At 51.8% G+C, this 121,615-nt stretch overlaps 10 protein-coding genes across 15 annotated transcripts; 6 read left to right on the top strand and 4 right to left on the bottom strand.

Moving 5' to 3' along the window:
• Positions 1-1,577: 1,577 nt before the first annotated feature.
• Positions 1,578-8,688, bottom strand: PIF1 (PIF1 5'-to-3' DNA helicase). Its single transcript, XM_075157051.1, has 12 exons — positions 8,209-8,688; positions 8,016-8,121; positions 7,814-7,939; positions 7,564-7,717; positions 6,885-6,999; positions 6,705-6,811; positions 6,179-6,318; positions 5,385-5,491; positions 4,507-4,594; positions 3,778-3,923; positions 2,592-2,783; positions 1,578-2,256 (listed from the first exon to the last, which is right to left on the bottom strand). Exons 1-12 carry the CDS (start codon positions 8,686-8,688, stop codon positions 2,200-2,202), a joined length of 1,818 nt encoding a protein of 605 aa, XP_075013152.1. The 3' UTR covers positions 1,578-2,199.
• Positions 8,689-8,895: 207 nt separating this feature from the next.
• CFAP144 (cilia and flagella associated protein 144) lies at positions 8,896-12,333 on the top strand. The gene is made up of 4 exons (XM_075156037.1): positions 8,896-9,035; positions 9,927-9,986; positions 10,893-10,996; positions 12,038-12,333. The coding sequence occupies exons 1-4, from the start codon at positions 8,903-8,905 to the stop codon at positions 12,101-12,103; spliced, it is 363 nt and encodes a 120-aa protein (XP_075012138.1). The 5' UTR covers positions 8,896-8,902; the 3' UTR covers positions 12,104-12,333.
• Positions 12,334-12,567: 234 nt separating this feature from the next.
• On the bottom strand, positions 12,568-17,228 carry EBNA1BP2 (EBNA1 binding protein 2). Its single transcript, XM_075156036.1, has 9 exons — positions 17,135-17,228; positions 16,924-17,007; positions 16,501-16,658; positions 15,761-15,884; positions 14,371-14,460; positions 14,058-14,133; positions 13,692-13,782; positions 13,204-13,375; positions 12,568-12,849 (listed from the first exon to the last, which is right to left on the bottom strand). Exons 1-9 carry the CDS (start codon positions 17,195-17,197, stop codon positions 12,799-12,801), a joined length of 909 nt encoding a protein of 302 aa, XP_075012137.1. The 5' UTR covers positions 17,198-17,228; the 3' UTR covers positions 12,568-12,798.
• Positions 17,229-17,254: 26 nt separating this feature from the next.
• CFAP57 (cilia and flagella associated protein 57) lies at positions 17,255-42,652 on the top strand. Its single transcript, XM_075156038.1, has 22 exons — positions 17,255-17,447; positions 17,528-17,844; positions 21,289-21,575; positions 21,760-21,943; positions 22,891-23,043; positions 24,123-24,262; positions 24,958-25,123; positions 25,516-25,629; positions 26,136-26,348; positions 26,932-27,105; positions 28,261-28,422; positions 28,898-29,053; positions 31,112-31,205; positions 32,105-32,295; positions 33,297-33,470; positions 34,578-34,736; positions 35,153-35,296; positions 36,480-36,596; positions 37,579-37,713; positions 37,797-37,940; positions 41,808-41,934; positions 42,223-42,652. Exons 1-22 carry the CDS (start codon positions 17,291-17,293, stop codon positions 42,432-42,434), a joined length of 3,720 nt encoding a protein of 1,239 aa, XP_075012139.1. The 5' UTR covers positions 17,255-17,290; the 3' UTR covers positions 42,435-42,652.
• A 7,774-nt stretch (positions 42,653-50,426) lies between these two features.
• Positions 50,427-55,897, top strand: TMEM125 (transmembrane protein 125). Of its 2 annotated transcripts, XR_012674467.1 has the most exons (3): positions 50,427-50,565; positions 51,151-52,398; positions 55,672-55,897. XR_012674467.1 is itself a non-coding variant. In XM_075156034.1 (2 exons), the coding sequence occupies exon 2, from the start codon at positions 51,454-51,456 to the stop codon at positions 52,114-52,116; it is 663 nt and encodes a 220-aa protein (XP_075012135.1). In that variant the 5' UTR covers positions 50,427-51,040; positions 51,151-51,453; the 3' UTR covers positions 52,117-54,637. The 2 variants fall into 2 exon arrangements, 1 of the variants encoding a protein (XP_075012135.1); XM_075156034.1 differs by lacking the exon at positions 55,672-55,897 and having other exon boundaries at positions 50,427-51,040; positions 51,151-54,637.
• A 907-nt stretch (positions 55,898-56,804) lies between these two features.
• Positions 56,805-63,152, bottom strand: C8H1orf210 (chromosome 8 C1orf210 homolog). Of its 2 annotated transcripts, none has more exons than XM_075156033.1 (5): positions 62,931-63,152; positions 61,166-61,266; positions 58,918-59,425; positions 58,090-58,236; positions 56,805-57,613 (listed from the first exon to the last, which is right to left on the bottom strand). In XM_075156033.1, exons 2-5 carry the CDS (start codon positions 61,250-61,252, stop codon positions 57,249-57,251), a joined length of 1,107 nt encoding a protein of 368 aa, XP_075012134.1. In that variant the 5' UTR covers positions 61,253-61,266; positions 62,931-63,152; the 3' UTR covers positions 56,805-57,248. The 2 variants fall into 2 exon arrangements, with proteins under 2 accessions (XP_075012134.1, XP_075012133.1); XM_075156032.1 differs by lacking the exon at positions 62,931-63,152 and adding an exon at positions 61,411-61,448.
• Positions 63,153-65,591: 2,439 nt separating this feature from the next.
• TIE1 (tyrosine kinase with immunoglobulin like and EGF like domains 1) lies at positions 65,592-79,883 on the top strand. Its single transcript, XM_075156031.1, has 22 exons — positions 65,592-66,022; positions 69,570-69,680; positions 69,779-69,934; positions 70,032-70,163; positions 70,445-70,585; positions 70,765-70,893; positions 71,282-71,427; positions 71,626-71,770; positions 72,029-72,187; positions 72,369-72,506; positions 72,594-72,884; positions 73,950-74,240; positions 74,761-74,954; positions 75,171-75,381; positions 75,537-75,647; positions 75,757-75,947; positions 76,076-76,189; positions 76,351-76,421; positions 76,675-76,715; positions 76,829-76,925; positions 77,188-77,287; positions 77,593-79,883. Exons 1-22 carry the CDS (start codon positions 65,683-65,685, stop codon positions 77,662-77,664), a joined length of 3,381 nt encoding a protein of 1,126 aa, XP_075012132.1. The 5' UTR covers positions 65,592-65,682; the 3' UTR covers positions 77,665-79,883.
• Positions 79,884-80,079: 196 nt separating this feature from the next.
• MPL (MPL proto-oncogene, thrombopoietin receptor) lies at positions 80,080-85,989 on the top strand. Its single transcript, XM_075156024.1, is given in 13 exon segments — positions 80,080-80,212; positions 80,215-80,334; positions 82,429-82,570; positions 82,930-83,105; positions 83,330-83,595; positions 83,671-83,827; positions 83,994-84,123; positions 84,449-84,621; positions 84,745-84,887; positions 85,042-85,201; positions 85,381-85,468; positions 85,575-85,662; positions 85,755-85,989. Coding segments are annotated over 13 exon segments (1,956 nt in total). The 5' UTR covers positions 80,080-80,094; the 3' UTR covers positions 85,950-85,989.
• Positions 85,990-86,144: 155 nt separating this feature from the next.
• On the top strand, positions 86,145-91,806 carry CDC20 (cell division cycle 20). Its single transcript, XM_075156025.1, has 11 exons — positions 86,145-86,284; positions 86,650-86,852; positions 87,434-87,579; positions 88,333-88,429; positions 88,974-89,102; positions 89,489-89,685; positions 90,050-90,144; positions 90,491-90,722; positions 90,843-90,968; positions 91,139-91,256; positions 91,603-91,806. The coding sequence occupies exons 1-11, from the start codon at positions 86,238-86,240 to the stop codon at positions 91,779-91,781; spliced, it is 1,569 nt and encodes a 522-aa protein (XP_075012126.1). The 5' UTR covers positions 86,145-86,237; the 3' UTR covers positions 91,782-91,806.
• Positions 91,807-94,899: 3,093 nt separating this feature from the next.
• ELOVL1 (ELOVL fatty acid elongase 1) lies at positions 94,900-110,375 on the bottom strand. Of its 4 annotated transcripts, none has more exons than XM_075156029.1 (8): positions 110,340-110,375; positions 99,290-99,351; positions 98,672-98,862; positions 98,423-98,503; positions 98,159-98,215; positions 97,720-97,825; positions 97,424-97,560; positions 94,900-97,011 (listed from the first exon to the last, which is right to left on the bottom strand). In XM_075156029.1, exons 2-8 carry the CDS (start codon positions 99,333-99,335, stop codon positions 96,757-96,759), a joined length of 873 nt encoding a protein of 290 aa, XP_075012130.1. In that variant the 5' UTR covers positions 99,336-99,351; positions 110,340-110,375; the 3' UTR covers positions 94,900-96,756. The 4 variants fall into 4 exon arrangements, with proteins under 4 accessions (XP_075012130.1, XP_075012128.1, XP_075012131.1 ...); XM_075156027.1 differs by lacking the exon at positions 110,340-110,375 and adding an exon at positions 104,149-104,217; XM_075156030.1 differs by lacking the exon at positions 110,340-110,375 and adding an exon at positions 102,757-102,838.
• Between the last annotated feature and the right edge of the window lie 11,240 nt (positions 110,376-121,615).

Raw genomic sequence — 121,615 nt, 5'->3', positions numbered from 1 at the left:
TTGAGGCTCAGCTGGAAAGATGCAGCAAGCATGAGTGGCACAGCACAGAGGCTCAGCCAGGGCACCCACCGCAGAACTGTGACATGAAGAAAGGACAGGAGTGCTGCAGGGATGCACAGCAGGGTAGAGCTGATGTGCAGCCAAGGGAACAAGAGGTGTCCAAGGAAAGGCTGGGGCCATCCTGCCGCACCTGCACTCCATGTGCGCCACCACAGGAGGAAAGGGCTGAACCTGAGCACCCCCATGCTCAGAGTTGCCCCAACTGGGTACTGCCACCCAGACAGCTAGGGGACAGAGCCTGCAGGCTGGGCGGGGACACCTGCAGCAGCTCCCCTGTGGGTGCAGGGCTGCAATGGAGTCAGGCCCTCACTCAGGTCTGGTGGAGGCTCTGGGAGCCGCAGGCCAAGGAATCACACCTCAATGTTCATCTGCCCCAGCAGTGATGCTTTATCATGCCAGCACCCTCCTTCCCAGGGGTCTGGGCATGGGAAGGTCATTTTTCAGTTCCTCCCCAAGGTAGACAAACAGCTTAAGTCCAGCTCAAATGATTGGAAAGTGTTGGCAAGGGAAAAAAAAAAAAAAAAAGAAAAAAGAGAATTACACCCACACATGGAGAGTCTGAAAGACCAGAGGTAGTACCAGGAACAGCCTGCAGTGCGAGAGGAAGGGTCTCACCTCCCACAGGCTCCAGCCCCAGCTTCAGGTACTTCCATCTACTCCCCACCAGACTTCTTTGAAGAAGCAATGTGCTGATACATTAAGAACCCCTTCTTAGAGGGGTAATTTAATCTTAGAGGGGTAATTACACCTCTGAGTAATTCTCACAATTCTGTCTTCCAGTATTGCTTCCTCCAAAACTCTACCCCTGAAGCCCAGAAAAAACAAACCCCACTTAAAAAAATACATTTTGAAATCCTACCAAAAACTGTTTTCTGTTATGTTAACCACTGGCTAGTCAACAACCTTCCCTGGCTTTAAGGAGAGTAGCTGCCAAGAAGTGGCCTTCAACTCACTCAAACTGCAGAGGCTTTGGTACGGAGATACTCCCCTGCAAGAGATGAGTTCAAGCTGGATGTTGATATTTCACATTATTCCCGCATGTTAAACATTTAAAAATATACAAGTTACTTAAGCTTTAAGCAATGTGCTAAAATACAAAGACCAAAGCTTCTCCTTTATAAAGGCTTCAAAAAGACAGTATATTAGTTCTGCTCATCTCTGCTTTTGCTGAGGTGAAGTTACAGCTCACTTCACATGTCTTTGGCCATTATTCCCTATTGCACATTCAATTTCCACCTTATTAGTCAGATGCATTGTTTCCAGCAGAAACTCCCTCCCATTTGAGCGAGCCTCATGTGTTTAAACAAGAGGGGCTCCCACCAGCACCCATCTCCTCTCACTCCCTTCTTGCTAGTTGGGTAATAGATCTTCATGATTCTTGTAGTTCCATAATTATGGGTATAAGATGTAGGACTTCCTCCTATTTTTAAACAGAGCCAGCTCATCTCGGAAGGTTAAAAAACTAAAAATCACATCTTATTGTATGCAACAGACTAACAAAAAGGCTATGTATCAGCATAACAGGCAATGTATAACTCTTACAGTTCTGCTTGTGGAAGAAGTTATGCACAGCCTCCTGGTGTTAAGCATCTGGAAGGCAAGAACACCCCAGCATGCTATAAAGTGATAGCCCGGCTCCTGGCAGCTCCTCGCTTGTAGGAGAATCAAGCATGTATTCCAGACACTTAGCACTGTTTTCCCTTGTGTCAGCAGCTCTTGTGAACAGGTCCAATCCATCCAGGCAAAGAGGACACACACCTTCCATCTCTCAACCGTGGTATACTTGAAGGCACACAAGTTTCAGTCTACATATGTGGAGAATAAGATGCAACCAGGCAGACAGGATAGAACTGTAGGAAGGTCCCTCAAGCACGTCCTTGTTCAGTCATTTTGTTTGCTAGAGTTGCATTTGTGACACAGAAGTACTCAAGGCTGTGGGCTCAGAAAGGGGCTACAGAAGCCTTCCAAGTTTCAGAGGCTCGAGACGGGGATACTTCTACATATCCAGAGTCAGCTGAATGAAGCAAACATCTAAAAAAATGCCTTTGACTTTATCTATGTTATCAAATATACTCAATAGCAAGATCGCTGCAACTCAGCAGTCTGTGCTGATGCCTCACAAAGGCCAGAAGAGCATTCTCAGCTGCATTTCCAGTTCTCCTTCTCATCAGCACCTGAATGGGTGTGTAGAGAATCCTGGGGGTGGGGGAGGAGGAGGGGAGAAAAAAAATAGAAGAGATTTCTTGTGTGCCCACTTCCCTTTCAGTCCTTACTGCAAGAAGAGGATCAAAGAATCCCAATCCATCCTTTCACCCACAGGGCCAGGTAGTGTTATACAATCCCAACAGTACAGTATATATTTTGCCACCAAGAGCTGCCCCACAACATTCCCTCTCTGCAGTTTCATGTCTCCTGCCACTACAAGTTTTAATTTGAATGATCTTGCTTAGGAAGAAAAAGTACCATCTCAGCGCAAACACCTCTCATCCTGGCTGCACAAAGCAGGCTTTGCTAGCACGGGATTTTTTTACCTGGGTTAGAAGTTGATGACGTCTCAGCTGTTTATAGAACTGCAACACAGAAGGATCAGCTCTCACTACTTTTGGATCAAAATCCAGAACACGGAGACCTGCAAGGCTACGGGCTCGGGAGAGGGCTACGTAAGCCTGCCCACTTTCAAAGACACGAGACAGGGAGATTTCCACACAATCTAAAGACATGCCCTATCAAAGACATGGAGAAGTTTGTTACAGAACAAACAAACAAAAAAGAACACTGTGCTGTATCAACACTAACCTGTCCTATGAGTCTGTCAAAGGTACCATCCTTGGTGGACGGGCTTGATAAACAAAAGGAAGTCTCTTGTTTGACTATGTAACTGTTTAAAAGATGGGAATCAGTAGAAAGAAAAGGACAGTTTTCCACTGTCAGGAAATTGCTAGCAGACAGTAGGGTCCACTAACTCCAGTGAGCCTCTTGTTGTGTGAAACTCCACAAATCCCATGTAATCAACACAGCAGGGAAAGAAGTCCTGCTGTTTTCACTCCTAGTAATTAACTGGAGCAGCCGCCAGTCTCAAGCAGTCCTCAGACAGACCATCTGAGACAGAGTTTGGGTTAGGCCTGGCCAGCCCTGTCTGCACCAAGAGACATCCCAGAAGGCAGCAGAATTTACAACGTGGCCTGGTTTAAGCAGTGTCATGGGAACAAACTCACAGGTCTAATACCAAGACAAGTATTTATCAAAGTGTATAGAGTCTTCTGGAAAGGTAGGAACTGTATTAGTTACATTGAAAAAACCAACACATACCACCAAAGGGGGAGTCCAGCCCAAAGAGCACAGCTGTGACTCCTGCAGCTTCCTCAGGTACACTGCAAACCTCAGTGTCACTAATGCTGATGACTATCAGAGAAACACTACCCTGATCAGCCCACAGCAGTAAATAATGCTGCTTTGTAGTCTAAGCCCAACTATGCAGATGGCAGCACCCTTATGGAAACTCTAGCAGTATTGCTAGCCCATCCTTGACCCTGTAGACAAGCATCACAAGCAGAAGAGGTGCTGCCTTCTCTGCAGCTAGACACAGATATTCTAGAGGTCCCCCACAACAAAGGCCTTTCAGTTTTCCTTCCTGTTTTACCAACAATGCAAGCTCAACCACGAAATAAGGCTTATGATGGTGTAAAAGTCTATAGACAGCTGTATAAGAACACCCACCTGACTCTTGTGAATGGAAATGGCCCATGCCAATTTTAAAGGCAACTGTTGACGACTCAGATGAAATCCTGATGGTCCTTTGAAGACCCATTTCTCCATTTTGATGACCTGTGTGACCCCACAGAGAAACCTCACCTTAGGCAGCCCTGTAGGAATGGGAGGAGGAGAAAAACAGGGATCTATTCCTGACACTCAACAGCCAGGAAGCCAGCAGCCTAAGAATTTCCTCCTTCCCCATGTCAGTCTTTCATGACTTTTAGGACTGCATTAAAAAAAGAAAATCCCACACCAAAAAAAAAAACCAAAACATTAAACCCACACACAGTAAATAGGATGTCCTGAAATTATGTTTGGGACCTACTTAAGCAGGAGAATTAAAGTCAGGTAATTTATCAGTTGAGATGCAGAGAAAAATACATTATTGTCTGAGAAAAACAAACAAAAAAAACCCACCAAGACTTGCTTCAACAGAACAGACAGGAAACGCAAATCTAGAGAATAAAGAAAAGCAGACAAGATGCCCTACAGATAGCTACAGCTGATGCAGCACATGACATCACACCCTTATGAGAGTCCCAAGCCTCTCACTGCAGAGAAGACCTCCTCCCTGCTGTCCCTCAAATTATTCTTACCAAGCAGCAAACAAAATTAACAAGTCATCAGCTGTCAATGATAGATTGTTTTGTTTTTTCCCCTCTTCCTTCAACAAAAAAAAAAAAGCTTACTTACCCTTCTGTTCACTTTCAAATCCTACAACAACTCCTCGTGCCCCATTCACCAGCCCTTGAGACACATCCAGATTCTTAGCTAGCATCACCTATAGAGAAAAAGAAAAATCCCTTAGTGCACTGGCTTTACAGCCTGTTCAGCCACCTGCAGCTAAGCTTCTAGTCAGGACACATAAGCACAGCAGGCTGATATGGCCACGGCCACATCATCCTATTGCAGGATAGAGCACCATCTCCAATTTGAAATTATTTCACAGCTTTTCCTTCCTAGGATTCCCAACTACATCACTCTGTAGCACTGAACAGTTCACTTGAGCTGCTTCTGTCCACAGATCCAGGGAACAGATTCCCCTTCCCCAAACACCAACCAGCCTAGACATATATAGATTCTGGGAACACCTAAGGAACAACTTTCCAAGGCAAACAGTGCCGCTGCTAAGCACAATCCTGCATCCTTTCCACTCTGACAGCCCTACCTTACAGCAAGGTGCGCAGTCCTGCAAATTTGGCAAGCTGTGCCATACCCTTACAGGTTGGGAGGGCTGCTGTACCTGGAGCTGAGAGAGCAGGCAAGGACTGTGTGTGCTCTCTGCTGCCTGGAAGCTTCTAAACCTGATTGGAAATGTGTGTCAAAGTCATAGCAGTCACCACTGTCTGTGAGGCATGAACCTACACTCAAATCAAACTAATTCTCTGTCTGGATAAGATTCCAAGCAGAAAGGATAGAGGATAGAGTCTTCTGTTGGCCTGGCATAGTTGTTCTATACAGAATCTGCATTCTATACATTGATCTACTCCATACATTTATCTGCTATTCCTTTATTTTTCTTATGCCATTTGATCTGCTGGTCTTTCACAAATGTATGTACACACACTCACCTGAGCTCCAAGCTTTAGCTCAACTCTACCACCCACAGGACACTGAGCATCAATTAACTTCACTAGCATTGGGTCACTGTCCAAAGCCTCAAAAGTGCGCACTTCTCCTATTCAGGAAAGAAAGATCTGACAAATTGCAACCATTGAACATATTCCACATAGCATTGCAGGAGGCTTAACATTTATTTCTAACAGCAATTCTTCTTTTAATATCCATTCTGCTCTGCTGGTAGGACATCTTCACACAAACCTTGTCACATCTAACAGCAGAAAGCTCACTATTGCCTCTCTTCCCAGCATAACTCCCAGAGCATGAGAAGGCTCAGGAATCAAAGGCCAGCAGTAAATAAGAACTGAGCAGTCACCATTTTGAGCATATGACCAGTTTCACTTGCTGTCAACACCAGATCTTCAAAGAGGACTAAGAAAGAATCCTAGGGCCAGACAGGGAGGCAGAAATGAAACAGCCATTAATTCAAGCCATGGCTGGATAGAGCACTGCCTTTCTGAAATGCTATAGAAAGAAAAGGCAGGGGTATGGAGGCAGTAATGACCCACCCTAATTCACAGCAAGCAATGAACTTGCTGTCTATTATGCACCAAGAAGTAACAGTGTGGATTTTTAAGCAAAAAGCTGTGAAGTTTTTCCCCAGGCAGCTCAACTCCAACACGCACAGTTTGGACTGGTGCTGCTGTGCATGACAGAACATGAGTTTATCCTGACACCACAGTATCCCTATTGCATCCACTCAGAGCTCAGCCCCAAAGCCAGCAGCTTCCTCCAAGGAGTTCACCTGATAGCTGTTGCAAACGTCTCTCATTAGTTATTTCTACATCATCTTTATGGGTGCAGAGCCGTGTAGCCAGGATCCCATCACGCTCAGACCTGTTAGCAGCGGTCTGCATCAGCAGTCTGGTAACCTCCTCGGTGCACCTGGTAACCAGGAAAAGGAAATTATTACTTAAAGTGATTGGGTACAGGTCTTGAGCAGCAGTAACCTTCCCAGGTCTCCAGAGAGAAGGACAGAGAAAGATAACTTCACAAAGTTGAAGAGATGTGCAAGTGTGTGCCCCAGCCCTGGCCATTGCCAGCTCAGGATCCATTGAATTCCTTAGCAAAAATTGCAAAGAGGGACCCTAGCAAGGGTCCTTCCCTACCAGAGAAGCATATATAAAACCTGCTTCCATTAACTAAAGCATTTATAGTGATTGCCCCCAGCCACACATTCCTGATAGAGCACAGAGAAGTGACAAACTGCTCTTTCCTCTGCTCCGTCAGTAGGGAGCAGGGATTATAAAGGGAGCTGAGTTTCTCCTCACCTGCCTAAACGAACTGCACTCAAGAGTGAGACAAAGGTCTTGTCGGTCTGTCTCCGCACTTCAGTCAGCTCCATGTTTACGTGGATGCATTTCCTCCAGCTTTTTGCCTGGCAAATCATTCTCTTGTTAAGAAAGAGGCAGACTTGAAGTATAAGAATGAGTTTAGGGACAGTTTTGTACCTGGAAGCAGAACTTGGTTTCTTCGTTAGCCTTGCAGACTGGGGGTAGCTGCAAGAAGTCCCCACAGATAATTAGCTGAATTCCTCCAAAAGGCTCATCCCGTTTTCTGACTGCTCTGAAAGGGAGGGAAGAGAGGAGAAGCTTTGAATGCCCTCCAGGACCTGGACACAGATAGGTCTCAGAAGTTACTTCTTAGTCTATCAGTACATTCAAACACACACCACCTGCAATAAAAGATTATTATCTTGAGTTGTGTCAGAAGAGCTCAAATAATTAAGCAACGCTATTACGTGACGTTAAGTTTGCTTTTCTTACCCACCCCAGATGTCATTACCAGTCTTGGTTCTTTGGTAGCTGCTATACTAAACTGCTTCTCTCTGCAGGAAAGAGCTGCTGGGCACAGCATAGACGGCTGTATTCTGGACTCAGTTTTCTATAGACAACACTTGGCTCCAGAGATGGAAACAGCAATCAGAACAGCCACAGCTGAGGAGCAGGGACATGATCAAAGCTTATCTCAAGATAAAGGTCTGCCCCAATGCTGGCTATGTTTTCATACTTTCTTCCAGTCCTATGCCAGTGGTTGCCTTCTATCCATTCACATAACCAGAGGAAAGAAGCAGCCTGGAAATTTAGGGAAACTCCTTTCTGTTAGTTGTTTGACCTGACAATCACTAACCTCGCCACTGCCTCCAGCCTGTCAAAGAACTTGCCATCCACCATTGAGATCTCATCAATAATTAAGTGCTGGCAGGCCAGCCAGTGCTGGCGCACCCCAGGCCTCTCCGCCAGCTGAATACACTGTTCCAGCGGGGCGTTCCCAGAACCGATCCCTGGCAGAGGAGAAGAAAGAAAAGTTTTAGGAAGCTCCTGACTCTTTGACAAGGGAGCCAGAGCTCCCAGCTCCTCGCTGTCAGGCAGACTGTTACCTGCGAAGGCGTGGAGAGTGGTGCCACCGATGTGACAAGCCGCCACTCCCGTGCTGGCTGTAGCATAGGTGCTCTTCGGAGGGAGGGAGCCCACGATCTTCTTCAGCAGGAACGACTTCCCAGTCCCTTGGAGGAGGGAGAAGCAGCAGGTCAGCAGCGACGCCCGGGGACTTTACCCGGTGACAGCACCCAGCCCCCTCACCTGCACAGCCGGTGAAGAAGATGCTCTTCCCGCTCCGCACGGCTCCCAGCACCGCCTCCTGCTCCGCCGAGAGCCTCGCCGGGGGCCGCCTCTCCGCGCGCGGCACCTGCGGAACGGGCGGCGGCGCGCTGTGAGAGTGGGGTCGGCAACCGGGGCCAGTAACCGCGGCCGCCCCCCTCGCCCCGGGACTCACCTCCGCCGGGCGCTCCCCCCGCGCCTGGCCGCCGCGGAGGCGGCCGGGGGCACGCAGCAGGTCTCGCTCCTGCAGTGGGCTGATGACGGCGAAGGCCGGCGGCGGCCGGTCCAGCAGGCGGGGGCCACGCGGCGCGGCCCGCGGCCCGGCGGCGACCTTGAGCCGCAGGAGGCGGAGGAAGCGGCGCAGTGCGTCCGGGGGGCAGTCGGAGAGCAGGACCTGGGCGCCGCCCGGCCCCACCCGCACCGCCGCCCGCCCGTCGCCCGCGAACCGCGTGAAGAGCCGCACGGCGTCACCGGCCAGGGCGAAGCTTAGCGCCGCCGCCCCGCCGCTACCGCCGACCACCCGCAGCACCGGCTGCCGCAGCTCGTTGCGGCCCAGCAGCACCAGCGCGCCCCGCATCACGCGGCGCCGCGGGGCCTGTCCCCCCGGCAGCGGCTGCTCCACGGCCACCGTGCAGCGCAGCTCCGCGTCCTCCATCCTGCCGCTGCCACCCCCGCACCGGCCGTTCAAACTCGCCGCGTGCAGCCGCCGCCAATCAGCGCCAGGGGCTTTAACTCGACGGCCAATAGGAGGCGGGAACGGAAAAGGTCCGAGGAGGGGGGCGGAGCGCCAGCCGGGCCAATCAGCAGCCTCGTGGGGGACTACGTGCAGCGTTGCCAGGCTACGGAACGCCGCATAGCCCGGCGGGGCCATGGCCGCCCGCAGCGGGGAGAAGGAGCCGCCGGACCCGGTGCGGCAGAACCAGCTCCTGTGCGAGCGGGTGCGGAAGGAGCTGCAGTGCCAGAGGCTGCACACGCAGTACTGCGTGAACCCGCTCCACCGCGGTGAGGCGGCGCGCGGGCGGCCCCACGGTCACAGAGAACTGGCGCGGAAGCCCCGCGGGCAAGACAAGCATTGCACCGAGCCGCAGGGCGGCGGGAAGGCTCGTGGGGCCTGCCTGCATGAGGCGGAGGCAGGGGCAGGGGCAGGCCCCGGAGCACTCGGCTGCACGTCAAACACAAGCAGCTGCACCCAAGAATGCCAGCAGTGGCCAGTGAGAGGGGTGGATCTGGAAGGAGCAACTGGTGGGCTTTTCTTCTGCCTAAGGAACCAGTCTGCACACCCAAAGACAGAATGGAGACATGACCAATTTGCCCAGATTAGACAGTGCCTTAGTAAACATTTACAAGTGAGGCAACCATTTAGGATCTCGAACTCAAGGATCTTGAGCAAAAACCACAGAGCTAAGATGGGGTAGAGCGCCCCAACACTACACTGTGTTTCTTCAGCCCCTGGGCTGATTTCTACCTGCCAGTTCACAGTCATAGAATATCATAATCTGTGCTGGCACGGACAGGTGATGTGAATACATTCACTCAGGTCTAGCTTTTACAACAAAACAAAAACAAACCAAAGGAAAATAATTTCCTGAAATTTGGCACTCTGCAGGCCATCACATGGGTGGGGTGGAACTTTGCTGTGGTGACTGCAGGCAGCATCCAGTAGAAGGGCCTTTAGCATGCTTAACCCTCATCCCTTTCTAGGAAGTTGCTGTTAGTCAGTACTCTAACTCATTTTGTTCTGTTCACATGCTGTTCTCTCTCTACAACTTCAGTGAAGTAGCTGGGCCCAGACTGGGGAATAATCAAAAGGAACGTTTGCAATGATAGATATCCTACACCTGGCTGTGATGCTAAATTCACATTAAAGTAATTAACCTCATCATTTCTTTACAGTTCACACGATCACCAAGAAGCCTATGTCTTGGCATGATAATATAGAAGAGCCGGCAGATGGTAAGAAATCTCTGAACAGCTTCTGATAATTACGTAAGAAAATGACTAATAAATAAGATTGAAAAATTCCAATTAGTCTAAAAGATGACATACGTGGAAACACCCCTGTGACAACAGAAGAAAGTTAAACTCATTCATGATTTTTATTAAACATAAGGCAGGGTTTTTTCCACTTTACGGCCCTTTTCCATTACTTTTCATTATCAGTACAAGCTTGCATTCATGCAATTATGCTTTTATTTTTGTTTTTAGTTATCATACTACAAAATTCTGCTTGAGAATCTAAACGTCTTTCAGGGGAAAGCAAAAAAATCTAGAAACGTGTTTTATACGTACATGTTGCTTGTCATTGCAGATTCTACCTAACCACCACATATGGTAAACTGCTGAAATGGCTGCTGAGTCTTGCTTTAGAGCACTAATAACAGGAACCCTTATAGCAACTGCTCCCTTATTTCTAATATGCCAATTTTGTCTAAAAACCTTAATGTCCGTTAAAGTTGGCCTGCTTTAGTCAAGGATTAAGGTGGAAAAGAAAACCAAAACCGGGAAAGGCAGAAGGTCTCAGGCAACTGAGAAAGACGACAGCTAATGTGGAGTGCTGGCTGATACTAGATGTGGTATAAGACAAGTAAGATGCTGCAATACAGCAGACAGGGATGACAGAATTAACAGGACAGTGTAGGCAGGCAAACGTTGAAATCTCATCAGGATAAATTTGAGTAGAAATGTCACCCTGCATTCTCTTACAAGATCATTCACAGAAGCACAGAGGTTGCCTCCAACCTTCGCTTTCTTGCTATTGCTTGGACAGTGTTAGGATGTCCCATTCTAACACACATCCACAGGTGACTGGTTTTGAAACATACTTTCTTTCATCTGTATTTGTGTCTCTTAAACCAACAGCCAAGTTTCTGAACCTTATTCATCATGCAGCACTGGAGCCAACAAAGAAATATTCAGAGCCACAAACTGAAAGCCAGGAAATTGGCTGGAACACAACACCTTTGGTGAGTAGGGTGCTTAAGGACTCAGCTCTTTGCAGGATTCAGAGAAGTTCAGCCCATCACACTGAAAGATATTCATGCAAGAAAATAATTTGTGGCAAACATGGAAAAGAGGAATGACTAGGAATGAGCAGAGCTGTTCGTGGACAAGTTTTTAAAATTTACAACTAAAAGGACTCTTCACACTGGCATAGGCTTGTGAACACAGAAACAATAGACTTCCTCTGAGAAACTTGTATGCAAAGTATCTACAATGACAGTCGACCCCAAGCACATTGCCAAATGCCACATATGTAGTCACAGCTGTTTATTAAAGCATTCAGCCATGAGAAATGGTGTAGTGAGCAATGTGAAGTGACATACATAAGTACCATGAAAAGAAATGTGCTGCTGTACAGTATCTTTCAAGCAAATTTCAAGCAAAACCATAAAATTAATAATCAGCTAAATAAACCCGAGGCAGAATACACCAGTGAGGATTCATTTGGGGAAGCGTGAATAAATAGGAGGAAAAGAAACCTTATTAACAACCTGAGACATCAATCATATCTGACAAACAATCTTATTAACAAGCTGTGACAATGACTGACTTTGTAGATTAGTGTTTCGAGAAAAGCAAATGAGGGCCTGATTAATTTTGGCCTGTTACAAAGAAAACTAAGATAAATAAGAAAACAAGATAGTCTTCTGCAGCTTTTCATATTACGCTTCAGGTAAGCTAGTTACTCATGACAAGGCTAGAGACAGACATTCCAGCAGGGCTTTACGCTGTTAGATACTGGTGGTAGGATTAGGCTGGCAGGAAAGAGGCAACTAAATTTGCACGTGGGGAAGAGAGTTAAATTTATATCATCAGGACTCATGATGCTGTTTTGTACGTTAATGAAGCAGTGAACAGTGTATTCTCAAATAAGTGGTAACCTATTCGTTTGTCATTTGGGCACTTCTCAGCAGCAATAACACCGTGCATCACTCTTCTCAGGAGGGACTACTACTACTAATTCTAGTAAAAGCACATGACTATTCATCATTTTTCTTTCCCAGATTCACGTGGACCGTACTGATTGCAGACTCTACTTCCCACGCCGGAGAACCGAGATCACTAAATAAATGGCTGCCACGGGGCACGGGTAGGAGCAGTCTGCAGTGGTAGAGTAGCAAAGCCACACAACTTAGATAGAAGCAGTTAATGACATCTAATGTGTTAGGCCCTGCTTGTTATTAGGCGAGTCTGGTAGATTTCTGGCAGGAGAAGATAGCGAGAAAAGGGAAGAACGAACCTCCGTCTGTCCAGATTCGCAGCCTGACAATAGTTACAGAAATAAACCTATTTATAAGATTGCTGCATTTGTCCCACTGCTGTTTCCAAACCCATCTACATGAGTAGTCTAAAAAACACTTTAACATCTTGACAGGCTTCAGACTTCCTATTCTGACATTGGCAACATGACCCAGAACTCAAGTTCACCAAGCTCATGTCAACAGTAGCTGTGGAAAAAGCTGTCAGAACGAAGGGAACAAAGGGCAGGGTTCAGCCACCATTCATAACACAACTAAACATCAATTAGACATAGTTCTGTGCAAACCATTTAATACGTTCACACACCAAAGGTTTAAGTAGAAAACAATCCTTCAACAAAACAGACAGTAAGAAGAAATTAGTGATAAGGCACTAGTTTCCACTGACTTTTTTTCTTGCCACTGGGAAGCATCCAGCTTGCTTCATGGTTAGCTGCTTGATGACAGCAGAAACACATCTTGCAACACACAGAAACATAGGAACCCCACTGGGGAGCAGAGTCCTCTTATCGCGCTCGGCTCTTCATTTTCTGCCTTGCTCTCTTTCCAGGTCTCTTCTGTAAAAAAAGGACAGATTCAGATCTTTATTTTCATAACTTCAATCTTTGTTCTAATGCTATAGCTTGGGGAGGATACCAAGGAAAGGGTACTTGTCAGTACCTCTGGAGAGGGAGGTTTTGGGACACAGGTAGCAACAAACAGTACTTGCTAACTCCCCCACTCATTTCGCTGCACAGACACCAAACCACCACCCTCAACTCTCTCTGCAACTGAATTATGCTTAGCTCCCAAAGACAGACATTGTCACTTCCAGATGCTGGAGGCACCCATCATGTACTCAGCTCTCCCTCCCAGACCAGGGATGGCTTCCTAGCCAACCAGGATCATTTGCATGCAACATTTTTACTTACATTGAGGGCTTTTTTTCCTCCTTTTCCTGCTTTTCCTGGGCCTTTGTTGTGAGCCACTTTTGACCGGAAGCTGGATACATCATTAAAACTCTCCTTTGTGTTCCACTTTGAGCCTTTCTTCTTCCCACCAAAACCAAACTTCTGATTCTTGTATCGTCTTTTGGCATTTGGTCTGAAAAACAACCGAACAGCATCATTGCCTATACTCCTTTCCTCAGGAAGTTCTCAAGAGGCACATGTATCTGCTCCTGGACTCCCATCAGCCATCATAAACCTTTCCTCTCCTATAGAAGAGTAAGAAGTTAGCACATTTCAGTCTCCGTTCCATTCTGGCCACAGTTTTCCTCCTCTCTAGGGATAGAAAGCCACCTCAGACTTATTTTAACAAACATTAATCAGAACAGCTTTCTTGTTCCACAAAATGATCCCCTAAAAGACTGAAAAAAACAGAGATTCTGCATTTAAATATCTTTCTTTTCTGGTCTCACCCCTTCTTTATCCGTTGACTTGCACTGCCTTTTTTATTGCCCTGAGATGACGTCTGCTCTTCATCTAGAAAATCCAGCTTGTCAGAGAGACCTGCAAGAGCGAAGACATAACAGTTGCTCAGCTACCACCGCAGAAAATATGAATTTTCAGTCTAAGCAACAGTCTAATAGCAACAAGTCACCCTCACTGAAGAACAGCTACTTGGGAGGATTTTCACTGCCACTGGCATATGATTCTGCACAGCAGCAGCCTTTCAACCTCACTGCCCAGCACTACAGATTGACACCACACATCATACTGCCTTACACTGCTCACATGTCACTATTCCTATTACACATTTGCTCTCTTAGACAAGTTAACTTTACCTTTCTGGTATTTCTTGACTGCATTCAACATATTTTTTTTCTCCTTTTGTCTTCTCTGCAGAATCTCAGTTTGCACCTGAGATTAGAAGCAGAATGTTAGTGTTGTTCCATACTTCTTCTTTTCTTTTTTTTTTTCTTTCTTTTTTTTTTAAAGTATCCCATCTTTTGCTCTGTCTTCCTTCAAAGCAGCTAGACAGAAGACTAGACAGATTCCATACATTTTAGCCAGCCTCCTGTGGTCTGACTTTCTAAGCTCCTCAATCAGGGTCTAGATTCTTGTCATAGATAGGTCCCTTTTGTAGCTCCTCCTCACCTTCTTGCCGTATTTTCTCATTGCACGGAGTTGTTTCGCCTTCTCAGACCTCTCCATTGCTTCCTGTTTACTCTTAAGCTTCTGTCGAATCTTATTAGGGGATAGAAAAAACAAAATTTATCAATAACGCAAAAGAAAATATGAGAATTTTATGATTGCTGTGCAGTCCCAGAATCAATAATTACGTGAACTATCAATGAGTGTAAAAAAGAAAACATCTCGTGATCAGGTAAGGCATAACGTTCTTTCAACTCAAGGCTGAAACAGTTATTACAGAAACTCCTGAACTGATCTGTAGCCAAAATCTGGTTAAAAAGACAAAACTCACACAGAGACAAGACAAAGACTTATAATGGACTCTAATGGAACAGCTAAACAAGAGTATCTTGTCACATTTTGTCAGTCTACTCAGGTATACGTAGAAGACTTGATAGTTTCTTTCTTGTCATTATTAAAAGTAAAGCACTGGAGAAGAGTCAACAACCCTTCCATGCCATAGAAAACATCTTTTTCGTTCCCTCCTTGTTCACAAACATTTCTATATGGATGCCACATTACAAGGGATTACACAGATTTCAACACAGATCTTCTGGATTCAGTCTGTGACTCCACTAGGAGATAAAAACTCTGTTCTTCAAACAGAAGCCAGCAAAAGAAGGTAACAGTTGCGTGTAGAATTGACTTACGCCTCAGCACAAGCTAATTACTAATCTTCATCTTCTCTAGGAAGATTCTATCAGCCATCAAAACAGTGATCAAGTCATATATGAACCTCCAAATTAGACTCCAGCTCATGCTTGTTTAACTTACACAATGTAGTCTTTTTTCCAAAACGAAAACAAAAATTAGGGTTCCGTTTTGAACAAAGACCACAATCAAGAAGCAAGTTCATGAAATTCTTATTTCCTACACAAATCTGACTTACTACCCATGATAGATTAATTCAATAACACACAGTTTAAAATCACAGAGAACCAAAACACACTGAGTATAAACAAAGGGTGATACTTAAATAGGGAAAAAGGTTCACGTTAATGCCACAGCTGACTGCAAGTCTTAGGCCAAATTGCATAAACACAGACAACTTTACAACCATACATACGGAGAAAAAGTCTCCATTTATAATATTACATACATTCAGGACAGAGTATAAATCGTGCTTTTCTACTTTACGTTCCAACCGGTTATGGAAATCCCCACATTGCACTGAAATACCTAAACAGGAAGAAATTTCCTACCACAAACAAAATTTCAAACACAAACATTGTCACAAGCATTTGTCAAAGAGATGAAGACAAGTATTCACAAATTGCACCTCAAAGTCAATCCCTAACAAAGGCTAACACCAACACATATCACAGGAAAGAACGCCATTATTCACTGCACATACCTTCTGCATCTGTTGGTCTGATTTGGCCATCTCTGCGAAGTAATCATCTGGCCTTCTAGTAGGAACTTGGAGCTTACGCAACCTAGGTAGGGCTTCCAGGACTGCTGCCTGAGCCTGCCGGTAACTAGGGAGACAGCACAGCACCAGCTCTGTCACTGGGTATCGGGCATCTCACAGCGCTGACAGAAACTCTGCTCACATAAGCTAGCTGATACTGAGATCTAACAAGCATTGATCTAGAATTATATCAACATGCTGTGCCCTACAGCGTTCAGTGCTACTAAAAGTGATTTAGATGCCAGTACAATATTAACACTTATATCTTGCACATATACATTTATCTAGTTTCCAGTTACAGCTTTATATGTTGGATTATAAAAGGCAAGGCAAAACAAGAGAACTGTAATAACACCAAAACAAATCCACAAAGAAAAATTCACATCCTCTGTTAAAGCCATAGTGCTGCGACCAAGGAACTTTTAAAATAAACTTTTCAGCAAAGGATGGAAGTCTGCTGCGAGGAGGGAAATTATTTCTAGTCACAAGACAAGTTAAATATACTAGCATTAATTTGTAGTTATTTTGGAAAACATTCAGAGCCATCAAATGTAAAATACATGGCACAAGAGTGACATGATACCGGTGTCAGCCAGCATAGCAGTCTGCAGCACACCTGCATGGCTCCAAGCACGCAGCAGTATGCCAAGACCCTGCAAGAAATCTCCGTTTTTGACACTTACAAGCTCATCTCTCTCTGGAAATCATTCTCGGGGTCAACAGCATCTTTGTTAGAAGCACTCTGTGAGACGGGATCCACGACCTGGCCCGAAGTCACATCCAGCCTTTCCACCCAAGCTAGCTGCTGCTTGAATTCGGACAGGCACTGCTTCAGGCCGTCCTGTGAAGGAAGCACAGCTCTGCACATCACCGCACAGAACCACCTCCCCGAGGCGGGCCCGGCTGAATATCCAAGTCACACCGTGGGCTGCTCCTCCAAGGCCGCCGGGTGATACCCCAAATCACCGCAGCAGTACAGGAACCTTGGAGCCTGCCCTGCCCCGACACCGCGGCCCCAGCGGCGGCTCCCCTGCTCCGCACCCGGCGCTGGGAGACGCGGGCCCCGGCGCGGGGTTTCCGCCCTGCCCCGAGAAGGCCCCGCTCACCGCGTCATTGCGCCGCTTCGGCCGCTCCTCCAGCACCACGTTGAGCCCCGGCTTCAGCGCGCCCCTCGAGAAGGCCTCCTGCAGCTGTGGAGAGGGCACGGTCAGGCCGCGCCGCCGGCGGGGGCACCGGGCGGCCCTGCCCCGCGGTTGCCGGGGGACGCCTCACCGCCCGGCCCGCGCCCCGGCCCCGCCACTGCGGCCACGGGCTCACCTCCGAGTCCGAGAGAGAGGAGTCCTCCGAGCCGGAGTCGGAGAGGGACCCGCGCCGCGCCATGCTGCCGCCGCGCTTCCGGCCGCGTGCGCGCGCCCCCGCCGCCGCTTCCGGCGGGGCCGGGGCCGCGGTTGCCACGGCGACGGCAGCGGCAGCATGTCGGCCGTGGTGGCGGAGCCCGTGGCCGTCTTCGGCTGCCGGCCACGGGTCGCCGGCGGCGTCTGCTTCTTGGAGGACCAGGTCGTGCTGTACGCGGCGGGGGCGGGCTGCCTCCGGCTCCACCTCGAGCAGAAATGGCACAAGTTCATCCCAGGTGGCCCCGGCCCCGACCCCGACCCCGACCCCGGCCCCGGCCCTGGCCCCGGCCCGCCCTGACCCCTCTTCTCCCCGCAGGCACCGAGAAGAGCCGGGGCGTGCAGGCGCTGGCCGTCAGCCCCAACCGGCGGTACCTGGCCGTTTCAGAGACGGTGGCAGAGCAGCCGTCCCTGACGGTCTACGAGCTGTCGTCGGTGCCGGCGTGGAGGCGGCGGACGCTGGCCTCCACCGAGCTGCCGGCGCGGGAGGCGATGTCCCTGGCCTTCTCCCCTGACTGCCGGTACCTGGCGGCCGCCACGGCCCCCCCCGAGGGGCACCTCACCTACTGGCTCTGGGAGAAGCAGCGGCTGATGGCAGCGGTCCGCGTCGAGGCCCCAGGCAGCGGCATCTGCCAGGTAACGGCTGCAGCCCTCAGGGGCTCCACGTCCACCGTGCCAGACCCAGGCTCATTCAGCTCCCCCCGGTCTTGCCAGGGTACAGGGGTGCACATGCCTGCCTCCAAAACTGAGCTGGGCCAGCATCTCTGCAGCTCATTTTTAACATTTTGATTCACAAATGACTGGATCTTTGGCAGCCTATTGCACTATTTCAAAAAGACAGATAAAAGGATAAAATGTAGTTCAACAAGTACTGGGTGCCAGGTAGCACGTAAGTTCAATCTGCAGGATATGTGGACAGGTACGTTTTCCTGTGACCACGTGGCTTCTATCCAGGGCAAGAGGGGGAGGAGAGGGCTCCACACTGTAGATTAGATACAGTTTCTGTGCCCTTTCTTGGCATCAGAGCTGCAATAGGACACTGGGCTGAATTTCCTGGGACTCAGGAAAAAACGGAGAGTTTACCACTTTTGGAAGAAGGGGCAGGCAACTCAAAAAGAGTACAGGGAACTCGTTAAGTCATGCAGAAAGAAAATTAGAAAGGTAAAAGCCCAGCTAGAACTCAATTTGGCCACTGTCATAAAAGATAACAAAAAATGTTTTTACAAATGTATTAACAACAAAAAGAGAGCCAAGGAGAATCTCCATCTTTATTGGATGCGAGGGGGGGAACATTGCCACCGAGGATGAGGAAAGGCTGAGGTAGTTAATGCCTCCTTTGCCTCAGTCTTTAATAGTCAGACCAGTTATCCTCAGGGTACTCAGCCCCCTGAGCTGGAAGAGAGGGACAGTGAGCAGGAGAAATGCCCCATGATCCCAGAGGAATCAGTTAACGACCTGCTACGCCACCTGGATGCTCACAAGTCAATGGGGCCAGATGGGATCCACCTGAGGGTACTGAGGGAGCTGGCAGAGGAGCTTGCCAAGCCACTTTCCATCATTTATCAGCAGTCCTGGTTAACAGGGGAGGTCCCGGACGACTGGAGGCTTGCCAATGTGATGCCCATCTACAAGAAGGGCCGGAAGGAGGATCCGGGGAACTACAGGCCAGTCAGCCTGACCTCGGTGCTGGAGATTCTGGAGTGGTTCGTTTTGAGGGCGCTCACGAGCCATGTCCGGGATAACCAGGGGGTCAGGCCCAGCCAGCACGGGTTCATGGAAGGCAGGTCCTGCTTGACCAACCTGATCTCCTTCTATGACCAGGTGACCCACCTAGTGGATGAGGGAAGGGCTGTGGATGTGGTCTACCTGGACTTCAGTAAAGCCTTTGACAGTGTCTCCCACAGCATTCTCCTAGAGAAGCTGGCGGCTCACGGCCTAGACAGGTGCACTCTTCGCTGGGTAAAAAACTGGCTGGACGGCTGAGCCCAGAGAGTTGTGGTGAATGGAGTTAAATCCAGTTGGCGGCCGGTCACGAGCGGTGTTCCCCAGGGCTCAGTTTTGGGGCCGGTCCTGTTCAATATCTGTATCAATGATCTGGATGAGGGGATCGAGTGCTCCCTCGGTAAGTTTGCAGATGACACCAAGCTGGGCGGGAGTGTTGATCTGCTGGAGGGTAGGAACGCTCTGCAGAGGGACCTGGACAGGCTGGATCGATGGGCTGAGGCCAACTCTATGAGGTTCAACAAGGCCAAGTGCCGGGTCCTGCACTTGGGTCACAACAACCCCATGCAATGCTACAGGCTTGGGGAAGAGTGGCTGGAAAGCTGCCCAGAGGAAACGGACCTGGGGGTGCTGGTTGACAGCCAGCTGAACATGAGCCAGCAGTGTGCCCAGGTGGCCAAGAAGGCCAACAGCATCAGAAACAGTGTGGCCAGCAGGAGTAGGGAGGTGATTGTGCCCCTGTACTCGGCACTGGTGAGGCCACACCTCGAATACTGTGTTCCATTTTGGGCCCCTCACTACAAGAAGGACGTTGAGGTGCTGGAGTGTGTCCAGAGAAGGGCAACGAAGCTGGTGAAGGGCCTGGAGAACAAGTCTTATGAGGAGCAGCTGAGGGAACTGGGACTGTTTAGCCTGGAGAAGAGGAGGCTGAGGGGGGACCTCCTCGCGCTCTACAACTACCTGACAGGAGGTTGTAGTGAGGTGGTGTTGGTCTCTTCTCCCAAGTAACTGGCGATAGGACGAGAGGAAATGGCCTCAAGTTGCGCCAAGGGAGGGTTCGATTGGACATTAGGAAAAATTTCTTTACTGAAAGAGTGGTCAGGCCTTGGAAGAGGCTGCCCAGGGAAGTGGTTGAGTCACCATCCCTGGAAGTATTTAAAAGACGTGTAGATGAGGCGCTTAGGGACGTGGTTTAGTGGGCATGGTGGTGTTGGGTTGACGGTTGGACTGGATGATCTTAGAGGTCTTTTCCAACCTTAATGATTCTATGATTCTATTCTATGATTCTATGAATTTTTGCCCTGACCCATTATGGACATTCTTATGTCCATATCACATGAGATTCTCTTACATTGTATAAGATCTATGGTATGTGGACAATTCAGTTGGCCAGTGCCTGTGCAATGTGTCCCTTGTGTCCCTGCAGAAACACTCATTAAATATATTGGCTGTGCTCAGTAGGTGTAACACACATCTTGGAAGCTCTCTGCATGCTTGTGCACCTTTTCCTTCCTGCAGTCTGTTCTATGTGCAGATCAGAGAGTAGCCAGGAAGAATGACTAGGAGCAGCCTGATGGCACTCAAACAATTCCTGCATCCTGCTTTGGGTGCCCTTTTTTAGTATCTTTCTTGCAGGGAGGTAAGAGGCTTTCAGTACATGGGCTGGTTGGACCCTAGCTGCCATTTTTTCTGGGATACAGCTACAAGCAGAGTGAACTACTGACTTCATAAGCTCAATTCCTAAAGAGAGGAGAATGACTGTAAAGACAACTGCTGTCTAAAGTCCCATGAAGCATGAAAAATGAGGTCTAACTACCCCTACTATCCTTCATGTTGGGTATTGAGATGGCTATTCCCCTGTTTTCACCAATAAACACCTAATTATGTGAATTAATACGCATAATGGGCAAGGTTTGCCTGAAATACAGAAATACAGAATTTATTCCTGGCCTTTAAGAATGAATGGTCCCACTTTTCAGGAAGCTTGCTGCCTGAAAAACTTGCTAATCAGCAGTAAAGGTGTATTTTGGCCTTACTTTTGTCATTTAATTCTGAAGGGCAGAGACAACTTTCTTTTCGGTATTGCATTGTGATTCAGATAGCGTCTTAGCTAATAGAGTTAATGTATTTGTAGCATCCTGTAAAATTGATATACACAGTTTTGAAAGGGGGAAAATTGCGCTATGTAGTTATGATGGTTATTTCTTAGTCTCCTCTGTATTCCTGTGTGTTTCTATGAACCTTCTTCCCTTGTTTGTTTTCCTGTATCTGGTATTGAAAGTCTTCAGAACAGGTATAATATTTGCTTATTTGTGAACATAGTTGTGTAAAATAATTTCTCTCTCTTTTGTTCCATAGGTGAGCTTTAGTCCTCAAGACAATGCACAGGTTTGTATCACTGGAAATGGCTTTTTTAAACTTTTTAAATACAGTGAAGGATCTTTGAAGCAGATTAATTTACAAAAGGGAGAGCCACAAAACTACTTGTGCCATGCCTGGCTGTCCAAGGAGGAAGTTATATGTGGCACTGACACAGGCAAACTTATCTTGTTTGAAACTGGAGAGCTGCACTGGGAGACAAGTGTAAAGTACAAAAAGCCACCCATGGAACTAGAAGAAGATGCAACAACAAAAAACTATGAGAGGTAAATCTTTGTTAAGTACTACTACTAATAGTTTCATGGTTGTGCATGCAGATTAGTTGCAGGCCGTTCACTTATTTCCTTCTTGCAGTTTATGAATGGGTTATAATATTTTGATTGCTGCTGATAACCATTTTTGGTTTTGTCCTTCTTTATTCTTAAGTCGTTATGCATTTCCTGCTTGCAGTTCTTCTGATGTCTCCTCTGGACTGGCCTCTGAAGATAATGGTTCACAACAGGTTTCTTTGCCTCAAATATCTGCAGTTGCAGCTTATTCCAAAGGCTTTGCCTGTTCATCTAGCCCAGGAGTTGTTCTTCTGTTTGAGAAGACCAAGGAAAAGGAAGTCTACAAGGAGAAGCAAGAAATCTGGGTAGGAAGAAAAAAGCTTTTCCAAGCAATTATGCAGCACAGGCCTGTTTGGGAGGGGTATGGGTGTGCTTCCGTTATTAATAATAATTTTTAGCACATTTCTAAATTACATTGTAAGGATTAGCTAACTGTCCTGGTGATGTTGAAAGGAAGGGAGTTGCCAGAGGTCACACTGAAAGTCAGTGACAGATGTCCTTTTGCAAGGTAGCTCTGCATGTTCCCACAAGTAAAATGTGCTTTGAGGCTGCTAAACTTCAGGAAAACTTTAAGGAACTTGTATTTATGGAGGCTTTTGGAGCTAAGAAGTAGTCTACATCAGTTTTGAAGACCTGGGCTGCTTGGTTTTTTTCGAAGGCAAAACTTTTCTCCCCTCAGGTATTTATTATAACTGTGATGAGACTTGTGCACTCTTACTCTTAAATAATCTAATAAGATTTCTAACTATTCTATAGCGAGCTGTATGCATTAACTTAGTGCAATCTCTGGATAAGAACATTTAACTCTGATGGCCTGGTCAAGTGTTCATACTCTGGGCCTAAAGGGTCAGATCTTCCCTATGCACAAGACCCTGAAATAAGACTGTTACTGCAAAGAACTGTTATTCTGAGATCACAATTTTCAGGCAGTTTGCATTCTGACACTTGCTAGGTTTTTTTTCTCCATGTTTTTCTGCTACCTTTTTCATTTTTGTTTAACGCGGTACTTAAAATAACTGCTGAAATGTCCTCTGATACTTTTTTCAGCTGTAATGCTATAGATACAGTTAGGTTATCTTGTCCCCTCTTCCCTGCCTTGCAGTAGTTAGTACTATTAAATATCCAAGTTGTCTTACTGATTTATGTATATGCTTATTAGAGTAGCATTACAGCAAAAGTTTGTGTGTGTGTGCACACCTACTACTAAACCATGGAGACCTGCAACATCCCATGGGATGCATTTCTTGTGCAGCTTCCTCAGGACCTGTTCAGCAGTGAACCAAAACAGTCAGGCAGACAGGACATTATATGTATATGCTTCAGTCCCTCTGAGGAAACAATGGTTGTTAACACAAATAAAAATCAGCTTTACACGTTTACTATGGTCTCAACCGATCTTATGAAGGTGAGTGCAATTTTATCACATTCCACAGCCATCATGTCCAGTAAGGGGTGTATTGTAATGGCACAGGCTATTCAGTGTTGCTTTCTATGATGCATTCACATAAAATCCATCAGATAGCATCTGAACCCTTAAAGCTCATTATATGAAGTGCTCTGCATGCTTCTCTGAGAGCTGTATTTCAGTCGCCCCTTACTCAATCATCCCTCCATATGAACACCTGATGTTATTCAGCAGAATGATAGAGGACACTCTGAAGACCGTTTAAGGGTGTGTATCGCTGTTGAACCACTTAAGTAAGGCTTTAACAGAGAGATTTTTAATGTAACTGTAGTAGTTTATGTTCCACTGTAATATGCAGAAACTCTAATGCAACGATAAAACTGAAACAGCCACAGGAATCTCATGTTACTCTAAAATAATAGTTGTTGAAGTCCCAGTTAGAAGTGAAACCTCTTTGTGAAGGACAAACATAATGAAAAACATTCCCTACTCTGAAGGAATTAAGTAATACAAAGACCAGAGATAAATGTATTATCATGAAACAGACTTGCATGGAGTTAAATACCTAACCTGTGTACAGGCGTACAGAAAGATCTTTAGAGGAAGGGGTTTTGTCGGTCCTTTTTCTGCATGCAGCCTATAATTTATTGGTGCTTCACTTCCAGCATGTAATAGCTGAACATTCTGGTTAAGTTGTTTATCACTCAGCGCTTGATTATTTTTAAATATCTGTCTGACCAGGTGGTCTTAACTGAATTCTTACAGGTCCAGTTTTATTTATCTAACTTGCATTTCTTTGGACACCTACAATTATGTTCTGCTCTCACTAGTGTATGAGAACTATGGAGCCTACATCTTCCCTGCATCACTTTCCTTGATTATTAATTATAAAGTTAAAATTGATTCTAACATTGTTACGTTTTTAACATTGTTATGTTCAGACTGGTGCAGTGAAAGGATTAAGTGGTTTCCTCAAATCTATTTGATTACTGTATGCAAAGAGCTATGATAGATTTCTTACCTCACTTACTGCCTGCACTGAAATATTTGTGATTTTTTATGTTATCGTTGCTTCTCAGGAGAAGGCAGCTTATTTTGCGTATCTGAATTTCCCATTGCATTCTGCTTCGATCACTGGTCTGGACATCTGTATTTGGAAACCCATTCTTGCTACTTGTTCCCTGGATAGATCTGTCCGCATCTGGAATTACAAGATGAAGTAAAGAGTTGTTTGTGTTTGTTATTACCTCTTGCTTTTTTGTATATTGTATTTAGCAGGCAACAGCAGCAATCTCATATGAATGAGAGTGTTGTTCTGGTAAAATTCTTCTGTAGTGTGGATGTAAATGATCTTACTGACGTGATTTGAGGAGTGTGAATATGCAGTGCCTTTAAAACCAGTGCCAAAAGAATCCAAACCCTTTTCTATTAAGCCATTTTTGTGTCAGACTTCTCGTGTGTTTTGGAAAAAGAAAATCTTCAGGAATGTTTCATTCAGCTTTGTCTTAAGATACTGTTGTCCCATCTCCTGCTTCATAGCCATAGTTCTTAAGCAAAATGACTCCAGCTTTTGAAGTTCTATGGAGGCAGAGGGGGAGAAAAACAAATCTCAGAAGAGATTTTTGTGTAGGTTTGCAATCAGTGGTTCATTTACCTTCTTCATTATATTACAGTAAGCAAGGATTTGCTCTTACACCTTCCACACCTTCTCTGTGAACCAGAAAGTTCAGATTTGCCTTTGTTTCCTGTAACATCTGTGTGATCATTACTTAACTGAATGAGAACACATTTCCTCAAGGACAAGGCAGAGTCAGATTGTGGCTGCAGGTGTCGCTGCCGGGCCAGATATTGTCCTGTCAGGCATGCCTAGGGAGTTTGTACTGTTCCATACTGCGCAATGGTTTTCTCTTTCAGCACTTTGGAGCTGTATAAGGAATATTGGGAGGAAGCATACACCATATCACTTCATCCCACTGGCCTTTTCTGTTTGGTTGGGTTTTCTGACAAACTACGGTTTATAAGTCTACTGTATGAGGACATGCATGTTTTCAAGGAGTTTGCTGTGAGAAAATGTAGAGAGGTAAGGAGTGATGCAAAAATGAAATTGGGGAGTTATAGGGAGCAGAGTGGTGAAGAACATGACAGAAGATAGAAACCTCTCCAATAGATCCTAGTAGGATTTGGGATATCAAAGCACAGATAAAAGAATTCCGACTATTGGAAAATAAGCCTGGAGGCTCATGCATAACTGTGGACCTGGGAAGCAGCAGAAGGGGTAGTTTGCTCAGAAATACTCAAGGGCTGAATTTTACAGGGGAAAGCAACAATTAAGAAAGCAGTAAGAGGCTAATTACGTCATGGAGTTTTCTTTTTGTGTAACATTCTGTTATTAGATGGTGTCATTGGAATTCAATGCATTAATTTTTTTATCCACTGCATCTACAGTAATGGGTGACTGTGTCCTTTTTGTAGTGCTCATTCAGTAACGGAGGCCATCTTTTTGCTGCAGTTAATGGAAATGTGATTCAAATTTATTCCAGCATCACCTTTGAAAATATTAATAATCTGAAAGGACATAGTGGAAAGGTTAGTAAACAAATCCTATACGATACAACTCATAAAGTATGAACTAGTTGGTAAGATGCATTTTGAAAAGATAAAGTACAGTTTTGGATCAGAAACGGGCCCAAAAAGCAAAAATAGAAATACAAAAGTCAGTTTTCTTTGGTCAGAAGTCCATGTGTGCATGCACTAGATACATCTAAAGAGTATGTCCTTAAATTGAAGACTAATGATTTGCAGGTAGCTGAACCAGGAAAATTATCCCAGTAATAACTTATAAAAATAAAATATACTACTCGTTATTGAAATGAGCTTTTTCCTGACAGTGTGTTCATAAATTATTTCTTACTGATTTTTTTTTTTTTTTTTTTTTAATGTTAAATGGAATTAGTTGAGAAACATTTAGGGGTTTTTAAGTAAGACTTAGAGGTATGATTCCAAAGTTGTCATGGATTTACCAGTAAAATTACTCCATGCTGTATGTCTATAAGTTACACATTGGGCTTGTTGGTGTGTTTTACTTTTGCCAGATACATGCAGTTAAATGGAGCACAGACGATGCTAGATTTGTCTCCTGTGATACACATGGTGCTGTGTATGAGTGGAACTTGTTGACAGGTAAAAGGGAGTCAGAGTGTGTGCTCAAGTCCTGCATCTACAGCAGCGTTGCCCTGTCTTCTGATGCCAAAATCATCTTCGCTGTTGGATCTGACCAAACTCTCAAAGAAATTTCAGAGTCTTCGGTGAGCTAACAAGCACTTTGGGATTTTGCTAAATTCTCTGGGGAGGGTACTAGTGCTTTGGTTTCCTTATCATCCATTTGGTAAGTAGGAATCAGTCTTGTTTTTATAGCTGCGATATTTACTGACAGTTTTCTTGTGTTCTTACGTCCTTTACCATGTAACCTGAGATTTTGTTGTAGTTTTGTATTTTTATAACTTTACTTGGATTTACGTAGAAATCTTCTAATCTAGCTAACAAACTAACTTGGCAATATTGTATCAACTGTTTTGCTGAAATACAAGTGTATTGCATCTACCACTGTAGGCTACATGCTTTTTTTTTTCTGTCCAGAAAAGTAGTAAATTGTATGTGATAACCATTACATCTTTCAGAAGTGATCAACTTGTGGAACTTGGCTTGAAATTTTAAGAGTGCATATCTATAAAGCTTAATACTAATTATTGTTCATGGCTTTAGTCCTATAGGAGTAAGATTCTTTTAACCGCATTATTTGCATGACAATTACTCATGCAATAAATAATCAAATTGTATTGGGAAACAATGTAATGTGAGGGTTCTGTGGGTTTTTTTTTTATTTTTTAGATCCAGCATGAAGTGCCTGCTTTTGGTGTTGTTTATACTGCAGTAGCTGTTTCTCATTCTGGGCACATGGTATTTGTTGGTACATCTCTGGGGACAATTCGAGCTATGAAATACCCATTACCTTTGACGAAGGATTTCAACGAGTATCAGGCCCATGCAGGTGCTGTTACAAAGGTAACATAGCGTATTTTCTTTTCCCTGTGATACCAGCTGCACACGTCTCCTTTAGCGCTAATTCTCCTTCCCATTTCATAGCATAATATGTTAAAGCTAAGGTTAAGCCTGCACATGGAGAATGAATATTACAGCATTTGTAGAAGTGCTGTCTCTAGAAATAGATGTCACTGGATAAGCTGCTGTTGGCTAAAAAATGGCTTGCACCAGGATATGTAACATGGCATATCCCTGATGGAGAACTTTGATATAGCTCTTTCTGGAAAGAGGAGGATAAAGTTATGCAGGCTTGAAAACCTATGTGAATGGAAGGAGGAATGAGATAAATGTATTAAGCAACTTGCTGCCAGGGTAAAGAGCAGAAAAGATTGCAGTGCTGGTCTGCTAACCAGAGTGTATTTCTAAAAGGCTAATGAACAGCATCTGGAAGCTGAGGATATGGTGAGTAGAGCCTGCAACCATGGAATGTTTCAGAGCACTTTCTCCGGGAAGCCACATGTTCTGTCTTGTTAAAACTGTTCATAATTTTGGCATTTTAAGTATCACTGTCAAATACAGCACCTTGACTTAGAGCTGCACAGTCCAACATTAGGCTGTGAACTTCAGTTATTGGAACTCTACTTTCACCTCGCTTATAAGGTGTGTCAGCTCCCAGGTACTCTATGCCAGGCTACGCAGTCACAAGAGGTCTGGAGGAGGTGACAGCAGTTATTACTAGATAGTTCTTTGTGGACTTATTTGCAGATTCAAAAGAAAACGTTTAGCCATCTGTTGCTCAAACAGCTTCTCAAAGAAAAAACTAGAGACCTTTGGAATTGTCATATGAATTGCCTGTCTGTGCTATAACTGTCTAGAAGGTTTTTTCTGTTCCAGGTTTTTAAAAATGTTCCTACAGTTTTGAGAGCAAAAGTGGATCCAGTGTCTTCATGTGTTCTTCTTTTTTCTCTTCCCCCGTTGTCTGGACCAGGGTGGAGCAGGAGTAGAGAATGTAATCAAAATGTTGGTAGTGAGGCTATGTTAATATTTCCACTGTTGATTTTCTGTGATAGAAATGACAGGGACTATGTGGGTGGAAAGAAAAATTTGGTAGAAAATTGAACTGTGTCTCCATTCTTCCTTGGCTCTACTGTTATTTTGTTGTCTCTTTCTTCTAAGATATCCGTAACGAACGATGACCTATTTCTGCTGACTGCCTCAGAGGATGGCTCTATATTTATCTGGAAAGTGTATGATAAAGGAGGTGGGATACTGAAATGGGAAAAGGAAGTTGAGTATGCTGAGGAAGTGCTGATCATGAGATCAGATATAGAAGAGAAGGTAGGACGAGCAACTTGTGAACATGAACCATAGGATTCCTAGTGTACAGCTTATGAATTACATTTGCATGATGTTTGTGACTAGCTGTACCTCTACAGCCTTCTGTTCAAGAGGGCTTGCATGACTTTCGTCATAAAAAGAGGTTACAGCACGTAGCTGCAGCTGCTTGTTCATATGCAAACTGCATTGTATGAACAGTGAGTGTGGAGAAAAGTTTTTCTCTAATGCTTCCCCAATCTCTTGAAAGCAGTTTTAATGGAATAGAGAAGTCAGGAGCTGCATTTCTATAAACCATCTTGTAAGATAACAAAGGAACCTTGCTTCTGGAACTTCTTCTTTGTCTGTCTGTCTGAAAATTCTCTGCAAAGGCTGTCTTTCATAAATATGTGCATGTAAATAAAATGTCCTTAACAAGCTGTTGCTAATGGCAAATAATCTTTCTGTTAAAACTATCTTGTCGTCCATGTTCTAACAGAGTCAGGCAATGCTAGACCTGCAGATTCGTGTGAAAGAGCTACAGACAGAAAATCATTACCAGCTACGTCTCAAGGACATGTACTGTAATGAAAAAATAAAGGAATTAGAAGAGAATTTCACTCAGGAAATAGGCTCCCTTAAAACCAAACACCAGGTATGATTTATATTGCAGAACCAAATACCAAGCAATCTTTCACTGAAGAGTTGAATTCAAGCTTGCATTATATATGTATGAATGCCATAAAGCATCTGAAAAATGAAGCATTCCTTTCCAATAAAGGTGTTCTTGATATTTGTAAAGCATGAAGCTACCTTTGAGTCAAGTCTCTTGTAAGTACAAGGGGATGCAAGAGTTCTCCTAGGTAGCCTATAAGTATCTTCATATAAAAACAGTTCCAGCAATAAATGCTGCCTGAGACCAAGGATCTGTAAGCTATATCCCCTTGAGTAGAAATGGGACCATGCCTTAAAAGCTCCATCACATATAAGGTTGCAGCTGCTGCAGGATCCAACAATTATTCTTCTTAATGCTGCCTTCTTTATGCCCTGGCCGCTTAGCTTTTTTAGGAATTTCCGCTGAGGTGTCTTGTATGCTTTTTGAAAATAGAAGTAAAATATCTTCCCTGGATTTCTTCTGTTCATGTGTTTATTGATTTCTCTGTGGTCATGAAGCAGGACTTCGCTGAAAGGCAAAAGCCATGATAATTTTTCCCAGTGTCTTGTTTATCTGTGTCTGTTAATTCTATTCTGTCCATCTGTCTGGTGCACACACCAGATTTCTGACCTGTAATTTGCTATATTTCTGGACCCTTTTCAGAGTTAGAAGGCAAGTGATCCAATAGCAATTTCTCTGGCAGTAAAATGGCTTGAAGTGAGAGATTACGTATCACATGATTCAATTCTGTCAACCTCATGTTCTTTTCGAGCTTTTGGATGAATACTATTCTGTCCTGGTGATTTGTTACTGCTTATTTTGTTGAGTTGTACATAGTCCCTTCAAGCAGTATTTCAGTTTGACTCCACATAAAGAAGGATTCCAGTATGAAAGCTTGCCAAGTTACTTACTAGTTTTATTATTTTACGGTCTTGTCATTTTCAAGTGCTCCTTTTGTACCTTTCTTGTCTTTTGGCCCAACAAATGTTCTGGCAGGTTTCTGATTTTGATTTTTTTGAGGAAGCTTAATTATTCATTTTAATGTTTTCTTCAAGTAGTTCCTCAGGCTCTTTGGCTTTTCTCATTGTGGTTTTTGCATTTAAGTAACCTGAGTTTTAACCTTTCTGTTTTTCTCATTTTTGTACAGCTTGACCTTTCACTTCTTATAGATTACTCTACCTGTGTTTTACCTGTGCTGGTTTTCTTCTGTGGTTCTTCAGGTCTTTTCATAGGTAGCGCTTGGCTATAGAGTTATGATAATCTCAGCTACACTGAGACTTCTTTAGGCTTGTTGATTATAGGCTTACAAAGAAATGCCTCTGAAGGAGAATAAAAGTTTTCTAGGCAGGCAAGTTGTACTTCCTGTCTGAGTATCAGTACGTGTTAAGATTAAACTGAACGACAGATTTGGACAGGCTTGGGGCTAACGTTTCTAGTTATTGTGTCCAGCAGGCAAATGGAGTATTTCTGCTTATGCAAGACCCATACAGTTGTTATGAGAAGAAAGTGGAAAAATTGTACCTATGGTACAATTCCCAACTTTTCTGGGAAATTTCTCACCCATTTTCTTGTTCCAGTTCTTTGTGCTTTTTTAGAAGATTAAGTCATTTATAGTGGTAGTCAGACATTCCAAGCAAGTGGCATTCAAAACTCACTTTTGCTTAGGTTTATGTCTCCTGTGAGACAGGAGGCAGCTTGAACTTTAATGTCTGGAATTGCACAATTTGTGGAACTCCTCAAGCAGGCACACACGAAGAAGTGGAGGCTTTTGTAGCTCACAAACTTTTCTTGTTAGATTAGGATTATACTGTACCCTGTATTACATGAACTCCATTGGCTACTTTCCCTTAGCTTTCCATAGTTTTGTAACTTGTCATAACAAACTAATCTCTGGGAAAACTTGGCTTAGTGACACATGGCATCTGAATTTTGGTGAGAGACTTCAAACATAAATTCTGTTGTGAATGTGTTCCCCAACATGGGCAAGAGCACGAACAATTTGGACACTGCTTTGCCTAGTTTCAAATTAAAATGTATTTTTCTTATTTTTTTCCCCAGATTTTAAAGGCAGAAAAAGAAAAACAGGAGCTACAACACCAGTTTCAACTGTCTGAGCTGATGAATAAACAGGCCAGGGAGGTGCAACAGCTAGGTTAGACTATAACAAGTGTTTGTAACTAGAATCTGGAGGAAGTGCATTACATTCATAGCAAATAATGTGCCAGGGAGAGATTACTAGAGTACAAGGAAAAATGCATGTATGTCATACACATGTTGCAGATCAAACATTTGTCTAAATTGCACCACACACATGACCATGATGAGAACATGCACATGGGCACTGTATCTTAGATGTTTGGTTTTTGAGATTAGTAATTTCTTCATTTATCTTATAGCTCACTGTGCAAGAATATTGAAGTCATACAGTTCAGCAAGGAGGCTAATGTACAATGCACACAACATGGAAATACCCAAACCCCAGATTTGTAATCAAGATAAAGCAGAAATACTGCAAATTAGTACCAAAAAGCAAGTCCACCCATAAATGAGTCCCTTGCCTACTCATACTCTGCAAGGGTTGGTACTTATACAACTCTGTCATGGCTGTCATCTCAAGGGAATGCCTAAATTAGCTGTTATTAATTTGTTGTAATGGCAGAGTAGGAGATTTTGGTGTAGGTTTTACTTGTACAGCTTGTTCAAGCTGGAACAGAACAACATTCTGTACTGATCCAGCAAGCAGGGATATAGCAGAATATTCAGAGACACAACTGAGAAAGGTGAATGACAGCTTTGGAACAGGCATTATTAGTGAAGTGTAAGTAAAAGGAAGAGCAGTAAACTCAAGAGATGATTTTCTGATGTAAAATTTTGTATGGCCACAGAGTCTAAAACCCCTGATGAAGAAAGCAATGAAGTGCTCCTAGTGTAACTTATTGCAACCAGCTGTCAAAAAGACAGTAGAGAATAAGACATTGATGACTGTATAAGGGTGGGATACACCTCTCTTTTCTATTAGTTTTATCCATTCCATGTGTTTCCTGTTACCAGAATCTGACAGTAATCAGAAACTCTTAATGGAAAATGAGAAATACCAGGAGCTGCAAGTGAGATCCCAGAGGATGCAGGAGGAATATGAGAAACAATTGCACAATTTGGAGGAAAGCAAAAGCAGGGCTGTGAAGGAACTAACAGAATATTATGAGGAAAAACTTAATGAGAAATCTGTTCTGCTGGACGAGGTAGGAAAGTTGATTTGCAGTTTGAATTATTGACTAAGTTTATCTCCAACTGTGATAAAATGTTCCCTAGAAGAGGAGAGGTTGGCTCCCTCCATGCAAATCCTAATTTGCCTGTAACATTGGGGAAATATGTTGACAGGTAGAATACTAATGAGGAAAACCCATCCGAGTTATGAACTTTTCTGGGCTTTATACCTTGAGTAAGTAACCTGCTAAGATTAATATCCTTGGGCATTCTCGGCTTCGCCTCTCTTTCCTCTAGATCCAAGAATTCCTATTTATTCATGTGGGTTAGATGATACATTTACTGTAATTGAAGAAAGAAAGAGTCAATTATCTTGTTCAAGTGAAGACATAATATTTCTAAAATGGTGAATTCCATTCCTGAGCCCCTGAGGTTCCTGCCTGCATCCCTTTGGGGAACAAAGAGAAAAACCCTGAGTACTTCAAAAACTCGTGCACATTGAGGTCAAAGACTTGGCTTGACTGATAACTGATGCTTATATATCTAAAGTCAATAAATTCTATCAACATTACTGTTTGCAGCCCTATGTTGCAATACCAATTTGGAAAGAATGTGAGGAATGAATGTGAGAAGAGAGGCATACAGAGACTGATGTAAACCTGAGTGGTTATTGGTCCTAATGCATCAGAAACAGCAATTTTAAAAAGATCTTCTCAAGTGTTACTCATGTTTGTGTTTTCTGCTGCCAAAACAAGCTTGCTGATGTTAGTATTTGGGCAAGGTTTCTGACTTGAAGCATCCAAGCCTTAAGAAGAATTTTTTTTTTAAGAAGAATTTTTTATGTTTGTCTTAACAGTTTTTAAAGTTACTGTAATCCCCTAAGAAGTTAGTTTATCTTAAATTATATTGCTGCAGTTGAAGAGTCCACTAAATATAGATCCTCCCAGGAGAAACACAGTTACAAATAAAGAATTCTCCTCTTCTTTATTGGTCTCTTACTGTTGTCTTCTCTAATGTTTGCTTTCCTTAACTGCAGGCAGAGGAGGATATAAGGCAGCAGCTTCAAGCACATGAGGAAATTAAGAAACAAATCGAAGAAGATGAAGACCGAGAAATCCTGGAAATCAAAATCAAGTATGAGAGACAGCTCTTGGAAGAAAAGGAATCAAACCTGCAACTGAAAGGGGAAACAGGAGTCATGAATAAACGGGTATCTCTTATTCTGTGGTAGGATCAGACCTGCACATAGAGACTTATAGCCGAGGATTGAATGTGATTAATGGCACGTCAATCTAGTCTGTTAATTTGGTCTGTAAATATGCGGCATTTCATATGAGAACAGTAGCCCCTTCTTATATCAGTTTGAATGTTTTAGAATATTTGGGCAGAAGAAGCAGCTGTGTGCTGATTGTATTGCTGATATGATTGGAGGTAGATGGTAGAGGAGATGTGTTTTTATTAGTACACTTTCTTTTATCTTACATAGTTTTAAATTATAAATAATAATATTGTTTCATCCTATGATGGGAAAGAAATGAACCTTTTCATTTTTCCAAGTTCTAATGTGTCGCTTTGTTAGAAAAATACTTCTATTGCTTCGTTTGATGCAATAGACACTTCGTGTTTTGTATGCATCATCATTTTTTATTGGTTTTACTCCTAGGAGGCATAAAACCTTTTAGCTCTTTTACTGGCTGGGTATCACATTTGCCTAAGCATGTTAGAGGGACGTTTTTTCTTTTCATTTTCTTCAGTATCTATCTGGAGACAGAGAGGTTCTCTTCCTTCATACCCTCTATTATCATGGTACTGTCTTCATTCTGTTGTCTTTTAGAGACCACAAATTTCTTCATGGTTCTCACAGTTTGACCAACACCATTCCTTGGTTCCAATCTTCTTGGCTTCACAGATCTTAGTACTGAGGCGGGGATTTTGAGGGTACCCAAGAGCTATGAACTAGGCACCCTTCCAGTCTACTTTTGACATCTTTAGAGATGTATGACAAGTGATCACCTTAAAATAATTTTCCATGGCTTGAGTGTTATTTGAAGCTGATGCTTGAGTATAATATCCATACCCTTCTTGCTTCTGGATGCAAATTCCTTGATTCCTTGTAGTACAGTGAGTATCTCTGTATTCTGAGAAAACACTAAAATGGATATTCAACACCCTTTTGAGTTACAGGTATTTAAGTGATGTGATGCTCCTTCATCATATCTTAATCCCACACTGTCTACAAGGTATCTTACAGAGTAGGGTGGCTAAGTTGTGCACAGCTTTTGGAGTCTGTTAGGTTCTTACTTCTTTGCCTCTCTAGTTGAACAGCCTACAGAAGGAGCTCAAGGAACGAAACAGGGACATTGAGGAAACGAGACTGGAACAGCAGAAGCTGCAAGGCATCATTAAGTCGCTGGAGAAGGACATCTTTGCACTGAAGACAGAGATTGAAGAGAGAGCCGACACTATCCAAGACAAGGTGAGAAACGGGACAACCGGCTGAGCTCAAAGTCACCCTCCCTTAACTTAATACAGATATTTATTTTAATAGTATCATGTTGTGATAATATACCATGACTGGAAATTCAGTTTTAACTTAAAGAATTTGCAATCTTTAGTTTGAGATTTTCATTTTTTTCTAACACTTTAAGCTTTTGTTGGGGAGCTCAAGTTCAGGATGTTGAGTTTCTTGTCCCCTGTTCTGGGATCTGTAGATGGCTTTCTGCATTATTTGCGCCCTCCCTTCCCACCCCATCTGTGTTAATGTGTGACTAAGTCCGGTCTTCCACTAGATCTGTGACTGCTGTTTTTGCCTCTGCCATATTTGTGCCTTGTCCTAGGGATCTGTTTGAGCATGCTGTGTCTGATTCAGATCTCTGTACCTATTTCTCCCAGGAGAAGCATATATATGATCTAAAAAAGAAAAATCAGGAACTGGAAAAGTTCAAGTTTGTACTGGATTACAGAATAGAGGAATTTAAGAAGCAAATAGAATCACGGGAAAATGATATCAAAACAATGAAGGAGCAGATCCGTGAGGTGAGTAACAGTGTCATTTGGCTTCTGCTACTAAGCCCTTTGTCTGAATACAAAGATGACCCAGCAAGTCCCATGGAAGACTCCACCCTGTTTGTTCCTTGACTTCTTTCAAGGCTACACAGCACTGATTCAATATCTTTACAGCTAATAAAAATACTTACACACAATAGCTGCTATTTAATTTTCTATCACGTTACCAGTGATCGACACAGTTATTTAAGCTCCTGTTTCGGTATTTAATTATAGACTCTGAGTAATATCAGTTTTGCTTAAAAATACATCTTGTCCTTATGTGGTTGCCCTCCACATACCATATAGAGTTTGCAAGATACTGCCTTTACTGATCTGGAGGAAGAGAGAGTGGACTTCTTTTCTCAGAAAAGTTGCAGATTTATGGAAATGTAACTCTCATTAGGGGTTAGGTACGTGGACGAATTACTGTTCATCAGCTGCTCTGTGGAAAATTTCCATGTATTCATACTTAGCTTGCAGCAAATTCATTGAGGCAACTTATTTATGATAGAAACTTCCTGTGATGTCTCCATAGATGTACCTTTAGCTCAGCCAAATTAGGACTATGGTGATATAGCTAATCAGTGACCTATTAGTTTTCATAAGTCTGTTTATTCAGAACAAAAGCCTTTTAAATAAAATGCAAACTAATGAACAATTTATATGTATGTCAGACTAGTATGATCAAAGCTGTGTCCTCTCTTCTGGTCACTATCTCATGCCAGTAAATGTTGTAGTACCCTTATTGCTTTTTTCACCTGTGTTCTACATATGTAGCCACAGCTTTTCAATGCATTTGTTTCTTTTCAGTATCAGGTTCTTCTTATTGTTGCACTTACTCTTTCCAGTATTGACTGTTAATTTCCATCTCACCCATTTTTATTCAGATGGAACAGTAAAGCTCCAGTTCAGTTCAAGGAAATGAAGGGGCATCACATCACTTAAATACCTGTAGCTCAAAAGGGAGTTGAGTATCCATTTTTGTGTTTTCTGTATATTCTGACAGAGGGCAGTGTTGTTCCAAAATTGACTTTTTTCGTGTCGTAATTCAACCTGAAGGGGGATCTACTCCATCCCGTCTGTAGTTCCAGTCTCTGGTTTTCCTGTTATGTGTTGTTTTTTCATGTCTCCTTTTAGTCCTGATTTCCTCCTCCTGCTTCCTTCCTTTCAGATGGAGGGGGAGCTGGAACGATTCCACAAGGAGAGCACACAGTTGAAGCTGAACATCGCACAACTGCAACAGAAACTAAAGGCAACTGATCGCGAGATGCACAGAGAGAGGCAAAAGGTATGGGGTACAACCGCTGTGCAGGCCCTATATAATGAAGTTTGTGGGGACAGAACACTGCAGAAGCATTAATCTGAGCAAACAGGTACTTCAGGGATACTGTGTCCAAGGACCAGGAGAGTCTCTGGTCAGTGGGGACAAAGGTAGAAAACTTCCAAGCCTGCAACCAGGTTAGAGAGTTGATATTAAAAAAGTCCAGTTATTTATGTGTCAGTTTGTTCAATCAACACATATTCACCGGGGTTTAACAAAGCAGTGAGGCAAATGCTTAACTGACTAGCCTTTCCTGCCCAAACTTGAAATCGGGGGACACTTGGCCTAAACAGGAGCAGCACGTAGGCTACCATCTACAATGATGTGTAGGCATTAGTAGGATGAAATGAAGGATGGGCTTATTAATGGAGGAGACCCCTTGTGTTTGACAACAAGCACGTGGGACATGAGGGAGGAAAAGGGACTGCAAGTGAAGGTGAAGGAGCTTAGCAGGCAGTGTAGGACTGAGGAAGCAGGTAGAGGGGTCTGGCAGAAACCAAGAGAGAATGAGAAGGCAATCTTGATGTGAAATCTTGATGTGAAATCATCAAGTTGTGGATGTGTCTGATATGCGTTTTGTCCCTTGCCTTCTCTCATTCACTGTTTGCGTGTTGTTTCTAAGTAAGAATGTAGGTTGTTTGGGAAAGGACAGTGGGGGATAGCATTCATGATAATAGGCCATTGATTTTCAGATGAGATCTCTGGATGCTGGAACTTACATTACCTAATGCAAGCATCTTGGATTAATATTACTGCTAAAACATATCACTACTATTCGACATGCAGTGCACACATCCCCAGCAGTTTTTTTAGTGACATATTTTTAAAAAATTAAGTGGAAGTAAAGTATATGAGAGCTTCCACCAGTTCTACTAGACTTTCTAGAAAATTGCACATGATAGAGTGCTCTGATGAGCCAAATAAGAATGTACCTACATCATTCTTGCAGAAGCAGAATATGGAAGCTCTCATCAAACGATTTAAAACAGATCTTCATAATTGTGTGAGCTTCATTCAGGATTCAAAAAAAATGAAGGATGGGATCCGTGAGCTCTACACCAAGTATGTGCAGCAATCAGACATGGTGAGTCAGGGCCTTTCCCTTCTCCTTGCAGATGAATTTCTCTGGTAGTGTAATTACTGAGGCAATATGCTGTGCCCCCTCAGGTGGAGACTGAAGCAGTAGACACCGATCTGCAGCAGGAGTACATGAGACAGCGAGAGTATCTTGAGAGGAATTTGGCAGCTTTAAAAAAGAAGGTGGTGAAGGATCAGGAAGTCCACCGAGCCGCTTACATGCGCATCATGCAGGTAATAAGCCTTTTCCTTGTGGTTTGGAGAGGGAAGAAGGAAGCAGCTGCACAGAAGAGACTTTAGTAGCCTTACTGCTATGATTTCTTAAGACTTTGAAACAGTTTTAGTTTGCTTCCTTGCCAGAAATTCCTGAGTTTTTCAAGTGCTTCCATTCAAGGTTAGTATTCATTGAGCTACTGAAGTTCTATAATTTTCTGGACAAAAAGTATAAGATCTCTAAAGTCAGAAATTGCTGCTGTTTTGCGGATACTTTCATTTATCTCCCACTCCATAATGTAAAATGAAATAGGGAATCTGTGCTGCCTGGATTTTTTTTAAGCAATTAATGTACTTATTTTTTATTTCAAACAGTATTTGTAATTGCCATCATAGTCAATTTGCACCTGTCTGAGTGCCAGGCTGTACTTGCTGTGTGGTAGTGTTTAGGAAATCATTTTGGAGGAAGAAAAGAAAAAGGAAAAAAAAGAATTACTTTGTTTGGCTACGTAGTCCCATGCCTACTGGTCTGAATTCAGAAGAACTTTCTGCTTTTCACATCCAGGTTTTTTGAGGAAGTTCAGAAACACATTATGAATATGCCTATTTGTACCAAGATCTCTTGCTCAGAATCCTTGTTCCTTACAAGGCAAGATAAACTTGTCACTGCTGGTGCCAAAGATCCAATTTGTTTTCATCTGGAGTGAGAGGGTCTAAAGCCCCACACAAACATCCTAGGAGGACAGGTCTTTTACAGTCTCTTCTTACCATGATCTCCTGCTCAGTCAGCATTTCCTTTTCCCCTCACTAGCCCTTTCTTTATTGTTGCTTTATTATGCTTCCTCAGGATCATTAGACCTCAGTCCCCTCCTAAGTCATCTGTTCTTTGCTATTTATTCATAGTGCTTCTTCAGGCCCAAGCAGCAGCAATCTTCTTCCCTGGCCCTGTTTTAATTTTTTTTACTCCTTCTGTGTGTTAGATGTTTCCTTTTGGCACAAAAGGAGATGGCTTCAGAAAACAACCTGAAGAATTTCCTTGCTGGAATGGGGTGACAGATGGTGCTCATAATGATAATACTTGATGTCTTGGATCAGTAAGCCTAACACGAAATGATGATTAAAACCGAATTAATAAAACATCTGGAAGATTAAGATATCAAAGGTTCTAACCAGCCTGGTTTCTTCAAAGAAAAAGCAGTTGTCTGAAGTCTAGTAGATTAATGAGACTTTACTGCCAGGAGGAATTATCATGGTCTTCCAGTCCTTTACAGGGGGCTTTTAAGACTAGTTTAGACAAACTTCTGTCAGGGCTTGCTTTTACTTGAAAAAGTAAATGATGCCTTGGCAGCCTTCTAGCTCTGTATTTCTATTATTCATCAGTTGTGCTTACCTTTTCAGAGCTATGCATTCCTCTTTGAGTGACTACTCATAGGTACATTACACTAGTGACTGCTGCAACAGATGATTAGAACTGTCAAGATAATTTTAATTTTCTTACCAATTGGCAAGTTGCTTGTTGTTAGACTATTAGTTTTCCCTCCAGCCTTCTATGTTTTAAATGGCTTCTTTGGTCACTTGAATACATAAGAACAGACACACTGAATAATCTTGAAGTAACGCTGCTTGAACTGAAGCATGTATAGGATGATCATTTTTATAATATGTCTTACCTGTTTCTGACAGTCAGCACTGGAGGGACTTCCTAGGCTATAGGTTGCATCCAGACATCATATGCAGTTGTAACTGATGGCCTCATCCTCCATGCATTTGATCAATCCCTTTTCTGAAACAATTGGTACTTTGCCACAACATCCCGTGGCAATGAGTTTTATCATGAACATTTATTTTAATCCATTGCATGATCATTGCATCGCAGTGCAAGCTTTTTGTCAGAATGCAAAGATTGAGTTAAAGGCTAATCTCTCTGGATAGCATGCCTCTTCAGAAAAATATTATCAGTGTCAACCAGCAGCCTTCTAGCACCCAGCAAACCAGACAAGGCATTTCTACATAGCCCAGATTGCCTCATAGAAGATACTATGTATTATACTGTCTAATAGACCAAAAGCAAGATCTTCATTTGATAGCAGCATTCAGCCACTTGGAGTGAACTTATGAAGATGCTTATGACTAAAGTACACCTAACAGAAATGGTGTGACCTAACCCTGAAAGGTGGTCAAAAGAAAATTTTCTTGACTGATTCTTGGAAGTTATCCTCTTCATGTGTTCCTTTCAGGATCAAGCTCTGGGATAAATGCATAGCAGTCAAATTTCATCTGTGTTTAAAGACTTGAATTAAACAAGTCAAAGTCAACAAAGTGTTATGGTTTCAGAGCAGGCTGCCTAAGCTCACCAAGTCATGCTGCAACCACTGCAAGAACAACTGTTCTTGTCCAACAAGTTCAGACCTTAACGCATCCCACAATCTTTCTCCAGTCAATGACTTTCAGCTGAGGGGAAGCTAAAGCACAGCTGGTGTACTTGTCTTAGTGTGAAATGTTGAGAATCTTGCCACGTACATGCACCTTGAGTTATTGCTGCCAACTTGAACTCCTTGAGTGCATCTGTATACAGATAATTGCAGTAAGCGTTGTACTTTGTTACTGATCAAGTTTCAGTGGTGTAGTGGTGTGGTGCCGATACTTTGTAAGTATACTATAAGGAACCGAATCATATGCCTTACATAAATCTCTTATGGCAACATAATTCTCTCTATCAACCAAAATTATCATTAAAAAAAAATGAAGATTTGAAGACACGTTTTTCATAGGAAAATGTCATTAATCCTTGTTCTTATCTCCTGTTGTTTTAGTGGGTTCCCTATTGCTAGAGACTGGTATTATGAGGTACACAAAGCATGCCTTTTGGCTATTTATCTTTTTAAAATATTGCCATTTATGATGAAGTTCCAGGGGATGGAATGGTGCTGTGTTCCAAAACTTCTAAAAAACCACCACAGGTAGCTGAAATCGTTGCTATTCTTGGTTCAAGTATGATAGCAGCTGTTTAACATTTGCACTAGCTGTTGATGTGATAAGGTATTTCACTGTCTTTGTAAGAGGCAAATATACAATTCCATTTCTCTTGAATTCGGAAAAGAAATATTTAGTTAATGGTGCTCCTGTTTCTGAATCATGAGCAACAGTTTTATCATCCTTCACTAGTATTAGTCAATACTGGTTTTACTGAAGTCTTTGAATCTGTCGCAACGATGGGTAAAGTACATTCACTTGTACTTTCGCAACTCCTTCAGCAAGATGCTTTGTGGTAGGCTATTGAAATAATTAGAGATTGAACTTTTATGGGTTGAAAACTGACTAAAAAAAGAAAGAAAGATTAATACATGCATGTTAGCAGTAGGTATCTCAAGTCTCCATATGCTTTATATATTTCTTAATAATTTGGAAGGGGTGTTGGAGAGTGATGTCTGTCAGAACTAATGAAGAGGGCTTTGAAGAACTGCAAGGAGATGCAGATAATTTAAGTGAACAGACACCTAGTGGCAAATGAAAATCAAAATAATACACACTGGAGGGAGAAATGGGAATTCTTCACATTAATTCTGAATTAATTGGATCAATCCAGGAAGGGACCTGAGCTTTCCTGTGGAATTGGCAAGGAAGATGATACCTCGGAGTGCAGCTGCAGTCAGAAAAGCAAAACAAGTATTAGCTTATTGAGCTAACATAGTTTGAATACTGTCATGTTTTGTGTCAAATCTACTGTGGCCTTATCTGAAATGTTGTGTACTGTACTAATTGCCCTGTATCTTCTGCTTGTGAAACTGATTCTATACTGTCCAGTGTCCTTTCCAAGGATATGAAGATACATATTGCTGAGCCAGATAGTACCTGTGCTTTTCCTCATAGGCCATATTGTTTTTGCAGGAAAATGTGAGTCTGATTAAGGAAATTAATGACTTGCGGCAAGAACTGAAGGTGGCCCACACCCAGGTACATGACCTCCAGTCAACACTAAGATTAACCAAGAAAAAGCAAGCAATTCAAGACACAGGTGAATATGCTGCTTCTATGTTTTCCATATTGTCCGTACTCATTCCAGAAGCCCTTTTTTGTCCTTGGTGACCAATTCTGTTACTGTCTCCATATCATTCCAGCTTGTCTGCCTGGTGGTACCTGTTATATTGTAATGTTAGTTGTAGAAGCTGCTAAATACTGCAGAATCTTACTATTTAGCTCTACTCCTTCAGCCGTGAAAGATGCCTTTCCTTGTTCATGCCAAAGAACTCTGCGAACCGGACCTTTGTTACTCTACTCTATCCTCTCTGATTTTATCTTCTAGCTCCCTCCAGTGAACTGCTGTCCAGCCCAGCTGTCCTGAGGTTGAATGCAGAGAAGGAAAGTGAGAAAATCATAGAAATGCAGCAGCTAGAAATTCAATACCTGCGAGACCAAATCCAGGAGAAGGGGCAAGTGCTTGCAGTTCAGCCTCTCTTAGACGGAAATCTTCCTAAGCTGAATCTGGAAAGAAGCCACAAGACACAGCAACAGTGACCTGGTTCAAGGATGCCTCACATTATTATATTCTCCTGGCGAGATCAGAAATGCAACAGCATCGATTAGGCTTCCATGTTCCTATACTCTTCCACTAGAAGCATTTGTGCAGCACCCACTGCTCTGAACCTTCACTCCGTTCTACTTTCCTGGAATCTGCCCTTTCCATGAGGCCTAGGAGCCAAGAGAAAAAAAATAAATTTGTGTTAGTGCAAGACTGATCTCTGTGCCTTCATGCTAGGGCAGGTATGCACCTTTCTCTTGAAAAATAATGTATTCTAGCTCAGAAGAGCTGGTCAAACTCTGTAAGCCTTTTCTACTAGAATTCTCATTTGGTGCCATTGTGCTGCAAAAATCAACATCAGCCTTTTATTTTCCAGTATTGAATTGCCTATGTCCATACAAAGGACTGCCCGCACTTAAGACAGATGTCAGTGTTATTCCAAGCAGGTATCCAGTCACAGACTAAAAATCAATTACCTTTTGAGGGCAACCTTTGACTAGTGGTCAAGCACACCTGAGCTAGAGCCCTTGCTCAAGCCTCTGCCTGCTGCCTAGAGGTGTGTTGTCTCATCTGTTACAATCATTTCGGCAGGACAAAAAAGCAGCCCGGTTTCAGACTGCGAAGTCTGGAATAAAGTCCAAACCTTATGTCAGAACTTGCCTATAACTTTGATAAATTAACTTTTGCTTGTCTTTTTTCCAACATCTGCAATCCCTTTAGTTCAGTTTTTCAGTGAAATTCTCCGAAAAAGTCACTCTGCAAAGTACTCATGTATAGAAAAAAGGCAGGGAGTAATTTCTTTAATAATGAGGGAGAAAAAAGTAAATTTTTCATCCTTTGTTGTCAGTGCATGACATGCTGTCTCACTGAGGAGTACTTCACATACATCGTAAGTTCAAGCTACTGATTGAGCATGGAACTATACGGTGTAACAGCTAGTACATTACTGCTTCCATTTCCTATCCTGAATTGTAGAGAAGTGACGAGTGCTTTCTACATACTAATAATAATATTATACAGAAGATGATGGTGCCAAGGCTGGATAACGTGTAAGCTATATTACCATTAGGGATACTAGACTCATCTGCAGGTTAACACCATGGCAAAACAGATGGTTCCACGAGCTCCTATGACCTGGGAGACTTCAGTTGAGTGCTTTGTCCATGAACGTGGAATTAAGTTTCTTTAGTCTTACTTTTTTCATTTTGCAGCTTTAACCTGTATGAAGCATAGGTTTCACAGGAACAAAAGGAAGAAGTTAACGATGGAATTGGTCTGTAAATGTGCTAGCTTAACACCCTTTCTTCCTCCCCCCTCCCCATATAATCATCTTGATACTTCCTGTACAGAAAGAGGATGTAATTAATGTAATTAGCAAATATTTTAGAAACTAGTTCCCTCTTAAATTTTCAGAACACACCCATTTTAATTTGCTAGACTCCCATGTGGTATAATTTTCCCCTCACTCTGTCAGAATAAATTGCGTGGTTAGAAGCCACTGCTTTAATAGATGTGGTTTAGAGAAATGGAATCAATCTTTCTGAAAAAGAACAACCTTGTCCTAATAATAAGCATCAGCATATGCAGGTGAAGAATGATTTCTAAGTGGTGATTAATATGCTTAAAAGTATGCCTATGTGTCACCCTCATTAGAAAGATTTTAAAAGCAATCCAAGGCCTGTCAGATGAAGCCTAGGTAGACAGCTGGCAAACTAGGTTCAAGAGGATTTTGAACTTGATCTTAGTGGCTAAAAGGCAGCTAAAACATTCTTTATAAGGGAGAACATTAAATTCAGGCACAGCAGAATGTTACAACTGAGGTTTATCAGAGACCTGCTGGAAGCAAAATAGATGTACGGGCCCCTTCTATACTGGGAAAACTAGACCAAGGTCAGTCATCTCCCACACATGTGCTGTAGAAATGTTTTCAGAATTAAGATGTAACAACTGGTTTATGGTTCTGTATGCTAATGGTCTTCTGAGTTCTCTCAGGGTGCTACGACACTTTCTGCTTTCATCCTCTCTTGGTCTGCATTGTCTGCTTCTCTAAAGGAGCTGGTAAGCATCTCATGCTCTTGTAAAGTTACAGCCCACTTTTTAAAGTGAATGTATAGCTATCTTTAAAGCTGAATAAGGTTTCCCCTTGGATGACTTGTTTGTTAACTGGCCCAACTAAAGGACAGTTTTTTCTGGGTAGGGGCAAGCTCATTGTTCAAGGGTATTTGTATAGGAAAATCCACCACATCCCATTTGTTGTTTTAAGTTTAGGACAACAACCACTGGTCAGATGATACTTCAAAAGTTTCAAAAGATCTGTCAAATTTTACTCAGACAAATTTCTGAAGCTGTCACATTAATTGGTGTCTATTGTATTAACATATCCTAAGCTTCCCTTCTCATAGCCTGCTAAAAAACTAGCATGCGACTTAATAACTGAGCCTCCCTTTCCATTCGTCAGGCAAGAGCTGTTGTTCAGCCCCGTTCTCTTCTTCATACATCTCCCAGGAGATTTTCCACCTGCTCAGACCCACAGTAGTGATCCCTCTGTAGCATTTTGCTGTTATTAAGCCCAGCCACAAAGGAGGGGGCATGCACTCAGTCTGGGAGTTCCATTCCCCTGCTGGCTTCAATGTTCCTGCTACTCCCATTTTTTTCTCTTCCTCTCTCAAATGAGTCCTTTTCTGTTTCCCTAATTCCTCTCAAAACGGTCACCCTTTTCTTTCCACTAGATTACAGGAAGTGGGCTCTTCTGCAGCATGGTGGGCTCCCAGGGAGAGGGGTACTGCGGCTGCCCGGGGATGTGGAGATGGCACTGCAGTTTGAAAAAGCACAATGGCATCTTGCCTGCCTTAAGTGCCTGCCTGGACTAATGCCATCCAAAGATCCAGTCCTGATGCGACCAGATGGCCCTAGCCTATACAGTAGTGCAGGAGCTACTTTATTTAATACCACATAATACCAAATACTTGCTGAATGTGTCAAATCTTCCCTAGCGCTGCCAACCTGGCTGCAGGCTTCCTCTCACCTGCTGCCTGGGAGCTGCTCCCCGGCTCTGGCACCCCTTCACCTCCGGCTGGGAGGAAATGAGCCACCTTCCAGGATGGGTGCGCAGCCAGATCCTGCCCGGGGAGGGAGGGAGGGAGGGGTAGCGCCTGCACACCGGCGTGCCTCTGGAGCCTCTCCAAGGCCAGCAGCAGGTTTGCTGAGACGCCACCCTGCTGGGGAATGCACCTGCCCGGGCGAGAGGTGAGGGCTTGCAGGCTGTCGTAGGTGCTGCCCGCGCCGCACCAGGAAGGGGAGCCGGCAGGAGCACCTGTTTCTTGGCAGGCGGTTGCCGGAGGAAGGGAAGAGATTTTCCCCGTGAGCTCCCTCGGTAGCTTGATCCAGTGGAAGGAAAGCCCAGAAAAAACATTGCTGCCAGCCAGGAGCAGGGAACACTGCTGGGCTGTCGCGTGTGGGCAGCGTCTGCTGCAGGTGAGTGAGCCCTCCTCCCCGGGACCCGAGAGTGTGCGGGAAGGGCTGTACTTCATCAGTAGCTGCTGGCAGGTTTGGGGGCTGCTTCAGACATACTTCTTAAGAGATCCTGCCGCTTGCCTCCACATCATTTCTTCCTTGAGCCATTGTGTTTCCTCTCGGCACATAAGGCTCAGGATTTTCTAGTTCCTTCAGGACTCCCAGGCCTCCCTCGCAGAGGTGCATCAGGACAGGCTCTGTGGGGTCAGGACGCTGGATGTCTGTTACACAGACACAAAAGAAGGGGAACACGAAACTTTAAAATAGAGCATGCCAAAGCTATCTACATTTCTGTAAGAAGCAGCTGCATGCTGACCCTGTTACAACAAGCCCTCCACCAGCCTTATCTCCAGAGCCCCTAGGCTTGGTGAGAGGAAGGGACGGTCTACCATCGCCCAGGGCTTTCCCAAGGCTTCCCGAATGATATCTGGTGCCAGGAGCACTGGTGGGAGAGATGCTCACTTCTGGGAAAGCCTTATCCCTCTGGCAGGGTAGAGAGGGTGGGCTCTCCCCAGATATAGATTAGACAGCATAGGTTTGCCTGGATTTTGAACAGCCTCAGAAAGAAGGAGCATTGGGAATTGGTGGTTGATGTAGCAGCCAAAGGAGTGTGGATGTCTTGCCAGGATCTTGGGTGAGACAGATAGATGCCACATAAAAGCCCCATTACTCCCATTCCCCACGGGTTCCTCTATCCCCCCTGCTGAGTTCTCAGGAGAAGAGAGGGGACCTTCCCACACGTCCCAGGGCAGCGTCCCTGCTCCCAGGGGCACAGATGGGCCTTGAGCACTGTGACCTTCAGAGCTTCTGCTTTGTGCATTGGCAGTAATTCAGGCATAAAACAAGATATATGACCTTCATTCTTTTTGAGCCTACTAGGGAGCTGGAAAAATTGCATGAAAGGATGGGAAAATATTTATGCCTGTTCTGGGCTAGAGGTTTCTGTGGGGTTGGGTAAGGGGTAACGCGAGGCACAGAGTGGTGGCAGGTCCATCCCAAACAGGCTATGGCCAGACCTGGCCAAGAAGCGAGTAAGCTGTGATGGACTGGAGAAGCAGGGGCAGGAGATGACTTGTATCTGTTTGCGATTGTGAGGCTCTGTTGGCTCTCATCTAGATTGCTCATGCAAATCATTTTATGTATTGTTGTTTATTTTACAGCAAATGTTGCCAGACTCCCCTGGTCTCCATGATGCTCACGTAGCCCACATAGCTGCATAAAACCCTTCTGAAGGCTGGAAGCGCTGCAGGAGCCTGTCCCACCCCCAGGCTTCCCCTCCTGAATGCTGTGGGTAAGCAAGGTCTCATGGTGTACCCTGGGTTCAGAGAGAGGAGGGATGGGGGGAATATTTCAAGAGCTGAGTTGTATGTGGCTCTGAAATGAAAGTGTTAATTAACATACAGTCCATGGCCCATCTGTCAGATATCAGACAGTCAGACATAAAAAGTCTATAAGTAAATAAATAAATGCACATACCATTCCCAGGCGGTTGGCAGGCATGCATCCCTCACACCTGCAGCTAGGAGTGGCCAGAAACTAGTTGATGATGACCCTCAATTCCCAGTTAAAGTTGTCAGAATAGGAAAAAAAAAACCACAAAAAAGGAAAGATACTGACATTTTTGTTTTCCTGCGTTCCCAGTGCTTTCCTGTTCTTCCTCCCCAGCTGCCAGCCAGCAGTGGGGAAGGACAGCCTGTCAATTTTTTCCTGAGATGTGGCCTTCAGTCAGAAAGCATTGTGTGACTGGGCTGGTCGTCTTTTTTTTCTTACACACAAAGAGGGGAGCGCTGAAGGTACTGGGTTCAGTATAAAGTAAATGGTAGAGATTAATGACCATGATAACAGGTAATGATACATGTTATCAAACTGGCTGATCTGATGGGCTAACTGGCTTAAGCCCCCAAAGGGTCTGTGTTATGGTCTATCCCAGACCAGTGAGACCAGGTAATGCAAAGAAGAGCTACAGAAGGGGCAACTGCTGTGGAAAGGCTGTCCTTCCCCCTCATGGCAGAGCAGGGATCCGCATCCCTTCCTTTCTCTTGATCTGGTCTGGGCAAATTGATGTGCTGCGTAATGCCAAGAAACCAGATCAGCAAAGCTGCTGGGAGATCTTGTTTCATCCCTTCTCCAAGGAGTGGTGGGTGACAGCCCAGGATAGGGCTTGCTCTGGTTTAAAATATAAAGATTTTTCTTAAGAGGTTCACAAGGGAAGGATGGGAGGCAATGCACCCGTGCTGAGGAATCGGAAACTTATTCATGGTGAGGATGGTTAAACACTGGAATGATCCCAAAGGGGCTGTGGATCCTCCATCCTTGGAGTATCCAGCACCTGAGTGGATGGGGCCCTGAGCTATTCAGTCTGACTTTGAGGTTAACTCTGCTTTAAGCAGGTGGTTAGACCAGGTGACTTTGCAAGGTCCCATCCCACCTGAATTATTCTGTGATTCTAAGAATAAAAATACTGCCACCAGCGACACAAACCCTCACAGTCTAGAGAAGCCCAAGCAAGTGTGGATGCTTATAGAGCAAAAGATTATATTCCCGGAACATTTTCAAACAGACACAAGAAACCATGGAGGCACACTTCAGTGGAAGTCTTTGCCTCTCCAAATAATTTGTTGAATAGAGGTTAATATAACACTAGGGAAATACGTGTCCGTAGAGGTCACACCTTATTTTGTTCTGCAGCCAGATGTTTTATCTTGCGCCCTGACCTTCTTCTGAGCAAATAAAAATTAAAATGGTTAAATTTTAAAAGGTAACGTGAGAATGCAGTGCTGTAGCTTGATTTTTGGTCACGTTTTCCCTCATTGTGGTTTGTGCTGTTGTGGTTTTTTTGCTTACTGTTTGACGCACAACTTGTGTGCGCAACTTCAGTCAAGCAGCAGAAGGCCGCAGACTTTGCACTTCTTCAAGCTTTATGTTTTCTTAGTCCAAAATCTCGATCTAATCTACAAACCTGCTATCTACTAGACTCACCCGTTCGCTGGTAAGGAGGAGATAAGGCACCTCTGTGCTTGGAGAAGGAAAGGCAGGAGGAAGTAGTGCTTAGCACCGAGCTGGTTTGCACAGGCCGGGGAAATGTCTCCAGGCTCAACGTCTTCTCACCCCTCTACTTTGAAAGTGCCCCGGGACACCCTGACCTTCTCGGGGACCTGTGTCCTGGGCACATGCGGACAGGACAGCACAAGGTATCTGCTGTCTCATGCAAAATCGAAGTGGGTCCCAGCAGGCACAAATCAGTATGCTCAACCACAGCTTTTTTTTCTCTCTAATTGCTGCTTTCTGATTGTTCTGGCTCTGGCCAGGAGCTGCAGATCTCCCATGGGCCTCCAGGCAAGCGTACCCTCTGGAGCCCGGGTTTCTGTGTCCCAGCCCACTCCCTGCCCAGGCAATTCAAGCCCCAGCAGCCGTGCAGGGGAATAGCACAGTGCCCGGCTGACATGGCGCGATGGGGCCCGGGCCTGCAAACCCACGGTGGTTAGAGACTTCCTGGACACGTGCTGCCAGCTGGCAGCGTGCCCTGAGCCACGTCCAGAGTGACCTCATGCTCCATCACAGCCGGGGAGTGACTCAGGAGGAGCCTGGCCTGACACTGTCAGGCGGTGTCTGGTTCGAGTACCCCCACGCTATTGTCCTCCCTCTTCCCCCACCCCATGTTGGCTTGTCCCCGATGGAGGAGGATTTTGAGGCGTTTGCTTTGAGGCAAAGGCAGTGCCATAAGGGGTTGCGGTCTGTGGAGTCTGTCTGAGGACAGGGAGAGCTGTGGGAGGAAAGATCCCTGGCGTGTGCAGAGCTGCCATGCGTGGAGGTCACAGATCGTCCCCGCCCGCCCGTAATGAACCCAGAGTCCCAACGCTGTGCAGAGCAGGGCACAAAGATAAGTGGAGCGTGTTTGGTGTGGGCTGACGGGCTCCTGGTGAGCCATTCCTAGCAGGCAGGGTGCTGTGTGGCTGTGCCCCCACCCGGGAGAAGTGACACAGCTCTGACACAGGGGATCTGCATCAGTTCCTGTCCCCGCCACAGGCTCCTGCCGGACTCTGAGCAGTTTGTGTGCGTGTGCCCATGATGGCCGCGGGTGCGTCGTCCTGTTCGGGAGGTGACCGAGCAGGCAGTTCGGGGGTCTCCAGGGTCTGCCCCCTGTCTCAAGGGCTCAGCCATACCTGAGATGCTCCTGTGCCATCCTCCCCAGCACCTCGTCTTGCTTTGGGTACCAGTGCTGGAGGGTGCCTCTGGTGCTGTGGGACCAGGTGGAGCACTCGCGTGCCAGGGCAGGAGGTTATGTGAGAGAAATGCAAGTGTTTTCCACTCTTGGCGTAAAACTGTACCCAGAGAAACCCTGAGGGGGGCCAGGATGCTGGGGAGGTGATGAGCCCATGGGGAGGGAAGCCGGGCTGCGGGTTGAGACAAGGCACCATGCCAAGGGAAGCCCAGCTAAGCACAGCACCACAGAGCCTGCCTCTACCCTGCAGCCACCACTGCCCTGCCCCTGCTCCCCTCCGGTGGTGAAGTGCTTCAGGGACCAGGAGGAGCAGAGAGGAGAGCAAAATTGTGGGGTGCCCGGTCCCAGCTGTTTAGAGCTCTTTCCAGGGAAGTGCTGAGACCACTGGAGATGTAATCATCATGTTTCTACAGGGGACTTTGGGGAAAGGACTGCTGGTGCTGCAGGAGTAGGACCAGGGCTGAGAACATGCAGCAAGGCCAGCTCTTGCTCTTCCAGTGACTGGACTGGAAGGGTTAAGCCCTGGTCCTGACCCCCACCTCCCGCTGTCGTTCTGGGCAGCAGAGCCAGTTGGTGACAAGAGGCTGATGCTGATGAGGGAGCATGTGAAGCCGGAGCTGTGAATGGGGCTTTATCCCAGGAGGGACCTGCCTCTGCTCCGTCCCTGCCCTGCTGCCAGCACCAGCTGCAGGCAGAGTCCTGCGGGCAGCAGTAGCCTCTGAGCGGGGCACACAGGCTGGGGAGGCAGGAGACTCGCCCTTGGGGCAGGCTGAGGTCCCCCCGCAGTGCGTGGAGGTCTCCCAGCAAGATGTGCGTGGCTGATCTGGGCTCCAACGCACGGGGCTTTTGTGAGGGAGGCGGGGGAAGGTCTGCAGGCCAGCCTGGAGCAACCAAGGTCCAGGGTTTAGCAGGTGATTGTTTGGTACAGGGGAGCAGGGTCTCTGTTTAATGATATCTTCTCTTCTTCACTCTTTCAGATGAAAGACACTGGAAAGGAAGGACGCAGCCCTGGTTGTTCCCTTACGGTGCTGCTCTGGGGATGCTCTACCATGTCCCGCAGCCCCGCCGGGGGGGTGGGCTCAGCCCCAGCGCACGGCCCATAGCTCTCCAGGTGGCACTGCTACAGAAGGGAGCTCTACCAGGCTCCAAAGAATGAGTCCCAGCTTGAGAAATGCAGCTGCCTTCGCAACTGCTGCCGCCTTGACCCTCCACTTTGCTGTAAGGGTGTAGATTCATCTGTGCAACCACCCCACCGTGCCCTTCCCACCCAGCCACCCACCATGCCAGAGCTGGCAGAGCTGAGCAGCCCCCGCACCCCTGCGGATGCGGACCACATCCAGAGGAACATCTTGGAGGAGCATGTGGAGCTCTGGTGGTTCCAGGATCCCAAGAAGTCCATCCTGTGCTACGGGATGGCTGTGGTGCTGATCCTGGCCTGCGGAATCGGGGGCATCATCCTGCTGTATAGCACTAGCAGCCGGTCTGGGGAGTGGCGGCTGGCCGTGGGCACCACGCTCTGCCTCCTGGCCCTGCTCGTGCTGCTGAAGCAGCTGCTGAGCTCTGCAATCCAGGACATGAACTGCATCCGCAGCCGGGATCAGATTGAACTCCTGAAGAGCGGGGGCTTCTCAGACTGCCTGGTGCTGCTGCTCAGCGCCCTGGTGCTGGTGGTCTGTGGGGTCGTGCTCACCATCCTCTCCACCACGACCATGCAGCTCAGCCCTGCACGGCCACTGGCCAGCATGTTCACCAGCGGGGTTGTCCTCCTGACTGCTGGCAGTGCCATCCTCCTCTGCCTGCTGCTCTACCTGCTCTGCACCTCCTGCCGCCAGGCTGCTCCTCGGAGCCTGGAGACTGGCGAGATCCGTGTCTTCACCATCTCCGGCCGCCTTGCTGCCAACAGGCGGCTTCCTCCCACCTCCAGCATGGCCAACCTGATCTGACCCAGGACACCCCTGCGTGAGCCTGACTGGATACGACTGTCAGCAGGGCTTGTGCCGGCCTTTCCCCAAGGAAGGGCGAGTGTTGCGGTGTGCTTCTTTCGGAGATGACTGGCATTTGCTGTGCCCCAGGCTGACAGCACAGCAGGGACTTGGGGTGCCTGGACGGGCTCTGTGATCTGGCGCGTTAGGAGCGCAGCGCTGGCCTGGTTGGTGTTTTATCTCCGCAAAGCCTCCTGCGACAGCTGCTGCCTGCCCAGCTGTGACCCCTGTCACAGAGTTAAGGTGAGCCTGTCCTGTACCCCTGGGGACCCCAGTACTTGCTTGGTTCCTGCAGTTCCCGGGGCTGTGTCGTGCGCTCTCCTGGCAGGAGAGGCTGCGGCTGTGGATGGTGTAAACCCACCTCAAGCCCCTGTCTCAGCTGGCACCAGCGCTTTGTGCCTCTGAGCCTGTGAAGGTGGGCACACGCTGAGCATGCTGTGATGCTCTGTGTCGTGCGTCCCCTCCCTCCCAGGCTGTGGGACCCCTGAGCAAAGTAGAACCTCTAGCAGCTGACGAATGGCAGGAAATATTCTGCGTGTCAGCGGGCGTGCAGCACAAGCGAAGGGAGCTTAGTGGGAGGAATGGCTGCGGGGGCTGCTCCCAAGAAAGCACCTGTGTGTCTGTGAGAGCGAGCATGGGATTTGCGTGGAAGTCTGTGTACCAGAGCCCCGGCGTGGCTGGACCTCATATGAAATGCTGTTTATATTTGCAATGCCAGGATCTGTTCCAATATTACCTTTCTGCAGCCCACCATCTTCTGTGGTTTGTCAAAGGGGCGATCAAAGGGTGTTGGTGTCAGGGCCCTGACCAGTATCAGTGCTGGACTGTGTGTTGGGGCTCCGTTATCATGCCAGCGTGCTGCAGCCACGCGAGCCACAAACAGCAAGGTGCAGTCACTGGGGGGATGATGGGTCCCACAGATGATGGGATGCCCGAGTCCCGGGGCTGGGCTGCTGCCCTGCAAGGGCGGTGCAAGGGGGGAGCGCTGTTGCCTTCCGACAGGAGTTTCCCAAGCAGAGGCACCTCTGCTGCCGCGGGAACGCTGCAGCTCATCCCAGTCCCTGCGCGTTCCCACACTCTTTCTGTCTCCCAAGTGCTGCAACTGCTGCAGGGCAGAAAAGTTCTTCTGCTACTGCTTGGGCCTTACCTGGAGCTTTTTTGGTGTTTTATCTCTACAAGGTGTCTATCACTGAGGTGCCTTTCCCAGAGGCAGACTAACAACTCACCCCCGGGAGCTTTTTCTGTGACTTGAGGCTAATTTACCTGTCAAAGTTTTCATTTCCTCCATAGACCCACAAACCATTTCCCTGTCCTTTCCATAGATACAGATCCTAACCTCCTAGTGAAGCTGCTCCTGCACAAGCTTCCCTTCCTCTTCATCTTTCTGTCTGCTCCTGTCTCCCCCTCACCTGAGCTGCTCTGGCCCAGCTGTTATTTTTGCTCGTTATTTGCTAAATTCCCTCTGTAATGGCAGAAGACTGAGCTGTTCTTTTTCGGCGTCTGGTAACAAATTTATTTGGAAGAGGACGATAGCTTGTTCCCTCAGTAACAGCATGAATCACTGTTCGTGTTACACCTGGAGGCAGTGTCAGAGTTCAGCATCAGTGAACCCCACCAGGTACACACTGGACAATGAGAACTTCATCCCTTTGCAGCTCCAGACCGCACCATCCCAATGCGCTCAGATCGCATCAGGGCACTTCTGTATTCATCCGCTCCTGCCCTGCTCCTGCGGGCTTTCCTTCCCCCCGAAGCCTTGGATTATTTTCCCCAAAGTATGGGAACATCATTTTGGCTTTTCTTTTCTGGATCTCTGTTATTTCCACATTTTCCTCTGCCACTATCACATCATCTATAGATTTTATTAAACTGCTGTTTCCTTCTCTCTCTGCATCACTTCCCTTAATCTGCCCAAGAGTTCAGAGGGTGTTACTAAGCTCAGGTCCTTCTGCAATGCAAAGAGCTGTCCTTCCCCTCCAGGCTGTTTGACCTCAGGTCCAGCAGGGACCCCTGTGCGTACACAGGGAGGGACAGGCCAGAGCTGGACAGTTTTGCACTGTCACCGTTGCTGCTGCTTTGCACGTCTGTGTCGGTGCATTTGCAGTTATGCCAAGCTGCACCGTCTCTGCCTGCATCAGTGCTTTAGCGGTTACTCCCAGCTCCCCCAACCTGCAGGTATGAACAGGCCGCAGCTGCCTGCACACCAGCTGTTTTGCACATCTGGGCATTTCTGTGAAGATGCATGACCGTGCCCAGCTCGCAGCTCCGCACTGCCTCCATATCAATGTGAATCCTCCCCTCCATTAGCCCCTTCAACAGGCTGTCTCCGAGGATGGCGGTTTGGGTGTCTGGCTGCCCATATGGCCAGTCTGCGCCGCCCCAGTCACTGACTCACCTCCTGCAGCAGCAGCGGTGCTGGTTTGTTGCTTTCTCGGTTCCTGTGTTGTGCATAGAAATACATAATAAAGTGTTGCAGAAGTTGACCGTGTTGAAGGCTGATGCTTGAGTGACAGCCTCTCTGCGGAGCGGGAGGTGGCAGGGCTGTGCAGAGCTGCCCTCTGCTTAGGTTGAGTCCAGGGCAGAAATCATGACAGCCCAGGGTCCCTCCTGTGGCTGTGGGTTTGGCTCATCAGCTAGTGTGGCAATGCCACCACAGCCCCCCAAATGCATGTACTTATTTCCTGATACATGACTCCCACCTCCAGATGCGCGTGCATCTCCCTCTGCTTAAGGACCTAGACATAGCCGGTCCCCCTTACCACCGCTCTGTGAACTTAAGATCTTGCTGTGCCCCTGAAAGGAGCTCACGGGACACATGCAAAGCCTCCTGAATAGGTCGGTGCCATTTGGTTTGTTTACAGAGAAGCTGTTTCGACCTGCGGTAGGGCCAAGCCTGGAGCCTCGTGGTGGCAGCTGCTCCCTGCAGGGAGTGTGGAACCAGTCTGCCTGCATACCTGCTGCTGCTCCTGTCCGCCAGCCTCAACCGCGGTCCCTCCGCAGCTTCCTGGGGGGACCCCCTTGAGAAGGTTCCTCCTTTTCTGCTCTGACCCCCTTGTATTCCCAGCTCTGCATGCCAGATGCACTTCCCCCCATGCAAGCTGCCAGGGCTCCTGCCCGCTTGCACTGGAGCTCCCTGGAGAGGGGGCAGCGGGGCTGCCACGGGACCAGGGCCCCCTGCACACCCGAAAAACAGCCACGTCTGCTCTGTTAAAGAATAAACGGGTGGGCCTCCCAGCAGGGTCGAAGTAGACAAGCAACCCCCCACTAGGTACTATGGGATGAGACTGAGTGAGATCCTGCATAGATCAGCCTGGAAAGCAGTTTTTTAAGACATCGCTGAGACCAAAAGTAAAATACTGCATCTAGCATGAGTTCATGTGATAAAAAGCTTATCGACAAATACCTTCCAACAGATAACTGAAATGTATTTTCCCAGCCCTCAGATTTAAGTCTCCTATCTTACCTGAAAGACGTTAGAAATTTCCAAAAATTACAGCATATTTTGTATTTTCACAGGTAGTAAAGGGCTGTTAAGGTGAGCCCAGAAGGCAAAACAAGAGGCAGTGACTGCAAAACTAAAACCAGGACAAGCTCAGTTTAGAAATACCGCATTTAAGAGAGAAAACTGACTGACCACTGAAACAAGCCAGCAGGTTTTCCTCGTCCTCCTCACGGCTTCAAACAGCACGTTCCCTCTCTTTAAGTCACTGGCTTGTTTCGCCCATCCAACGCCTGAGCCAGTCGTCCCCTTTGGTTTACGTTCTCTGACATGTATTGTTTACTTTTGTACACACTGTGCTCTATAAATATCTTAATGAGTAGAGAAATAGAAAGGCAGTTTACAGTGAAATAGAGGTTTGAAGGAGATGGGGGAATTAGCCGTTTGGCAGGGCTGCAAGAAATGCCGTCCCTGTGATAATGCTTCATGCTCCGGAGCACGATGGAGAGATTCCCAGGCTATCAGGGATGGTAACAACTGGGCTGTGCCCTGGGAAATCTTCCCAGCCGGATGGTACCAGACTTGTGAATCACTTACTAAGGGTGAATGCCGCTGCTGCTCCCTGCTTTTAACTCCAGCATGACCCGTGCAGGCACAACCAGCTACAGCAGAAACAACTTGCAGTGACCTGTCCCATGTGCTGTTTATCACACTGCAAAGATGACAGGAATGCAAAAATTATAATGTTCGTACAACTCCACGGTTAGAGATACAGACGGGACTCTCTAATGGGTGCCGGGGGACAGGGCTGTCTCGCCCCAGCGCACGTGCCTGCCTGACGCCACAACCGGTGCCGCCAGCAAGTTTGCTCAGCTCTGCAGAGCTGACATGGGAAAGGTAAGGGCTTTTCTAGTGGGTCTTGCTGGAGAGGGAAAAGAGGAAAGAGAGAAGGGACACAGCGGGAACCAACATTGGAGAGACGTGCACAGAAACCCTGCGACGACGCACCAGGGCGGCCTGCGTCAGATCAGGTAACAGATTTGTTTGCCCAAGAGCACTCGTGCCACAGACCTGTTCTCTCACCGCCACAGTTAACGAGGAGTGCATTTATGGTCCTTGAAAGTGCATGCAAAAAAAGCCACACCCCAGCTGGGAGTCTCCTCCCAGCACTGCTACTGGGAGAGCCCCAACAAACCATCGCAGGCAGAGGCAGGGTTAAATCATGCTTTAATCGCACCCTGGAGTGACAACGCATTGGGGGACAGGGCAGGGCTGGGTCCGCCGCTGTGGGGCAGTGGGGCCAGTGCCCGAGGCCCCGCAGGACAGGCTCCTCTTTCCACCCCACCAGGCTGCCCAGATGTGATCAGCGCCATCTCCTTCATCCTCAGCATCCGAGCAGGGCTGGGAGAGCAACAGCAGTGCAGGTGTCCCCGTGCTGGTGCAGCCCCGCTGGCGTCACACTGGGGCGTCGTGGGGTCTGCTGCCTTCAGCCTCCATCCCCATTCCCTTCAGCTCACCCCTTCTCCCCCTCCTCTCCGCTCCTTTCCTCCTGCCCCCAGCAACGTGGGGCTAAAAGCCGAGGGCAGGTGGGGAAGGGCAGGAAGGGGATGGAGGTGGGGGGGTACGGCAAGAGGCCACAGCCTGGGCTGCAGGCTCAGATGGAGAAGTGCAACTCCCGCTCCTCTTCCTCCTGCAGCTGCTCACTTGGCTGGATGTAGTTGTCCTCGATGAAGCCGTCGTCATCCTCAGCTTGCAGGTCAGCAGCACCAGGCATGGGGTGGCTCTCGCTGGCCCCCCAGCCTGAGGAGCCCCTGTCCCAGCCGCTGCTGTCCTCCATGGGGCTGCCTCCGATCGAGCTGGTTTCAGGCAGCGGACGGTGGTGGTAGCTGGCAAAGTTCTTGTGGAAGAGCTTGCATTTGGCAGCCAGTGCGATCAGGATGGAGATGCCGATTGCTGCCACCAGGAAGCCCACCAGGTATGGCCAGCTCCTTCCTCCCTTCCCGGAGGGCGGTGTGGTGGCTGCGGTGCAGGAAAGGCACATCAGGGCATGGCAGGTCAGTCTGCGGCATACCCGGCGCTCCTCAGGAGCCAGCCCCATGCATGCCTGCAGTGTGCAGCCAGCACTGGATTGCTTTCATTAGGAGCAATATAGATGCTCTTCACCAAGTGCTAGCTACCAAGGGTGCGTGAACACTGTGGGGAAAACTGCTGGACAGCTGTCTGATACTGGTGCCCATCACTGTGGAGTCTGTGTTCTGTGTGGCCCTGTGACATCTGCTAACTTTTCTGTGGCAAAGCCAGCAAACACCTTCAGGTGGTGGCCACCGCTGGAGGCCACCCTCCCCACCAAGCCACTGCACCAGTGGTGGCAAGGCAGCCTGCGCCCCTAGGACTGCGGGGCAGAGCAGAGGGTCTCCAGCTGCGGTCCCCTCTGGGGTGACGGAAGGCAGGAGGGAGCTAGACCTTACGGACACTCCCGTAGCTGCACAACTTACTGTTGCTGTGGGTCACTGTGATCTGCTGTGCCGTGCTGACCCCCCGAGGAAACCGCTGCTTCATCTGGCAGCCCAGGTCCTGGAAATCCAGAGCCGCAACCTCCTGGCCCCGCAGCTCCGGGGGTGATGCGCAGGTCACCTGCACAGCTGCGAGACACACAGGCTGAAGTGGGATGGGGGGGTCTTCACCCATCCCCTCTCCATTTTAAAGAAGACGATCCCTGCTTGCTTCTGGGTTGATGGGATGCATCGCAAGGTGCTCCTGGCTCTGTCCTCCAGCCTTGATGGCCCTCAGCATGTTGTAAGGCACAACCAAAGAAAAAATTCCCTGACCAAGGAATTGTGCAAGTGTGTGACTGTGATTAGCAGGCTCCTTTTAACTGGATAATGCCAAATTCACAGATACTGATAGAAACCCCACTGTCACAGGGCTGCTTTCACCTGGGAGCCAAGCTCAGAGGGTTGGAGCCCGATATGGCTCAACAGGAGGAGCTGCCAAGTGCTTAGCAGCTCTTGAAAATGTGGTCACTCCACGTAGATACATATAGGTGGATTTAGGGGCTGAAGTGTACGTGCAGCCCCTTTCCCAGAAGAGTGGCTAAATTATCCTGCTGTCATTCCTAGAAATCTTTGGTATCGTGTGTAACTGCAAGCAAGGAACAGACACATCACCTTTTGGTTCACTGTCCCTCAACAGGATGGGAGAGGTCTCTGGAGAGCCACCTCAGAGCCTGCCCAGGAGTTGGAGCAAGAGGATCAAGCTGGACCCCTGCATCCAGGGTTCCTCCTGCCCAATACGTCTCCTGCCACCCACCCCCGTCCGCTCACCTTGCCTGCGCTGGAGCCACCGCTGCAGAGGGTGCGCGGTGCAGTCGCAGACCCAGGGGTTCCCTTCCAGCCAGACCTGCGGGACTGCCTCCATCAGCTGCAGGCTCAAAGCGTCCACAGAGACCAGCATGTTGTGCTGCAGGTCCAGGCGGAAAAGACCCTTCAGCGGCAGGAAGAAAGGGACCTCAAGCTCTTGCAGACTGTTGTTTCTTAGGACCAGTGTGTGCAAGTTTCCCAAGCCCTTGAAAGCATCCCTGTGGAGGTAGGTGATGCTGCAGCTGCTCAGGTCCAGCAAGCGCAGTGCCCCGAGGTTGGAGAAGACTGCTGGGCTCAGAGCCAGCAGGGCATTCCTAGAGAGGTTGAGGGAGCGCAGGGAAGGGAAATGCATCAAGAGAGTCCCGTGTCGGGGCACGACCAGGGAGTTGAAGGAGAGGTCCAAACCGGTGATGTTGCTTGGAAGGGAACTTGGAGCGTGCAGGAGGCTCTTCCCGTGGCAGTCGGCCCATCCCTGGGAAAAGAGCTGCAGCCTGAGATGGGCTCTTTGTGCTGGGGAGGATCTCTAGATCAAGACTCCCCAGAAGTTCCAATGCCTTAACTAATTACCCTCGCAGAGTTTAAAAAAAGCAAAGACAAAACAGGTGTACAAACATGTGAGCTGCCAGTTTGGTGTGGGCCAGGATAAACAGAGAAGCATGAGCAGGACAGCCCAGGACGGAGAGCAGCCAACTGAAGAAGTAAAGGAGGAGCATGGAGAGCCGGGGGAAACTCGGACAGATGGGGTGGGTACGAAGGGACCAGGATGTCACCCTCCCATCCCCTCTTCTGGGGCAGTTGCCATCTGGATTCAGCTTGCAGGAGCTTCCTCTTCCTCCCGCAGATCCCCACCTCCAGCCCCCAGGGAGCTCTTGCGTGACACAAGGGCATCCTCCCAGCTGGAGCAGAGGAATGGATGAGACCCCTGCCCACTGCGAGGGCGGGCAGGCAGGCGGGCAGCGGCAGCCAGCCGGGCTGCAGAGCGGTGGGCACCTGCACCAGGCACCCGTGTCAAGGGCTGCTCCCTGGGGCCTGTGCAGGGTGCTGTACCCACACCTCCAGCCTCCCGTGTTTCTGAGGATACACTGCGAGTGGCAGCGGCTTAGTGCAGGCTGGCTTTGTCTATACTAGTAAATAAAACAGACCAGGGACCACTTGCTGTCCCAAAAAGCCAGCAGTGCACGCTGGATGGATCGATCAGCCCAAGTGGATAGATGTTTCCGCCCCGCCAAACCAGGGTGGCCAAATTCAAACTGGTTTTGGGGAGCAGTCCCCAGCATGTGTTACTCCTGCCTGGGCTTTATGTGGGACAGGGCCAGCTGCCCAAACTGAAGCTGCCAGAGAGAAGGTTGGCAATTTAACAGCTTGGTTGGGCAGGCACGGGCTCCTGCTCGATGCCGTGTTCGGGCCCCACGGGCAGAGATGCTGTGCTGGAAGCTTGCTGTGATCCATAGTCCCAGCTTTCTAGGCCTGACTGCTTTCCAGCTGGCTGCAATTTCCATTTCTTTGCCTCTTGCATGATCACCTCTCCCTTCGTCCTCCTGCTCCCCCAAATCTCCTGTCAGGCCCTGCCGTCCTTGCTCGCTACAGAAATGGCTGTGTCCCTATAAACCTGGGTTGCCGAGGAGTGGCTTATAACGGGGCCGCGGCATGGGGGCATGGCACAGGTCCTGTCTCAAGCTCAGGCAAGGCTGGGCTTGGGGAAGCTCGGGGAAGCTGCTTTGAGGGACTATCTGAGAGCTGGGTGGGCAGCGCCGCGCTGTGCCATCCGCCCATGACAGCCGCTTTTCCTGCCTCCTCCCAGCTCCCACCCAGTGCAGCCGAGCTGCTACCTGCAGCGGTTGTCCCAGTGGGATGGGTTAGTTATATTTCCTGCTCCTTGCCAGGCATTTGGGGATCCTGACCCCGCGGTCGGCCTGACCTGGCTCGGTCGCTGCATCACTGTGCATGGGAGAAGGGAGCAAGGGGCTGGGAGCCCCTCGGGGATGTGCCTCGCTGCTGCTCGCCATGCAGCACCCCTTATGAGCGGCCACGTTATGACTGCAGCCAAGAAACCCCCAGAGTCAGAAACGCCATGGCTCGTCGTGTCTCGAGCTGTGCAGAGCGGGAGCTGCCCGCCGGGGCCCGCTGCCCCGCAGGCACACGGTGCCACCACCCCAGCTGTGCTGCCCGCCCCCCGCCGCTGCCCACACCAGAGCCCCCTCGGCCCCCCTACCTGGCGGTCGAGGCTGCAGGGGTGTCCTGTCACCACTGACCAGGCGCAGAGGAGGCTGCAGACCCGGAGCAGGCAGGCAGGAGCCATTTGGCTCCAGGAAACTGCTGGGCAGAAAAACAAGTCAGGGAAAGCTGGCCAGCCGGCGGAGCCGGCCGTGCTGGGCAAGGTGGGGCCGCAGCCGCACGGCCCAGGGCCCCGGCCGAGCTCCCGTGCCCCGGCTGCACGACCCCGCAGACCACCAGCACCTGGGAGCCAGCCCGGCTGTCACTGTGGCCCCGCTCCCTCCCGGCGGCTGCGCGTGGGTGAAAGGTGGTGGTGCCGGTTACACATTAACCGCCGCGCCCCGCCACCTCCCACCCACTGGCTCCCGTGATGGGTGACCGGGGGACTGCCAGCATCTGCCTGGTGGACCGTGGGGTGCTCTGGGGCCGCCTTGGTGGGAGTGGAGCACCGGGAGGGGGGCCAGAGGAGAAGGGGGGCACCTCTGTGGCATCCTCCCCATTTAAAACATGCAGCAAACAGGCAGGTACCTGGGCCCAAGTGGCTCAGCAGTGTTGGCTTTCTGGCATCGGGGAGTCACTAACAAAAATGTGTCTTCCCTGAGCAGCACCCCAGGCTTCTGTCAAGGTCCCAGAGGACAGGGGTGCCCCACTGCCTCCGGCACCCCTTGCACGTACCCTCCACTCTTCAGTAGCGCTCCCTGCCAGCCCTGCTGTGGAGTCAGTGAAAATCTGGGAAATTATGTCAAAGCAGGATCTTGCTGGCATTTACTGGCACATGGTTGGGTGGGATGTGCTCCCATGCCCACGGGTGCTGGAGCAGGTGAGCGGGCAAGGGCTGGCAGAGCCACAGCCTGGGCAGGGGAGGTGCTGGCAGTGCCTGCTCCGGGCTTTGCCTCTGCAGCAGGAGGGAGCCTCAAGCTCTCTTCCCTGCTCCCCGTTCCCGCTCAGCAGCAGGAAGCCGCCTGCCAACAAGAGTGCTGCGGCTCTGCAGTTTCCACCCCAGCGGCAGCCGGGACAGGGCGGCCCTGCTTCCCCCAGCTGTCAAGGGGCTCCTCCACAGCCACGCGTCCCACCCTTTCCTCAGGGAAAGGGCTTCCCAGCAGCCCATCCTTGATGCTGCAAGTGTGTGGTGGACGCCAACACAGCGTCCCGGGCTGCTCTTACGCCTAGCAGCAGCAGCCCTTAACCTAGCCTTGCAGGGCCCCCCCGGCCCTGCCGTGCATGCAAAACAAAACAAACAGCCAGAAGACAAGGCTAGAAAATGTTGCTGAGGCAGCCCAGCCCGTCGGTGGATTCGCAGGGCGTTTGCATTTCCTATCAGGAAACGTATCGGTGCATTATGGTTTCTGGCATGCGGTGCTGTGCATTAGAATGTGTAAATGATAACAAAAAGGGGTATTTTTGTCACTCTTTTTTTTTAGTCTGTTGTGATTCAGCAAAAAAGTTGAGGTCTGTGAATTCAGCAGAAATTCAGGTGTTTTCAGTGTGTTGCGGGTTGGGCAGCAGGAGCTTTCCATATTACAGGAGAGCAAGTGTGGCGAGCTGCTTTGGCTGGGCTCAGCTGCACCCAGCTTCCTGGTTCCCCCTCTGGAGATACATAAGGTTAAACTGGAGCTGTACGGTCCTGGTTGGGTCTCCCCACAAAACCTCCCAGAGAGGTTTACTACCCCACCTCCAAGCCGAGGGATCTGCACAGATAGACACCTCTTATCCAGGTGTTCCTAGAAAAAAAGCAAGAGGACAAATCAGCTTGGGTCAGATACCTCAATGGATCCCTGAGATCTCCTGAGCATCACCTGGTGTGGAGAGCTGACCCCAAATGGCTCCCATTCCCCAAAAGAGCAAAGTAATGCCCTGGTTCCCCTCGGGCAGTAAGAGGAGCCATGCTGTGCTCCCTGGAGGAGCACGCTGCAGGGCTCACGGTTGCAAAGCCTTCCCATTAATCGCGTTTGTTCTGTGTAAATAATCCTGTCCTCAAACGGATCCTTGTGTCAGAGGATATTTCACAGAGTGCATCATAATTCACGGCTCTGTGTGCTGCCGGGGGAGCACAGAACGAGTTGCTTCCCCAGGTGCAGCACGTGTAAGCACGCGGTGGCAGGATGGCAATTATGGTTCTGAGCGTGACTGGCCTCTATAGCCAGTGAACTAGGGAAGAAGCCATTTATTTATCTATTTGTGTATCTATCCCCTTCCTGCAGCTGTAGTGAGTGCATGGATGAGTCCCTGATGAGTGGATGCGTGGATGAGTCCCAACGCGCTTGCAGATGAGCTTGGGGTTCGCCATGCAAATGGGGATGTGGGGTTCCCCAGGAGGGCACCGATGGCAGGAGGGACCAGAGGGCACCGATGGCAGGAGGGACCAGCCTCGGCTGCCCAGCCCCTGCACGTCCTGCTGCGGGACAGCCTCGTGCTCCACATTTACATTATGGTTGTGCCTCAGGTGCCCCGGGGGTCTCCCAAAAACAGAGCCCCTCCCCTATGCACAGCCCATGGCAAAGACCTTGCTTAGTTTTCCAGGCAAATGGGGGCAGCTGCATTTCATGTCCATCTTTTTCGGCACCTCTCCATCCCTCCTGTCCTGGGGTGGCTGGGTGGCTGTGCTGGGGGAGCCCTTGCCCGCTGCCATCCCGCCCTCAGCACGCCATGGGCACTGCATGGCCCCATGGAGCATGCTGTAAATAGTCGGAAACGATGAATGGATTTCCCCTTCCTCTCCATGTGTGCTTTAGATTTTTGGCCGGATACAGCATGGGCTCGGGACACACCAAAACATGAGGCTCGCTCCCTGGCAGCCCTGGCTTTCACATGGGAACAGCTCGGTTTGTGAAGCAGCGTGAGGTTTGGCGGTTGAAGCTTACGGTGATTTCCTGGGGAATGCCTTTTGTTTGCCAGGCGAAGAGTCCGGAGCCGACCGGAGGCCGGGGCAGCCTCGCCAGAGCGCTGGGTGTGGGACCCCCTGGGGCTGGGGGGGTAGCGGGGCCATGCAGTGCCATGCCCATGCCGGTGCCCGTGCCGGCGCTGTGCATGGGAAAGTACTCAGGGAAAGCCGGGCTTTCTGCTGCTTTCCGCTTCCTCCCAGACATGTTTACTGCAACATGGAGGGTTTTCTCCCCTGGCAGCGGTGATCCTCCTGGGCTGGCTGGCTTTTCGTTGCCATGCTTGTGCTCCCACTCAGCCCTTTTCAACCCGGAGAGCAGCCCCGTGGCAGGCTGCTGCAGGCGTGAGTCGGACCCTGGCACAACATGGAGCCCAAGTGGGGCCATGCCTTGGCACCCCAGCTTGTGGTGGCGGGAGGCCAAGGTGTCACGAGGTGTGTAGAGCCTCAGCATCGCTGCACGCTGCTCGCTGGGGAAGAGCCTCTGTGGGGCAGCTCCTGCCGGCTCCTGGAGTCAGGGCTGTCTCCGAACAATGGGTGGAGAGCAGGAAACGCCGCATGGGAAACAGGATTTGGCTCCGCCGCCGCCGCCAGCCACGGCCCCTTGGCCCCTTTCCTTTCCCTGCTCCAGAGAGCCCTTCCCACAGCCGTCGGCTGTGGGGCTGTGCTGAGGGGACGGGGATGCTGCCGCCCGGGCGGGCTGGGGCATGACACCCTCTGCACGACGGGCAAGGAGCGGGGTCGGGACACCTCCTGGCCAGGCTGGGGGCTCAGCATGGTTCGGGGAGCCTTGAGCATGCAGCCCTAGCCCTGGAGGGGTGAGCGCCTGCTCCCTGGGAGAGCTGCCACCGGCCTTTTCGCCACCAAGTCCCGCTCCTGAGCAGCTGGGTGGCCACCGAGCAAGCAGCGACGGGGGCACCTTCCTCGCCGTGCCCAGGCTATGTGCCAGAGGACGTGATCCCAGCTTCCCCAGACACTGAGCAGCAAGGCAGAGGAGAGATGGGGGGCACGAGCAGGGAGCAGGGGTCCTGAGCCGCCGCTCACGTGGAGCCCCTAGGCAGCCACGGCCTCTGGCTCCAACCCCCGTGGCTGGGACATGCTGGGGATTTTCTGACCTGTGCCAGATTTGAGACGCGCTCCAAGGACATGGGACTCCAGGTTTATCTTCTTCTTCTTCTCCTCCCATGGCTGGCAGGTAAATCACCCCTTTCCCTCGGCCCCAGGGAGCAGCCCCTGCCCCAGGGAGGCTTGGTGGGATGAGGCAGCTGTGGGAGCTCAGTGGCGCCATCGGAGCAGGGTTTGGAGGGAGGAAATATCCCTTTGTGATCGGCCATTTGGAGACCTCGGAGGCCGGCAGTGCCCTCCCCTGCCTGCCTCTGCCCGGCACAGGGCTGGGTCGCAGGCAGCTTGCAGGAGGACAGGGGCTGCAGGACCCCCGTCCTGTTGCACGCTTGGCTCATGGCGGGGGGCTGAGCCCATGGGGATCTCCAAAAGGAGAGTGGAAATGCCCACTGTGCCATCCCTGTGGGTCTGCACCCGACCTGGCTGTGCCCTGGCTGTGCCTCCTGGGCTGGGGGTGGCAAAAATGTCCTGGAAAGAGGGTGACATCTGGGTGATGGTGTCTGGCCCTGAGGCAGATGGCTGTGCCCTTGTCCAGTCATGACGTGCCCTTGTGCTCCCCCACCCCAGGGGCCATCCTGGACATCACCCTGATCGCCAACGTGCAGAGCCTGTCCCACTCCGACTTCTTCCTCTCCTGCATCATGGGGGAGCGCGACATGAGCTACCTGCAGATCGAGCGGGAGAACAAGATTGTGATGACGCACCCCAAGACGGGTTTCCAAAACTACCGCAACCGCAGCAACCACGTTCAGGCCAGGGGCTTCTCCATGGCTGACCTGGTGGGGATCCTCTACTGCCTGGGGCGCACCCCGACCGAGCAGGCCCAGGTGGTTTATGTGCACAACAGCCACAACGGTGAGCAGCTGGGGGGGCGGCAGGCAGCCCCCCGCCTGCCAGCTGGGTCCATATGGGAGCTACCTGCCTCGTGCTTCGCAATCCCAACGTCAGCTGGCATGGCAGGGGGACAGCAGTGATCCACGGGCTAGGTTTGGGGTCTGCTGGCACCGGTGGGGTGGAGAGGGGAGGGATGTTCAGCCGGAGGAGTGCAGCCGAGCCCTGTGGAGGCGTGCGGGGACGGGCGGCAGCGCAGGCAGCTGGCTGGGCTGGGAATGGTGCCCGGCGGCAGGGCAAGGTCCAAGAGGAAGCCAGGCGCCCTTGGAGGTGGCGGTGGGGTCTGGAAATCATTAACCAGGGTAGAGGGCAGCCCATGGGAGCTGTGCCAGCCTCGTGCCCCCGCCGTGGGCTCCTGGGGAGGAGGTAGCACCAGGGAGCGTCTCCAGCAGCCTCCCCGGGCGCTTGGCAAGCACGTCGCCAAGCAGCAGCAGCACGTTGCCGCTCCGGCAGTGGGGTGTCCATGAGAAGCACTGCCAGGGTGCACCGCAGCTGAGGGTGGCACTGGACTCTTGTCCTCTGTTCCCATTTTGGGCCATATAAGCCAAAAGGGCCTCCTGAGGCTGGCCAGCAGTGGGGATACTGCCCAGGGCAGCGCTCTCCCGCACTGCCCCACCGACCTCCGCTCCCCCCGTGCTTGAGACTTCGCAAAACTATTACGATTGAAATTTTCTGTGATAGCTGTTTGCCTTAGGATGCTGCCTAGCTTTTATTTATAAAGTTTTGGCTAAAACAGTTGACCTTTTGCTGAGAATGAGATGAAGGGGATACAAGTTTCCCTGCCTGTGTTAAAACACAGCTTTAGCATATCGTTTTGAGCAGCTCTAGTATCTCCAAGCTGGGGAACAGAGGTTGCCGGTACGGTCCAAGCATCCCCAAAGGAGCAGGGACCAGCCTGTGTTCTCAGCCAGAGGCTGGACCCAAAAATGGCAGCAGTCCTATCAGAAACAGAGACAGCCAGTCTGGGCAAGCAGAGCAGCACAGAGGCCCTGAGGGGGAAGGCAGAGGCACTGGGAGACGGCGTGGGGGGCATGGCCGGTGGTGGGGGCGAGGAGTGCAGCAGGGGGCTCTGCACCCCCAGATGTCCCCTGTATAACTCCCAGGGGAGGTGACAGCTCTGGGGTCCTGTTGGGATGATGGGGCATCCCATGGTGGGGGGGTCCTGGCCAGCCTTCCGCTCCTGGGTTGCCATAGCCAGGCCAAAATACCACTGTGAAGGAGCTGGTCGGTGTCCAGGTCCAAGCCCCTGCGGGAGTTATAAGCGCCAAAAAAGTGACTTTTATCCAAGTGCCAAACAAGCTGCTGCTACTCTGTTTAGTTTAGAGGAGGAGAAGTAAAAAAAAAACATGAGGAAGATGGATCAAAGGAAAAAGCAGCCAAGGGAGGGCTGTGTACAGAACACACCAGGGAGGCTCGGTGCGTATCGTCTCTCCTGTTAAGCGCAAAAGCACACCAAAGCAGGCCAGGGTGATGAAGAAACGGGTGGGGAATGCTGCTAGAGGAAAGCTGGCATCTCCCAAAAGGTCATGCATGAAGAAGAACACAGGAAGGATGATAAACTTTGGAAGTTTTGCTATAAAAACACAGTAAAACAGACCGAAAAGGTCGTGAGGAGCAATTTTGGAAGGATTTAAACCTGGCAATAACCTATTTTTTAGAGTACCCAGAGAGGTCATTGCAGAAAAAACAAAGTTCTTTTATTTTTGCATCCATGTGCATGATAGAGAAGCTGGGGAAACTTCTCAGGGGATCTGTCTAAAATGCCAGCACTGATAGCAGGAGACAGGCGATAAATAGCCGAACGGAGCAGCGCAGCATGGCCAGGCCGGGCTTGCCGTGAGCAGGGCTGTGTCGCTGCCTGTGGGGTGTGAGCACAGGGCGAGCAGCAAGGCTGCTCATGGGACGCCAGCCTTTTCTAAAAGCTTTCTGGGTCGGCAGTTACAGGCCTGTAAACCCAAACTGGAACCAGGCAAATTAGTATAAACCATAATGAAGAGCAGAATTTGTGGTTATGTGGTACCTGAGGAAGAGGCAGTGTGAGTTTGCAGGGGGAGGGTCTCCGGGGCAGCAGTGGTGAGGATGCTGCAGGCGACCTGGCTGATGCTGTCTGCTCGGGCTTCGAGACAAAATTAAGAAAATTCCCTTTCAAAGGCTTTTTGGGAGCAGCCCTGCACCCAGGGGATGGCAGGGGCGGTCTCTGCATGGGTAAATAACTGACTAAAAGAAAGGGAGCAAGAATAGGAGTTAATTTGTGGTTCTTGTCATGCGGGGAAGTCTCCACCGGGTGGCACGGGGTCTCTGCGGGGGCCTGTGCCACTCGTTGTGGTTACAAACAACCGAACAAGCGGCCATACCAGCTGCTGTCCCCGAGCTGCCCGAGAAGGGATGAGCTCTGCGAGAGGCTGCAGACACTGCTGTGGTGGTGGAGCAGCAGATAAAATTCAGCACAGGTAAATGCAAAGTGCTGTGCCTGGGTTAGTGTCAGGCTCGCACTCTGTGAGACAGAGTGAGACAGGATGGGGGCCGCATCTGTGTGCCCTTTGCAAGGGAATGCAGAGTCCGTGGTAGAAAGGTCCCGGCTAGAGGGATAACACCTGATGCGGGAAGCTCCTGGGCTGCAAACCGCTGAAGGCAGGGAGGCGAATCTGGGGAATTACCGGGACGCGTGACCTGCGGTGCCCTTCCCCAGGCAGCCTGTGCCACTTCCTCCTGGCCCCGGCCTCGCTGGGGCAGGACGCGGGGCTGGATGTGCCTTAGCTCCGACCTGGCGTGGCTGCTTTTAGTCTGTGCAAGCTGGCGTGCAGGCAGGCTCCAAAGGCCAGCGCCCGCCTGTGCCCTCTTTTGTGTCTGTCCTGGCACGCCCAGGGCTTGGTTTCCCAGGCCTTAATGTATTTATAGCCCCGTTTGTGCTCAAAGCTGGGCTCTGGCTGACTCACAGTAATACTGCGAGAGTTCATTGCTGCTGCACGCCCCAACACCTGGGAGATCAGGAAAACAGCCATGACAGGGCCGCTGGTCCCACGGGCTGGCGTGCAGCCCTCCGCACGCCTGCTTCCCCTCACTGGCCCTCGCCTGCCCGTGCTGCTGCTGCCTGCAGCTGCCCTGCACCTCCCCGGCCTGGCAGCAAGCAGGGTGCACCCTGCGGGTTTGTCCCAGCTGTCACCTCCCCAGGCTGCTGCCACCAGCATCCCGCGCTGGGCTGGGGCTGGCGGGCTGGCCACAGGGCAGGGCGCCCCATCCCTCTCTTTGGTGTCTGCCCACGGAGGCTGGAAGGGCCAGGAAGGGAGCGTCTGTCCCTGCAGAGGCTTGAGGGGTCCCGGCTCCCATGTGGGGCAACGAGGAGGCATGTCGTGACATCCCAGCAGAAACATGTGCGGTGGGTGCTGGGCTGCACCAGGGCTGCGTTTTGGGGGTGCTGGTCTGGGGGTGCTGGTGCTGCCCCTGGGTGCGAGTGCCCTGGGGGGTGACCACTGCTCAGCCTGCTCCTCCTCCTCATCCTCCTCCTCCACAGCTCACCTCTTCCCGGTGAAGGCCACGCAGTCCGTGAACATCGCCGAGCCCGCCACCTTCTCTGCCAGGGTCCTCAAGAGGAAGGAGATGGATGTTATGTGGAAAAGAAATGGCAAGTGCAGGCGCGGGGCTGGGACAGCTCCCAGCCGGTGCCTGGCACCGGCCTCAGGGGGCACAGGGGGGCCCGGGTCATCCTCTGCCCCCTTGCAGGCACCTACTACCAGACCACGGACCGGGGTGAGGTGAGGGGCGACCTCGTCACCCTGACACTCCCCAACGTCAGTGTGAGTGAAAATGGGGTCTACAGTGCCACGTTCATGGGGGACAGCCCTCTGTGGAGCGCCTTCTACCGCCTGATCGTGAGAGGTGAGCGGGGACCCGGCTCCCCAGGACGCAGGGACAGGCACCCATACCCTGCCCCCTGGCCTGGTGCGACCCTGCGCCCCCTCCGCTCTCTCTGCAGCCTGCCCCGCAAAGAAATGGGGACCGTCCTGCGAGAAGGACTGTCCTGACTGTCTGAACGGTGGCGTCTGCCACGACCACGTCGGCGAATGCATCTGCCCTCCCGGGTTCATGGGCACCCGCTGTGAGCGAGGTAGGTGCCGGGCTGCCCGGCAGCGGGAGCTGTGCCCAGGGCACGCGCGGGGGCCCTGCTGCACCCCCAGACCCGGGCACCGCAGCCAGGAACGCCACATTCCTCCCCGCCCACAGTGCCCCTGGAGCAGGGCTGGACTATCCACCTTCTCAGCAGGACACAGCTTCTGTACCTGCTCGGGGTGGTGATACGGGGCTGGGGCGCCTGAGCCAGTGCCATGCCGTGCACAAGCAGTGCATGGGCAGACGGCAAATGAGGGCAGATCATGCTTGTTTTTCCAGCCTGCCGGGAAGGCCAGTTTGGCCGCAACTGCCAGGAGACGTGCCAGAGAGCCCAGGGCTGCAGGGGGCTGAGCTTCTGCCTGCCGGACCCTTATGGCTGCTCCTGCGCCTCGGGCTGGAGCGGCTCCCGCTGCAGCCAAGGTATGGGGATGTGGGCATCCATCGCATCGCCCATCCAACCTGGGCTTCCTCGGGGGCCCGTGCAAACCTCTCCCTGCGTGAGGGTTGGCGTGTGCTGAGCAGTGCTGCTGCCCGCGGTCTCTGCCTCCACGGTCCTGTGCCGTGCCGGGGGGTAACAGCGAGCTCTTCTCTTCCCACAGCCTGTCCCCCAGGATACTATGGCCCCGACTGTGCCCTGGGGTGCGCCTGCCGAAATGGAGGCAGCTGTAACCGCTTCAGCGGCTGCATCTGCCCCGCGGGCTGGCACGGGCAGCACTGCGAGAAGTCAGGTGAGGCTGGCGCGAGGCCACAGCAGGTTTCTGTCCCCCACTCTTGGGTGGGCTCTGGCTCCTTCCTCACCAGTGACTGGGGGGGGCCGTCGACTACCAGTCTTGCCAGCCTGCTCAGCAGCCCCCCTTGCCTGCAGAAATAGCCCCCAAGCTTACGGAAACCAGGGCGCTGCAAGGGGAGCATCTAGTCTGGCCCCCTGGGATTAGCTGTGCTGAGAGCATTGCCGAGCCCGGCACGTGGGGTAGGGATTGGGGCTGGACCGCAGCACCCTGCACCAGCCCCCCCAGCCCCAGGGTCCAGCTGCGGCTGGGACCAGAGAAAGGTGCCAGCCTCTCTCGCGCCTGGGGAAGAGCGGGGCCAGCCCTAATGCCAATTTCTTTGTGCCAGACTGGTTCCCCCAGATCATCCAACTGGCCTCAGAGCTGGAGTTCAACCTGGGCTCAGAGCCTGTCATCAGCTGCGTGGCCACCGGCAACCCGCTGCCTGCCAGCGACAGCGTGGAGCTGCGCAAGGCTGATGGCACCGTGCTCAAGGTACCGCCACTTGCCTGGCGCCTGCTCCCCACCACCCCGTGCCCTTGCCCCACCGCCATCCCCATGCATCGGCCCCCACTCTCATTGCTGGCTCTCCCAAAAGCACCCGTTTCCCCACCAGTTTACTGGGCAGCTTCAGGCCCACACGGGGAGCAGAAGGCTGAGTTGGGGGGCTGACGACACCCTATGTGCCCACAGCTCATCAAAGCCATCATCGAGCCGGGGCAGATCACCTGCGAGTTTCAGGTGCGACGCCTGACGAAGGCAGACACAGGGCTCTGGGAGTGCCGGGTCTCCACAACTGCAGGCCAGGACAGCCGGAAAGTCAAGGTCAACATCCGAGGTGAGGAAAGGGCGGCAGCACTAGTGAGACGAGCCGGGGCTGCTGGGGGAGGCTGATGGCATGGTGTGGCAATGCCAAACTCACCCCCGCTGGACCGGGTGGCACCCATCATGTGCCGCAGTGCCAGCAGACAGGTTTGGGTGGTGATAAAAGACTTCCCTGACAAAGCTGGAAGAAGCCCAGAGGTGCTGGATGTCCCCACACTCTGCTCCTTGTTGCTCCTGGTCCCACTAGTGTCATTCCCTCCTTCATCCCCAGTGCCGCCGGCACCCCTGAGCCCCCCACGGCTGCTGGCCAAGCAGAGCCGCCAGCTCATCGTGTCACCCGTGGACTGCTTCTCCGGTGACGGACCCATTGTGTCCATCAAGCTGCTCTACAAGCCCAAGGACGACACCTCAGCATGGTCATCCATTGTGGGTACGTGTTTGCCAGGGGAGAGAGGGCACAGGTAGGACCCAGGCAGGAGGGGACGGCTGCACCAGCCAGTGGGGGACTGGGGTGGGCAGAGGTCTCCATCCTGGGACCCCTGCAGTTGTGCCAGTGGCAGGGCAGAGTGTGGGTCATGGGCATGGCTTTGACATGTCCTCTTGGCCAACAGTTGACAACAGCGAGAACATCACCCTCATGAACCTCCGACCGGTGACCGCCTACGTCGTCAAGGTGCAGCTGAGCCGGCCGGGGGACGGTGGGGAGGGCAGCAAAGGGCCCGAGGCCATCATGGTGACCGAGTGCCTTGGTAAGCCCCCATGTCCCTCACCTTGACCCTAACACTGACCGTACCCCTAACCTTGCACATGAAGTTTTGCTGCATTTTTGTTCACAGAGCCCACGGTCAAGCCTGTGATCGAAGGTTGGTCCATAGAGGAGAAAAACACACTTCATGTCAACTGGAAATTGCCAAGTAACCACGAACCAGCACATGGGTTCATTGTCCACCTCTTCGACTCTGCGAGGCGGCTGGTCTGTGAGAAAAACATCACATCCATCTCTGTGCTCTCCGCCCGCATCGGGGACCTGGAGTTCAACAAGGAGTACGGTCTGGAGGTGCTGGTCTACCACTGTGCCAGCCTGGGGCCCCCCTCCGACCTCTACAAGGTCATGATCAACAGCAAAGGTGGGTCTAGCAGCGCACAGGGAATAATTACAGGGAATTACAATGATAAATCAGTTATAAATGTAACAGTGACCATCCCCAGGTCCGGCTGCTTCGGTATCCCGTCTCTGATAGCACATAAATAGCTGCTTGGAGGAAAATGGGTCCTCCTTTTCCCGCTAGACCCTGCAGCCTCCAGCACCAAGCAGCTGAGAAACATCCTAAGCTGAACAGGACATTCAGGTCATCACGAGTGATGCTCACAAACAGATCTGTCCTCCGCACCTTTGCCCAAGCCCTGATGGACCTGTCTATACTTGCAGCCTTTACAGCACCCTGTAGCAACAAGTTCCTCGAAATAATTATACTTCGAATGAAAAAAATTATTTCCCTTTGGTTCGCTTTAATCCTGCTGCCTGGTAATTTTGCTGGATGGTTACTAGGGCTTGAGGAGATCTGCAGCCCCTTCGGGGGGCCCATGCACACACACGCACGCACACAGCCCCCCACGTGGGTGGGAGTCCATGGGGAGGTGCAGCATCAGCCTGACCAACCTTTCTGGCAGGCAAGGGGGAAGCAGTGCATGAGGCCTTCAGTGAGGCTCGGTGCCAGCCGGTACATGTTGGGAGGGCTGGTGGGCATCAGGCTTGAAGAATGTGAGGTTTTCTCTGCTCGGTAATTTTAAAAGCTTTGTGTGATTTGGTGATTTGGGTTTAGGGATGTGGGCAGGCTGGAGAAGGCTCAGAGAAGGCGGTGGGAATGATAAGATGCTCAAAACCTGCCATGTGTGAGGGAGGGTTGAAGAAAGAAAATATCCCAAGAGCTAGTCAATACAGAGATGTCTAGCTTGACGGTCCCTGCGGCTGGGAGTGTTTGTGGGTACAGTCCTGCCCTGCTGCTGGAGAGCAGCTCTACCTCATCCTGCCTCCACCAAAGAAGGGGCCAGGGGTCCCTGGAGATGTCTCAAACTTGGCATAGCTTTGGTTGCCATTGCCATCCACGGGGTCCAATCCTCACGCCGGTGCTTAGTCCCTGCAGCACCAGGAGCCCTGTCCTGGGACTGACGCTCTCCTCTCCTTGTCCCAGGGCCTTCCTCCCCACGGTCACTCTTGGCAGAGTCCGTGTCCGACACCGCCGTTAGGCTCTCCTGGCAGGTCCCTGAGTACCCCAACGGGGGCATCACCAAGTACATCGTGGAGCTGCAGCAGGTGGGGGGCACCAGCGAGCCCCAGTGGATCGACACCGACAGTGGCGCCGAGACCACCAAGATCGTCGGGGGCCTCAACGCCAGCACCAGCTACCAGTTTCGTGTCCGGGCCAACTCCCATGTCCCAGGGGAATGGAGCCAGCCCGTGAAAGCCAAGACCCTGGGGGACGGTGAGTAGGGTATCCCAGCAGGCAGGAGGCTCATGGCCCTGCTGGAGCTTGGGCGCAGCATCTGGGTCAGCAAAGAGCGACCGGGGTGCTCTTGGTAACCTCAGAGAGCGGCTGTGAAGCAGCAGCCCAAACCCAAAACACTTGTGGGCATCTTCAGAAATCCTGCTCCTCCTAGTCCTGGTGGGGCAGTGGTGGCATAGTGACAGCATGACACCCGCAGAGTGGCTCTGCCTTGGCCAGAGGGTGACGTGGTGCACAAGGGGCTAAAGGAGTAGGGCAGAGCCGGCATGGGAGGAGCTGGTGGCTGGACCCAGAGCTGGTTGGAGGGTCCAGAAGCTGGCGGGTTAGGTGGCAGGGCCCGGGCAGTGACACCCTCACCTCTGTGCCACCACGGCCCTGGGATCTCGGGGTGCAGCTGTGGTGTCTTCATGGGATTCCGGGGTGCCGGGAGAGGGCTGCCATCTTGGCGTTTGGCCACCCATGCAGCCTGGGCAGGACCCTCCATCCCTCCTTTCGTCAGGAGCGCTGAGCGTGCCGCCCAGCCTCGGCAGCCAGAGCACCGAGCAGGCGGGAATAGACCAGCAGCTGCTCTTGGCCATCGTCGGCTCCGTGTCCGTCACCTGCCTCACCATCCTCTTTGCCCTCCTGGCACTTTTCCTCATCAAGAAGAATTTTTTCCACCGGCGCCGCACCTTTACGTACCAGTCTGGCTCGGTGAGTGCTGCCTGTCCCTCCAGGACCGTGTCCCCAGCTCCCCACGTTCCGGTGCGATCCAGGTCACGCTCCGTAGCCTCCAGTCCGGATGCAGCCAGACCTCACTTCCACGTGGAGAGGGTGCGGAGCCCGCCCTTGCCCACGACGCCTGCCGGGACTGCCGCGCAGGCAGAGGGGTGCCCGGTGCCTCTAACCTCACCCGCTCCCATCTGCCAGGGGGAAGAGACCATCCTGCAGTTCAACTCGGGGACCCTGACCCTGACACGCCGGCCCAAGCCGCAGCCTGAGCCCCTCAGCTACCCCATCCTGGAGTGGGAAGACATCAAGTTTGAGGACATGATCGGGGAGGGCAACTTCGGGCAGGTCATCAGGGCCATGATCAAAAAGGACGGCCTGAAAATGAATGCAGCCATCAAGATGCTGAAAGGTGAGCGGTGCGGGGAGGTGGGCAGGGTGGGCTGGGGGTTGCGGCTGCATCCTGGGCCATGCTCAGGGCTGAGAAGGGGCAGGAGCCATCAGCGGAGGAGCAGAGGAAGGGCCCTTGTTGTAGGACTGAGGCGTCCATGCCTGATTTGCTTCCAGAGTTTGCTTCGGAGAACGACCATCGGGACTTTGCCGGGGAGCTGGAGGTGCTGTGCAAACTGGGCCATCACCCCAACATCATCAACTTGCTGGGTGCCTGCGAGAACAAGGGTGAGGGCTGTCCCCCTCTCCCCTCTCCCCAGCCCCCCGGCCCCTGCACGGCTGTGTATTCCTCTTTGCTGGGGAGAGCCCCACAAGCCCAAACTCCTCCTGTTTCCAGGCTACCTGTACATCGCCATTGAGTACGCTCCCTATGGAAACCTCCTCGACTTCCTCCGCAAAAGCCGAGTCCTGGAGACAGACCCAGCTTTTGCCAAGGAGCACGGCACTGCCTCCACCCTCACCTCCCAGCAGCTCCTCCAGTTTGCTTCGGACGTGGCCAAGGGGATGCAGTATTTGAGTGAGAAGCAGGTACATCCCCAGCAAGCCCCCCAGAGCATCTTTTCCCCAGGGGTCTGGGGACTCTTGAGCAGGGCACAAGACCCTCAGGGCCAGCAGGAGGGAGCACGTGGCTCCTGCTGACTGCTGGCCCCTTTCAGTTCATTCACAGGGACCTGGCAGCCAGGAATATCCTGGTAGGAGAAAACCTGGCCTCCAAGATTGCCGACTTTGGCCTCTCCAGAGGGGAGGAGGTCTACGTGAAGAAGACGATGGTGAGGCAGGAGTGAAGCATCTCCATGGGGCCTGCACTGATGTGGTGGGCAGGAACCCCGCCGTCAATGGGAACGACCCACCATGCCAGGACCATCTGGGTAGCTGCTCTCTGTCCGCGGGGCATCCCCGTTCCCCTGACGATCGCTCTCTGTTTCCCCAGGGCCGCTTGCCGGTTCGCTGGATGGCCATCGAGTCCCTGAACTACAGCGTGTACACCACCAAGAGCGATGTGTAAGTCCTGCAGGCAGGGGCACTGGAGCTGGGGCATGGCCACGGCCACCTCCATTCCTCTATGGGGTGGTCAGTGCGGCAATGCTTTTGCTCTGGGTGCTGCAAGGGCAGGGGATGATGCTGGTGCAACTCCCTGGGGAGCTGCTGGCTTGGCCCAAGCCCTGGCTGCCCGCTCCACCCTGGGCTTTGCCCCATGCCCGTCAGCGGGGCACAGCTGGGGACTCCATCACAGCCTCGGCTCCTGCCCTTTCAGGTGGTCATTTGGTGTCCTGCTCTGGGAGATCGTCAGCTTGGGTAAGGCTCTTCTTTGTCCCTGCCTCCACTCACGTCCCTGCAGGTCTGGTCCTCCTGCAACTCTGGAGAGGGGACTGTCCCAGCTGCAGCCAGCCGTGTGTCTCTGGCCGCAGGGGGGACGCCGTACTGTGGGATGACGTGCGCTGAGCTCTACGAGAAGCTGCCCCAGGGCTACCGCATGGAGAAGCCACGCAACTGCGACGATGAGGTGTAAGTGGGCAGAGAGCCCAGGCTGATGGTGGCACCTGCATCCCCCTGACCCCACTGCTCCACGGGGCTCCTACCAACTTGCGGTACCTCCTGCCTGGTTCCCCTCTGCATGGTGGCTGGGTGGTGAGCTGGGGTCCCACACCCCAAGCACCCTTCCTGGGCTTTAGTTTCCCACCTGCTTTCCCCCCCATCTTCTACAAACAGCTTTTCTGCTGCCTCTCCCCCCGTGCATGCTGAGCCGCCGCCGGCTCTCTGCCCCCAGGTACGAGCTGATGAGGCAGTGCTGGCGTGACCGCCCCTACGAGCGCCCACCCTTCGCCCAGATCTCCATGCAGCTCATCCGCATGCTGGAGGCCAGGAAGGTGAGTGGCGGTAGTATCAGGGCTGGGCGCAGGGCGCCCGCATCGCCCCAGCTCAGCGGGAGGGATGCCCACCCTGCGCAGGGCTTGACTGAATGCTGGAGCATCCCTTGGGATCCGGGGGGGACATCCAGCAGCAGAAGCTGTGTGACCCCATCATGCGTGGGAGTAAGCCTAGCATCACTTTTCGGTTGTGGGGAGCCCCATCACCTCCCGCCAGGGGCACAGCACCCGCGAGCATGCCAGCGGGGATGGGAGGTAGATGGGGACACTGTCACAACCGGCTCCTGACTGAGATTTCCCCGCAGGCCTATGTGAACATGGCCCTGTTCGAGAACTTCACCTATGCGGGGATTGATGCCACTGCCGAGGAGGCATGAGCCTGCGCTGGCACCGTGCAGAGGGGCAACACTGGCCTCAGCCTGCTGGGACAGTGCTGTGGGGACAAGGGGCTGCCCGTCCCCCCCTGGGGCCGAGCGGCCAAACGCCAGTGCCCCTTCCCGAGCATGCCTTCCCCACAGCAGGACTGTGCCGTCCCCTCCCTGGCTACCCACCCAGTGTGTGCTGGCCATGCTGGCACACCACCAGCCACCAACATGGCCCCACGCTGCTGGGGGACGCGCTGGGATGGCCCCCAAGGACAAGTGTCAGCAGGATGTTTGCAGCAGAGCAGGCAGGAAAGCGGCTCTCCCAGAAGCCGGGGTGCTGCCGCCTGCAGCCACAGACACAAAATGCCCAAGCTTTGGGGCGAGACGGGAAGCAGTGACCCAGCAGCTGCCTGCCCTGCAGCTCTCAGCGTGCTCTGGGCCTGAAGTGGTGCCAGCAGGGCTGCAAGCATCGCTGCCGGCGTGGGACGGGGCCACCTGTGTGGGTGCAAAGGGACAAGGGACAGCATTGGCTGTCCACAGCCTCCAGCTCTGCGGTAACCCTTCGGAGGTGCCAGCTCTGCCTTATGGACAATAAACATAGTGCAACAGGCAGCCGGGTCCAGAGGAGGGGAGGTGGGGTCCCAGCTCTGCCCCCCTGACGGCACCAGGGAACAGGATGTGGGGCCCCGATGGTCTGTTGCCGTGGTGGGCACTCCTTGGGATCCTATCCCCATCAGGGTCCTCTGATGATCCCCAGGGATGTCCTAGCACCCCCAGACAAGCCCCAGGTCTCATCATGCTGTGGGGATGGGTTTTCTTAGTATCCAACTGAGATCTCCCCCCCTGCAATTTAAGACTTTGTCCTGTCCCCAAGGGATATGGAGAACAGACTATGTCCTTCCTTTGCGCAGCCACCTCTTGCATGCTTGAAAACTGTTCCTGCAGCTTCCCCTCGGCCGGCCACTCTTCACGGGGAGAGCCCCGCTCCTCCAGACGATCCCCGCAGGGCTGTGCAGCTCCACACCCTTCCCACCATGGCCAGCCGGTGCCTGCCCGGTGCTGTGCCGAGCCGTAGGGTAACTTCCTGCGTCTTGCAAAGGGACTGTCGGGTTCGACCAGCCTGCGCGAACACGTCCTGCTGGGGCGTTTCTCGCGTGTGCTGGTCCCTCAGGGTTCACCCAGGCTCTGTGCTGACCCTCCCGTGGGAGCTCCTGCCCCAGGCTGTGGTCCTTCGTCCTGCGCTGCTGCGGTTTGTTATATTGACAGCAGATGGGCTTCTCTGTTGGCTTCAGCTTGCTAAGCCCTAGGCATGCCATCCAGCTGCCCATCCAGTCATCTTCTATGGTCTGTGGGAAGCAAGGGCTGCTCCTGCAGAGCCTGTTATCCCACCCCAAGGCAGATGCGTTTGGCATTTGCCCTTCTGGACAAGAGTTTTTTCCCCAGAAGGTGTTTCAATCCTGTCAATACCATTTTGATTTCCCATTCTGGCCTCCAGTGCTCTTTGGTGTCAACTGCAGCCAATAGTAAGCATCCCCATCTTTGAGGTCCCCAGCGAAACAGGGACAGAGACCAGCCCTCGCAGGCAGCCTGATGTGTGCCACCTCCTCCGCTGCCGGCTGGGAATGGTGCCTGAAGCAGCGTCATCAGCCCTGCTCAAACCAAGGGCTTTCTGCTTTTTGCCTCCCTGGCGGCAAAGCCCAGTACCCAGATGGAGAAGGAAGTGGGACTGATTTGACAAAATTTGACTGTGACAAATTGGTGCTGGCTGTTCCCGTCTCCCCTTGGTGCCCCTGGTGTTGTCCCCAACTGCTGCAGAGCGAGGAGATGCCAACCCGCCCTTGGCGCAGTGGGGACACGTGTGCAGGTGGCTCCTCGCACCCTGGCTGGTGCTCCGCGGGCTGCGCCGTGGTGCTGCGCCCCGGCATGGTGGGACGCCCTTCCGGCCGCCCATGCCGAGTGGCGGTGGTGGATTGGCATGAGGCTGAGCGTGCCTGCGGGACCGCACCAGGGTGGCCCTGCTCCTGCACTGGCACCACAAACATCTGTGTGGGCGCTGCCAATGCCCCCCATGGCTGCAGCCCTCCTGCCAGCACAGCCGCGGGGGCGGTGCAACTGGGCTGCGTAGAGCAGATCCAGTGCACACCGGTGCCAGGCGGCACAGGGCGGGATGGAGCCGGAGCAGTCGCCCCGCACCCCATGCTCCCGTGTGCCTGCAGCGCCCAGCAGCCTGCCCTGCCCTGCCTGCCTTGCCCTGCTTGCCCCATGTGGAGGCCTCCCTGGTTTCTCAGGGGTTGTTTTTCTTCCTACTCCAGCCTCCCGGCGTGCCGGTAGCCACAAGGGCAGGACGTGCTGCCTATCTGATAGGAGCAGTCTTTCTTGGCGCTGCGGCTGGTGGCAGACGGGCCGTGGCACGGTGGTTTCAGGCACGGGGAAGTGCCGGCAATGGGGCGGGGGGAGCCTCCAGCCAGGCTTCCTGAGCTGCACAGCCGCCACTTCCCAGATAAAGGTATCACCCGGAGGAGCTGCAGCAGCTCCCGGGGCGCTAGGAAGGGCCAAGCACGGCACAGACGGGGTGCGGGATGGCAGCCTGCCTGCACCGGGGCTGGCTGCTCTCACTGCTCCCTGCCGTCCTGCTCAGCCTCCGCAGCCCACCGTTGGCCCCCGAGCCAGTGACATCCCAAGGTAGGTCCCTGGGGCCATTTTTCCCCCCCAGAGAGGAGCTGGCACACCGGGTGCAGGCAGCAAGCACCCTACGGCAGCCAGAACCTGCAGGGTTGGGGAGAGAGCATTCCAGGAGGGTGGGGGGGGGGGTGATCAAGGTGGGCGATGGAACCCCCTTCTCACCCGTGGGATACTCTAGGGTGCCTGGAGCAAAGGGACGTCCCTGCTCTCTGCGGCAGGACCTGGCTGCCCCTGGGCACCCCTTTGGGATGGCAGCCTGCAGGTGGCAGAGGGGGTCCCCGCTCTTCAAAAGCGCTCAGAGTTACGATGACGAGAGTCTGAGCAAAATTCAAGCTAACGTCTGACAGCACAGCTCTGCACCGCGGGTAACGCTGTGGCACTGCCAGGCTAATCCCAATGCTCCTGCGCTGGCCTTGCCATGACCTTACTGCCCCACTGAGCACCCTCAGCTCAGTCAGTAGCTGGCCCCAGCCTGGCTTGCTGTGCCTGGCAGAGCCGCTTCCCAGCTTTTTCCCATTTCAGGCCTGTCCGTGCTTTCTTTCAGCCCCTCCTTAGCCCTTTTAACACTCTCTATGACACCATAAAGGCATTAATTAAACAAAGTCCTGTTGATCTCCTGCTCATGTCTCCAGCCCCACCCCAGGTCTCTGACCATGGCAGGCTCGGGAGCACATTTTGCATCACCCCCGTAGGGGCAGTGGGAGGAAGGACGGCGTTGGGCTCATCCTCCCTCTGCCTACAGCATCTGTGGCATCGTCGTGCCATGAGCCGCTGCCCAAGTGCAGTTGATGCGGGCTGCAGAGTTGCGCAGCCACTCTTCCTATGAAATGGCCTGCACCCGGCAAAGATGCTCTGGTAACCCACAGGACCAGCGTGGCCTCTCACCAATGCCATGGGTCCCCGTGCCACCAGGCACCCTCCCCTGGTGCTGGGAGCTGGGGGAGGGGCACGGAGCCAGCACGAGGTCCAGGGTGGGTGCAATGGGGTGCAAAAAGGGAAGAGCAGGTAGGGGAGAGGCTGTGGTCTGCAGGGAGGGGACGTGGGCTGGGGGACAAAGACAACATAGGGCTGGGAAAGGGCTGGGGGTCAGGGCAAGGGAAGGGACAGGGAGAGCAGGGGGATACTAGGAGAGTGGCAAGGACATTTGGGGACTGTCCTTTATTCTTCACTTGGGGAAGGCTCAGCTGGCAGCACAGGGGGTGCGGAGCAGGGAACCAAAGCGCTCAGCATATGGAGCAGGGCTGGGTACTGGCAGGGGGCTTGTTGTGGGGTCCTTCAGCTGGGGGCAGCCCCGGGGGAAAGGGGCATATCCCAGGAGGAGGAGGAGGGCTGGCACAGGTCCCCTGCCCTGAGGCAGTGGGGGAGAAGGGGGTGCTGGAGCAATGCTGGGGCAGCGAGGCCACCCCTGTGCTTCACTCATCTGCATGTTGGGGCTGTTCCCTTTTCCCTGACAACAGGGACAGACGCCCGTGTGCCAGCAAAGCCACCGGTGCTTGGGACAGAGATCCTGCAGGGTTTGATGCTCCAGCTCATCCCCACAATGACAGGGAGGGCGGCTTGCTGAGTGGGGCAGAGAAACTCACAGCCCCCCAAGCAGTCCCCAGGCCGGGGTTTGAGCATCCCCCCCTGCTCAGGACCTCGTGCCCCTACGCCAGCCCCCAGGCCCTTTCCCTCTCCCCAGGGCGCTGCTCCTCCTTATCTCACTTCCACGCGCCTTCCGGCGTGAGCAGGGTAGGGGTGCTTCCCCCCGATCGCCGGGCCCTGAGCCCCCCTCCAACCGCAGGGCTATTTCGGGATGTTTGTTTGTCCCGAAGGACCCCGCATGCTGAGGAGGGGGGAGCGGTGGGGCCGGCCGGCGGAGAGCCCTGCCGCCTGCCAGGACCCCGGTGCGAGCCAGCAGGCGTGCCGTGTCCCTCCCCGCATGCCAAGCTGGCGGAGGACACCTGTGCCACAGCTATGTCCATGGCCATGCCCACGCTGCCCCAGGTGCCGGCATGGCCTGGCCTCGGAGGCAAGCCGGCCAGCAGGCACGGGGCAGGGGGACGCAGGTGGGATGGGGACAGGTTTGTGCCTTCACGCCCACGCTCCTCCCAGACGCTGCGCTGCTGGCAGGGGTGCCCGAGGACATCCTCTGCTTCTCCCGCTCCTTCGAGGACCTCACCTGCTTCTGGGATGAGGAGGAGGAGGAGGAGGAGGCGGCGAGCAGGACGTGCCACTTGTACTACTGGTACAGCAGGTAGGAGGTGGTGGGGACACAGCCCAGCCTCCCCTTTGCCTGCACAGAGAGCAGCAGGGTCAGGGTGCCACAGCCCTCCATGCCATCCCGGCGGCTCCCAGCTGCAAGGAGATTTCTCCTTGGAGAGCTCATGGGAGCTACGTAGCAGCCACCACACACCCTGCAGCCAGGCTGGGACCATGGCTGACCCTCAGTCCCATGGGGACGGTGACCTGCAGTGGATGGGGGCACAGGGAAGGAGCTGGTGACACCAAGGTCTCGGCGCCAAGCGGGGCGTTGGGGCCTTGGTCCCCTCTCCTCCAGCCTGGTCCCAGGCAGGAGGCATGGGGTGTTGCAGGACCCTGCTCTCTGTTCCTCAGGGATGCGCCCACGGCATGCGTGGTCTCCACGTGGCGCCATGGGGCCAGCAGGATGCGGCATGTCTGCGTCTTCCCAGGCCAGGACGTGCGGCTCTTCACCCAGCTCCACCTCCGCGTCCTGAACACCACCACCAACCAGACCAAGTACTGGCGGGAGCTCAGTGTGGACGCGGTAGGTGAGTCCCTCCCACCTGGCAATACCCGTGTGACACCAGGACAGTCCCCAGACCTGGGTCCCCTGCCCTTCTGCCCACCATGGGGGCTGGCAGCATCCTACGCCCTGCATGCTGGGCACAGAGGCAGCCCTGGGGGGGACCGCCGAGTGTCCCCCAGCAAGATCAGGAGGTGCCCAAACAGGGGCTACCGCAGGAGGGCAAATGCCCCGGCACGTTCCCCGCAGGTCTCATCGCCCCCCCAGTGAACATCACGGCCCGCTGGCCTGGGGCTGCGGGGCAGCTCTGCGTGTCGTGGCAACCACCGCTCGCCGACTATCCGAACTTCTTCCTCTACGAGGTGCGGTGCTGCCCTGCCAGCTCCCCAGAGATGCCCTGCAGCACCACATTGGACCCCAGCGGGCAGCGCCCTGGGGACCCCTCCATCCGGCTAGCCAGCAGCGCCCACACATCCACTGCTGGGGCAGCCACAGCTTTGCCAGGAGCAGGGCAGGTACATAGAGGGGCCAGGGCTGGGCAGGGGGCTTTGAGGGCTGCAGCCACTCCCCAGCCTGCCCCTCTCTTGCAGGGGCTGGTCCAGGCCAACACCTGGGTGGTCCTCCGGGACCTGCAACCGGGGGTGAGGTACCATATCCAGGTGCGCAGCAAGCCCGACGGCACTTCCATGGACGGCGTCTGGGGGTCCTGGTCGCAGGCAGTGGCTGCGGAGACACCCCGCTCCTCCGGTGAGCGGCTGTCCCCACCGCCAGGGCACTGGCTGGCATGGCGGGGAGGCACCCACGCCTGGGGCTGCGAGAGGTGGGGGTCCTGGGGTAGGCGAAGTGCAGCATCCAGGTTTTGGGGGGCTAGGGGTAAGCAGCCCCCTCCCTGCCCTGGCTCTCGCCTGCCCAGGAGACATCGGGCTGTGCTGTGGCACCCCTGACCTGCGGCACGTGCGCTGCGAGTGGAGCTGGGACCCCGCAGAGCCCCATGGCTCCCACCAGCTCTTCTACCGGGCACCTCCGAGCGGGGCCAGCACAAGGTAAGGGGCATGGCCGGGACGTGGCACTCAGGCAGCGGGGTGGCACATCCCAGGGACCACCAGCCCTGCTCAGTGTCCCACATCCCACACTGTGTCACACAGCTCTGTGCCGCGCCCTGCCCTACCACCATCGACTTCACACCTCCCCACCACCACTCCTGGCCACACTGCCCCTCCGACTACAGGCAGTGATGGCTTTCCTGGGCAAGTGCAGGAGAAGCGAGGCAGCGCCGGCTCTGAGGGTGGTCCCAGAGCAGGGCTGGCAGCAGGCGAGGGGAGTGGGGCCGTCACAGTGGGGCTGACCGGCTCCCCGTTCCTCACGCAGGGAAGACTCATGGCAGCGGTGCGAGGAGGCGAGCGTGGGGTCGCAGGGCACCCATGCCTGCACCTTCCAGCCCAGGGCTGGCAGCGCGATCTCTGTCCTGGTGAACGTCACCCGGCCCCATGCGCCGCCCACGCTTAGCTACTTCAAGGAGCCCTTCTGGCTGCACCAGGCTGGTGAGTCCCAGCGCCACCGGCCCAGTGAGGGGGGCAGCCTCTGCCCTTGCCCATGCCCAGCTGGTGGGGGACACAGCGTCCCATGTCCCATTCATGGCACTGACATGTCCCCGTCCCCAACAGTGCTCACAGATGCCCCGCAGCTCGTGCAGGCAACAGTATCACAGGGCCGGCTGAGCCTGCAGTGGCTGCCACCCCTGGAGGCACTTGCGGAGCAGCTGGACTACCAGGTCCGCTACGCTGTGGAGAACAGCCATGACTGGAAGGTAAGGCATGGCCAGGGCTCCCCCGAGCAGCCCTGCCCACCTCCGCTGCCAGCACATGGCCTGCGTGGTGTCAGGCAGGACTGACCCGCACTCCAGCGCTGCCCCTCGGCCGCCCCGCAGCAGCTGTCATCTCCAGCTTGGCTCTGCCCTGCAGGTCCTGCAGGTCCCGCGGGCAGCCAGGAAAGAAGTCCTGGACCTACAGCCAGGCGCCCGCTACCGTGCCCAGGTGCGGGCCCAGCCCAGTGGGCCATGGTACCAGGGCAGCTGGAGCGCCTGGTCCAAACCTGTCGTGGTTGACGCCATGGCCGATGCCGGTAAGGGACAGGGCAGGAGTAGAGGCTGCAGCCAGAGGAGCCACACGGCCAAGGGCAGGAGAATGAGAGTGCTGGAAAGGGGATGGGGAGCACTGGGCAGAGAGTGACAGGGCTATGAAGGGCTCGGTGGTGGCGGGTCTGGGGATGGCTACAGTCCCAGCAATCTTCCTCCAATGCAGGCTGGATCATCCCGAGTGTTACAGTGGTGCCGCTGCTCTTCACAGGAGTGCTCCTGGGGCTGCGGTGCACCTTCCCCTCCCTCTACAGGTAAGGGCTGTGCCTGGGGCAGGTGGGGGTGGTCCAGCACCAGGCCTGGGCACCCTGCCTGGAAGCGTCAGGGCACCCTAGGACTGGGGTTTGCCTTTGCACTCAGCAACGTGAAGCAGAAGCTCTGGCCCCCCATCCCCGACCTGCACCGCGCACTGGGCAGCTTCCTCCACGAGAGCAGCAAGCACGGCCAGGTGAGGGGGCGGCGCAGAGCCCACCGCGGCTGAGCCCCCACGGGAGCAGCTCGAAGGGCCGCCCCCACCGCGCCCCCTCTGTCTCCCCCCAGGCCAACGCCTTCTACAAGCAGCCGCCGGAGGAGGCCGTCCTGCCCTGCCTGCTGGAGGTGCTGCCCGGCCCGCGGGGGGAGGCAGGCGCGCCGCCCCCGCCGCCGGAGCACGCTGCCGGCCGGCTGCCCAGCACCGACATCGCCAACCAGTCCTACCTGCTCATGAGCGGCTGGGAGCCGCGCGGGCCGCCCTGAGCGGCGCCCCCTGCCCCGACATAAACGAGCCGCGCAACCACCCGGCCTCCTCTCTCCTTCGCGGCGGCGCTCCCGGCCCCTGGGCCGGCAGGGAAGCGGAGCGGCGCTGCCAGCCGCCCCGGTCCCCGCCTCACCCACTGGCTGCACAGCGCAGCCGCCCGGCGGGGAGAGCCCCGCCCCACCACGCGGCCCAAGCCAATCGCGACGCGGCGCGCCGTGGTCGCCATGGCAGCGGGCGGCGGTTGGGTTTGAAGCGACCAATGGGAGGAGCGGCCACGCGGGGTTTAAATGCTGCCGCGGAGTAGGGCTGCGCGAGCCTCAACCGCAGAGCGGAGGTGAGGGCCGGGCGGCACCGCACCCTGCGGCGGGGGTCCGGGGGAAGCCTGAGGAGCGCCCGGGGAGGTGGGGGACGCGCCCTGAGGCGAAGCGGGTTATGAGAGAGACCCTGGTGGCGAAGGGGGCCTTGAGGCGCGGCCTTGGGTGGGGTGGGAGGCAGGCTGTGGTGAAGCGGCCCCTGAGGAGCGGCCTGGGGCCGGGGGTGTCCTGTGGCGGAGAGGGCTCTGAAGAGCGGCCGGGGGGGGGGGGCTGTCCTGTGGTGGAGAGGGCCCTGAGGAGCGGCCGGGGGGGGGACCCGGCGGAGGAGGGCTGCAGCCCGGCCAGCGTCCCTGCGCGGGGCCCCGCTGACGCCGTCCGCCCGCAGCGCCATGGCGCAGTTCGTGTTCGAGGCGGACCTGCACGGACTGCTGAAGCTGGACACGCCGATCCCTAACGCGCCGCTCGCGCGGTGGCAGCGCAAGGCAAAGGAGAGCGGCGACCCCGGGCCCAGTCCCGCCGCCGGCGTGTCGCCCATGAAACCGGTCAATCGGTCCCACAGCTCCAGCAAGACACCGTCCAGGACACCCGGTGAGGGGCGGCGACCAGGGGCGTAGGTTGGGTGCGGGGAGCGCCGCCCGGGCTGTAGCCGTGGGGCTCTGGGCTCCGTGCCAGGCTGCCCTTGCCGGCCTGCTGGTCCGGCAGGAGGAGGTGGGCTACACTGCCTGGCTCCTAGGAGTCACCCACCTTCTCCCCAGCATGAGGTGGGCAGAGCTCTGTGCACTGGGGCCGGGTAAACAGCTGACCCCCGAGCTGAGCCTTGCTGACACAGCTGTGTGTTGGGACAAGTGTGGGTAGGACTGTCTGCTGACAGCTTTTTGGGCTGTAATAGTATTTTTGCATCCTCCCCTTATCTGTGAACTCTGAAATTGTTGCACTAGACTCCAGGAGTTGTCTCCTGGCAGTCTCTAACCAGAGCTTAGTGCCATTATACAAGGGGGGCCAGAAATATGAGCTAGTTTTGACTGGAAGGCATGAGCTCTCTGAGTCCTGCTTGTCTGGAACTTGTCTGGTAGATGTGATGTGGAAGAGTGCTGCGTTTGTTGTCTCTTGAAAGCTTGAATGCAGGCTGTTCAATAGCTTTAAAACAATATTTATGCATGTGAATGCAGGTAAATCTGGATCCAAAATCCAGAGCACCCCAACAAAGGCCGGGGGGGATCGCTACATTCCCAACCGCAGCACTATGCAGATGGAGATGGCCAATTTCCTCCTAACCAAAGAGAATGACCCTGCTGAGGAGTCCCCTACCAAGAAGGTGAGCATGTTGCTAATTTACAATTACTACAGTGATCATTACCAAATACCTAATTCTTCTTGGCCTTTTACAGAGAAGCAAACTGTAAGTTCTATCAAGTGGCTGACAGCCCCAGCCATCACTGCTTCCAGCTCTGGGCTTCAGGAGCCTGGGATGAGGTAGAAGCTGTAGAGCCTGCAAATGGAATGGGTACACACCTGCTAGACAGGAGCCTGAGCGTAGGTGCTCTGTAGGGATGTTTTCCTAGGCACAGGGAAGAGCACAGAGCCTTACACCTCTGCGTCTGCTCACTCTAGTCTGCCACTCCTAGTAGCAAAATTCAACTTTGGGCTAATGAGGCTTTAAAATATAGCAGGCTACAGAGACATGAAGCTGTGAGCCTGTGCACAGTGAAACTGCTGGTGGTAGCTATTCTAGGACAATGCCTAATCAGGGAGCTATTCTGGAATGTGTATGCTGTGTTCTGAAATCTGTTTATGAAGCATTTGGTCCCTTGTGGCTGTGGCTTTCCCCACTGGCAATGAAACAATGAATTTGCCACTCTTCTGTATGACAGTGTGAGCAGGACAGTGTGCCAATGTCTGAAGAAAAACTACTTTCACCTGCCTGTCTGTAGCTGACTCCCACAGCACAGCTGTACACCTGATTTGAGGATAAGGGGGCTTAGGTGTATGCTCTGCCAGCTGCAGTTTTAAGTGCAGCATAGGCTTTGTGTTTCAAATGCATCTCACCAAGAGTGGTTTTTCTCTGTAGGAGCAACAGAAAGCCTGGGCAGTGAATCTGAATGGCTTTGATATAGAAGAGGCAAAGATTCTCCGCCTAAGTGGAAAGCCACAGAATGCTCCAGAAGGTATGATACAGGGTGTGTGTGAGTTGACTCAACTGGAGAGATCTGGGCAGAGGAACAGCAACACAGAGGCCCTGTGTGTCGACACAGGAGAGATCAACTGGCTGCTTCTAAGAGCTCCTGTGCACACTGGAGTCTCCGTCCTTAGGTTTCCTGAGGTTGAGGGGCTGCATAACAGCTACAGTGAATTTATTTACAAAAGTTGAAATGGCTGCCAGTTGCTCACTTGTACTGCAGGTGGCAAACCTTCCTCATGTCTGCAAAAGCTTCAAACTCTCTGCTGTGCATTTTGTAGCTCAACTGTCACTAAACATAATGGGATACAGAAAACCTTGTCAGTTAAACCTGTTCCTGTGAATTAGGAAATCAGAGCTCACCCTGGATTAGCAGTTCATACTGCCAGTGATGTTAGCATACTGTGCTCTTCTGAGTGCATCTCTTCTCCTAGGACTTCATTTTCACTGGAAGGGATTTCCAATTGGATGAGCAGCGCTCAGCTGGGAGGAAACAGCAACTCAGGTTAACAAATCTATTCCTCTGCACACAGGCTATCAGAATAACCTGAAAGTGCTCTACAGTCAGAAAATGACACCTGGATCCAGCAGGAAGAATGGCAGATACATTCCCTCAATGCCAGACCGGATCCTGGACGCACCAGAGATCCGCAATGACTATTGTAAGTAGGCTGCAATGTTGAGTACTGGGCATTGAGATCATTCTGCACTAGAATGCAGTTCCTAGGATGGTGTGGCTCAAGGAACTGGAGCTCTAATGGGGCTGTTTCAGCATCTTATGCACCCAGGCTGGCACGGAGCACTTCTGGAGTGTCCCTGTGTAGCCTTATAGGAACAGTGGTCCAGAATGCTGCATAGGTGACTTGGATCAGGGCTACCTGACCCCACTAGCTGGGCATGGTGACACCCAGAAGGCTGCCCCTTACCTGTATGTGTGTGTGTGCACACACACCCCTGGTGCAGGTGGAAGATCTGGCATCAACACTGGTGAAGGGCAGGGCTCTCCAGGTAAGCGCAGCGTGACCTGTATTGCTCTTCCAAATTGCAGATCTGAATCTCATTGATTGGAGCTCTCAGAACTTCCTGGCAGTGGCTCTGGACAGCTCTGTCTATCTGTGGAATCACACCTCTGGGGAGATTATCCAGCTGCTGCAGATGGAGCATCCAGATGATTATGTTTCCTCTGTGTCATGGATTAAAGAAGGAAACTACCTTGCTGTTGGCACAAGTAATGCTGAGGTCCAGGTGAGTGCAGGGGTAAAACTAGAGGTATTGTCTAGGGATTGCTGGAGCTGTGGGGCCTTGGGACAGAGACTTGGCTAGCACAAGAAGGACGCAGTGCACTCTGACTTGTCTTGACTGGTGTGGGGTGGAAATGTCCACATCCAGCCAGTGCCAGTGACCAACTGCAGCAGTGAGGCAGGGTTCAGTTTTGGGGTTTTCTGATGCCTGGAGTTACTTTCTGTTCTGTAGGCATGAGATACAAATTGATCTCTGTTCCCATACTGACAAGGTTGAATGCCAGAGTCTGTGCAGTGAGGTTCCTAGGACAAAGCAACAGGGCTGGGTTTCCTCATCCTCTGGAGAACTTATTGCTCTGCTTCTCTAGCTATGGGACATACAGCAGCAGAAACGTCTCCGAAATATGACCAGCCATTCTTCCCGTGTGGGGTCCCTCAGCTGGAACAGCTACATCCTCTCCAGGTAAAGCAGTGGGTGGGTGAAGGGCAGTGTCCAGCTGTTGCAGATTCCTATCTTAGATCTGAAAGTGCTGCAGGTTAGGGATGGCAGAGAGGACTTTCTGTCCTGGCTTGGGATTCTTACTCAGCCTGTTCTGTTGGGACTGTGGGCAGGCGGCCTCTCTTCTCTCTTGCCGTTTGGGCTGAAGTTGTGAAGAGCTTCTGTGGCTGCTTCACTCGCACCAACAGGCCAGCAATGCTGGTAACACTGATTGAAACCCAGTGGCAGGTATGGCAGTCTTGCAACAGCACAAAAATGGATTTTGGTGAAAATATGTGCCAGCCTGACCCTGCAAACCCTCTCTCTGCAGTGGGGCACGGACTGGCCACATCCACCACCATGATGTCAGAGTGGCTGAGCATCATGTGGCCACACTTGCTGGCCACACGCAGGAGGTGTGTGGACTCAAGTGGTCTCTAGATGGCCGCTACCTGGCCAGTGGTGGCAATGACAACCTGGTGAACATCTGGCCATGTACCCAGGGAGACAGTGGAGACTTTGCTCCCATACAGACCTTCACTCAGCACCAGGGTGCTGTCAAGGTGAGTGCAGGGCTGCTGTGGGTGAGGTGTGGGCACGTGTCTGTGTGCAAGGCAGACATGCAGCACTGGCTGTGCACAGGTTGCCTCTTGCATGACTTAGAATTAACCCTTTTCTTTCAGGCTGTGGCATGGTGTCCATGGCAGTCAAATGTTTTAGCTACTGGAGGTGGAACTAGCGATAGACACATCCGCATCTGGAATGTGTGTTCTGGCACCTGCCTCAGTGCTGTTGATGCCCATTCCCAGGTGAGGCATAAACATCAGCTTGGAGATAAACACCTTCTGGCAGGACACCTATACAGAGCTGCTGGCTCCTGAGGCCCAGAGCCATGGAAAAGGAGGGGACCATGCTCATCTCTGGGTGGTGAGCATCAGCACAAGCAGCTTGTCTTACCTGCATTACTGCCTCTTTGCAGGTCTGTTCTATCCTGTGGTCAACAAACTACAAGGAGCTCATTTCAGGCCATGGCTTTGCACAGAATCAGCTGGTTATATGGAAGTATCCAACGATGGCCAAGGTCACTGAGCTGCGAGGTAGGCTGGGCCCTTTGCCTGGGGAAGGGAGGGCTGCTAGAGGCTGAAGGCAGATGTAATTCTCGGTTTGAGCAGACTGGTGGTCTAGCCTGGTGCAGAATGGTGTCCAGGGGCATTCTGCTAGAGGGAGGCACTCCTGTGGGCTGCTGAAGAAACACTTGCTCCAAATGCATGCCTAGAGTGTGAATTCATGCTGCTGCAGCAATGGTGTGGGAGTAGCTATGCAAGCTGGTGGGGCTCACGGGGCATATGGGAGTAAGAGTGACCATTGTGGTAGAACCAGAGAGAGACCAGGGCATGTGGTGATCAGCCTAGCCCTGACTGCACACCTCCTCCTCCTCCTCAGGTCACACTGCCAGAGTCTTGAACCTGACTATGAGCCCTGATGGTGCAACAGTGGCCTCGGCAGCTGCTGATGAGACGCTGAGGCTCTGGTGCTGTTTTGAGATGGACCCCATAAAGAAGAAGGAGAAAGAGAAGGCAAACAGTGCCAAAAGCAGCATCATTCACCAGGGCATCCGATGAGTGCACAGGGCTGTGGGGGGAGGGGGTAAATTTGGCTTATAACACTGTACAGTATTTTAAATGTTAATAAACTGCTTTAATTTGACTTTTTTTTTTATGGAGTCTGATGGAAGAAAAGGCCATGGCTTATAGAACCAAGCCCCTTTGGGATTTGGGCAAGTGTGCAGGCAGCCAGAGCCTGGCACAGCCCTGAAGTCCTGGGAGGGAGAAGGAGGATGCTGTGCAATGGCTGTACTTCTGTGTCTGTCCCAGCTAAGGCAGGTGTGTCAGCCCCTCCTCTAGCAAAGCTTTACCAGGAAAACCCAGCTTTCTTTGCACCTCTTAACTTTCTCAAACCAGAATCATGGGGCAGCTGGCTCTGGTAAGAGAAGTGTTAGGGGACAAAGAGGGTCTCTATATCAGCCTCTATGTCTGTGCTCTTGGTTTCTTTTAGAAGAAAGGGTTAGAGCCTAGGTGACTTCCTACCCCTCCATCCCTGATCAGAGTGTGTCAAAACTGACCATTCCCAGGGCTCCAGCCCTGCAGCACAGCTAGGAGGAAGTATCCCTGACTTGCCTCAGCTTCCACAGAGCAGTGAACCAGCTCTAAACTGGCCCCTGCCTAAGGGAGGGCCCTCTGCCCAGCTGCTGCCTGCTTTGGTGCCAGCTGTGATGGGGGGGGGGCAAGGCTCAACTGAGAGCACACTATGTCTGTGTCCCCAGCTTCTGCTGTGTCCTGCCTCTTGGCCAGGTGGACCTTACTGTGCCTCTGCAGGCGACTACCAGCAGTGAGCACCCATGGCAGAGCAGTCTGGGGACTTCTCATGGCAGTCTGATCTGTAGCGTCACCTGCACACAGCAGTTAGGCTTGTTCTGCTACACCCAGCCTCTGTGCTGCAGCCAACGCTGCCTGCTCTTACAGTGCTAGGGTAGAATAGCTATTTTTGCAGTGAGTTTAGAACTGAATTTAGGAGGCAAATGCCATTAGGAAAAAAGAGGGGGGCAAGGGCTGGAAACATACAGCAACAGCCATAATCACCCCAAAGGCCAGAAAGGAGCTGGCAATAGCATGAAGCCTGATGCAAAAGAAAAGGTTAGTTTACGTTGCGACAGCCAGCTTGGACATCATTCATGAGACTCCCAAAGTACCAGCAACCCAGTGCACACCCCTTAGCCATATATTCTTCCAGCGGCCCTGATCTCTGTTGTCCCCTCCTGCTAAGGGGAAGCCCTGGTGCCAAGCTAAGGCTGCGAGCAGGGAAGCAGGCAGCAGGGCTCAGCTGACATTTGGTAGAGTTTGACTCCCCAGCACTTGGAAAATGCATTTTTTCCATGCTCAGTTGTGCTGGTGCAAGTTGCAGGGAGCATATTTGAGCCTTTACCTGAGAAAAAGCCAGCAGGGCCACAGCTGCTCTGCACATTGGAGCTATGGCATCCGAGGTTGTGGGGCTGTACCAGACCCATCAAGCCTGTCCTTCAGCTGCACCAGCACAGCCGGAGGCTGCCAGGGACACTGCACAGCTGAATAGCACCTTGGCCTGTGCAGGGCAGCTCCACAAAGCCCATGCCTCCCATCAGCCTGTGATTAGCTGAGGGTGGATTATTATTAACTGTTTTCACCTTCCTCTTAGCACAGTACCATGCTGTACCTGCCACCAGGCTCCTGCTCCACCTCCTGAGCTTTAAGCTGGAGCCTTCAAAGGTCGGCAGTGTTGGCACCAACTTGTGCTGTGCCCAGGGCAGCCAGCATGCACCCCACACCCACCACAGCAGCCCCCCACCCATCGCTAAGATGGGGGCAGTCTCAAAAAGCAGCTTGCAGCAGCTGAGCCCAGCACCTTCCCAGGGGGGCTGTTGGTGCATCCCCATTTGGCCACCTGGAGAAGAACAGCAGAGGTCCAGGAGAGGAAGAGGCAGCTCTCCTTCCTCTTCAGAAGCAAATCCTAGGGCAGCAGCTGGATTTAATGGGGAAGGGGGCAGGAACCCACATGCGAGTTTTGGCCCTTCCCCAGAGCTGTGCTGCTGTTGTCAGAGCTCTGCCCCACAGCCCTGCAGCTTAATGCTGGGAGTTAGCACAGACTTGCTCTGTGGCCCCACAGCAGATTAAGGCTTCCAGTGGTTCCTGACCCTGGAAGGAAGGCTTTACATGCCTGAAAGCTGGTGTAGTTTCTTCACTCCTGTGTAATAGCAGTTTTATCTTTCTCAGACAGAGCCTGTCTTGCCTCCCTCCTTAGCACATACCCACCCCCAGAAGCTGTGCATTACACGCCCGTTGAAAGTCCTCTGAGCATTACTGGAGGATGATGATATTGCAGTGTCTTCCTCTGGCCCCATACTGGTCCTACTGCCCTGGAGAGAGGAGCAGAGGAAGGAACTGGGCACTGACCCAGCAGGCCCAGGAAACACTGCCGTATAAGGTGTGAATTCAGTTTGGAGCAGCAGCCCAGACTGACCATGACAGGGAATAAATTACCAGCCCATGGAAAGATCACACTAACAGGAACAATTGGAGGAAGGGAGAGCAGAGCACACGTAGGGAACAGCCCATTTTAAAACACCAAGCATAAGTAGTTTAAAGTATTGTTACTATTTTGGGCAAAAGCAAAGACAGTCCTGTCTATACCAAGAGCCAGATTGGTGGGGGGGAGAAAGAGGCTGGACAGGAAAAGCTCCATCTCAGCTGAGAACTGAACTAATGTTACACACCACTTCAGCAGGGATCAGAACAAGGTCTCCTGCCAGTCCTTGCCCACAGAGAAGCAGCAACAACAGGGAGAACACTACACAGTGCAGAAGCCGGATCTCATTTTAAGGCTTCATACATACAAGGGCACTGCGCCATGTAAAATGGGGTGATGCCCACATGAGTTAGACATATTGGTCACACCAGTTCAGCTCACTTGAAGAGCTTTTCCTACATTTCAGAGCATGACCTTGAGGTGTACAGCAGCTCAGGCAGGGTCAGCAGAGCTTTCCCTCACACCAAGCCCTGCTCTAGGGCCTTGGGTGGACATCCACTGAAGCCCTCCCACACCCCAACCAAACCTACAGTGAAACTCAGCTTCAGGAGGCCTGCTGGTCTAATGCACTCCTCCCAGCCACAAGCAGCCCAGCCAGCTACCCACCTCCCTTCCCAGGCTTGAGTCAGCACCTAGGCTGGCCTCTCTGCTCAGGAGGGCCCCGTCACAAGGTGATGGGGAAGGCAGCACTGCACCCCAATAGCACTGAAAACCAGACTGTCTCAGGTGGTAGAGAAGGCAGAGCCCAGCCAGGAAGATGCACTGCTGTAGCAAGAGCAAGGCAGCAGCAACATAAACCTCCCTCTGACCAGCCTCATCTGTGTTCTGCAGGGACATTCGCAGATAGAAGCAGCTTTGGCTTCAGTAGATGCAGAAAGCAACAGACTGCTGTTTCCCCATCCCTTGGGCTTCCAGGGTCTCCAGTCCCTGCTCTGCCACACCTCGGCTCCCCAGGATTTCTGAAAAGCAGTAGCTCCTCCTGGGCAGCTGGCCCAGGTCCCAGCCCACACCCACACTCCACCCCAGCCATTCTTTCACAGGGTGGAGCCACTTTCACAAGAGCCTTGACACATTTCCTGCCCTGAGCACTGCTCTACCAAAGCTCTTGGAAACAATCTGCCATCTGCTTCATCAGCACTCTGCTATCGCCCTGTCCCCCCAACACATAAACCTGCTATGCCAGCTGCTTCTCCCAGCCCTGCCTCCAACCACACTGGGCAGGACCACGCACCTGGAACAGCTTCTGAGCACAGCAGGCCAGGAAAAACAAGAGGGCAGAGCCATTTCTCCTTCTGTTTGTTTATTTGTGATAGAAGAGCAGCCCAATCTGACAGGGCCTGGCTCCTTCACCTCATCCTCAAGGCCACCAGCATGGTTTTTGTTACAGCCAGAGCAGGTGATGGGCGCCAGGCCCAGGAGAGCTGCTGCACTGCCCTGCTGTAGGGCAGAGTACACCTTCACACAGGTCCAGTCGGATCCACAGAGGCAAGAGGTGCTCACTATTACACCACAGCAGGGCACGCTACAACCATCCTCCGCTGCACTCATGCTGGGCCAGAGCAGGGCTGGTCCCAAGCAGGAGAGCCCAGGAGCTGATTCTAGGGGCAATTATTGCTCAAGTCTTGAGTTTGCAGGAATGGAAGTGGTCCAAGACAAGGCTGAGCTTGGCCTCCCCCACTCTGGAGCAAGCCACCAGCTAAGCGTGGCTAAAGCACACGCCAAGCACCCAGCCCAGGCACAGAAAAGCAAGGCAACCTGGGCTTATTGTGTGGGGGAGGCATTTCAGGCTGTCACAACCCCTGCTATGTACTAGGCACAGAGCATGTGTACTGTACTGGGCAGGTCTGGGCCCTGGAGTCCCATACACACTGCCCCTACATTCTCCACAGCCACACCTGAGCACAGATATGCCAGGGCAGGACCCCCCACCTGGGCACACAGGGACCAGAAAGGACATGCAGCACTGTGGCATGGAACAAGGTGGCACAAGGCATGGTAGAGCAGGAGCACTCACACTTGAGCTGGCAGCAGCAAGCAACCAGGGACAAGTCTGCTCATCCACACAGGCTCTGATGAGACAGGGAAGAGGAGAGGGCACCAGGACAGGGACCAGTCTCTTCTTTTGGTCCTACTCAGAAGGAAGTGGCCACCAGGCAGAAGGGCCAGATGTAGGCACTTGGGGGAAGTTCCTTTGGAAACACTGGAATGGGACTGCAGCCCTGCAGCTGTGATGCAGGCAGCTGCCTCTCTGCTCAGCAACACTGAGAAACAGCACAAGCCCTCCCAGGAGTAGGAGAAGTTGCCCATGGCTGCTCAGAGCAGAGGGGCTGGGCATGCAGACAGAGGACAGCAGGGCTGGGCACAGGGATACAACAGTCTGTAGGCACTTGACTTGGCTAGTGGCACCCAGGAGCAGGGGAACAGGTCCCAGCTGCCTCTGCCCCGGGGCTCTCATTGGCTCTGGGAGGGCCTTGCCCTCTAGTTGGCTTTGACCTTGCCATTGGTGACAGTGCCATTCTCATGGATGCTGCTACCGTTGTGCTGGGCTGATTGCTGAGCCCCCCTGGGCAACCGTTTGCCCTTGGTGTAGGACTGGTACCAAAAGTTGGAGAATAGAATGAAGAAGATGGTCCCATAGATCCAGATGAGGTGGATGAAGATAGGGAACTGGTACTGGCAGCTGGGCATGAAGTAATACTGGGAGATGTGGACGGAGACAATCACGAACTGTGCCTGGGAGCAAGGCAGAGCAGGGACAAGTTACTCATGAGAGCAGGGTCAGGGATCCCACTAGAGACCTTCTTTCTAAATGAAAGCAATAGGCTCCTTTCCCACTCTGAAGTGGAGGTCCTCATAGTGAGGCACAGTCGTAAGCAGCTGGAAGAGGCAGGCACAAGTCTCAAGGCAGCATGTGCCTCTCACCCTCCCATCGTGGCTGCAGCCCAAGGGCAGCAGGCTGAGCAGCACCCATGCCCTAACCAGGCTGGTAGGGCTATCAGAGGCCCACCATAGGCCAGAAACCCAGAGTGAGAGGCTGCAGAAGAGACAGCTACAGCTGCTGGCTGCACCTTTCATAGGTGCAAAGGCTGGCCTGCCCCACACATCAGAGGCTGAGGGCACATGCTCTGCTCCACAGCAGACTCACCAGCTGGATGGCCGTGATGTGCTTCTTCCACCACAGGTACTTCTGAAAGGCAGGTCCCGCCGCTGAGAGCCCGTAGTAGAAGTACATGACAACGTGCACCATGGAATTGATCATGGCATGGAATGAGCCCATTCCCCCTGTTAAAACAGATTTTTATTAGCATAAGTCCATCCCCCACAGCAATTAGCTCTACAAGGAGCTCCTAGGAGCCCAGAAGGACAAAAAACCCTTCTCAGCATGCTGGGGCTAACCCCACCCTTTCCCCAAGCTGTGCACCCAGACAGTTTCCATCCTACCTGGACCAAACTTTGCTCCCCACCACCAGCTCCAAGGCAGAACAGAGTGGTGGAAGAGATGCAGGAATGTGACCTGTTCATTCTTCTTCCGCAGGACAAAGATCACCTGCAATGAGAGCCCAACAGTGTCAAGGACCTGCAGCCCTGGAAGCAGCTCAAGCAGGCTGGGCCACTAATTCACACTATCTGACCTCAGTGACTCTTCCCCCCACTCCAAGCTCACTGCTACCACACAGCTTTCAGAGCTGTAACAGGCCAAAAGTGGCCTCTGCAAAAGCCCAGAGTGGCCTCCTTGGCAGGGATGCCAGACACAAGCACTGCAGGTCAGACTGGAAGGGCTGAAGAAAGCACCTACCCCAAATACACTGGGCCCCAACTCCCTGGGCCCCAACTCCCCACCCAGCAAGCAGTGACAAGGCCTCCTCAGTAACTCACTCACCGTGTCTGTTAGTTCGATGAACTTGGAGAAGACAAAGAGCCAAGCAACACTGACCATCTGTAACAGGATAGGTTAACGTTAGAGACCCACCTCAGCCTGAACATGCCCAGTGACCAAGGGTCTCCATACAGTAACCCTGGGGTGAAACCCAGAGCCAGGGACTGCAAGTCCTCTGTCTCAGGAGAGGCAGGTAGCTGTGACCTTGCTGTCCAAACACAAGCACTAAAGGCCCATCCACTTACTGGCAGAGGGACAAGAACTCACCCTGAGGGCTTTGGGGTCCTGCGAGAAGTCCACAGGGTCACATCGCCAGGTGTACCCAGTAAGCCACCCTGCCATCAGGAACTGCAACAAGAGCATCATCAGGGTGAGGCCCAACACATCACCTCACTGCACTTCCCAAGCCCTGCACAGAAAGGCAAGGCACAGCCTGCAGAAGGGCTCCCCATCACCCACACAGTCTCCATGGACTGCTTTATATATGCCACACAAAGCCTACTGCCGACAACTCACCTCATAGACTATGTAAAGCGAGAGTCCCACCAGAAAGAAGTTGTATAGCACCATGAACTTCTTCAGGTTTAAAGGCTTCCTGTTGGCCATTAGCCGGGGACCCAAGGATAGTACAAAGTAGACATATGCCAGAAGGATGCCCATCACAAGGAACGGGGACTGCATCAGTGGATAATCAGCGATGCGGGGGTCTGTGAAGAGCACCACAGTGCAGGGTAGTTAGCATCCTCACCCCAATCTGCTACTGCCAGAGTGGAGGCAAGGACATGGCAATCCCGTTCTCCCAGGACAGGAGTGCAGGCAGGGAGGCAGTCTGGGAGCAGAGGCTGGTGAAGCCAGCCAAACTCAGTAAGGTACTGAGGCCACACTGCAGGGCAGCCTGGAGTTCCTCTGCCCAGGAGGGCAGAAGTGCCCCAAAACAGCCTGCACAGGCACCGAGGCAAGACAACCTCATAACAGACAGCCCAAAAAACCCAGAGCTGCATCTACATCAGGGCAGAGGCAGGATGCAGCTAGACCCAGACTGCTTCAGGAATGACAGATCACCCCCCCCCATGCCTGTGGCAATAAGGTATCTAGTGCCACCTGCCCTGCAGCTGGGCAGAGCCAAACACTCACCTGCTTTCTTCATGAAGTCCTGATACGTGGTCACAATCCCCTCCATGGTGGTGGCAGTATCTCTGTGGAGAGGAAGGGCAGATCAGGCAGCTGTTTTCCCAGGAGGGCCACCTGCAGAGCACAGCCCAGCAGATCAACAAATTTCAAGCACAGCTTCAGAACTACGGTCTGGCCAGCATTGCTCTCAGCTGATCACACACCAGCATCCGCAATTCCAGTTGAGCCACATGCTCCCCATTGAGCCTGGCCCTGTCTCTCCAGCTCTGCTGGGAACCCCACCATCCACCACCAGCAGTCCTTCCAAGGCAGGATCCTAACATTTCAAGCCAGCTAGGAAAGCTTCCAACCTTAGTGCTGTATCTCCAGCCCCTTAGTCTTGCTCCTGCTGTACAGGCTCCAACATTATCACCCACAACCACCATGGTATTGCCACCAACCTTGCCACCTATACCCACACTGGTCTGCCTGACCCTGGTGCAAGGTCCCCAGGGGAGATGCAGAGCTGGCCCACACTCTCCACAGAGCAGTGCCTTTATGATCAGCTTTGGGCTCCTGCCCACCAATCCCCACCACAAGAAGCAACACAGCATCACTGGCAGGCCCACTGCATAAGGAAAGAAAGCCATCAGTTCAGAAACAAACACCAGTTTCTGATCTCCAAGTTCCCATTTTCACATCCTTACACAAAACCCCCCTGACAAGAGCTACCAGTCCATGACCCAGCACCTCAGAGGCTACGTGCATCCTACTTGGCAATGACATTTCCACTACCATTCCAAACAGGGACAGTACCCTCAGTTAGGGGAGAAAGCTGCAAGGGAAGCCTATAGGGCTGCAGGGAGAAGGACTGGCACTCCCCACAGTCGCTCAGCCTCACTATGAGCGCATACCAGACAGCAATCCAGACGGATGCTCTCCAGAAGAGCAGGAAGTGCCCACACTCTCGCTGCTGCAGGCAAATTTGAAACGCCCTCACCCGGCTCCCCATGCTCCCCAATCTCTCCCCAGCCTACAGGACACCAGAGCAGCAGGAAGGGAGGCAGAGCACAGGCCCAGCCTCACCTGACTCACCCACCTGCAAGGGAGGCATTCCCCACAGCTGCTACCAAACAGACACTCCACCCACCCCTTCCTCCAGGAAGGTGCACAGGAATCACTGCCTACACACAGGCCTGGGGAAACAGGTCCCCAGCCCAGCCTCCCCAGGAAGTTTATTGCTGCCACCACCAGGAAGCACACAGCCTCTCCCAGACCAGTAGCCAGGAGGCTGAAGCCAGAGGAGCCTTCTTCCTAGCAAGGTCCCAGCTGGGAGTATCCAGCAGCCACTGCCACCTCAAGCCCTCACCAGCTAGCACCAGCATTGCTCTTTCAGCTTCGCTGCAAGAGGAAGAGCTCAGCAAAGTGCTCTTTGCTCTAGCTGGGACCCAGGCAGGACAGCAGCAGACACTACCTGTGCAGTGCTACCAAGCACCTACATGACAGGCTTCACCGGCAGCAATCTTCACAGCAGGGCCTGGCACACACCATTCTGGCTCATCATTCTCTGCAGATCACCTTAGTGCAGCAGTGCTGGGGCTTTGTGCTTGCCCAGTCTTACCCTGTGTGCTCCTCCAAACTGGGGAGTGCCACCCAACCTCTCTGTAACAGCAGTGGGGTGGAACAGGTCCCCCCTTCACCCCCACCCCCTAAAGTAAGCATTCTTCCAAGCAAGGCTCCAGAGCAGCCTGCACAGCCACACAGCCCAGGGACAGAGCCTGAGAGGTTTTGCTGTGCTTCACAAAGCACAGAAGGTGGTTCCTCATGCCACTTTGGAGCCACCTGCAGCAATAGGGCAAAGCCCACTCAGGACTGATCCCCACACCTCAGGGGCACCAGCAGCAGAACAGATGCTCGCCTTCCCAACCCAAGGTTTCAAGGGGTTTAACAGCAAGTAATACTCACTTGTAGTATCACCGTGATACAAGTAATATTTAAAGGTCACGGGCACTGGCAAGATTATCCACTCTCCACGTGCAGCAGAGGCCAGAAAAGCATAGCAAAACTATAGCATCCTCAAGAGCCACTCAAGGCTCGTGCTGTGGGAAAGTAAGTACAAGTCCTGAAAGCTGCTGAGCTTTATGTTGCTTTAATGGCTAAAAGCAAGCTCTAAACTTGTCTGTCTAGTTTCAGCTTTCAACCACTACATCCAGCTACACCTTATTTGCTAGATTGAGGAGCCCTCAAGAGTTAGTTCCCAGCAGACGTACCTAACTATTCAAGCTCTGTGTTTATCTTATCAAGCTGAATGAGTCAGCCTTACTACAGGTCCAGGGCAGAGACAAAACTCCTGTGGAGCACTTGCCTATTTTGGGCAGGTTAGGATGAGAAGATAGTATCAGTCACCCATGAGCTCAGAGCTACATCTCACACTGCAGGGAAACACTTGAGCTCAGGCACTACGGACTACTTTGCTGACCCTGATGCCAGCAAGGCTCCAGCACCACTGGCCAACTAGGACCACAGCTCAAAACAACATTCAGGGTCCCAGGACACTGGGGACTTGGGTGAGAAGACTCACTGCAGTTTTGCCCTGACAGACCTGCTGAATGCTGCACAGAGCACACAGCAGACAAGTGTCACCCTGGCAGCAGCCCTGAACCCAGACAACTATCCCCCCCAAGCAGTGGGAGAAGCCCACTTCAACCCAGCACTAGCACAGAAGTCCCCATCAGTGTGAACAGCAACAAGTCCCTTTTACTGCTGTGTCTTGTGAAGCACCTCCAGCACTACTACAGCCATACGTACCACAGGGAAAGGCGAGGCATTGGACTTGTCCTGAACATGGGCTCTGGGCAACCACCAGGACTTCTACCAGGGCAGAACTAGCAGAATTACGCTACAGACCCTTATGAAAAGGGACCTATGCATTTTCCACAGCTTCCCTAAGCAGAATAACATCCTGCTGCATTCAGCTAACAAAGCAACCACACCTCCAGGGAACCCTCTGATGTCTTTGGGTCTTTGCAAGACCTGGTATCCACAGACATGCTACATGGTCCTGCATTAGACAGAAGCTGAAGTGTGTCTTGCTCTGTGAGCAGATACAGGTATGTCCCACCCTCCTCTGTCTCCCAAGGCACAGCTACTGGCCTTGGGGTGTTGGCGGTTGAGCTGCAAAGGGGGAGTTGTAGAGCAGGCTCAAGCATTACCTTCACTAAGCAGGAGGATGTGAAGTACACTGGTCTGCCTAAGCCATGATGGCTCCATGCCAGCCTTTCTGCAGCAGGCAGCGGTTTTCCAGCACAGAGCAGCAAGTGTCTGGGAAGCTGAACTCACTCCTGCCATCTCCTCTGTGCACAACACCAGCACCTGATGTCCCTCTGCACTTTAAGAGAGGTTCACCACCCAGCCAGGCATCTGCTCTTACTGCTCTCCATGCTACACTGCACATCACACACTGCAGGCATTTGCAGCTCAGTAGATGGTACCTGTCCACTCTGCACAGGGGAGACACTCTTCTTTGACTCCTCCTGGATCCTGATTCTCCTGGGAACCCAAAGCTGAGCCTTGAACAGCTGAAGAGAAGTCAAGCAATCAGGTCCAAGCATCACAAAGCACCAGGAACCCTTGGGGCCCAAACACACACTGCACAATACCTAGGGACCACCTCCCACCACAGGATGTCACTTCCCCACCTCAGCAAGAAAGTTCCCACTATTTGCAAGCCAGAGTACCAGGCCACATTCTGTCCCAGTAACCAACATCAAGGATTAGATACTTGCTTACGCCAAGCAATGTGTAGACTGCATATTTCCAACAAGCTATACAGCTAATTAGCGCAACTTCAGCAAGAACAGCAAGGCCCTTTATAACCAGCCCCAGCAGCCCAAGAGCAGTCAGACCACAGCACTGTGAACGACGACACTGACAGAGACCAGAGCTCAACCCAGTTAGTTTTGTTAACAGCCTCACAGGGTGCACCTCTCCCCACACAGCAGCCATCTGCAAGCAACAGACTCAGCCCCAGCCATCCAACACCCAACACTCCTACCCCATCAGCATTCGAGTCAGAAATCAGTCCTGTAATAAATGAGAAAGCAAGCCACCCTAATCTCCTCACTAGTTTAATTACAGGCAGCACCAAAACAGTCTGGTAGGTGGCCACGGAGCTGCCACCCCGGGGAGAGCTGGCACAGGGCCCTTGCTGAACTGGCTAAAGTAGCCTGGCCCCTGTGGGGCTCCCAAAGGAGTAGCAACCCTCAAAGGTCAGGAGATAACCAGCTGGCCAGAGATCAAACCAACCTTCATCCCTGACCTACAAGCTGGCAGCAAGGCTTGCTGCCTGATGCAGCTCTGAGCTCCACAGCTTCTCAGAAAGAAGCATCTTCCTCCCCCAGCTCCTCACCACAGCACCTGCCCAGCTTCCTGGAGGTCCAGAAAATCATTGCAGGGTCCAGCAAGGCCTGCACGAAGCTCCGTGCACCCAGGGAGCATGTTTCCCAGAGAGCTATGGAGACCTGTGGTTCAGAAGCATCTGCTAGCAGCAGCTGTCACTGTGGAAGAGTGGAACATGACCAACCCAGGGTCTGGTGGCCCCAGACCAGGCACAGACAGGGCTACACACAGCACACACTGAGGCTGGCACCTCAAACCATCACCAAGAGCTGTCAGTCACAGCTCCAGGAGAAGCTTTCCTGAGCTTATGCACAAGTGAATCCAGCAAGACAAGGAGTGCAAAACCGTGTCTGCCCTTAACAATGCACAAGCAGCAAAGCAGTCAGAGCAAGGCAAGGGGGAGAAGGTGCCTGGCCAGCCCTGAACAGCAGCAGCACCCGGTTCTTTATGAACTCTGCAGTTGGATCACTAAGACTGAAGTTTACCATGAAGCAGAGAAAACTGGATTTGGATCTCCTCCTTCTGCTGCTCTGTGAACAACTGAAAGGGAAAGAGAGGTGTAACCAGCAACTGCACACTCACTTCACACACAGCATCTCGGGACACCAGCTCAAGCACATGCAGCAGAGAGCACTCAACAGGAGAGCTGAATCAAGTACACCTGCATTACTGGTAACAATTTCAGCCATCTCACTGAAGACTCAGTTAAGGCACTGTTGTCCATATGCTATTAAAGTCATGTTTTTCCCTCAAGAGAAAAATCACAGCCTAGAGAGATGCCTGTGCACCAGCTTATGCCAGGGCACGCAAGTCTGGCAGCAGAGCACAAGCCGCTATGTTTCAAGTGTGGAAAGCAGATGAGGGCAGAGCAGGAAAGTAGAGTTCTCCTGGCCTGGCATCTTGGCTCTGAGGACTTGAGACAAACTCTCTGATCAGAGTTTGAAGACAACTAGTCCCAGAACTCTCAGCTCATGACATAACTACAAAGTCTACAAAGGAACTTCATGCTAACACCACCGGATAAGTTTTCCTACTTGAATCACACCTATTCATCACTTTCTGTGGCTCAGCTACTTCATGCTGAGTATCAAAGGACATGGTTAACAGCCTGGTACCATATGCCCTGCATCACTGTACTTTGAAGTCAGTATAGGAGGACCGTGTTCACAGAGAAGGGACGCAAACTCTCAAACCCTCGATACGTAACAGCTCTTGCAAGAGCTGCCGTTGCAGCTGGCGCGGGAGTCAGGCTGGCTGAGCGCTGCTCCTGGCACGCTGGCTCCAAGTGGCAGGAAGTGACCTGTCTGAAGTTGAGGAGTTTCCCCATCTTCACCAAGTGTGTGTTAATACCCTACCACTATCTCACACAGTGGCTGTGAAACCCTGAGGCCTTTGGATAGCATCCTATAAACAGAGATTAAGCTCTCCCCTTCCCATGCTTGCTGGAAGCAAGGAGAGCAAGAGGAGACTCCCAGATTAGCAGGCAAGTTCTGCAGAGCCTGGGCAGTCAGTGTGGCACCCCGCAAGCTTTCAGGAGAAGGAGCAAGCCCATTGCAATAGGGTATGGTAACCTTGTACAAAAAAAACCAAGGCAGGTAATCAGACTTCAAGGTCCCACAAGAGCATACGTTGCAGTAAAAGGTCTATATGCACAGCACACTGTTTTTTTCAGGGACAGCACCTCCCCAAGCCGATCGGGCAGCTGTTAAGACTAGGCCTACTCCTTATCACATTCAACACTTGTGGCTGCGTATTCAGGGCACTGGTATCAGTACAGATGAGAGCAGTCAGGAGAAAAAGCAGGGAAAAGGCAACATTAGGCAGAAAGTCTGACATAGCAAGGAACGAAGGAGTGAAGAAGTGAAGGAAGAAAAAAAAACAGAGGGTGAGGTACCTCCAGAAGTGGAAAATAAGGTATTTCCTTTCTGAGTTACCCACACTGAGCTGTGCCCACTCCCTCATGCAGCACCAGGTGAGGGGGGAAGGAGATGGAGATGGCTGGGCTCCCTCCCTGAAGTGATGGCACCCAGCAGCTCCCCAGGGTGCACAGGAGAGCACTCGGGAAGAACAGAACTAGGCAGGCAACAGAGGAGGACAGGCAAGGTTAGACCAAGCAGGGCTGGGTCCTGACACCTGCTTCTAAATACAGGTCAAACCTTCCAAAGCCCTCTAGCAGAGGAACACAGAGCACCCCTATCTGGAGATGGGACAGACAGTACCAGAGCATTCGTCTCTGTGGTTTTAATCATTATGCAAATGCCTCACTACAAGGCTTCACCTCTGTTCCCACAGCAGTGTCTGTAATCATTACACAGTAATGATTACTGTGCTCTGTCCCATCCAGGCCTGTGCACTCATTGGACAGGCACACCAAGACAAGACAGACATTAGAAGTCTCTACAAAGCAAGATGCAGAAAGGAAAGACTCCTGAAATCCCTCCAACAGTCCAGAAACTCAAGTGTTAACCCAGAGCCACTTCTCATTGAGACAAGGGGTCACTGCCTGGAATTCACCATGACATCTGCTTTGGACCCCCCTACCCGCTGCCCTAAGATAGTGCAGTCACACAACCACCTTTAACAAGGAAAGAGATGTTCACTGGCAACACTAGAGATGCCAGAGACTCCAGCAGCACAGTAGAAGCACCACAGGTCCCAACAGGCCTAAGGCTTTAATACATACCACCTTTAACAGGGTTCACGGCCCTACACACACACAAAAAGAAGCATTAGGCCTGATTATCTCCACATAGGTGTAGATGGACCACTCAAAGCCAGGGCTGTTGCTCCTACTGCTGGTCCCATACAGACAGGGAAAGCCTCTTAGGGTTAAGTAGAAGCAGCATGAGATATAACTCTGTATGTATACAGAGCAAATCTATCAACAAACCATGAGAGCAAGCTAGCTGATCTGATCCACAGGGTAAGAGCACTTCTTGCAGCAAGGCCAGAGAACTGTGACAGCTTACCACTCTGATCCATCCCACAGGGAAGAATCAACCAGACATTAAATACCCTGTGAGACACTAAGGAAAATCAAGAACCATCAGACCCGGTTACCATCTCCACCAGCCCCAAGCCCCAAAGTGGCCCCAAGCCACTAAAGCATAGCATCTCAGATAGCATCCAGACGTAGACCTGCTGGTGGGGAGCTGGCTGTGGCAGCTGCAACCTGTCATCTCTGAGCAACAGCAGCCCCACAACTCCTGCAGGGAAGAGCCCTGACTCCTGGGGACCAGCTCCTCCCAGCAGGAGCCAAGGCTGCCTCACCTGTTTGACTGGCAAGAACCAGACTTTCCAGCCCAAGTACTCCCACCATCTGACAGCCAGTAGGGCACATGCTAGCACAAATCCAATATGAAAGTACAGAAACACAGATGATCTCTTGGGTCATCACAGGCACCACTCCCAATATCCCCTGTAAGCTTCTTCCTAAAGGAAGGATCTCAGCCCAAGTGCTGTCTGTGCTGTAACCCCAGCAGAAAAGGGCAAAGCATTCACCTGCAACCTTCAAGGACAGTGCCAAGCAAAGCATGCAGCAATGCACCTGCTTCTGACGCCAGCTTCAGGGCTTCCTGGGGATGCAACGCTTTTCTCCTCCAAGAGAGAAAGGAGACACCATGCACCTTGAATATGCTCACTTATTTTCACCTCCAAAACATGGCATGGGACACCTCTAGGTCAGAGTGAGTTTTTACTCTCTTAGCCTCAGTTTTAATAGCACTTTCTCTTATATTACATTTCTGCCCTGAAGGATCATATATTCCCCCCCCCCATCTAACAGACTTTCAGGAAACAGAGGTGAGAATACAACGCAGGGCAGGACTGCAGAAGGCCAGGCTGTGTGGGTGGCATGGCTTCATCCCCACAGCAAGATGCAGCAAGAAGATGCTGCAACAGCTGGCATCATGCTATTTCTCAAAGGAACAGGCTGTCAGCAGCAGCTCGCACCCATAAGCTAGAGGGGCTTCCTAGGGAAGAGATAAGACACAGCAGTCTCAGTCAAGCCCCAAGGGCTCAGCCAACTGTTTGACTCTCTAAACCATCCTCAAGAAGCTGCCCAGCAGGTCTGGTGGGAAGGTCAGCTCCATCCAGCTAGGAATCTGCCCTGGCTGCATTCTGGCAAAAGAGAAGGTGGTCAATTTGGGGCAGCACAGCAGGATGGATGCACTGCTGCACAGGCAATCCTGGCCTCTGAGAGGGGAAGAGATACTCTGAGGGAATGCACTAGCAGGGAAAGTGCCCAGCGTTATCCCATGCTGCCCACTGAGTGTAGGAAGGGATATTCACCTCACTTCTTTCTGCCCTTAGGGCTCCAGAACCAAGGTGGTCAGTTGCTTTCCCCTTGGTCTCGCAAGCGGGAAAGCACCTGATAGTCCCCCTGCCACCCCTCCTCTCACAATGCCTGTGTATTTATGCTGTCTCATTTAGCCTGTTGTAGAGATCAAAAAGCAGCAGCTTTCCTAACTGCCTCTTCATTACAAGAGAGGAACAGGCCCACATAAGAGACCTACAGACCAAGTCCAGTACTGCCTGTGGAAGGTCAGATGAGCGTTTGGTCATGGTTATTAAACCTGCAGATGCCCAGCAAGTGCAGACCCCTGTGCATGACCACGTGCCAGTCCGAGGTGAGCTTGCAGCCAGGCTACTGCTGCCACCAGGAGGGTGACAGGGACCTCCTCCTCCCACTGGCGTTCCAGAGCAAGGGCCAGAGGGAGGCCAAGCACCTACACGAGCCAGCACTCAAAGCTAACATTGTGTGGCAGCCGCGGGGGAGGCCTGGTACTGCCACCCTGCCCGGAGGAGGAGGGAAGAGCCATCTCAATGGTACATTGATGCTGAGAGCTGTGTAGGAGAAAGCTTTCCGGCCGCCGAGCGGCCAGTGCCGCCGCCGGACGCTGCTCTCGAGCTGCTGCAGTGAAGCCCCAGCAGACCACAGCCCTCCTCAGCTGTTCGACATCCCCGCAGCTTTCAGCCAGGGCCGAGCCCAGCGGCCGCACCAGGACAGTGTCAGGGAGCCGAGCGCAGCCGGGGTCCCTGGGCAGCGCCCCGCACGGGCCTTACTCCCACCCCAGCGAGGCGGCTCCAGCACAGGCCCCAGCCCCGCATTCCGCTGCTGGCTGGAGCCGGAGCGCTGAGCCCCGCAGGGACCCCCTCCCGCCGCACCCCCCCGCCTGGGAGCGGGAAGCGCGGGCGGCTCCCGGCACGGCCTCGGGGTGGGGCACCGCCGGGGCCTACCGCCGCTCCGGGCCCCGGAAGCGCGGTGCCGCGGCCCGGCCGAGCGCCGGCACTGCCACCAACGAGGCCTGTACGGCCGGGCCCGCGGCCGCCGGGAAGGGGCGTTGCGTGACACCCCGGCGGCTGCTGGCCCCAGGGAGGCCCCGCACCGCCGCCGAGCTGACTGGCGGGGATAAGCCACTTCCCAGCGAGCCCCGGCCGCGGCCTGCCCTGCTCCTGCTGGAGGGCCAGGCCGGGACCAGCCCCAGCAGCTGCCCCCAGCCCCACCACAAGTGCCAACACAGCGATGCCGATCCCCTTCCCTCAAGTTGTGCAGCCACCAGATCTTGACCCGGAGGGGAAACAAATGCCTGCTCGGGGTCCATCTCCGCCAGCAGCAGGGAGGCAGCCCCAGCACAGCCGGGTCTCTGTCCCCAGCACAGCCACTGGGCAAAGACCTGCCGGGCCAGAGGCCAGGGTGTTTATGCCCTGGTGCACAACAGCAAGGAGAGTCCTTCCCCCTGGCAGGCTGGGAAAGCATCCCGAGCACCGCACCGAGACAGTACAGAGAGGACGGCTCTGGCATATGCCTGCCCCAAAGGAGGGCAGCTGGGCTGCAGGAAGGGAATTATGCCCATCCCTGGGCACTCTGGAGGGTGCTCTGGGGCAGCAGCACCAGGCCATGAGCTCTGGGGAGCACTGCAGCTCCTCACACCATCAGGACCCAGCTGCTCTTAAAAACCACTTCAACAACCCAATCTGGACTCCACTTATTTTCTGCCTTCTGACACAGGCGGGTTTGCACACCGCTGGCCTGTCACAAGGATCCACACTGCAATTATAGTTATCCCCCCCTCCAGGGGGGTGACAGCCTCCGCTAGCACCTTCCTGCCTGGTGGCAGCCACACCCAGCCTCACCACCTGCCAAGGGCATGTCGCAACACCCATCCCGCCCATCAGGCCACAGCCTCCCCAGACTCATCCCTCCACCGCTTTGGTGAGGGGGACACCACCCACCTCCTCCCGTGCCCCGGAGCATCCCGGGTGACAGGGACACAGACACACACACACGAGCCTCCTCCGCTCCTGCAGGCTGTTTAGCAGGTGCCAGGCTGGCACATGGCCTCACCAGGGCAGGGCCCACCATCCCTGGCAAGCAAAGCTTCAATCCCAAAGCAGCTGAACCCTGCTAAGGCCTCAGCACTCCCCTGCTCTGCAACAACCTTCAGCAAACAGCCCCAAAAGTCCTCCCAGCACACACCAACAGCAAACCCCAACCCACCACCAAGCTCAGACACCTCCTCCCAAGCCCCCCCCACCAACATCCGAAAGGAAGCCTGGGAAAGAGCAGGCACCTCCAGTCCAGCCCCACTAGGCAGGGCTGGACCCAGCACCCACCGCCCCGGCGAGGCTTTTACCCGCTCCGTGCATGCAGCGGCCCCGCTCCACACAAACTCACCTCCAGCCGCGCCCCGCTCTACCCGCCACCACGGCTGCCTCCGCCCTTAAATAGGGCTGCCCTACCCCCCTCGCCGCTGCCGATTGGCCTCGGGGGGCGAGCTCCGCCCTGGAGGGCGGAGCTTGCCCCCCGAGGCCAATCGGCGCTGGCGTCGCGGCCCGCCCATTCCGTAGCCACGCCCACGCCGGCAGCGCTTCAGGGGCTGGGGCTCCGAAGCACCCTGACATTTTGGGGGGGGGGGTGCTGGGTGTTGGGGAGGGTTTAGCTGATTTTTAGGGGCGAGACAGCTGTCTGGGGAGGCCCACCGGGTGGAGGGGCAGGAACAGGAGGGAAAAAATGGAAAATGGCTGGGAAAAGGCTCTGGGTTTGGGCAGGCACTGGGTGGGGTGTGGAGGGTTGGCTCGAGGGTGGTGGTGAGGGCATGAGGGAAATGGCAGAAAGAGGGTCTTGGCGTGGCTCTCACACCGATCTCGACTTTCTCTGATGCTCGTGAGGTGGAGCCAGTCCTCTCACACTCCAGTACCATCTGGACATCTATTTCAAACGGGAGTCCCAGTCCTCCTGGGGGTTCCTGCAGGGTGGCCACAGGCCAGCCCTGCAGGCGAAGCAGCAGCACGGTGGGCAGAGAGGCCAGGCAAAGCCTGGGTCATCATCTGCAGCAAAGGCACAGCATCCTGGTCACTCACAGGTGGTGGTGCATGCACCTTCAGTATCAATGGGAAGCCCTCAACTTGGATGGTTTAGGTGGACTCTTCCACTCCTACACTTCTAGGACACGACCAACTACAGATCAATAAACAAGTGGTACATATGCTCATTTTTCTCCCAGTGACACCACAACAGCTGCCGCGAGCATTTGGAAACACGGGACAGAAGGACACCCCAGAGATGTTAAGTCTGACTGCATGCTGTTTCCAGCACCACTTCACCCTGTGTTGTCTTCACAGACTTACCAAGCTTCATCTTAAAAAGTGGCTGGGCCTTGACTCGCACTCGTCTGATCTGAAGGCGGTTTCAGAATTCACTACTCTAATTGTTAGGAATCATCTTCTCATTTCCAGCTTAATTTGATGCACGGCCAGTTAATATCCATTTGTTCCTGTGCCAACGTTGTCTTTTATCTCAGATAGGTCCTTGCCTTGGTATTTATGCTCCCATGTATTTGTAGACAGCAATCATCTCCCTCTTAGCCATTACATGGAAGATTAAACACGTTTTTCCAGCGTTTTCTTACTAGTCAGCCTGTCCCTGCACCTAATGCCATGGTAACTCTTCTGGCCATGCTGCTGTTCAAGTTCCCTGTCCTGAAGATGGGTGACCAGGAGTGGTCATCACAGACTTTGTGCTCACCTGGTAAGAATTCCCCATCTGGATACAGCCAGGGCTGCATCCTCTCTTCTCAGTCCCGCTTTGCAGTGACAGCTCAGAGTCACTCTGTGGCCAGTTACTCCTTTAACTCCTTTTCTTCAGGTGCTTGCAGCTCACAGAGTCCCCCAAATGAAGTAAAGAACTGCACTCCTGGTGACTTTCATGCTTTTTTTTGGTGGTACAGCATTCCTTTTCTTTCCCCTCCAGTACCAATGCACTACAACATTCTGATTTCATCAGATTACACCTAATATTTGTGCCAGTCTTTAAGGAAATCGATTTATAAGAACATCCACAAAGTACCTCAGTAGTAACCTTCTGCGTGTCCTGATATGCTCCCTTTCACCAGGCTCTGTTTTCATCTCGACCTTAACCACTCCTTCCCACATGAAATTCCTGTGCTCGTTTCTACCCCAACATCTACCAAGGTTCCCAATTGGTCCCAAGGTTCCCAGCTGCTTCCCTGGAGTCCACACAGGGCCTATAGCTTTATAGAAAGGTTTTTTTAACTCTCAGGTTAGTCAGACATAATAGGCTGTATTTTATCCCACTTTCCATTTCCTGTCCATGTGCTGCATTACTCTTTAATTGAATACTGTTAACATCAGACTGGCAGGCCTGCAGCTGTTTGGATCGCTCTTTCTCCCTTGTTAAGTATAGGCATCGATCTTGTTTGCTATTCTTCACTTCTTTTTCTTTTTTGCCCTTTTATTTTGCACCATTACTCTATTTTTAGTTGATTCATGGTGCAATTCAGTGGAAATCTTGCTATGTTGTTTGTCATTAAATGAGAGATCACCAGTGGATTCCTTCACACTCCCTATTAGACACTTTTCCACCTTGTATCCCACATCTCATAGCTTTCTCCAAGCATTCCTTCTCTCCTCTGGATCCACCCTTGCTGGCAGGCTTGTCAGGTTCTAACAATGAGCCCCAAATTGCACAGCCCAGCCTCTTCCTGCTGTTGGAATAAATTTCCAGGTCACTCTCTTTTCATCTGCTCTCAATGCAATTTCTTTCTCCCCTCTCTTGGTCCTGGATGCTAGTTCCCTGTTGTGTCTGCTGTCTCCACCATTATTCCTGTGCGGTATTTGCTCTTTAGTTTTCCCTTGCTACCGCATCTTCTGTTTCTGTCCTTAATTCTCCAACACATCAGATATATTTTTCCATTTAATTCGTCCTCTATTAGTTGGTTTTTCTTTTCACACTCACTTGCTTTGATGGGTTACCTTTGTGTGCATTTCTGACTTTTTTCACTTCTCATGCTCAGTGGTTGTCTGCAGTTCCTCGGTGTTCCCCCTTCCCACCATGTCCCCGGAGCTGCAGCAGCCTGGGCAGGAGCTCCAGCTGGCGCGAGGACGCTGGTCTGCCAGAGCACCCTGGCTGCGGGCAAGTGGATCCAGCACAGTGCTGGCCCAGTTAGGGCTGGCCGGGGGGGTGATGCAGAGCCCCCTCCTAACCCTTGGGGACAAGCCTCCAGCAAGCACTTGACTAATCTGCTGCGTGTTGTGGATCTGGTTTTCTGCCTTCTGGCCTCTTTTGAAGCAGGATAGCATGAGCACACGTAGCAAAGAAAACCCCTCAAAAATAAGGGAGGTGAGGGTGACAAGGCCAGAGTGATGTGACCGTTGTGTACAGACTGATGTTCCCAAAGTGTCTGGAGAGAGACTTTTATAAATGGATAGTCTTCTGCTTCCGTCTTGAATCCTGCCTGTGTGACCTGAAATCTGGGAGAGAAGCTGTTTGCAGCCAGCCAAGCACGTCGCTCTGACTGCAGTCTGGACTGCCGAACCAGAGGTGATCATGTCACACACCCGCACAAGGGTGTCCTTCCTGCACCAGTCACTCCTGCAGCGGACAAAGCCCTACAGGTCAGTAACTCTTCACCTGCAATTCAGGAAACAACCTGGCTGCTGTGCTCTTGGTCGCAGCAGCCTGGGCTGCACCAGGCTCCAGTTTGGGAGAACTTGAGCTCCTCCTCTGTTGCTTATCCTGGAGAACAACACACCATTTCCACTGTAGCTTTAGTGAAGGTCCTGCTGATCCTTCTCAACATGGAGATCCGATCAGATGGAGGTGGGTGTGAGTCTCTGCACTCCTCCTTTCTGTTGTTCCCTCCACCAGTCCTTGTCTTCTGCTTTCTCCTTGCTTCTTGCAGAGCCAGGTGTGCCTCTTTTTCTCCTTGTTGCTCTGACTTGGGGAAAAAGCAGACGTGCGCTAAGTAACTTGCTGAAGGCACAAAGATGGAAGCCATCATCAGTGCAGAGGATTATCATCTATCAGATGGGAAGGTCTGGAGGAACTAAGCAATGAAAAAGGAATGAAGTTCAATGAAAGGTTATGACCTTAGGGATTAGTAACGATAATTTCTTCTGCATGTGATGAGAGATGCTGGTGGAGTTTCTCAGTGTTGCACCTTTTCTGGTGCCAGTCTTGAAGAGTGGCTTAGGATCACTATACAGCTGGGTGGGGAAAAGGGGGGTTTCAGTCCCTCCAGGTGCGAAGTTTCTCAGTTTTTATGACAGAGATAGAAATTCTCAAAATCCTGGCTTTCTGTGGAACTAAAATATCTTTTTGATCATGTCTGATTTATATAGTAAGTTTATATTCTTTTGTTCACTGAATTTATAACTATAAATTTATTTTTTTAAATACTGAAAAATTAAATTGTGAGGTTTTTATGTGGCAAAAATATTGACATTATTCAACTTGAAAAATCTGAAAGATAAAAAGACGAAATGAATTTAGTGAAATTAAACACATATGCACTTGGCCCTGTAATTTTTCAGTAATGTATTTGAAGTACATAGTTAGCAAATTCACCTACCTTATTACACTTGGGGAGTGAAAAGACAATTGCTAGATCCTCCTATCCTTTTCTTAATCCTGAAAAGCCAGTGATTTTGCATGTGATCAGATAAAAACACTGAATGTAAATTGGCTCTCTAATGTTGTTTAGCTCTTCTCCCTTTCTCCCGAGATTGGGCCCTAAAGCACTATCAACCACACATCATTGCTGCACATCTTCTCTGTGACTCCATGACAAAAAATGACAAGTTGATTACTCTGGCAACCGCAAAACATCCAAGAAATGCTCCTACATCACCTCTGTCTATACTGAGAGAATAAACCAAGGCTTTCATGGCCACTAAAAGTGGAGACAGATGATACTACTCGGAGCCTGAAGGACCATTAAATGCCATAATGTCAGTTTGTGATTTCAACAAATGGAGATGGGCAGATAGGCCATGCCCAAGCGCACATGGTTTGCTAAGCTCAGGCTGATGTGCTGCCTCCTTCCATGGTTGATACCAACATTAAGTGACTCATCTTGTGCAAACTTTTGACTGTTATTTATGCTGATTACATCATTCTGGCAGTAAAGGCCAATTGCCCCATCGCTGTCAGTGTTGCCCTCTTCCCCTTCAGACAGGAGAAATACCTTCAGTCCTGGAATCCGAAGTCCTTAGAAGCCCCTCAAGCTACCAGGAAACAACTCACAACATTTCTGTAGCCAGCAGGCATGAAATGACCCTGCTGAAATCCCTGCTGTAACATGATGCTGTAGTTTTACTTTAAAACATCACCTGGAAAAAGGCATACTGTGAGATAAAAGGGAAGGTAGAAGCAACACCCAGAAGCTTGCAGGCACCGTGGTGGCGCGCTGGAGCACAGATGCTTTGATGGCAGACTTTCACGCTGGTGTGTTTAATTGCTGGACTTTGCCTGCCAGCTGGGGTGGGCAGCACGCATGACTGCGGTTTCCTGTCGGGACGAGAATTCTTTATCAGCTGCATAAAAGCCAGCAGCCTCTCCAGCATGAGCCCTGACACCCACCTCTGTGGGCTGGCAACATCACCCCAGCAATGCATGACACCCTGGGGTCCTCCACAGACATGCTAGAAGTCTCAGCCCACTCTGGACCTGCTAAAGCATCCCCATTTGTTCCTGTGGCCTATAAGATAACCTTATGGAGTAACAGTGCTTCTTCCAAATTCACACAAATCCTGGGTGGGGAACAGGCAGCAAAGCCATGGCTGGAGCAAGGTGCCCGGGGGGACTGAAAGCCTGGAGAAGCCCGTTCTTCAGTGGTTCTGCATGGCAGCAGGCACAGCAAGGCCAGCTCAAGGCCCAGAACAGACTGGTGGGAGGCTGGAGAAGGTCAGGAGGTTTGGGGGCTTCAATACATGCAGCACAACAGGAGTCCTTGGTCACCAGTACAAGCGTTTGTGACTGTCCACGTGGCAGAAGACCACGGCAGCTCTGTGAGCTCTGTCTCTGGTAGGGAACTGAAAACTGCCCCTTCTCAGGGAGCTTTCAAGGCTGTCTCGTGGGCACATGCTCCTGAGAGAGAAAATGCAGGTGATGGGAAAGCCCTGGTCCTGCTCATCCCCAGAATCTCCCTTTCCATCTGAAGCCATTTCATTTTATCTCTGTGATTTAGAGCCCACAGGAGTTGATCGGCTCTGGCAACCTGTCCCAGACTGCCTGGAGCCTGTGAGAGCAGCTTGGCAAAGCTGGGTGACTTCTCCACCCCCGGCAGGCAGTTGGGATTACAGTCAGATTTGGTGACTTGACACCCACATGCCACGCTCCACAACTGCGTCCCTGGGCTGTCCTCCTAACATGTGGTGCAATGGCGCCATGCAGCTCCATGGAGTGAACAAAGCCAGAAGAAAAACCCCTCCCAAGTGCTCCAGGCTTTGCTGGAGACTTTCCTGGGAAGACTTTGCCTTGACCTGAAGCAGCCACAGAGTCCAGAGCAGAGGCCGCCGGGTGTCTCAGGTGCTGCACCTCCGCGGTGGGACAGCAGGGCTGTGGGCAGGCACTGGTGCAAGCTGCCAGGCATCAGGCTGAGCACGCTGCCGGTCGCTCTGCAGGGACTAAGCCACAGAAAGGACATTGTCAGAGCGGAGGATTGTTCTGGGAGAACAGGCTGCACAAAGAGGGATTGTTTTGCCATGAAATGAGGCCGTGTTTTAGCTCCAACCGGGGCCGGGCTTTGCCTTCCCGTCCGGGCTGCAAGCTGGCGGGGGACACTGCCAGCTCCCCAGTGGCTGTCATCCTCCCCGGCCTGCCTGGCATCTTCTCTGCTTCTGAGGTTCTCTACCGGCACAGTCAGCAGCACAGTGCGTGCCCTGAGACCCACGGTGGGTGGGGAGGAAAAGGAAGTTGAGGGACAAGAGAACTCATGGCAGGTCCTGCTGTGGGCTCCCATGCCTGCCTGGCAGGTCCAAGGGGCACGAGGGGCAGGGGAGAGCAGCAATGGGGCAGCTCCCATGGCGGGGAGCTGCCGTGTTTCTCCCATATAGCCCGGAGCAACCGTCCTCGCTTGAAAGGACAGATATAACCAGGAAGGAAACAGAGATATGCAGTAAATTGCTCTGAGATAGTGAGCAGAGAACAAGAACATAGTGGCCTCCTTTCTGCAAATACTCACCTCTCCAAAAATTGTTGTTGATAGTGAACATCACATGCCTCCTTGGATGCCCTCATGCCTGCACTGTATATGGGGACAAGCATCTTGCACTCGAGCTCCAGAAAGATGCAGCAGGGAGCACAGGACATGAAGAAGTGAAGGAGAGGGAGCTGCGTGCTCAAAGTGTGGGTTGGAGCATTCCTATTAATTCCTTTTTTTTTTATTCCCTATGTGAGTGAATACAAACAGTTAAGAGCGACGGTGGGCGCACCCACAGAGGATTCGTATGAGTCATTCCTGGCTCTGCAGCTGCTGTGGGGCTTCGGCAGCCCAGGACTGCAGGTCCTGCTGCCCGGCTCCTCCTGCCCGCAGACCTGTGCTGCCCAGCTCCCTGCCCAGCCCCAAGCTCTGCGGCGTGGGGCTGCACATGATGTGTGCTCCCCCAGAGCCCCATGCAATCGAGTCACGACCTGGTGCATTGTTCTGCTGACTGGAGCGAAACAGGCTGTGCTACGATGAGGATTATGAGTGTGGCTGTTTCTATCGCTGCAATGCCCATGGGAACCTAAATATATAAAAACAAGACAGCCAAAATTCTGGCTCCTCGGCCCCACTTACGCGGAATGCATTTCTCAGGGGGGATACAAACTGGTCCTGTATTAGCTACTGCCATTAGCTCTTTAGGCAGTGCTTTGAAGTCCTGCCATGCTGCTGCAGCAGAGCAGGAGACAAGAGCCATCCCACACAGCAGGACCCTGACTTCAGTACTGCATCAGTACCAAAAATAAACTCCAGGTAAACATCCACTGCATGCTTCAAAGCCCAGTTCCCGCGGGAGCACCACACCTCCGTGCTGCATGTCAGGACGGGCAGAGCCCAGGACTGGCACATGACAGTGGCTGACAGACACATCCCACCAAGGCCACCTGGCAATAGGCAGAGAAGGGGGAGGTCTGGGTTCAGAAGAGGAACATCCTGGGAAACGCTGCAGCTTCAAAATAATACCCACAGACGGCAATGATGCCCCTTTAGCCCAAAGCATGGCCAGCAAACACTCAATGAAAAAAAATAATGCAAAAGTACCCTGGGGCACAGTCTTTACTCAGAGGAAAGGAGCTGCCATGCCAAGTGAGACCTTAGCACCACTGCTAATTTGGTGCAGAAACTGCTTGGACATGACGGTAGCAAAGGGAGAAGCTTTACGGCAAGCAGGTAAATCAGTGACAGAATCTGAGCAGCAGTGACAAGATAGCTGCTGCAGGAAACACAGCTCTTGATCCCCTGACTTTGGAAAATAAGCATCTGAGTCAGAAAAATACATGCAGTAATTTCCTTTCTTTAAGAACCACACACCAAAAAAAAAAAGAAGAAAAAAGCGTCTCCTTCAGAGGAGCCAGCCAGCACACTTTGCATTACTCTTATTTGCTTCCGCATGTACAGGGTTACCCCTGAGCAAATTGCAGAAGGTTTTCATTAATTTCTAAGTGCAGGTTTCCACCAAGGCAATGTTCATGGATCCAGCCAGAGCGCTACAGTATCATAAGGACAATAAATAAACTGTGGAGTCACATCAGCTTGAACTATTTTTATGGCATATATTACAAATACATCCAAACATCGCATCTCTCGAGTGTGTACTTTTACTACCACAGCATCTATGTGAGATACAACTTACTTTTAAGACAGATGAAGATTTGCTGCACTCAGTTGGAAGGAGGACCTGCATGGGATTTTTCCAAAGTGCCTGTATATTCATTTGTAGGCACCAGCTGTCACGTAGACATGCTCTGGCTCTCCTGGGGCCACCAAGCTCATTGCGGGGAGCCCAGGGGAAAGCGGAGGGCCAACCTGGGGTTTCTGCTTCCACCACTTGGCCATTTTCTCTCTGTTTGTGCCTTTGACTTTCAAGCAGTTTCTGAGCTTTTCAATGGCCGGTTCGGAGACACGTTTTGCTGCTGTTTCCATGTGTTTGTCTCTCCTCTGTGAGCTGCAGGTGAAGCTGCTTTGGGAGCAACGCAGATGCAAAACTTGGTTTATTGTTGTTTGACAGCACACACCCCATTGTGTTGCTTCTTAGCATAAAAAAGTGCTCAGGCTCTCTCAACACAACCACCAGAAGACTTCTCCTTTGGTCCCAGACGTTTCTGTTAGAAAGGTCCCATCCTAGCAGGAGGATGGAGACCAGCCCCCCAGCCCCCACTGGGACCCTGCCTTCCTGCCTTAGCTGTGGTACCGACAGTGGAGAACTGTAGAGGTTCCCCTCCCTCAGCTGTCCCCCTGATCTTTTCGGTAACGTCTCCCCTCACACCTTACGTACTTCACCTCCACTGTAAAGGCTTAATGACACCCATTAAAAGATCTGTAGGTTAAAAACCCAAACAAACAAAAGTGTTATGTTTTTCTTTTTTAAACAAAAGAAGACACCTGTGTGCACATCTCCGCTTAGGGACGGGACAAGAGAACAAACGCGTGGCAGATGTTAGTCGTGCTGATCCGTGCAGATGAGATACGGGGAAGTGGTGGCACCACACCGAGCTTCACAGCTTCCAGGGGTGAGCCGGCCCAGGGCAGCACCAGGACAGGCTGCGGGCACCACCCAGCACGGCTGGATGCGTGATACAGGCTGGGAATGGTGGGACTGCGGATAGTTGGGCAGGAAGGAAAGACAATCAATATGTCGCTCCTGCATTTGGGAGGAAGCCAGATGAAGCATCCCTGTCACAAGGGTGAAATGCTTTCCACTCTAACAGTAACTCAGGAAGATGTTAAACAACAGTTGCATAAGGCAAATGTTAAAAACTCAGCAGTCCGAGTATCCTGCATCTCAAAATAAAAAAAAAAAAATAAATCTGTTTTTAAAAATCCAAATGATTAATGCTGATATTCAGTAAGACAAGGAAGCCTGGAGAAGCTCCAGAGAACAAGCAAGCTGATGTTATGCCAGCATTTTAAAAAAGTAAACAGGATGGCCTTGTAAACAGGTGTGTCTATTCGACAGTCATCCTATGCAAAATAATGATTGAAAACTATGTGATCATATCAATAAAGACTTAAAGCAGAGAAATATAAATACCAATCATCAGGGATTACAGACAATAAACCTGTCAAACTAACATGATACTTTTTGTGGCACTGTATACTCTTAAATATCGGACAGCGAGCTGGCTGGTACGGCGGTGTGTGCGATCAAGGAACGAGAGTGCCAGTGACCTGGCCAAGTGCGAGGCAGCAGAGGAGATGCTCCCCGGGGAATTGGCACCAAAGGTGTGTGTCTAGCAGGGAGTGCTAAATAGTGTAAAGCTGATGACCTGGAAGGAAACGAAGTCATGACGGGTAAAGCACGCTGTCCTGGGAGCCGGGGGCACGTCAGCAATCTGGAGCCCTTGGGATCCCTGGGGCAGCGGGGCCACACGGCAAAAGGTGTCCGTCCTCTGCGTTAGAGCCCGACTGGTACTGAGGGGGGACTTTGGGGGGCCAGAACAAACCAGTGCCCGTGCTCTCCATCACATTCCCACACCCGAGCTGGGGCCCAGACAGCTCAGCAGCGCCTGCCGTGCTAGGGCTGAGCCTCCCCCCTGCTGAAATTATCCTACTAGGAAGAGACGAGTTCAAAAAGGGATTGGACAAGGCAGGGAAAAAAACCCTGAGGGCTCAGCATGGCAGCACATCCCATGCTTATGGGGACAGTGTGCTTCCCCGATCGCCTGCTTGGCCGCTGCCGCAGTGGGGCACAGACCGAGCCTTCACCCTGACCCAACAGGGCTGTGCATTTATTCTGACACAGTGCACCAGGAACGGTGAATCCCTGTTGGACTTGCAGGCCACCCTGACAAGCAGTGGACCATGAATTTCCACTGTGACTTTATGGGTAAAAGGCCTGTTCCTGTTCCCTGTTTAAACATTCAAGCACTGGCAGCGACTGGATAAGAGGTTAAAGTCGCTCTGCATTTGAAATTCCTATTCCCACAATTAGAATAGTGTGTCCTAGCCTAGTGTCCCAAAGGACACAGATGCATAAGAAGATTTGGACGTGAGCCAAGAAGTGGAAAATGGAAAATATGCCTTAGAGCAAAAGGGACTTTCATCAGTTCAGTTTGTCGTAAAAAAGGATCAGGAAAGCTTGATCATAATAGCTGACTCCTCTCTCTGTGACTAACATCTCAGGGGCTCACTCCCTGGCTGAGAAGATCCAGCAACTTGAAGGGAATTGAAAGAAATTGATATTGAAAGAAATACAGCCTCAATACAAGGTGCAATAAGAAAATTAACCTTCAGAACAAAATACCAGCCACTGTAGCAGAGACATATCAGTTCAAGATCAACTGTTTTCCTACCAACAGTGCTGTAATTTACACAAGAACTAATTCAGGGCAGCCTGTGTCATGCAGGAAGTTACGCTGGCGAGCCTAGCCGGCCTCCCCGGCTCTATAATCTACGGAAAAAAACCCTGCCTGTATTTCCCTTCCTCCCGTCCAAGTGTGTGAAAGGT

The sequence above is a fragment of the Calonectris borealis genome, chromosome 8 (genome assembly GCF_964195595.1).
Source record: "Calonectris borealis chromosome 8, bCalBor7.hap1.2, whole genome shotgun sequence".
NCBI classification, from domain to species: Eukaryota; Metazoa; Chordata; class Aves; order Procellariiformes; family Procellariidae; genus Calonectris; species Calonectris borealis.
The sequence above is the reverse complement of the archived record's forward strand: the minus strand, read 5'-3'. Positions and strand labels throughout refer to the sequence as shown.

Excerpts from the sequence above, each read along its gene's own strand:
- C8H1orf210 (XM_075156033.1), bottom strand. The coding sequence starts at position 61,252 with ATGGCTCCTGCCTGCCTGCTCCGGGTCTGCAGCCTCCTCTGCGCCTGG. Across the intron at positions 59,426-61,165 it reads CCTGCAGCCTCGACCGCCAG|GGATGGGCCGACTGCCACGG; the intron begins GTAGGGGGGCCG and ends CTCTTTTCCCAG. Across the intron at positions 58,237-58,917 it reads GTGGCTCCAGCGCAGGCAAG|CTGTGCAGGTGACCTGCGCA; the intron begins GTGAGCGGACGG and ends TGTGTCTCGCAG.
- TIE1 (XM_075156031.1), top strand. The coding sequence starts at position 65,683 with ATGGCTGTGCCCTTGTCCAGTCATGACGTGCCCTTGTGCTCCCCCACC. Across the intron at positions 76,190-76,350 it reads TCTACGTGAAGAAGACGATG|GGCCGCTTGCCGGTTCGCTG; the intron begins GTGAGGCAGGAG and ends CTGTTTCCCCAG. Across the intron at positions 76,716-76,828 it reads CTGGGAGATCGTCAGCTTGG|GGGGGACGCCGTACTGTGGG; the intron begins GTAAGGCTCTTC and ends CTCTGGCCGCAG.
- CFAP57 (XM_075156038.1), top strand. The coding sequence starts at position 17,291 with ATGTCGGCCGTGGTGGCGGAGCCCGTGGCCGTCTTCGGCTGCCGGCCA. Across the intron at positions 24,263-24,957 it reads ATCTGGAATTACAAGATGAA|CACTTTGGAGCTGTATAAGG; the intron begins GTAAAGAGTTGT and ends TTTCTCTTTCAG. Across the intron at positions 36,597-37,578 it reads TGCACAGAGAGAGGCAAAAG|AAGCAGAATATGGAAGCTCT; the intron begins GTATGGGGTACA and ends TCATTCTTGCAG.
- CDC20 (XM_075156025.1), top strand. The coding sequence starts at position 86,238 with ATGCTGCCGCGGAGTAGGGCTGCGCGAGCCTCAACCGCAGAGCGGAG. Across the intron at positions 89,103-89,488 it reads AGAGATCCGCAATGACTATT|ATCTGAATCTCATTGATTGG; the intron begins GTAAGTAGGCTG and ends TCCAAATTGCAG. Across the intron at positions 89,686-90,049 it reads CAAGTAATGCTGAGGTCCAG|CTATGGGACATACAGCAGCA; the intron begins GTGAGTGCAGGG and ends CTGCTTCTCTAG.
- CFAP144 (XM_075156037.1), top strand. The coding sequence starts at position 8,903 with ATGGCCGCCCGCAGCGGGGAGAAGGAGCCGCCGGACCCGGTGCGGCAG. Across the intron at positions 9,036-9,926 it reads CGTGAACCCGCTCCACCGCG|TTCACACGATCACCAAGAAG; the intron begins GTGAGGCGGCGC and ends ATTTCTTTACAG. Across the intron at positions 9,987-10,892 it reads TATAGAAGAGCCGGCAGATG|CCAAGTTTCTGAACCTTATT; the intron begins GTAAGAAATCTC and ends TTAAACCAACAG.
- PIF1 (XM_075157051.1), bottom strand. The coding sequence starts at position 8,688 with ATGGAGGACGCGGAGCTGCGCTGCACGGTGGCCGTGGAGCAGCCGCTG. Across the intron at positions 5,492-6,178 it reads ACGTTTGCAACAGCTATCAG|GAGAAGTGCGCACTTTTGAG; the intron begins GTGAACTCCTTG and ends TTTCCTGAATAG. Across the intron at positions 3,924-4,506 it reads ATTTGAAAGTGAACAGAAGG|GGCTGCCTAAGGTGAGGTTT; the intron begins GTAAGTAAGCTT and ends CCATTCCTACAG.
- ELOVL1 (XM_075156029.1), bottom strand. The coding sequence starts at position 99,335 with ATGGAGGGGATTGTGACCACGTATCAGGACTTCATGAAGAAAGCAG. Across the intron at positions 97,826-98,158 it reads TCATCGAACTAACAGACACG|GTGATCTTTGTCCTGCGGAA; the intron begins GTGAGTGAGTTA and ends CTCTCATTGCAG. Across the intron at positions 97,561-97,719 it reads GGGAGCAAAGTTTGGTCCAG|GGGGAATGGGCTCATTCCAT; the intron begins GTAGGATGGAAA and ends CTGTTTTAACAG.
- TMEM125 (XM_075156034.1), top strand. The coding sequence starts at position 51,454 with ATGCCAGAGCTGGCAGAGCTGAGCAGCCCCCGCACCCCTGCGGATGCG.
- EBNA1BP2 (XM_075156036.1), bottom strand. The coding sequence starts at position 17,197 with ATGGCGCGGCGCGGGTCCCTCTCCGACTCCGGCTCGGAGGACTCCTCT. Across the intron at positions 15,885-16,500 it reads TTCCAGAGAGAGATGAGCTT|TTACCGGCAGGCTCAGGCAG; the intron begins GTAAGTGTCAAA and ends CTGTCTCCCTAG. Across the intron at positions 13,783-14,057 it reads AGTCAAGAAATACCAGAAAG|GTCTCTCTGACAAGCTGGAT; the intron begins GTAAAGTTAACT and ends TCGCTCTTGCAG.